A 144,179-nucleotide genomic window follows, 5' to 3' on the forward strand; every position below is an offset into this window, starting at 1 on the left:
TTTGCCAGGATTTACTTTGGCCGCTAAGATGTAGCATCGTCTGCAGTTTAGTGTGCAACAAACCGTTCTAGTGGACGAATTTTCACGATCTATGATTTATATGATCCGGACCGTCAAAAAAAACTAAAATATCTTGGGGTCCCAGCACAATCAAAAGGATATTGTAAATACTGTACCCAAAAAATAGGGTTTTTCGAAAAAATATCGCACTAAATTTTGGCCTTTGGCCAATACATATGTACATATCAAATTATGCGTAATCGCGAGTACTTTGATACTACAATATGTTTTCTGAAATACCCGAGTGCGCGTCGCAGTTAGATCAAAAATACAAAAAACATCTAAAATCTGGCTTCAAAATGTCAGCATCCATAAAACGTGGATGTTGTGGAAATTTTGAAATGTGATACATTAGAAGTGTAATCTTCATTTTGTATTCTTCTACTTTTACTTTGGACAGATATCCGTAATTTAAACGGTTTAACCGGCAATCGAATAACAACGTTAAAAATTCATTTGCTTCAACGCGTTTTTAACTATTTTTATTCATTTACGCGGTCATAGCTTTCAGGCAAATTAACTTTTTTAGCCACATTTTTGAGCTTTGATTAAAAACACTTCGTTTGATTCAACTATGGTCATATTTCGTGTACACTGCAATATTTCGCAATTATAACAGTGCAAACCTTGGCTTCATCAATGTTAAATTTTTTGACTTTTCGTGATATAGGTACTTATTCTATGTATTATGTATTTGCCAACTTAGTCTCTAAATGCCCTTTTGGCGTTGAGGCACATTGTAAAATGTCGTATGTATATATTGAATTGGAAAAATAAAACTGGCGGACGTTGGAAAAATTTTTCATTTTTAAATGGGACATTTAGTCGCGTAGCCGGTGTTGATTGGACCTTATCCATAGGTGAAAGTTAAAATTCACCCACTAAAACTTCTAATTTTAAAGAAGATTTAACTGGGGGCTTTACAGCGATACTCATATTGCATTAGTCGGCTGTAAAAATAAAATAAATGACATTGGTATTTGCGAAACTTTGAAGGCTCATATCTCGGGTAGTCTGGACTTGTGCAAGACAGGAACTCAAGGGTATACTCATTTACTCTAAGAGTGGCATAACTCAAAAAATGCGTTTTCCGAGTTAGCAATTTCTATTTTTTCTACGACTTCTAATTTATCTTTTGTCAAATTTTCATGATGATATCTCTAACACTCAACGAGTTACAGCTCATTTACTTCGAGTTTCGAATAAATCAACAGAGTTTGTGAAGCACTAAAACACTCCAAATCATGATTGATTTTGCACAGAAATTAGCACTGATATCTGACTAGCTGTTTACAAAAAATGGTACATGTAGTTATTTTAGTTTTTGTGTAATAATATTTTTAAGTTAGGAAGTCCAATTTCAAACACCAACGTGTTTTTCTCGAAACTAGATTTTTTGAGAAGTGCCATATTTTTTTAAACAAAATATTTTTTACCCATATATGAGCTTAGTGTGGCTATATCTTCCAAACTATGATATCAATCTTTATAGTTTTGGTTTCTTTAGATACTCCGTGTAGTTTTGATCAAAAGAAATTGTTATACAGTATGCAAGGTTTATCTTCTTTTTTCACCTTCATTCTTTCAGTTGGATTTATTTTAGGTGTCTGCCACATCGCATCTTCAAAAGGGATTGAAAAGTTACACCAATATATGGTCATAGCCTATTTCACAACATGGGGTCAACTAGTGTCTCTCTTCATACTGGGTGCCTATAGTGTTTTCTCCAACTGGACCAATATCAAATCTATGCAACAACTATTGACGTGGATTACGAAAATCGATTATCAACTGGAAAAGGTTACAGGCCGTGCAATGAATTACACTCGTATGCGAAAACATATTTTGATCCAGTTTGTAGTGGTGTTTGTAGTGACTGCCTCGTTATCAATGATAAACTGCATTATAATATTTTCGGGTACCGAACCTTTGTCACTTACTTCAAGTTGCTTTTGGTTTGTGTGTTTCTTTCCGATATTGTTCTTGACATTCCGCGAATTTCAATTTTATAATTTAATATTCCTTCTCAAATCAAAATATGAACTAATCAATGAGGAGTTGGCACGATTTGTTGGAAATAGTCCGCTGCGACCTAATCAAATGCAAAACGATTTAATAGAAATTTTTCCAAAGACGAAATGTTGTGCAGATGTTTTAAAAGAACTTTTGGACATCTATGGAAATTTATCGGATTGTGTCGAACTGTTATTGAGAATTTTCGCTTGGCATTTGGTATTATTAACCAGCGTATCCTTCGGCGTCATAACCATCCAAAGTTATAATTTATTTGCGGCTCTTATTGTACATGTGTTACACATGAGTAATTATCACCTGACAGTCACAATTGGTTGGATATGCTTACAGATTGGAGTTATTGCGATGAATGTCAGTGTCTGCAGTGAAACAGATAAAAAGGTAAGTGTAATATTTGAATTTAACTTCACATAAACGTCTAAAAGTATTTCCCTTTCTTCTCGGATTGAAAAGATGTCTTCGGTGGGACCTCTTCTGCACAGGATAACAGCACACAATCGCCATGACGATCCGGCATTTTGTCAAACAGTTCAAATATTTTCTATGGAAGTAATACATCGTAAGAACTGTTTTACTGCCGCTGGATTTTTCAATATGGATTATAAACTGATAACCTCGGTAATTTGTTGAATGTCGTGAAATAATCCTGGCAATGATAACTGTTGTTTTTTTTTTCAATAGATTATTGCAGCTGTCACAACATATTTGTTAATCATTATACAATTTCATACAAGCATGGGAGACAATTAGTTCCCACCGTTTAGATTTCATCTATAATAAGCAACCAAAGACATAAAATTAGGTCTGTACGATAACCCAAAAGTTTGTACAAATTAGTAAAAACTTTTGCAAAATGCTGTTCGATAACAAACTTGTAAAGTAAAAGAGAGCGAATTTGGAGAGAATTTTGGAGAGTTTTGGAGACTTTTGTTACTGAGAACTTACAAGTTCTTGCAAGCAAAATTTTCTTTGTAAGAATTTGCAAGTTTGATCAGCTGATTTAAATTCGAATGTTTTGTGGCGGACTTTGCAATTCTTGGCAAAAACATAAACAACATTTGGTTATTAAAATAATTACAAGATAAAAAGAGAAGAGATAACTAAATAAATTATGGAAAACGACTTATATTGTAAAATAACTTATTTTTGTAGCAGCATAGAAACCTACGTTAAGCACAGGTTTGATGCTGGGTTGGCAGCCGCTGGCCGAAACACTATGGTTTCGGGTCAATTCGGTACGAAAGTACCCGCTGTAGCGGGATTGGGACTTATTTTGTAGTTTGTGATGATTGTTTTATTTCTAAAGCGCTCGGCACATACGGTGCGTTGAGCGTCGCGCTACAACAACCACATGAAAAATGTGTAAGTGATGCCAAGTTTTTTGAAAAACAACAATATGGCTGACGCATTAAAGTTAAACATAATTTAACTTTAATGCGTCAGCCATATTTTTCTTTTTCAAAAAACTTGGCATCACTTACACATTTTTCATGTGGTTGTTGTAGCGCGACGCTCAACGCACCGTATGTGCCGAGCGCACATACGGTGCCCGAGCGCTTAAGGTATCAAATCCCAGCAAAAAGCAGCGCACAGTGGAAAAAAGTACCGATTTAGCACGCCAAAAGTAAAAATTTATGTTTTATTGCATGTTTGCCCATAAATTCGATATGAACAGCTATAAATTGACAATTTTACTTCATTTATTAATATATTTGGTAAATTTGTATTTTTACCGTAGAATGGTACCTATCGATTTTCGATATTTTAAAGATTACTACCACATTATCCAACCGAAACGGCTAGGATTTGGTATTTACTCTCCGTGTGGGTTATGCATACACTCCTATAAATATTTTTGGTATAGGTCCACGTTTTCATATAGCCCCCATAGACCGGTACCATCGATTTCGGTAATTTTTGAGGTTTTAGCCACATTATCCAACCGAAATAGCTGAAAGTTGACATTTAGTCTTCGTTGGTGGTACAAAATATTCCGACGGAGAATTTTCGGCACAGGTACACGCATTGATATGGCCCCCATAGAAAGGTACCGCCCTAATTTCAGCATTTTTACATAAAAAATAATATTAATAAAAATAGTAATAAAGTAAAATGTTGCAGTTTGTTGCAGCTAAAATTTTAAGAATTGGTTAAGAACTATGTGTACTAAAAATAAAATAAAAAATCTACGCGCCATCCCTCGACACTCCTTAGTAATAGCTTTAACAAAGTGCACAATTTGGAAAAAAATCGGATGTCACATGTATTAAGTGTAAAATCCGAGTTGCAATAAATAACATCTTATATTCAACATTTTTTAAATCACCTGCTTTACGAAATGTTACATTCAGTAAAGCTTTAAAATTACTTTGTAGGAATAGTGCATGCGACGATCATAAATTTACTACTAAACTATATTATGAAAACTAGTTCAAAAAATGTCCACCAAAAATGGACCGTTATTCCGCTTAGACTGATGCAAAATAAATTATTTTAAATGCCGTTGCATTCTGTGGACACCTTAGATTAATACTGCAATAATAATTTTGAAATTGGCGTATGTGATTTTTTTGACTTTTGGCGCGCTAGATCGGTATTGTTTTCCACTGTGCAGCGCATCCATGTAGTAGGAGGAACACTATGATATGGAAAGTGAATTATTTTTGTAGCAATGGATAATCAAATAATTTTCGTAAACAACCTTCGATTGTTAAATTAAATCTTATTGTTTGTCAAATCAGCTGACTTCTTGCAAGTTTTTGCAAATTGTTGTTCGATAACATTCGATAACATTTTTAGCTTCGAGAGAGTAAAATTAGTGGAGAGAAGTAACTGAGAACTTGCTGCGTATTTGTAAGTACTTTTTACTTGCGAAGTTATCGTACAGACCTATTATATGTATAGACTAATTAATGTATAGACAAAGAAATAGTAGTGTTCCTCTTTTTCTCTAGATGTCGCTTTTGCGAAAATGCTGGTGTTGTCACTCTATTGCACAATGTTTTGGAGTAAATTGCAACATTTTGTTGCATATTTTCACATGTTCGATTTAGACCCGGACAAATACTAGCCACATATTGTCTTTTACCGAAATAAATAGTTAAAAAATGTATAGTTATTTCCATTTTAAAAATTGAGTTCGAATGAGTGCATATTAAACAGATTCAATTCAAACATACTCACTAAAGGATTTCTTCGTCTATACATTAATTAGTCTATGTTCTTTGAACCAACTTTGTTCACATTGAAACTAATTTTGAATGATAAAAGTTTTCATTTTCAAGAATGCAAAATTGAATCTGTTTCAATTTCGAATTTTTTTAAAACCTTTTATGGTATTTAAATTGCACAACATATTTTTACTCATTTAATTTTATACAAATAAATAATAATCTATATAAATAAAAATCAAATAAATGGCCTTCGTTTTGTATCAGTTGGGAATGGATGGATCGATTTGGATATTTATTTTAATGTTCGCATAGACTAATTAATTAGTCTGTTCGATAACTCAAAAGTTTTTAAACATTTGTACAAACTTTTACAAAATGCCGTTCGATAACAAACTTGCTCAGTAAAAGAGAAATGATAGGTGCAAGTTGTTGCAAGTAATAGGTCTGCCTGGTTACCCTAAAATTTGTAACAACTTGTACCAATTGTTGCTGGGAGTCGTCTGTTAACACAAAAAACCAGCAAAAGAGAGCGATTCGAGAGAGACATTTGGACAGTTCTTTCACTGAGAGTTTGCAAATTCTTGCTGGACAAATTTCTTTTAGCAAACACTAGTTAGTTTTTTGTTGATTTATGTTTGTGAAAATGAAAAACAATTTCATTGTGGAAATAACATAGTCTTATTGTATTGTTTTATGGAGAACAAATTTGTAAAGTGGAAAAATACTTTTTTGTTTAATTTTCTTTTTTATTTTTAATAAAATACAACGTGTTTGCTTCCTTTATTGGCGGACAAATTGTTCTGTTTTGGCAACCCAGCTGATTGCTTGCTGGTTTTTGCTGGGAAGGTGTCTGTTTACTTTTTACAATTTTCTAGCAAAAGAGACAGACAGACTTAATAAATGTGTAGACGATAAATTGTAGTGTGCTTCTTATTTTATAGGTGTCGCTGATTTTGTTGCATATTGCATATTTTCATATGAGGATTTAGATCCGGCCAAATACTAGCCACATATTGTCTTTTACCGAAATAAATAGTTAAAAATGTATAATTATTGCCATTTTAAAAATTGAGTTCGAATGAGTGCATATTAAACAGACTCAATTCGAGCATACTCACTGAGAGGATTTCTTCGTCTATACATTAGTTAGTCTATGGATATTCTAATACACAGACCAGTAGGCCTATTCTGTAACATTTATCGATTGAAAAGTTGTTAAAATTTCTTTTGTTTTTGTAACAACTACAAAACAAACAAATGAAATGAGCAATGAGTATAGTTGTTAAAAAGTTACTGAATAGGGGGCCAGTAGGCTTATTCTGTAAATTTTAACAACTGCCGATATTGTTTAAATTTCTTTTGTTTTTGTAACAACAATAAAACAAACAAATGAGATTGTTGTAAAATAAACAATGAGTAAAGTTGTTAAAAAGTTACAGAATAGGCCTACTGGGGGCCTATTCTGTAACATTTTTACTCATTGTGTATTGTACAACAATTTCATTTGTTTGTTTTGTAGTTGTTACAAAAACAAAAGAAATTTTAACAACTTTTCAATCGATAAAAGTTGCAGAATTCCTATACAGTAGGCCTATTCTGTAACTTTTATCGATTGAAAAGTTGTTAATTTTTTTTTTTTTTTTTTTTGTAACGACTACAAAACAAACAAATGAAATTGTTGTAAAATAAACAATGAGTAAAGTTGTTAAAAAGTTTCAGAATAGCCCCTATATAGGGTTAGTTTTTGACTATCTTCTCAGATAAAAATATCCAAGAAATTGTTGATATTTTTCCAAAAATCATCTTCGAATTATTTTGATTTTGGAAATGAAACCCTTTCTATCCAATGAATTTTGTTTATTTTCGAAGTAATCAAAAAACAATTATTGAAAATAATAAATATTGTTTTTGGGGAAATTAACAATTTTTGAAAACTTCAACTAAAAATCGTGTTTTGGAGCAAAATTTATCATTTCTGGAATGTGGATTGAAGGAATGCCACACACTACTCAATCTCACGCGGCAGTTTGGCAGTAAATGTATGGGCCGCATTAAACGTGATTAAACTTAAGGTATATAATTTTAATAACAACAAGCATGAGCATAAGAAATTATAAAAGACAAGTGAAAAATAGACAATTCTATATCAAAATAGAAATTGTGAGGCGGCTGACAACATTTGCGGTGAAATTTCGACAACTTGACATTTTGCTGGAACTTTAGGGGAAAAATATATAGAGCCGCGTTACAACAATCACATGAAAACTTCAAGAAAAACTTGGCATCACTTACACATTTTTCGTGTTTGTTGTTTTTGACGCCTGAAACGACACTCAACGGACCGAATTATTTTGGTCCCTAAATGACGCGGCACATACGGTCCGTTGAGGGTCGCGCTACAGCAACTACATTAATATGCCAGAGAAAAACTTGGCATCACTTACACATTTTTCATGTCGTTGTTATTTTCAACGCGCAACGCGTTACACAACGGACCGTATGTAGTTGGCGCTTAAAGTGATGCCAAGTTTGTTATTGAAGTTTTCATGTGGTGGTTGTAACGCAACGCTCAACGCGCCTCGAGTTGTCTACAGTTTGTCAGTAGTTCTGTTGACAATAGGTCTGTTCGTTTACTCAATAATTTGTACAAATTTGTACAAGCCCAGTAACTTCTTGTAATCGACTAAGGTTTTTTTTGATGGTAGAGTAAACGAACAACATCCAGTAACAATTTGTACAAATTGTAAGTAAACGAACACACTTAATATCAGTAGTAAGTCAGTATAGATTCACTATTGACATTTCCCGCAGGGCAAATATAGACAGCGGAAGATGTTGTTTACTTATTCCGCCAGATGCCACACCAGCATATGTTGCGAATTGTACATACTCAAAGTGTTGATTTTTTTTATTTTTTCGCACAATAGGTACTCAATTCGAAGTTAAGGTGTAGAGTTTGTTTTTGAGTTTACCGGTTGTTTTTTTTTTCAATTCAACATTATATGTGGAAAGCACTTACATTTTTATTACTGTTTAAATTTATTTATCAGAATAAATAGTTTAAAGTCTATACTACCAGCGCCATCTACAAATTTTCGATAATTCGAACAAAGACATACAATCTTAAAGATTGGACATCATGCAAAATTTTTTAAATTTTCATATTCAAGCATAGAGGGCGTTTATGTATAACATACAATTAACAGAAACAAAAGCGTACACCAATGTGAACTATGTTAAATATAACATAATTCATGTCACAATATTGTAACTTCACATTATGTTAGACCACCAGCACCATCTGCCGATGTATAGTAGCAATGGAAATGTCTCATCTTGTTATGTTATACATCTTTGGTCAACACTTTGAGTACGTACCATCCGCATAATATGCTGGTGTGGCATCTGGCGGAATTAGATAACACTATCTTCATTTGTCTATATTTAGTTAGTCTATGCTTCCGTCAAAGATGTATAACATAACAAGATAAGACATTTCCATTGCTACTATACATCGGCAGATGGTCCTGGTGGTCTAACATAATGCGAAGTTACAATATGTTGACATGAATTATGTTATATTTAACATTGTTCACATTGGTGAACGCTTTTGTTTCTGTTAATTGTCTGTTATACATGAACGCCCTCTATGCTTGAATATGAAAATTTAAAAAATTTTGCATGATGTCCAATCTTTAAGATTGTATGTCTTTGCTTCCGTTGTCTATATTTATTTAGTCTATGCTATGGTGTCTATATTTGGGGCATATATTCACATGTAGATGGCGACAAGAAAAATTGTCGTATGTGTTGCGAAGGCAATCCGCTCGATGTAGGAAACCAAAGCGAATTTAACACGGTGATTCGCGAAGCTTAAATAAAGATGTTGTAAACAAATATTCTTTATGGAAGCGAAATATTTGTTATTTATTTTTCATTAAAATTTTGTTTTGACAGCAAATGAAGACATCAGTTGGCATTAGTTGTGTATTTTTTACTATTTCAGTAATAATTATTCAGTAACTTCTTTTCAGAGAGTAAGAGACATTTTACTCTTTGATACGAAAATTTAAAAAAAGACAGCATTTAGTAAACTTTAACAAGGTAGCAGTTGATTACCAAAACAAAAACATTGGCGCAAATGTATGAAAGAAAAACTAACTCCAAAGCAATGAACAAGTTCTTAAATTTCAAGCAAAATAAATAAAAAATAATTAATATATTAATAAAATAATCAATAAATATAGCTGAATCGTAATATTTATAGTATTTTTCCACAAAAATCAGATAAACATTGAGAATCTGACCATTAGCAGATGATTTAAAAACAGCTGCTAAATGTTGCTATGTGGTTGCTGTTGAGTTGTATTTGTTGTAGTATTTACTAACAAAACCCAAGGCGAATTTAGGGAGGTGATACAAAAGGCGAATTCAGGCCGTAGTCTTCATTTGCTGTTAAAAGTTTTGCGCGAAGAATCCTCAAAAGATAGAAGAAAAGAAGAAAATATTCTTTGCGAAGTTTTTATAAAGATGTTGTACACATAGTAATATCAACTGCTGTCTTCATTTGCTGTCAAAACATATTTTTTAATCAAAAAAAAAAAAAAAAAATATATATATATATTTTACTTCTATCAAAAATATACAGTTAGTCAACAAATGTATTGCAAATACCAAAATTGTAAAAAAATGATGTAAAAACTATACGGTTTCTTGCAAATCTCTTGATATTTATCTTCAAAACAATATTCCGTCAAATTATACAAAATGTTTATGCCATTTATAACAAATACAAACTAAAATAAAAATTACCTATTACTTTGAGGTGTTAATAAAAGTATTGCAACGTGAATAGCAGTACCACAAAACTAATCTTTTTTGCAAAATTTTGTAGCCATTATGCATTTTTATGACTTTTATGATAAGTTAAGTAATAAAAAAGCATGGCGGCGTCTTCAAACAGCTAAAAAACGCATGAGACCATATTAACAATAAACAATGACGAATCGGCTAAAGACAAGTATGCAAAGAATGAATGTATTGTCGGAAAATGGACGAATGTATTACAGTTTGTTTTTCGCTTTAAAAACGACAAAATACCTCTGGAAAGTATAGGAAAAAATTAGTCCCTCAGTACAGTATTTTTAACTTCTTCCTCTCTCAATAGCATTGACATAATTTTTACAAAATGTATAGATATTAACCTCTTACTTACGTATGTATGTTTATTGTACAGTTTGACAAATAATTGTTTTCAAACTACGAAAACGGCCACTTTTCATATATTAATCCTCTAGCCGGCAAGCCTGCCTTTAGGCGGGTCGCAATAAATACATTGTTATGTAGTAGAAATGTTTAAAATGATTATTTTTGAGAATACCTAATTAATTCACAATTCACCTATGAAATATTTTCGGATAGGCAAATACACATTCTTTCGTGTGTAGTGTTTTTTGCATCAGTTTTTAGGCGAAACACAGCTTTTAACGGGCGAAAATTGGACACTGCCTAAAGGCGAGCCTGCCCGTTGCAGTCAACTTTTGAGTGCACATTGCTATATATTTACAGACAATTTGTATTTTAGTTTTCTGTAAACATTTTTATATTTTAGACATTCAAGCACGAAGATAAATGTTTAAAAATTTTGTCCCTATGCAAAAATGCACGACATTGTCCCAAATTTTCAAATTTCAACCACGTTGGACCTAACAAAGTATATAGGAATATTAAATATTTATATGGTATCTCAATGTTGAGAGTTACTTTTGCAACAATTCCTTAGAGACAATTCGTAGCTCAGTGACATCAAACCAATTTGTTTCCTTGAAAAATATCTTCTTTGATGACACCACAAAACAAAGAAACCTCAAAAAGTAGGATATGATGATCTTTTCAAAATTCCTCCAATTATTGAGAGTCGTAACAAAAAATTTGATATTGTGCCAACAAATCGGGTATGCATTGACGAACTAATGTGTTCTACCAAGATTTCGGCAATATATGTCCGCGAAGCCCCACAACTTCTGGCATATCCTTTGTGGATGTGATGGTTTTTCCGATTATGCAACGAAGCTGGCGATAACGATATAATTCCACAAATATCAACCAGTGTGGTGTAGATTATCAAACACTAAATTCCAACGTGGTAACGTCCTTTTTATTGGAAATTTAGGATCGCAAGGGTAAAAATTATGTGAATTGCAGGGATGTAAGTCCAAAGACACAAGTGTACTGCTCCAAATGTATATTAAATATATGTTTATGGAACAATATTTTTTATCCAAACTTATGTATGTATAAAATGACAAATAGTTGTGATAAAAAGATGTCGAGTTTTTTGCAAAAATTAGTTAGTCGACTTGTTTAAAACCAGATTGAATGTATAGATAAAGAATTAACCCACGTAGTTAAAAAATAGGTTTGTCCTTGTACTTTCTCAGTAAATATTACTCAGTAACTTATTTTTAGAGAGTAAAGCATTTTATACTCTTTCAAAGGAAAAAATTAAAAAGGTAAAAAGACAACATTCAGTACAAATTTTCAATTTGATTAATATTGACGATTATGATATTTGAATATTTTAAACTTTTGACAACTGCTAAAGCTACAAAATGATACTTAACAAAATTCCTTCAGTAAAAATTATAAGTTCTCAGTAATAAAAATTTCAAAACAAGTCTCTCAATTCATTCTCTTTTACTGAACATTTGTGTAAAAACAACATTCAGTAATAATTTGTAATAATTATTACAATTTATAGAGTACGCAGTACAAACCAAAAATTAACATGCAATTTAAGGTGTCAAAGAAATGTTTTCAAAATGTAATGAAGGTTCCAAAATACCCCATGTTTTCGGTAAATACTTAAAAATCATGAGATTTTATGAATTGTATTGTTAATAATAGCATGTTCCCACAAGCGTTTGAATTACGTTCCGTTCCTCCGTTCCCACGACAACATTCGTCATTCACAGTAACATGCTTCATTTTGTCTCACTTTTTGTTTCTTGTTTTTTAAGAAATTTTAAAAAAACACACATAATACACATTAAATGAACAGAAAAAACAATAGCCTCTCCTTTGAATGTATGTTTTATATTTAATTGCACACTTTCCATTATTGTTCCAGAACTGCAAAAATCCACTAATTCCCAGCCAACATTTTTTGAACATTTTAATCAAATTCGAGTCTTTTTTGATCCGACTGCACGATTAAAAAGCTGGAATATGAGCTCATTTCCTGATCATAAATGACTCCTTTGTCGGGAGGAAAACGTAACCTCAGACGACTCTTCTAAACAAATCACAAATGAGTCTTCCTCTGCATTAGTTTCGAGTCATTTTTGCCCATTTTCTGATGGTATATAAAGTCTTTTTCGAGTCGTATTTTAATCATTTATTGGTGATTTGTTGATTCATTTGGGACTCTTTTTCGAGTCTTTTTTAAGTCATGTTTATTATCGTTTATAAGTCTTTAGGGAGTCATTTATGAGTCTTTTTATTAGACGAAAACATTAAAAGAATTTTCTTTTTATTCTTCTTTTTTTTTGTTCTTTCCTTTGTTGTGTTGTCTTTTCTGCTTTGCTATGACTTTTAATTATCCCCTTTACCTGAACATGTGTTGTGTTTGTCTATACTCTTAATATTATACGTTACATTTATATCAATGTTTTGTAGAAAGTGTATATGAGAATTATTTTCAACAAAACAAAAATAAAACAAAACAATCAGTATTTAATCACCTATCTGTTCAAAATATGATCAGAAGATACATAATTATAATCACTTTTCAAACACCTGGACGACCATTTTTTGATTAAGCATTTTTCAATCTTCTGATGATCAAAATGTGACAATCAGTAACGAAAAATAGTCAGATTTTAAACGCCTAAATGATTTATTTGTGATTACTACACATTTTTTGTTGTATTTTAATTTGAACTCTTTTCAATCGTTACAGGGAGTCACTTTCGAGTCCCTTTCTGATCATAAAAGCGACTTAATCATTTTTTGATCACCAAAAGGACTCTAAAATGACCCCTCAATGTGATTTTTGAAAACACAATCTTCCAAATGCTGGCTGGGTTTGTACTCTTTTTTTCCGATAACATAAAGGAAAAAATGTTATCGTAGTAAAAAGTAGTAGCCCAGCCAGCATTTTTTTTAAAATTTTAATCAAATTCGAGTCTTTTTTGATCCGACTGCACGATTAAAAAGCTGGAATATGAGCTCATTTCCTGATCATAAATGACTCCTTTGTCGGGAGGAAAACGTAACCTCAGACGACTCTTCTAAACAAATCACAAATGAGTCTTCCTCTGCATTAGTTTCGAGTCATTTTTGCCCATTTTCTGATGGTATATAAAATCTTTTTCGAGTCGTATTTTAATCATTTATTGGTGATTTGTTGATTGCTTTGGGACTCTTTTTCGAGTCTTTTTTGGTTCATGTTTATAATCGTTTATGAGTCTTTAGGGAGTCATTAATTAGACGAAATAAATTAAAAGAAATTTCTCTTTATTCTTTTTTGTTTCTTTCCTTTGTTTTGTTGTCTTTTCTGCTTTGTTATGTCTTTTAATTATTCTTTATGTTGCGCGGTGAGTATACTGCTTCTTCATTTCACTTGGCAAAACCTGGACATGTGTTGTGTTTCTCTATGCACTTAATATTATACGTTACATTTATATCAACGTTTTTTAGAAAGTGTATATGAGAATTATTTACAACCAAACAAAAATAAAACAAAAAATCAGTTTTTAATCACCTAACTGTTCAAAATATGACCAGAATATACATAATTATAATCACTTTTCAAACACCTGCATGACCCTTTTTTGATTAAGCATTTTTCAATCTTCCAGATGATCAAAATGTGACAATAAATAACAAAAAATTGTCACATTTTAAACACCTCAATGATTTATTTGTGATTGCTACACATTTGTTGTTGTATTTTAAATTGAACTCTTTTTAATCATTACAGGGAGTCACTTTCGAGTCCCTTTCTGATCACACAAGCGACTTAATCAATTTTTGATCACCAAAAGGACTCTAAAAAGACTCCTCAATGTGATTTTTGACAAAACAGTCTTCTAAATGCTATCTGGGAGCTTCTTGCAGGTTCTGGAACAGAGCAATTGTTATTGTGTTGGTTTTGATAGTTTCCCAACATACCATTCAGTCAGATTTTATAAAATTTACGAAAAACTATTCGTATAAATACATTCTACAATTACACGCTAATAACACTGGTCAACACGACTTTTGTTTCAACCGAAGTTGCGGTTGTTTCTAGATGAAATCGGCGAGTTATTTTCAAATCCGGTCCCGGTTTTTCTCCATCAGCTCTTGTTTTTGAGATATAGCTCAAAATCGGTTTTTACGAGTTTAACCCAGACTTTCGTTATTTTTGGATACAAACAAATATTTTTTGTGGGTTTTTCGACATTAATATATTAAGAAGATGTTGTACGCTCGATACAAATCGTTTTTGAAATAGTTATGGTGATTATATATCAAAAAATATAGAAAATATACGACGGACCTTGTAAAAATTGCATATTTTGTATACTTTAAGTTGTAATTACGTCATCGGGGGAAGTCATAGGATCTTCATATGGCAATGCGGATATGCTTAGGGTGTCTACTATATAGCCCAGTATTCAAATATATAATATAAAGTTCATAGCGCCCATGATTCGGCCATAACCTAAAAATCGCCATGAAGACTGCTAAAGGGAAATAATTTACCAGTGATATCATTACCACATAAGCCATTTACTTTTCAATGGCAGTCTTCATGATGGTTTTTAGGTTATGGCGGAATCATGGGCGCTATGAACTTTATATTATACATTTGAATACTGGATTATATAGTAGATACCCTAAGCATATCCGGAGTACCATATGAAGATCCTATGACTTTCCCTGATGACGTAATTACAGCTTAAAGTACTAAAAATATGCAATTTTTACAAGGTCCGTCGTATATTTTCTATATTTTTTGATATATACTCACCATAACTATTTCAAAAACGATTTGTATCGAGCGTACAACATCTCCTTAATATAAGCTGTGTTCCAGAACTAAAAAGTTTTTACAATTTTTACGACTTTTACACATTTTACTCGAAAAAGCGTTCCCGTACACAAAAAAGTTGTAAAATGTTCACTTCTCTTTAAACAAAAATGGCGCTGAATGACGCTCTCTTTAAAAACTTTTTACTCGACAAATTTGAGCGTGTAAAAAATAGTAATATGGATGCCGGCGTCTGATTGGCTGGTATGCCGACTTTGACATTTGTTCCAGCTTTTTTGACGTTTTTTCCATTTTTGCGTTCCCGAACTTTTTGAAAAAACTTTTGTGTGACAACAATTTTTCTCTATTTCTCTCTTTTACGAGTTTTACTATTAAAAAGTACGGAAACAAAGCTATATTAATGTCGAAAAACCCACAAAAAATATTTGTTTGTATCCGAAAATAACGAAAGTCTGGGTAAAACTCGTAAAAACCGATTATGAGCTATATCTCAAAAACAAGAGCTGATGGAGAAAACCCGGGACCGGATTTGAAAATAACTCGCCGATTTCATCTAGAAACAACTGCAACTTCGTCTGAAACATTCAACTTTTTCAATTTTGTTGAGCAGTGTAATTAGCATACACATTCATTATTTTCAAGATAATCAAGTTTCGTTTATTCTCCAGTGGCTACACAAGAATTTATAATTCAAATATGATGTTTTGTTCGAGTAATGTTGGTTTGTTGGGTTGCCTTGTGTAATGGAAAAAATGTGTGTATTGAAAATGTTCATTACAAAAACAAAAGCTCTCTTTTTCAATTGTGTGAGTGATCAAATTGACACACACCGACAGCAGAAGTGCGCCCTTTGAGCAGCCCTAATATATTTCTATTTTCAAAATTAAGGAGACCATGCACAGTGGCCAAATTTCCGAAAAAACTGGACAAAAATCGAAAAACAATTATATGCATTTACACTAGTGTCAAATATTGTTTATAGGATCCCACTGCGTGTAGTATGAAAAAATATATACGCTTCATGTTAAGTAAGTGGACATAAAAGCAGGTCAAAGTGACTGACCTGGTCGTCAATGTACCACCTGTTGTTGTTTGTTGCACAGTTGTTGTAGCAGCAGTTGGATTATTTTGTGATGTTGAAGAGGCCACAGATGTTGTCGACGAAGCCGATGTGGTACGTGACCATGAATAATGTTGCTTGCGATATTTGGTCTGTTCCTTTACTTTTGAAAGTGGCAAAACCGGCAAAAGTAGTAAAAGTTTTAAACTGCTCCTATATGAATTGTATGGTGTCAGAAGTAAAGGAACGCTTTTCGAGTAAAAAGTGGTAAAATTTGAAGATTCTTGCACGTAAAGGAACAGAGCTATTGTGTATACGAAGAGAAGGAACAAAAAAACGGGTGTATCATCTGTATCGTCAGTATCTTCTTCACCACCCAAATCGTGATTATAACGATCCATTCGGGCTGCAATATAAGGAAAAGTGTGTAGAAATTAAATGAATTGTAAAAGATTTTTTTAATCCTTGGGTTTTTTAATCCTTTGTAGATAACGTAACGCTAGAGATTTCTTTTGTTTGGAATTTGATGTAGAATTTCGCATTGGCACTACACTCTAAAGTTATGTTTTTTAAAAAAATGTCCCGATTCCGAAAACGTATCTTGTTTTTTACTCAATCGCATTCTGATAGCAGCGGCGATGGGGACCGTGTGGGCGAAGAAGGTAATGGTGAAGGTGTTCTAGCCAACGGTGATAGTGGAATTTGTATGTAAAGATTTAACACCTGAACCAGTGGGACAAACGGTAGGTGTTACCAGCACAACCAGTGTGTAGCTTGTGTTTTAGCCCATGTAGATTTGAGGGTCGTTGATACAATTGTGGCACCGATGTTGGTGAAACTAAGAGGCGGATGTAGGGAATTAAGAAAGTTTAAAGTGTAAAAAATTTCTAAAAAAGCAAACCTGGTATATTGCCGATAGCTCCCACAACGCGGGCCCCTCCTGCAGTGGCTGCTCCACTAACTGAACCTGCAATTGGCGATGGTGATGTCTTTCCGGCTTAATGGGTTGTAAAGTCAAACTATTGTGTTGCTGCTGCTGTTTGCTGGACGGGAGATTTGCACCTCCCGGTTTTCGCAAGAACTGATTTAATAAACGCAGTTCATTGTCATTGCCAATGGTAACGTTGTGCAATAATTCTGGTAAATAGTCTGCATCGGGAGTTGAGGGAACCTTAACACAGGTTGTGGAGAGCTAACAAATATAGAAAATTGAACTCAAAAAGTTTTTAAAGGCTAAAATCATTTTCAATCTAACCTCAATTTTCCTCAACTGTGGTGTGGTCAATACCTTATTGACCATATGTTGGTTTATTGTACTAATTGTTGTTATACTGTTGTTGCTGCTACTACTGACACTGTTGGCAGCAGCTAATGGTGCTGAAACTTTACGTCACCTGGCCACTGTTGTGGGTGATGAAGAACTTTCTGTAATCATTAATTTATGCTAAGTTTACATTTACGAAATCCACTCGATTTCAACTGTCAATTCCATAGCTCAAACGTCAAATGAAATCTCATCTTGATTTCATTTGACGTTTAATCTATGGATTTGACAGTTGAAATCGAGTGGATTTCGTAAATGTAAACTTAGCATTAGTTTCTGTTTTGGTTGTTGTCGATGTCGTTGATGATGCTGTTTCTGGAGGGAAGAAATGCTGGATTTACTGCTGTTTTGATAGCAAAATATTTCGTGGATTTCGAAATATTTTCCTCTCGTTTGCAGTTATGGCAAGATGGGAAGGAAAAGAAATAAAACACGGTCGTATCAGTGGTTTAAATGTAATGGTTCTTTATTTTGTATTCAAATTTGGAGATTTGAATAGCAGTGTTTACCGAATTTAACAACAATATTGGTTGATAGTTTGGTAACAAGTGAGTTTATTATAAAGGAAATTACAAAGGCAATTAGAAATTGCAAAGAGATAAAGAGAGCGTACATTCAGTTAGAAAATTCAGAGGGAGATCATACAAGAGAAAACTCTGAGCAGAATTTGGGATGTCGAATGCAAATATAGAAAAATAGAATTAGGGTTGCCAGTTGGGGAAATTCGGCGTGAACAGTGGCCATATTTGGAAAAAAATTCTCATAATTTAAGTTGTTTTCTAAAATATTATAATATCCAAAATAAACAACGGGTTTTAAATATTTTTTTTTTGTAATTGTAATGAAACGTATGTGAAACTAATTTCAAATTTTACCCCCAGTTTTTGTAAAAATTTTTATTCTTCTCACACGAATTGTCAAATTTTGTAGATCGATTTACTCGCTTTAGCGCAAATGTAGAGCGCTGATTTTTAAATGAGGAATCCTTAATGATATATGGAACGGGTATACGAAAAATTAGATGTGTATGTCATCTGGGGGCTGAGATACGAATGCCTAAATTATTACGAATATAGACGAACGAACAAAAATAAGTTACAAAAACTGAGGGTTAATTTCAAATTGATTTTTTTCAAGGTCAATTTTCACAATAAATGATGAAAATAGTTGTGAGTAAGATCGAGTTGGGCTGTGTACCTTATTATTTCATAAAAAGGGAAGATTTCTTTACCAATTTCCATCGAAACATCCTGCACATATTTGCACCATTCCTTTTTATGTGATATTTTGTCTTGCAGATACATACATATATACACATTTTCGTTGATTCAGAATGTCTGGCGCTTCAGTAAAATATAGAGTTTTGATGTATTCTAGGAACTGTAGTAACATTTTATGGCGACCAAATTTTTAGAATATTTTGATCTGATACGATCACATTTTATAGGAGATTTAAAAGATTTGTGAAAAAAGGGATTTCGAGTAATCTTAACTCAAATATTTCCAGAACTGTAGAAATGGCAGAAGCTTGCAACCCTATTTTAGTTTCTTGCTTTTTTGGCAAAATTGATACCGATATTTCCTTGGTATGTGATGCAAATAGAGATTTCATTTATTTGGTGACTAATAGTAAAATTTAGCGGAGAACATCTTTGTCTTTGACGCCATTCTTCTAAAATGATGTTTTGTATGACAATTTTGCCAAAATTCACATGAAGTACGACCTTAACCCTAAAATGTGCTTTTAATTTTGCATATTTCTGGAGTATAGTAAGATGTAGAGTTTTGGTGTATTCTAAGACCTATAGTAAAAATTGATGGCGAACAAATTTGTTGAATATTTTGATCTGATACAATCACATTTTATAGGAGGAGGGACCAAAAAGACCCATTTAATGACCTCTGAGGGTTAACACATAAGAAAAATGAAACCAGCGACCCGAAAACATAAGAACCCAAGGTTAGGTCTATTCATTTTTAGAGTTTTGGCCAAGTTTTTCGTAAAATTGGCCACACACAATTAACAGGTAGATGCACCAGCCAGCAACTACAACAAAAACCAGTTCAGTACTGTGAAATGCCAAATTTTTTTCCACAAATAAAGCGATTCACACAATTTTTTCAACAAAACTTTGTTAGGCAGATATTATTAAACGCATTTTTACAAAAATCCAACAAAAATTCACAATTTTTCGTTTAAATTTTTGTTTTTTATTTTGTGTTTTCAATTACAACAACTTCTTTGACAGCTCGCTGTACATCAGCTGGGCTTATGCGGCTACCTGTATGATTGTGCCATGATACAGACTTTCAGTGATTTGTTTCCTTTTTGATTAGATTTTTTACGCGATTTTCAACTAATGGAATTAGAAAGGAAATACAACTTTCTTCTACCTGCACCTATAAAAGACGTTTAGTTCGACAGACTTATTTGTCGTTCAGAGAGTATTTTAACTTGAACAAAGTAGAAAAATCGTCGTTAGCTCGAAAAATGTTGTATGGGGAAATAAGTAATTTATTTGTAGTTATGAGTCGAACAACGAGAGAACGAACGACGTACCGTGGAAACGGCACATAAGGATTAACTACTAACAAGTATCAACAATAGGTCTGTACGATAACTCAAAAGTTTGTAGAAATTTGTACTAACTTTTACAAAATGTTGTTCGATAACAAACTTGTTCAGTAAATTAGAAATGAGAAGCACTTGCAAGAACTTCCAAATACTTTTTACTTGCGAAGTTATCGAACAGGCCTAATATAAGGTATAGAATGTCTATGACAGAACTACCAGCTGATCGAATATGAAAAGTCAAATCCCTTTATAAAAAAATATTTTTGTTGTAATTTCCCCAACAACATAAAGTTTTCACATAACATATTCAAAATTTTACGATGCCACTACCTGGATAATTGTGCCATGCGACTTATTGGACATTTCGTGTACTCTGAAGTAACAGCCAGTTTCTGTATGTCGAAAGAAGAATGTGTGGGAATGGAACACGCCCGAACTTTAGTTTTCGAAATAATTTTACCTTTGCTTTTTCTTCAAAACAAAAAAAAAAAAAACAAAATTTGAAAAACACACAAGAGTTTGGACGTTTTTCTTTCGCACACATTCTTCTTTCGACATACAGAAACAGGCTGTAATACCGTGGCAAATTTTTCTAAGTGACGGGGAAATAATGCTACAGTGTTACCAAGGAAGCCAAAAAAATTAGAAAAGCGTCCGTGGCAGTGTCTTACATATGCATTTCTAAGCCAATTTTGTATTTTTTTTTTGTCATATTTTGGTTTGTTTACGGGAATCTCCTAATCCCTTAATTCAATTCCAGTTAAATAAACAACGCTTAGGCCCTGGTTACGGACCTAGATGATCTCGTTTACTGTTAATATGGTCTATTACTTTTTTAGTCGCCTGTTTGACTTCTGCTGATGGTAATATTCATTGTAATTAATGGCCGTCTATCCTGGAGAACTAAAACACTCACACAACGTCTTAGTTTTCCGATATTCCCGGGTTGAGAAGCCATTATTTGCATGTAATATGATCTGGATCTACTAAGAGGATTGCCATATGGACTAAAGGGGGAGGTCCATCCTCTTAGCGGGGATATTCTATGCCTAATATTGTTTATACTTGTTAGTAGTTTATCCTTATTAAGAATACAATACATAAAATGTCATGATTTTTAAGCATTTACCGAATCATGGGGTATTTGAAAACCTTCATTACATTTTGAAAACATTTCTTTGACACTTTGAATTACATGTTAACAAATAAAAAAGTATCAGTCGGCTTTGCCGACAGAGATATATCCTCAGCCTGTGCAAATTGAAACACTTTTTTCACAAAAAACTTATGTATTTAGGGCGTTTCAAAATTTTGGTCGGAACCGACAAAAATTTTGATTAGGATTAAAGTTCAAAAATTTTGCGGAAAGGGTACTTAAAGGAATGGACCGACATAGACCATGGGGGTGCCATAGGGGGTTTTTACACCCTTCGGGCTGTTTTCTCAAGAAGTATAAACTTGCCCCTGAAACAACTTTTACCATCGTAATTGCGGCAGCGAATGTAAGTTGCTTCAACAAAAATCAAAGTGATTCAATAGCAGGTCTTAAAATGAACTTATCCAAAATTTTGTGTGGGAGGTACGGGATGGAGTGGACAAATATAGTCCATATTCGAATCTGATCTATATCTGGTAGATATTATGAGAATGTGTAAAGTGTGGACCAAATCCGTCACTCCCATCAAGAGTTATCGTGCGCACAATTTTTCCGAATATTTTTGAACTTTTGAACTACCTGAAGGAGTGGACCGATTTGGCTTATCTACGAACTTAAACTAAGTTAGGAAACAATATTACGAAGGCCAAATTTTGGCCGGAATCGACATTTCCGTTCGAGAATTATCTTGCGCTTCCACCCATAAACATGGTGTCATAGGGTTTGTTTTCCAACTTTCAGGCTATTTTTTCAGGAAGTATGGACTTGCCCCTGAGGAAACTAGTACCTTCGTATAGGGGACAGTGAATACAATATGTTACAACAAAAACCGAGGCGATTCGAGAGCAGGTCCTAAACTGAACTTTTCCGAAATTTTGTGTGGGAGGTAGGAGAAGGAGTTTGCCGATTGAGTCCATATTGGAACCTCATCTAATTTTGGTAGAAATTACACGATGTGCAAAGTATGGGCCAAATCGGTTATTCCTACAAGAGTTATCGTGCGCACAAGTTTTGCGGCAATTTTTGAAAATTTGTGGGGGAGGTACCTGAAGGAGTGGACCTATATGGCCCATCTTCGAACTTAAATCGAATCTGGACAAAATATTTCGATACCCAAAATTTGAACCGAATCGATTGATCCGTACGAGAGTTATCGTGCGCACCAGACAGACGGACGGACATTGCTAGATCTACTCAAAAATGTCTGAAACGGATATCGCACAAACATACTTGGGGTCTAAAACCATTATTTCGATGAGGCACATTTTTGGTCGTATCAAAGTGTAAATACCCTCTTTAGCCTAAAGGCTGAGGGTATAATTATTAGTTTTGGTTATTATTGATGAACTGAGTGGGTTAATTTTTATACCCTCAGCATTTATGCTAACGAGGGTATATACACTTTCATACCGGCAAAATGTGCCTCATCGAAATAATGGTTTTAGACCCCAAGTATGTTTGGACGAAATCCGTTTCAGACAGTTTGGAGTCGATTTAGCAATGCCCGTCCGTCTGTCTGTCTGGCTGGTGCGCACGATAACTCTCTAACGTATGAAACGATTTGGTCCAAAATTTGGCTTTCGTAATATTTTGTCCAAACTTAGTTTAAGTTCGAAGATGGGTTACATCGGTCCACTCCTTCCGGTACGTTCACCACAAAAGTTCGAAAATGTTCGGAAAATTTTTACACACGATAACTCTTGAAGGGAGTAACCGATTTGGTCCATACTTTTCACATCGTGAAATTTCTAACAGACTTAGATGGGGTTCCAATATGGACTCAATCGGTCCAATCCTTCGGGTACCTCCCATACAAAATTTCGGAAAAGATCAGTTTAGGACCTGCCCTTGAATCGCTTCGATTTTTGTTGTAACTACTTGTATTCACTGTCCCCCATACAACGGTACAAGTTTTAATAGGCGCAAGTCCATACTTCCTGTGAAAATAGCCTCCCCCATAAACGTTCAAAAATGTTCGGAAAAGTTATGCGCACGATAACTCTAGAAGGGAGTGTTCAATTTGGTCCATACTTTACACATCCTAATATATCTACCAAGTATAGATCAGGTTCAAATATGGTCCATATTTGTCCACTCCTTCATGTACCTCCCACACACAATTTCGGATAAGTTCACTTTAACACCTGCTCACGTCACTTTGATTTTTGTTGAAGCAACTTGCATTAGCTGCCTCAATTACGACGGTAAAAGATTTTCAAGGGCAAATCCATACTTCCTGAGAAAACAGCCCGAAAGGTGTAAAAAACCCCTTATAGCACCATATGTAGTGGCTGTGGAGCACGTTAGTCTGTTCGAAGATCCTTTGGAAATGTATACCGATTCTGTTCGTTGTGGTCCTGTTTACAGCGATATTATGTTTTCGTAGACAAGTCCAATCTTCCTGGCATACTGGTCCAAAAGTTATACGATGATCCTCTACAAAATTCAGAAAAGACAAAGACATTCGATCTGTCCGTAGATGAACGTTTCAATTCACATAGGCTGAGGGTATATCTCTGTCGGCAAAGACTGATACTCTTTTACTTGTTTATTTATATATTCAAGCTGGTTTTAAACTAGGCCTGCTCACACCCATACAAATACATTTTGTTATTGTGTTGGTTTTGAAATACATGGTTTTGAAATATTGTACAAATTTTTTTTTTTATTTTATGTTTCAGAATTTAAAGTAGAAGAATTATTTTATTTTGACCAAATATGACTGTTGATGTTATAATTTGTTGCAAATCAAGTTGCATAGGTACTAATCTAAGTATTTCCTCGTGACAATGGAGGGTTCCGTCTACCGTCCTAACACATATCAGCAGTTGACAAATATCGCCTATATCAGTTGTCTCATCTATCCAAATAGAAAAATATTTGCAATCCATTATTCTATTTTTAATATTTGTATAGATGAAGTCACTGATACTTTCGGTCCTTCGACTGATAGTATGCCGCGACAACGGTATATCTTTTAATAAGTCACAACATTCATTGGTTTTATCTCCAAAAATTTGCAGAACTTCAAAACAAAGATCTTTAAAAAAATACCGTCAACAAAGGAGCGGCACTGCTTAGCCAATGCTGCAGCCACAGCAAAGGAAGCTTTCGTCTGGAGTAATTTATCTTTAGGGCTTCCTACAAATTCATCCTCTTCATAATCCATAATATACATATCTCTCATAAAAAGTTTTTTTTAAATCTAAAATTAATGATTTTCTTTTCTCATTAGATAAATTACAATATTGGTTGTGACATGATATTAAATGTCTTTTTAGATTAAAACATGTTGATCGCGCCAAAGTGCGCTGACAAGCCAAACACTCTAATTTGCCGTAATAATTTTCGGCAATTAAAAATTCGTATTCAGTATCTTCATTCATTTTTTCAGTGTACGCATATAAATTCATAGACAAAATCGAAAACAGAACCTTCCTCATTGAATGTTCAATAGAGACTGATTGGTAATTTTGAAAATATTCAAACCAAAAACAAAAGCTCTTTTTTTAAATTGTGTGTGAGCAAATTGACACACACCGAGAGCCCAAGTGCGCACTTTGAACAGCCTTGTTAAAAAGTTTAAAATTTAAACAAGTCGACCAACTAATTTTTGCAAAAAAACCGACATATGTATTTATCACAACCATTTGTCGTTCTTCACTAATTAATGCATGAAAAGTGTTCGTTTTTGTAGTTTGAAAATAATTACTTTCCAAACTCTATGTAAATTCCAAAAAATTGATGGTTTCTGCGGATGTGATTCAGTTTATTATAGAACGGTGATCTATTTTAGAGATTTTCATTCAGAAATATTAATTTGAGCGAAGTTCCAAAAAAATAAAATATTTTTGTTACACATTTTTGTCCCCCATGGTAGAACAACAACTGAGATCATATCAGTCGCCAAAATAGCCGTCCAAAACACGGCTGCCAGATTATTTTTATGAAATATCGTCAAAATGACGATTTTTAAAAAAATCGTCAAATCTATTTTATAAAATCGTCAACAATTAAAATACGCGCATTTAGATATATTTTTTTATTGAAAGAAACATAAAATGTATATTCAAGTTATTAAATATGTTAATAATCTTCAAATCAGTAACGATAAAGTTATTAATTTTGTAAATAAATATTTGAGTTTATCATCTTTAACAAGTCGGGGTTAATCCATTTTTTGTTTTTTTTTTTAGTTTTAATTATTTTCAAACATTTACTCAATATCCAAAAACCTTAGTTCACGAAATTCTGATTCCAATTTTTGCTTTTGCTCCTCCTTCACAAAATGTGAACATTTTTTAAGGATGTCGAAAAATGAATAAAATTGCTTCAGAAATCAACTCTATTTACATTTTCAAATTTGTGTACAGAGCTCAATATAAAAGTTCACGCAGTTCATTGCTCTTTACCAGAAATTGAAAAAGTCTACTGTTTTGAAAGTTTTCCTTCACAAAATGTGAACATTTTTTTTAAGGATGTCGAAAAATGAATATATAAATAAATTGCTTCAGAAATCAACTCTATTTACATTTTCAAATTTGTGTACAGAGCTCAATATAAAAGTTCACGCAGTTCATTGCTCTTTACCAGAAATTGAAAAAGTCTACTGTTTTTAAAAGTTTTCCTGCAATCAGGCCTTTATTTAGTCTTACATGAAAATCCCTTGGCTTTTGATTGAGAAAATTATCTTATTACATTCCTAACAAATCCGTGAATTTATACGAATGTAACATTTATGATTAAATTTAAATTTTTTATCAAATGACGAAAATTACAAAAATGTCGCTTTTTTGAATTGCTTGCATTTCAGGTCAAATGCGTGAAAATGCATAGGCCAAATTAAATTGTATAAGCGTGACGGAATGACAGATAACAGACAATACTATAACAAAATGCAAAAAAAAAAAAAACTCCACAAAAAATGCGAGTATTGTATTGTATAAGCAAAATACCAAAAATCGTCATTTTATGGGTAAAAATCGTCAAATTGTCATTTATCAATTCAATTCATTTTTTTTTCAATTTTGCCAAAGGCCATATTTTTGTTTGGATAGAAATCTTACATGCTAACAGAATGGCTTACTGTACTATTTAAAAAAAAAAAAATCCCGTAGCTACTTCGCTACCTACTCCATATATACATACATATGTATATCGCTGTGGTCATGCCACTAGCAGCAATTGAACAAATTATAATAAAAATAAAATTCAATTTAGTTTGTGCCCCAAAAAATCCCACACAAAAGGGCGATATTTCATTTATCAATTTTTGACCAAAAAATCGTCAAAATGACGATAAATCGTCAAATCTGGCAGCCGTGGTCCAAAAGACTGTTTTGCCAACCCGAGTACACGACAACAAATACTACAGCTACATATTTTTCTGTAGAGTTATGTGTGTTAGGAAAAATTTAAGATCTTAGTTTATTGTGAGACTCGAGTGCTGGTAGACGTGTGTGACGGGTCGGATTCGAGAGAGTAGTGTAACAAAACGAAAAAGAAATAAACAACAAAAACCCCATCCATCCATACATATCTACTTAACAAAAACCCGAAATGAGCATTGTGTTTTAAATAATTTTATTGTTGTTTATTAAAGCCGCTCCGTGCAAACACAAATGATGAAATAAGAAACGCCATTCGTATATCGAGACGTGGTAGACGATGTGATGATGAGAATGTGCATAAAATTAAAACCCGTCGTAATCGTATAATAGAACTTCTTGAAAGCGGGTCAAGCGAGAGTTTGCGTTCAAAAAGGCTAGTATTAGCATTGCAAAGTGGATCGCACACATTTCTTTCCAAAATAGCCAGCCAATTTATATTTAGCTGGGTTGTAGAAGTTTTCACGTGTGTGTTACAAGTGAAGTTTGCTAAAGTTTTGCTAAAGAGTATTAAAAGTGGAAACAGAATACTAACAAAAACAAAAATGTTCATAAATAAGCCTGTATTACACTAGGTTTAATAAATTTAACAAAAACGCCACAATTCGAACTAACTTTAGACGGAAGGGAATTCAAAATGGTTACAAACATGGCAGACAGCGACAATTGCAAGTGCAGCGACAACGAAACCAACAGCAGCAGCAACAATACCAAAAACCCCATAAAAATCAACGATCATACCAAATACAAACAGAGGCATTACGCCTACAAAAAACAACCTACAACGTTCACTTTAAGTCTGATAATCGGTATTTGGTGTTTGTTCAGCAGTGTAACATCGATACCGGGTGCTGCGGTTTATACAAGTAAGTTGAAAAATCAGGTGAGCCCTTGGACGCAGGTGGATCAAATTATCATCAATTCAGCAATATAAACCGGTACTCGTAAAGTTCTCACTGATTTCGTTTTCTCACAAATTGACATTTGTCTCTGGTCTAGATGCGAGGTAAATGACTTTCGAAGTTATTCAATTACATCTATCATATGAGCAATTGAATGCAGTTATCAAACATGTTTGACTAATGAACGACAGCGATCGTTAACTAGCATCTGTTTGTTTACGAACGTTAAATGACCCCTGTATTGCGAGATGTCACGACACGAGTATGTGTGTCACCTAATAGTGTAGAGCATGAACGTATAATTGTCGTGTACGCACGTATTCACATTTTTATGGCCAAAAACAAAAATGTTGCATGTGGACGTTGTCTGTTATTCGAGGTGTTAGCGCCTGAGTTTAATGGTGAACAAAGCTTAAAACACAAACATCAGTAGCAATACATATAACTCGTATAACTTGATTGTCGGCTATGGTACACTGAATACACTGAATGACTGTTACCAGTTTCTTCAATGCGTAATGTGCTAATTGCATTAATGAAGATTTAAATGAAGGCACATTTATATAAGGTACATGAATTACAACAACTAACAAATTTACAAAAACAACATTGTTGTTATTGAAAATTAAATGTCAAAGAAAATATTTAATAATATGGTCGATCTTAAAATTTTCTTAGAAAAAACTTAAATAGGTACATTTTAAAAATCCTCTAAACTAGAACAAATTTGAATCAGACTGTAAAAATAAAGGATTCAGAATTCCCGTAGATTCTTTTTATTGCACGTTTCGGATGAAAAGAAGTATTTTATACTAGCAAATTTCGAAGTTTCACCCTACCCACCCTATTACATTTTGAAAACCAAATTTACAAAGAAGTAAAAAATACAGCTGATTGCCACTTCTACCTTCCATAAATGAACCTTGCTATCGGTCATGGCACAATTACCAAGGTAGTGGTATCGTAAAATTTTGAATATGTTACATATGTCAAAATTTTCTGTATGTTGTTGGGGAATTACAACAAAAATATTTTTTTTTATAAAGGGATTTGACGTTTCATATTCGAATAGCTGTTGTGATACCACTACCTAGGTGTAATTGTGCCATGGGTCGTAGTAAGCATTTCTGAAAATTGTCGAAATCATTGTGCCATGCTATCGGTAATAAAGATCTGTCAAATTTTTTGTTTACGTATTATCCATATTATTAATTCACAATGAATTTGATAGATTGGGCGAAGTCAGATGATCATACCGCTTCACATGTCGATTTTTTCACTTAAAACGTTAGTTAACTTGATGTGAAGACAGAAAGTCACATAATATAGGGACATGCAATTTGTCATCAAACATATTCAAAACTTGACAGCAAACAAAGACATATGGCCTGTTCCCGTACTTTATAAAGTAGTAAAAGTCGTAAAAGTTGTAAATGTCGTAAACGATTTTCATATAAATTTTGTGTACGGGAACGCAAAATGTGTAAAAGTGGTAAAAATTGTAAAAACTTTTTAGTTCTGGAACAGGGCTATAAATACAACAAGATAAGACATTTTTTTTTCATTCTTCAGTGAATGGCTTTTGAATTTAACATAATGTTATATTACGATATGGTGATATAACATTTTTTTCTTTTATACATTTTTACGTATTTAACCGAATTTACCGATCCAATTGACATAGAATTATTCTTGAATAGATCCTTGGATTCATAAATTTCGTTTCTGATACCATTACATCATGGTTTAATAAGAAAGGTTAGCTAAAGTTAATTTTTAATTTAATTTTTTTCTTTCGAATGTTCCTAAAACGTCAACACAATATACACAATCTTTGTATGTGTGTGTGCTGTTTGAATAATATGCCAATCAATTTTAAAAGCAATCGAATTCAATGGTTTTTAAAATAGTTTTTAGAAAATTTGTATGGGAGAAATTTGTCAGCTTTTCATTGAAACAAACATTTTATCATATCCACAACTCGATTATGTGGAGAAACCTTGGCCCTTCATTCATTTTTCGTGTTTTTTATAAAATGCTCAGCATTGGTATTGTAAACAAACCCACTTGTTGCTTTTGTGTTTGATGTTTTAGGAATTCAGGAAAACCAAGTGTTCTATAGATTTTTTCCATTTAAATCTACCTCTTTACTTTTACCATGCATTACATGAAATGTTCCTCCTTGGTTGCGATTTTGAATTAACTGCAACCTGTTAAGGGTAATGTTTTTATACAAAGTTTCGTAAACATTTTTTTGTTGCATGCATTTTGTCTAGTCTTAGTTGTATTTATGTCCTTGCAGCAAAATAAAAAGTATTATGAAAGATTAAACTCAGAGCAGAATTTAAAAACAAAGCACTTGTAGTTTATAAGTGAAATGATAAAAAAATTAAGAGGTAAATTTGTAATTCCCAGAATTAAAATGATAGATGATGGTATTGACAATGTTTTTGCAAAGAAAAAAAAGCCATATTCATAATTCGTTTTCTTACTTCCCTAAAAAGAAATTCTTTGTAAATGAATTTTTCTGGTAATTTTAATTATTAATATTTCTATTAATTTATGTGGAGTTTTACTAATGTTGTGAGTATTTTTGGGTCTCGATGTTTTTTATTAAATATAGGGGAAAGTCTCTGGTTTACGATGAAAAATTCCAGCTGCCACCATCCGCCACCCGGCAAATTATTTCCCTTATAAAATCGTCAAAATTCTGAAAATCGGGAGGTTAACATATATTGAATATTTTTTGCAAGGAGGTATTTTGTTCACTGAGAACTCAAAATGCAAAATTACAGCCAAATCGGTTGGAAAATTTGGATAAAATAGTTCAAAATACCAAAAATCGTAGACCTATATTAATCATTTTTTGCAATGAGATATTTTGTTACTAAAAACTGAAAATACACAATTAAAACGAAATCTGTTGGAAAATTTGGCTAAAATCGCCAAAATATCGAAAATCGGGTGGTACCTTAATATATGGGGACTATACCTAAGCGTGGACCTATACATATTAAACATTTTTTGCAATATTTATTTTTTTCACTCAGAACTCAAAATGCAAAATTTCAAACAAATCGATTGTAGAATTTATCTACTAAATTCGTCAAAATATCAAAAATCGGGCGGTAACTTTATATGGGGTCATATCCAAATGTGGACCTACATCCACGTTTTTTCTATATTCTTGCTTCGGATTGAATGGGTTTTTTTCAAAATCAAAATAATAAAGCCCATGTCTTTCAAGAAATTCTAAATATATTCAGATTTTGGAAAAAAAATATTTTATATACCCACTACGAAAGCTGCTAAAGGGAAATTACTTTGGGCCCCCATCAAACAATGGGGAGGGGTTCGTCGACGAAATATTTTTTTCAGGATAGGGGATCGAAAGTCCATCTAGCCTATGTCTTTTAGGAAATTCTAAATATATTCAATTGACACGTATATAATTATATAAACGTTTAAACAATCCTCATTAACACTGTGCAACATTTTTAAGGTGATCTTGTGCAAACAATTCGAACTGAAGATTTTTTGAAAGTACAGACCCAAACGACAATAAACCCTAGTTGGGTTTTGTTGTGTCAGATCCAGCTCGGACTTTATGGCCCCATCTAAACCTGGTTAAATATTGAGTTTTGAAAGAAATTCAGGGCTATATCTCTGAAACCAATGCGAATCTTCTTCTGACCTCTGAAGCAAATTTGTAGATAAGAACAAGAGTAAAATTTTTGGAGAAATAATGAACTCGAAAAACTACATTTATTGCCTCAAATTTCAAAATATATGCAAATATTCCACAATTTTTATACATTTCACATCGTATCTTCAAAACCGTTAATTTTTTCTGAATATATTCCTTTGCAAAAATATTCCCTGGAATGTAATACACAACTCTTCAGAACATGTTATTGTTGTAAGATGCTTCTATGCCTCTATTTTCAGTACATTTTTCAACGACCATTTAATAAAAATGTCAATAATGTAGTGAAATCCGAAATGCGAGAATAAACTGTTGGTGTGAACTGTGTTTGAAATACGTGTTGTAAAAGATATGATACAAAATACCGCTGAAACAACATGAAGTAAGCATTTTAGAGTTTCAGAATGTTCTAAAGAATTGTTGAGAACATTATTTGGAATATTTTTGCAAAAGTTTACTTGGTTCAACTCCCAATAGTTTAGCCGATACTGACCAGAATATCAGCAATTATGTAAAATTTTCTATATTTTATAGATTTTGATGCCCTAGATGGAGTTTTTCCTATATGGTCTGTTCAAAGGATAAGTTCTACTAGTTCAGGGCTACAATATTGCCTAAGACAACAAGGCCAAATTCCTAATCGTTTCTGAGATAAAGGCCCGATAAATGCAAAAAAGTGTAATTTTAGCCCGGTTTAGATGCGGCCATGAAATACGAACTGGATCTGACAGGACAAAACCCTACTAGGGTTTTTGTAGTCTAAATATGTACTATCAAAAAATGCACACTAGAAGTTGTTTGCATTTTCAGTGTTGCATAGTGTAATATAATAAAATTGTATGCTAAATAAATATTTACAGTTTCCCTTAATTCAGTTAAATATTCTTCACATATTATAACGAATTTAATAGTTTCATTCTTAAATTAAATTTTGTCATTAAATTCCAATTTAAATTTAGCCTCAGCAGTGCTCTGTTAAGTCCTTAACAGAGATCTGTTTATCCCTTAACAGTACACTGTTGTTTATTCGTGTCTTTGCTAAAATTAAATTTTCCATTTTGAAATCCAATTTATCTTCACACACATGAATTATAGAGGAATCTCCTGAAAAATTACTGCTAAACCTCCCTTGATTTTCTTGAAATTGGTCACCGAGTCCTAAATTACTTTTAGAAGATAGAAAATATGCACTTACATTCCAAAAAATCATACACATCCTAATTCATTTGTAAATACATATCTCCTAGAAGCTTCTTTGTACTTTTGGTGTTGGAGTGCACGGAAATGTCGGAAACTTGGTGGCATACTGATTTTCCTGCTTAGGCATTCAAAACTAACTCCATTCCACCAAGTTTGTGATGTACGTCATGTTTTGAAGGTACATCAAGGCGAAACTTGAACTAGATTATTGATTACTAGACAGCGGAATCCTATGCAAATGCATATATGGTTAGGATGGTCGCAGAGAAGATCTAATTAGACAGAAACTCGTTTTACCACAAAATAAAACGAATTAGACCCAGAAATTTTTGATTATTCCAACCATTAGTTTCAGGTCGGGTTTTTTCATGGAGAGCAGAGAACTGGTCTTCCGCTTGGAGAGGTTGTTGTTGTTGTAACAGTGTTTTATTATTATGTTTGTATGTTCGTTCTCCTGTTCAATCTGGCTCTGGGTCAATCTCCAGTTCCAGGAAGTTGGCTACTTCGATGGGATGTAACCACAGATCCACTGGAGTCAGATGAGTAGGCTTGGCGGGGCAGTTGAATAGGTGCTTAGTATCGTGCGGGACCATGCCGCATACTGGGCAGATGTCTTGCACGGTGCGATCGATTCCCGCCCAATAGGAATTTAGGCGACTGCAATATCCTGAGCGTAATTGAGCCAAAACTACTCTGGTTTGTCGTGGCAGCTGACGCTCTTCAGCTGTGATAGATGGGGGATGTGCTCCGATGACCGCATTCACACAATAATTCTTATGGTCTTAGCAACTGTGTCCGTGTGAATGCTGGTCAAACCTGCCTGATATGCCTGTTGATCTAGAGGTTATCTACTATATTGTTGGACCGTCATCTCTAGAGCATGAATATCCTTCTTGATATGCCTGGGTGTATCGGTGGCCAGCAGATGGTGATTGGGATGGCTCTCAGGGTAACACCCGAGCAAGTACTGCAACGATAGCATCTCATTATGTTGTCGTACTGGAAGAATCTTTGCCTCCTCATGTAGATGGTCCACTTTAGATTTGAGGAGGCTTACCACGGACCGACCTATCGCTTTATACGTGGTCAACAAGGTTTCTTTATCTGCACCCCAAGTGCTGCCGGCTAGGGACTTGAAGACCTTGTTCCTACATTTCAGTTTATCGCAGATAGCTGTGGCATGCGCGGACGACGTGAAAGTGGTGTCGAATGTGACCCCTAGAATTTTGGGGCAGTTTGTGGTCGGAATTCTGTTACCATCGACCCTGATATTCAACTCTCTTCTATACTGCGCCGTCCATGTGATGAACAGAGTGGCCGTCGATTTAGTGGCGGATATCTGAATATTCCTCGCGTGGAAAAAGGTTGTAAGATCGGTTAAATAGGAGTTCAGTCTCTCACAGATGTCATCAGGGTAGGTACCTGACGCCAGGTTGGGCCAGATCGCCTTTGATACCTTACAGCCAGGTTCGTTGTTCCAAATCTGACCAGTCTTCTCCCTGTATATTTGTTCATTAAATGACACAAGGGTTCCTCTTTCCATCTTGGATACATCGGTATAAACCTCTATACCGGGTAGAGGTGGGTCCAGGCCTCTCTGTCAGGTATCCGAACTTCAATTTCGTCAAAGTGTAATTGTGGTGATATATGTATAATGACAGATTACCTTCGATCCCACTGATAGTCCAGATCGTCGTAAAATAGCAGCGTGGCCATAGCCGAAGTTGCGCCATGAGCTTATATCTTTGAGTCGGAGAGCACTCTTTGCTGCCAACTCTTGCACCACGAGATTCATCGGATGAAGATCCAGTAATACATTGAGGGCAGCCTGTGGAGTACTTTTCATGGCACCGGTGATTAACAGAGATTCCGCTCTTTGAACGGTATTTATTTTGTGGAGAAGGGATGTCTTACTCAATGCATTCCACCATACCAATGAACCATAAGTAGGAATAGGGCGAACTATGGTCGTAAAACCCAGTGGATGAAATGTGGTTTCAATCCCCAACTCTTGCCAATAGAGTTCTTGCATGAATAAGGGGATATAAGACCTCTCTTGGCACGTTCTTCTACATTCCTTTTCCACGTTAGTTGATGGTCCAGGATAATGCCGAGGTACTTGGCCTCTAGAGAGAGCTTTAGGGTCAATCCATCTAGCGTTGGTAGGGTGAATGGTTTGACTTTTCTCTTGTTCGTAAATAGAACCAGCTCTGTCTTATATGGGTTCAACCTAAGTCCATTGTTGTGTGCCCATCTTGATAAATTGACTAGAGCTCCTTGCATGAGTTCCGATAGCGTTTGTGGGAACTTCCCGCTGATCATTATGACCACGTCGTCAGCATAAGCTATTGTTTTTATGCGTAGTTGGTCAAATTCCTTAAGTATTTCGTTAATCACCAGATGCCACAGCAGTGGAGATAGAACAACACCTTGTGGTGTGCCCCTGGTGACAGACTTCCGAATGGAGGTCTCACCGGCATTTGAATTGATTATCCTGCCGAAACACCTACGTTTGAGAGTGAATTGTGGATGGATTCAAGTTTGACGTTATTAAAGGCGCCTTCTATGTCAAGAAACGCTGCTAACGTATAGTTTGAGCCCATTATATTTCTCTCGATAGAACCAACGACTTCATTTAGTGCAGTCCCCACCGATCTGCCTTTGATGTAGGCGTGTTGGCCAGGACTTATAACACTATTTTCAAGCTTAGACCTTATTCCTAGATCAAGCAATCTTTCTAAAGTTTTCAGTAGAAAGGAAGATAGGCTGATTGGACTTTAGGAAGTGTGTGACTTGATTTTCTCGCTTTGGGGATGTATGTCACCGTGACTTCCTTCCACAGAGCCCTAAAAATGTGATCCAGGTGTGGAATCAACATCTCCAGTGCATTTTGTAGCATTGCAGGGAAGATACCATCTGGACCTCCCGATTTCCGTTATTTTGAAGGTTGCGGCCTCAATATTCCGCCAAAATGGCTGAAATTTGGTATTAAGTCCTCCTTGGGGGTAAACAACTTTCCACCTAAAATTTGTTGGTTTAGGTTCAGGCCTTCATATAGTCCCCATAGAACGATACCTCTCGATTTTCGGTATTTTGAAGGTTGAGGCTATGTTTATACATTTCTCTATTTTATTGACTCTGAAAAGAATTTTAAACAGAAAAATTTTACATACAAACATTTTTGTACCTATTATTGAAATACTTTTTGCATAATTTTGCATATGTCATATGTTTCGATTGCAATTTAATCATATGTTTCGATTGCAAAAATATGCCCAGTCCCAAAATATGACATAAATGGGACCAAAAATAGGGGTTACACAAAATTCTGCTGTCTATTGATTACGTAAATATGCCGATGGTTTGTGATGTGTTACAAGGCCATGAAAAGCTTTAACCTTATAATTTTTTGGAATGTAAGTGCATATTTTTCAAATTAAGGGCGGTTTAGACGTAATTTTTCAAGAGATTCCTCTACCTTCCTTGCCAGAGATTCCTCTACCTTCCTTGCCAGTCCTTAGTTTTGGCTGGCTTATATGTTTCATGAAATCTATTATTTCCATATTTTAGTGACTGTTGCACACGATTTCAACTATATTCGACTATATATTCAAAAATAAGCAAAATTTCCTTTTATTTCTGCCGTTTTTATGATGAAATATAACCAGTTTTCTCTTTTCTATGATAGCGTTTTACCTTAGATATAAATCTTAATAATTTGCTATAAAATATAATAATTTTACAAAGATGCTGTTCGCAATTATATTGCAGAAAAAGTTCGATGATGGCCTGTTTTTGGGCAAAATATTTAACAAAAGCGTGGCACAATTACCAAGGTAGTGGTATCACACCAGCTAATCGAATATGAAATGTCAAATCCCTTTATGAAATAATTATTTTTGTTGTAATTTCCCCAACAATATAAAGAAAATTTTGACATAACATATTCAAAATTTTACAATACCACTATCTGGGTAATTGTGCCATGAACAAAAGTTACAGGGCGAAACCTATAACTTTGCGTGTGCGTTTAAAAAAAATATATATGTATGAATTTCAATGTGAAATACATGTATTTTATTCTTGTTTTTTTTTTTTTTTTTTGAACGCACACAAAAACCGAATATTTTTGATCCATAGACAACAGTAGCTGTGTCTGGTTACCCTAAAATTTGTAACAATTTGTACCAATTGTTGCTGGAAGTCGTCTGTTAACACAAAAAACCAGCAAAAGAGAGCGATTCGAGAGAGACATTTTGACAGTTCTTTCACTGAGAGCTTGCAAATTCTTGCTGGACAAATTTCTTCTAGCAAGCACTTGCAAGCTCTTCTTCTTCTTCCTGAAAACAATCAATCAGCTGTTTTTAGTTTTTTGTTGATTTATGTTTGTGAACATTAAAAACAATTTTATTGTGGAAATAACATATGCTCTGTTCCAGAACCTGCAAGAAGCTACCATTTTTTACTACGATAACATTTTTTCCTTTATGTTATCGAAAAAAGTAGTGAAAATTAGTAGATTCTTGCAGTACTGGAACATACCAATAGTCTAAAGGTAGAGTTACATTAGGCAAATATTTGCTCCAGCGAGATCAAGTAGGTGTTAGTAATACATTGAATTTATGCTCACTTGCTCTCAGTAAGCGCACAATGCCGGTCGCTGGAGCAAATATTTGCCTAATGTGACCTTACCTTAATTATATTGCTTTATGGAGAACAAATTTGTAAAGTGGAAAAATACTTTTTTGTTTCATTTTCTTTTTTATTTTTAATAAAATACAACGTGTTTGCTTCCTTTGTTGGCGGACAAATTGTTCTGTTTTGGCAAGTCAGCTGATTGCTTGCTGGTTTTTGCTGGGAAGGTGTCTGTTTACTTTTTAAAATTTTCTAGCAAAAGAGAATAAAAATCCCTTACTCTCTGAGAAAGTTCTTGCTGGACAATTCTTGCTGGGAAAGTAACCAGACAGACTTACAGCGTGTTTTTATAAAAATGCTTGCCTGTCACACGAACCGTTCGTACTAAAACGTATACGTTCAAAATTTGGTTCTTGTAAAATTTTACGAACCATTCGTTTTTAACTGAAAGCTTTCGTCTATTTTATAAAAGCTTTTATATTTCAGGGTTTCCATGATACTTATTTTGTGAATTTTGCACAGGCATCTGCACGTAAAATGTGTTACTTGATGGCAACCCCGATACACAGATGTCAAACAAAAAATAAGAAAAAATGTAATCAAATTTGTCCAAAAATAATTGTGATAATATGAAGAAACGGATGTACATATACGCGTGTGCTTCTATGGAAATAAATAAAATTGCATTCCCTTCCAGTTTTCGTGTGTTTTGTGCCATTAATTATTCAAATTATTTAATTTTCTTTCAAAACGATGGGTCTTTTCCATTCGTTTATTTTTGACGTATTCGTTCGTCTGATTTTGTTACGAAAACCAAAAAAATTACGAAAATAAAAAGCTTTCATTTGTTTGTCACACGAATACAAACGTCAACCGCTATGAAAACCAAATTGTGTCTTCGTTCATGAAATCGACGAACGAATGGGCAAAAACTTTTTACAAAAACACGCTGTTAGTGTTAACAAACTTTTCTTTGTTATTCCGCTTATAGGGTTGCCATGGATCCATGTTATATAAATAAATTTTTTAATTGCCACAGGGCCAACATTTTTTAGGTATTTGGTTTTTTGGTTATTGGGGAATGGACTCCTAAAATACTGAGGTGAAAATTGAAAACCGAATATATTTCACGCTCACTGTATATAGTTTTGGTTTCATTTGAATCTTCATGATGTTTTTTATGATGCATAAACAATTTTTTGAATTCTGTTTTCTCGAGAAAAATCCGAGAATTGAGAATTGAATTCCGCAGGAATATTCCTAATTGGGCTGATTACGAAGTTGATTCAAAATCGTTTTCTGAAGATATTTCCAGTGGTAGAATTTCAGACAAAGTCAAACAATTTTGTAAAAGTCTAAAATATGTATAAAACTATAATTTTGTAAACAAATTTTCTTAAATTGTATCCTATATGCCGGTTTCTTGCAGCAACAAACATTTTAAAGAAAATTATATCTTAATGCGGTCCTTACACTGTGGGCATACAGGACAGCATTTGTAATAGTATTAGCACATTTTGATATGTGTGTGAAGTTGTACTGGAAAACTTATTTTTAGCAAATACACAAACCATTAACAGGGTGATTCAGAGAAAACATCTTTAACTAAAATTGGAGAAAAAATTTAATCGCAAATTTTAATTTATGGTCATTACTAGTAAAATAACTATAAAGTATAAATAATTCTGAACAAAATTAATGAAGAAGGTATAAATATGTGTTTAATATATATCAGAGAGCTGTATTGAAAAAGACGCTGAACAAAACAGTCCACTGTTCCAAAACTATAAAAGATGGGCGGATGAAACCAGGCTCAAACTAAAGGACTCTTGTATAGCTATCAATCCATATATAGGTTTTATTTAGAAACAATTTCAGAGATCTGTATTTTGCGATTTAAAGGATCTACCTTGGGCCCAGTTATAAAATAGACACTGAACATAACAGTCCACTATGTCAAAACTATAAAAGATGGATGAAACCAGGCTCAAATTAAAGGTCTCTCGGATAGCTATCAGTCCATATATAGGTTTTATTTGAAAACAATTTCAGAGATCTGTACTTTGCGATTTAAGGGATCTACCTTGGGCCCATCTATGAAATACACATTGAACATAAACGCCCATTGTGCCAGAACTATAAAAGATATATGGGGTATTTTTAAACCTCCACTACATTTCGAAAACATTTATTTGATAACGTGCATTACATGTTGTTAATGGTTTTCGTTATTTTTTGTAGGACTACGTGGGTTAATGTTTTATTTATATATCTTGTCTTGTCTTAAATATATCGTCCAACTAATTTTTGCAAAAAACCCGACATTTTTATCACAATTATCAGTATTTTTTTCATAAATTAATACAGAAAAATGTTAGTTTTCTTCGTTCGAAAACAATTACTTGACAAACTGCATATAGGGGATAGGGAGCTAGAGTCTTGCAATTTGCTATGGAAATCAAGGTTGGGAAGTGGTGTTGATTTAAGGAAATATGTTTGGAAATTTGTAATTAGGTGTAAAAAAGTGCTAAATAGTACTAAATTTAGTACAACTGGAATTTGAGTTAACGGATAGAGAATAAACTGGTAAATCCAGCGCTTTGAAATTTGTTATGAGGATCACTGTTGGCATTAGGGATACGCAGTGAAATGCAATAACCGCTTTTTCGATTATTCTGTTTTGGTGAAAAACTTAAAACTCGATTTTCGGTTAGTCGATGATTTGAGAGTGTTCAAAAAGTCGACTTTCGATTATTCGTTAAACGCCGAAAACCGATTATAATCGACCATTTTCTTTGATGCAATCCATGATGTATATACATATGTATAAAAAGTACCGTCGATTTTAGCACACCCAATAGTCAACTACGACTAATAGTCGACCACGATTAATAGTCGACTACGATTAATAATAGACTACGACTAATGGTCGGCTACTAATAATAGTTGACTCTGTCTTTCGAAAGTCGATTAAGAATAATCGAGTATCCGGTTTTCGCATTGTCAATAGTCGACTACGACTCTTAAGCTGTCAGTTTTGAATGACAGCTCTGTTGTTGCTTGCCAGTGTGGCCGTTCATTTTTGTCATTCATCGTGCAACCACTAAATGTTTTGTGGTTGCTGGACGGTTAGAGAGTTATCGATAACTGCGAAATATCGACATTCAAAACTGACAATGTGTACTGCTCTTAAGTCTGGAGTATTCCCCCATTGGCTTAACTTCATCACTTTCCTCTTTGCAGAGAAAAATGTTTACAAAACGCACTGACAGCTTGCAAAATTTACTGATCGCTACCAATATCATGATTTCATCCCGGCGAAGGGAATTATCAATTGGCTTTTCGATAATTGCGAAATATCGACATTCAAAACTGACAATGTGTAACCAGCTTTAAGTGGGGTTCAGACGATCAGTTTTGACTGACAGCTTTTGGTCAAATATCGATTGCTTCAGTTTTGTTGTGCTGTTCGTAGCGGCCAAACAGTCATTCAAGTTGGATGACAAACCAACAGTCAAGTTGAAAAATTACTGTGTTCACATAGCTATAAAATCATATAAATAACAACTTTTATTAATAAATATGGATGACAAAAAGATTGGATGTGCATTTTTGATCATTTCGCTTTTAGAGGAAGAAAATAAAGTGACAAGAAGAAGAAAATGGGTAAAAAAAATGGATAGCCTCCCGAAAACAATATTCACATGTGAATATTTTAAAAGAAATTTGAGATTCGGAGCCAAACGCTGTCCACTCCAGCTCCAGAAAATTCAGATTGCTTTATTTTTTTCAATTCCCTTCTGTACGATGAGCGGATTACGTTTATTTTCTTCTTGACGTCGTCAATAGAACAATCCTTCTTGTATTTCTTCAGAACATTTAGTAGTTCTCCATATGCTTTTGTTTTAATGTCGCGCATCATATATTCTGGACTGGTTATGTCCCAGAGGCATCTTTGCATTTCGTAGCAACATAAAAATTCCTTTAAAAATTCATTTTCGTTGTCCATGTTTGTCGTTTTGTTTGCAATTTTTTGCTTGGCCGATATTAAAATGAAGGAAAAGATTTTTATCTGCTATTTTTATCTCTTATTTGTAATAATAATCAATCAAATTAATAAAAACACACGACTTTTTTAACTTTTATTTGATATTTACTCTGCTAATTTATTCCTTGACTGACGTTGTTTCGTTCACACGGTCAAACAAACAAACAACCAACAGCTGACTGTCCAACATCCACAAAAAATTTTGTGGTTGCCTGATGACTGACAAAAATGAACGACCACACTGGCAAGCAACCGATTATTTGAGCAAAGCTGTCAGTCAAAACTGATCGTCTGAACCCCACTTTAGAAATTTTACGGCTAATAATCGATTAACCGAAATCGATTTTACGTATCCCATTTATCGATATTTCCGAAAAATCGACAGCCAAAACTGATCGTGTGTACACCGCTTTACGGTTTGTTAATTACGAACCTGAACAGGAAATAATGATCTAAAATTATGGAATTTTGAGCTTGAAGGACCGTTCCTAGAATGATTATATGAGGAAAAGTCAAAATTTTTTAGTTTCCATGAAGCCAAGGTTGGCACTATTATAATACGCGAACTATTGTAGTTTACCAGTAACTATGACTATTGCTGGATTAATTTAGATGTTTTTGTACAAAGCTCAAAAATTTAGCAAAAAAAAATTAATTTACGTGGCGTTAATTTACGACCGCGTAAAGGAAAAAACATAGGTAAAAACACGTTGAAGCTAAACAGGTTTTTTACATTGATATTCGATTTCTTATTAAACCATTCAAATGACGGGCATCTGTCCAAAGTAAAAGTAGGAGAATACAAAATGAAGATTACACTTCTAATGTATCACTTTTCAAAATTTCCACTGCATCCACCTTTTATGGATGCTGACATTTTGAAGCCGGTTTTCAAGTGTTTTTTGTATTTTTTATGTAACTGGGACGCGCATTCGGATATTTCGAAAAACCAATTATAGGATTGAAGAACTCGCGATTTCGCATAATCTGATATGTATATTGAGTATGTAGCCCACACAGCAGCAGAGTAATCTACTGCCAAAGGCCAACATTTAGTGCGATATTTTTTCTAAAAAACCTATTTTTTGGGTACAGTATTTACAATATCGTTTTGAGTGTGCTGGTACCCCGCGATATTTTAGTTTTTCGACGATACGGATCATATGAATCACAGATCGTAAAAATCCATCTACTAGAACGGCGGAAATGGCTACTGCAAAAATTGAAAAATTTGCGAAAAATGTTTTTCAAAATATTGCTGACTAATTCGAGTTTTATGTGGATCGTTTCCATTTCAATGAAGAAAGTGAATCATCACTCGCGTTTGTGCGAAAACAGCGGTTTGAAAAATTTAGTGGCATGGGAGCTGTATCCGATTTATCCAAAAAATACTGTCTGATGCTACATCCACGCTTCTTGGTGGATTTTATTGAAATATGTTTAGATCGATGTATTTTTTCACGGTTGATAGTGAAATCGGATGCGCATAATAAGTGTATGCACTTTGTGCAAAATATAAGCGTTATATAGTTTGTTGAACACTAAACTGCAGACGATGCTACATCTTAGCGGCCAAAGTAAATCCTGGCAAATGTGTACAAATTAAAAGAGAAGAATTCGCTGTAGTGGTAAACCGCATTTACACGCATTTCAAAATGAACATTACCCGATACAATTTTATTTCAAGATTATACCCCATTTAAAGGAACCCTACATTTATTTGAAAGATGTCCATATCTTCTGCTAGATGTTAGCGTGTTTTCGAGAAGTGATTAGAATAAAAAATGTGATTTATTGCGTGAAATTTAACTAAAATAGAAGAAAAACTCTGACCTATTTTTCTTACATTTTGTTCAACTAACACAAAAAATAAATTTTAATAAACATTTTCTCTTACAAAAATTTTATAAATTTCCTCAATATATTTTTTGTTTTTTGCTAAACGGATTTGTATAGTTTTGGTTTCATTTGAATCTTCGCGATGTTTAGATTACGTACATATTTTTTATATATTTTTCAGATGCATAAACAGCTTGAATTTTATTAGAATAAGTTGTAAACTACCAATTGTTTTGAATGCTTTCCTAATTTCCGCGAAAATTTAAAACTTTTTCACTAAAGTTATGGGACCTCAGTAAACATATAGTATGTAGGGAGCCCCTAATTAAGAGAGTTTCTCAATATAATGATTAGAGTCTTTTAAAGATTTTTTTCTTTTTATCAGAACTGAAACCGCCATAACTGTTGCGCGCAACAACCAAAATTAGTATCTCGTACCGATTTAAGAATGGGATTTCTTTCCCAATCTATGTACCAAAAATCTTTCAAGGAGCTTAAAAAAAAATTTTTAATTTTTATTTTTAAAATTTTGCCTATTAGGCGAAGGTCATTTTTTATTAATTTTTTTTTTTTAATTAATTTCTCGTTAGAGACGAGCTTACTGACCAAGATGCTTTTTGAAAAAGGAAAGCCGACGATACGAACCCACACAATCACCACTGTGTGACATGCATGTTTCGCCTTTGGTTTAGGAAGGCTCCTCAGACACATCGACTGTGGGGCGGCTTCGCTATCCTCTAACTTATTTCCTCTTTCAAATGCAAGTTGTTTTTTTACAAAGTTGATTTTTTTGTTCAAATCTTTGTATGGCTTTCATGACAAACGCTTAGCGTAGCCTTTGAAAGTTATGAGTTTGGTTCTGAACACTAACACGCCGTGACAACACTTTTTTCCATGTGTTTTTCAAGGACGTGGGTTCGAACCCCAGCCTGGCTCAAGCTGATTTTTATTTTTAATAGGCAAAATTTTCAAATAAAAATAAAAATCAGCTTGAGCCAGGCTGGGGTTCGAACCCACGTCCTTGAAAAACACATGGAAAAAAGTGTTGTCACGGCGTGTTAGTGTTCAGAACCAAACTCATAACTTTCAAAGGCTACGCTAAGCGTTTGTCATGAAAGCCATACAAAGATTTGAACAAAAAATTCAACTTTGTAAAAAAACAACTTGCATTTGAAAGAGGAAATAAGTTAGAGGATAGCGAAGCCGCCCCACAGTCGATGTGTCTGAGGAGCCTTCCTAAACCAAAGGCGAAACATGCATGTCACACAGTGGTGATTGTGTGGGTTCGTATCGTCGGCTTTCCTTTTTCAAAAAATTTTTAATTTTTTTTTATGATTGTTTAAGTCTGGAGTTTCCCCCATTGGCTTAACTTCATCACTTTCCTCTTTGCAGAGAAAAATGTTTACAAAACGCACTGACAGCTTGCAAAATTTACTGATCGCTACCAATATCATGATTTCATCCCGGCGAAGGAAATTATCAATTGGCTTTTCAGTTTTTGAAATGATGATTTTTTAGTGAAAACCTGAACTCTTTAAGCATCGAGTATTCTCATGTTAATGAGAATGATGCTCACTTTTCGGCTTTCCCAAAAAAAAAAAACACCAGAACAAAATATTTTTTTATGGAAAACTAAAAAATTTTGTCTTTTCTTCATATATTCTAGAAAATGAGATCTTAGTTAAATTGTTGTTGTTTACTGTATCCTTAATTTTTGGCCGGTTCGGTATATGTGAACCAGAATGTGAGAAAAAAGAATAATGGCCTGTTTCTCTAAGACGATTCGAATTCAAATTCGTTCGAATTACTATCAAACTCCTGTTGTTAAAGGAAATGTTTGTTTGATTGAAAATAAAAACAATTCAAATATTTTTCAAAAAACAGACGTTTGGTAATAGTTCGAACGAATTTGTATTCGAATTGTCTTAGTAATCGAATATTTTTAAAAGTTTTTGTTTTTACTATTTTCGCCTTTAAGTCTTTGCTACATTATTGTGGTTGATTGTTTACTTGAATTTTGATCGGTTTGATATCTGTAGACCGAAATCCGAGAAAAAATTATAACGGAAATTTTACCTCGACGTTTTTCACCTTTAAGACGAGAGCGCCATACAACCCTAAAAGATAAAAAAGCCACAGGGCCAGATGAAATACCCTCTGAAGTCTTAAAACTAATAGATTCCAGCAATAAGGAACTCCTCATCACGACACTGGAAAATATCCAGAAGATTGGCTCAAATCTACTTTTATAGCCATTTCCAAGAAAAACAATGCAAAACGATGTTGTGAATTCAGATTAATAAGTTGAATGAGTCACGTACTGAAAGTATTCTTAAAAATAATTCATCAACGAATATATAGCATGCTATGGGAAAAACCCAGTTTGGGTTTAAGGAAGGGATGGGTACCCGAGAAGCTCTATTCTGTTTACAAATCTTAGTCCAGAAATGCAGAGATGCCCAAAAGATGTTTAACCATGATAAATTAATGGACATTTTGAAATCTATCGGAGTACAAGGAAAAGAAATACGATGTATTAAAAATTTGTATTGGAACTAAAAAGCATGAATCGACGTCAATGGTGAACAAAGTGAAGAAATTATTATCTCAAAAGATGTTAGACAGGGATGCATACTGTCCCCATTACTATTCAATGTGTACTCGGAAAAATATTTCAAGAAACGCTAGATGGAGAAAATATTGGAATAAAAATAAATGGACATATTGCGAATAATATAAGATATGCAGACGACACCACACTACTGGCTGAGAGCATATCAGGTCTACAGAAACTTATAGAAAAATTGGCACTCACAAGTGAAAATTATGTGTTAAAAATTAATATGAAAAAAACTAAATACATGATCGTAAGCAGAAAAAACGACCATCGCAACGTGAAGCTTACTATAAAGGAAACCGAAATCGAAAGGGTACATACATTTAAATATCTGGGAGTACTAATAAATGACCTTTGGGACAACTCAAAAGAAATTAACAGCCGAATAGCGAGAGATGCCTTTTTTGAACACAAAAAAGTATTAACAAGTCACGACATTAATGTGACAACAAAAATAAGATTTATCAAGTGCTATGTTTGGTCAGTCCTCTTATATGCTTCCGAAGTCTGGACACTTAAAATGTCCGATGAAAGAAAATTGGCAGCTTTTGAAATGTGGACATTCCGACGAGTTCTGAAAATACCCTGGACTTCAAAAATATCAAATGACGAAGTTCTTAGAAGGATGAATGTGAACCTACCTTGGACACATACTTAGAAATAACAAATACAAGATTCTACAAACAATCCTTAAAGCAAAAAATCGACGGAAAGCGCGGAAGAGGTAGAAAAAAAAAACAACCTGGCTCAAAAATATCCAAACATGGACTGGCTATAATGATGAATACACTATTTAACAAGCCGCTAAGAACAAGGAGCTGAACATCACTGTGTAACAACAAATAATTATAAATATATAGTTAGTATCATATACGTATCATTGAAATATTATTGTATGATCACCAATATCCGAATAACGGAGTAGTAAATAAAGAGCTACAACTTTGCGTCCACGAGTGAATCCAAATTCTTAGCGGTTTAAAAGATATGAGCCTGACAAAATGATTCCTTTTGACATCAAGAAAGTTGAAGTGATAGAGAAAAACGCCGGGATACGTGCTTTCTTATTTTTGGGCTTCTATCACACTGCGGTGTCAGAATGTGGTTAATAAATCACGACCCAAAAAATTACACACAATGTTATGAAAGTTCGAGCTTAAAATGTATGAAATGTTTCTACATGTATTACCATAGGCATTAGGAGAACTTCTTCTTCTTTATTTGCTTATTCGATTTTCGAATATTAGCGATCATACAATTACATAGTTTCTATTTTCATTAAATGTTATTTATGATTTGACTAAAGAGTTCTCTATTTCGTGCTGTGTGGATAAGGTGGTCTGCGTTATGATATCCGGTCCATTGCTGTATGTTCTTGAGCCAGGTTGTTTCTTTTCTACCTCTGGAATTTCTACCTTCTATATTTGCTAGGAGAATTAATTGGAGTTGTTTATATTTGGGATTCCTCATAATGTGTCCTAGGTATGCACTCTTTTGCTTTTTAATATGCGTTGTAAGTTCTCGGGTGCGGTTCATTCTTCTGAGAACCTCTTCGTTCGATATGTGAGCTGTCCAGGGTATTTTTAGTATTCTTCTGTAAACCCATATCTCAAATGCCTCCAGTCTTTTAATGTCTACAGCTTTAATGGTCCAAATTTCAACTGCATATAGCAATACTGACCAAATATAATTTTTAACGAATCTTGTCTTCGTTTCAATGTTTATGTTATGGCTTGTTAACACTTTTTTATATTTGGAAAACGCGTCCTTTGCCATCTCTATTCTGCATTTAATTTCTTTGCTGTTGTCCCATTCCTCATTAATTAGAACGCCTAAGTATTTAAAACATTTTACTCTTTCAATAGTAGAGTTATGTATTTTTAATGATGTGTCCGTGTGCGAATTCTTTCTACTAATCACCATGAACTTAGTCTTTTGGATATTAATTTTTAGCCCATATTTTTCGCTATATTCAGTGAGTCTGTTCATAAGACTTTGTAGTCCCGACATAGTATCAGCCAGAATAGTGGTGTCGTCGGCGTATCGGATGTTGTTCATATATTTATTTCTGATTTTTATACCTTCTTGAATATTTAAAAATGCTTCTTGAAATATTTTTTCAGAGTATATATTGAATAGTAGTGGAGATAAGACACATCCTTGTCGAACTCCTTTGGATATCATTATTTCTTCTGTTGTATCTCCGTTGACATCAATTTGGGCAGTTTGATGCCAGTATAAACTTTTTATGCATCTTATTTCTTTGTCTTCTATTCCAATAGACTTGATTATTTCGATCAGCTTATCGTGTTGTACCGTGTCAAAGGCTTTTTCGTAGTCGATGAAGCATATGAATACGTCCTTCTGAACTTCCCGACATTTTTGTATAAGAACTTGGATACAAAACAAAGCTTCTCGTGTGCCTTTTCCTTCCTTAAATCCGAATTGTGTATCTCCCATTGATTTCTCGCATTTTTCATATATCCTATTATGAATTATTTTAAGGAATATCTTTAATGTATGACTCATAAGGCTTATGAGTCTATAGTCACTGCATCGTTTGGCATGGCTCTTCTTCGGTATTGCTATAAAAGTGGACTTCAGCCAGTCTTGTGGAAATTGTCCTGTGTCATATATATGGTTGAAAAGTTTGGTAAATAGTTGTAGATTGTTTCCATCAATGAGTTTTAATATTTCTGAAGGTATCTCGTCAGGCCCAGTTGCTTTTTTGTCCCTCAAAGATTTAATGGCCCATTCTACTTCAGAATCCGTTATGCTCGTTCCAGACAATATTTGCGTGGATTGATTTTCGTAGCATGATCTTTTATCATCTGTAAAGAGCTTTTGTATATAGTCTTTCCAAATTGTTTTTTTCTCGCTAATTTCAGTCACTATTTCATTGCTCTCATTGTATAGTACAGCAGAAGTTGTTTTACGATATACACCAGCAGCTTCCTTTAATTTCTTGTGTAGGTTGTAATCATCGTGTAGGTTTCTCAATCTTTCTATTTCTTCGCACTGATTATTCAAATAAGCGGTTTTTGCAGCTCGTATGGCTGTTTGAATTTCTCTGTTGAGCTCCCAATACAGTTCGTAATTTGAATTTTTGTATTTTCGGCGTTCATCGATGAGGTGTAGAATTTCATCCGTCATCCAGTCCTTATTCTTTGGTTTTGTGTAGTTTCCCAGATCATGTTGAGATATGGTGTTTATGGTCGTTTTAACTCTTTCCCATATATTTTCAACCTCATCAGCATTAATTGTGTTCAGTTGCAAATTTAAGTTATGCGTTATATTACTTTTAATGAGGGGATTTGCAAGTTTTCCAATATCAAGTTTTTTACGATGTGTTTTTTTGGATTTAGATATAATCTTTGTGCACATATTTGCCATAAGAAGATTATGATCAGAAGGAACATCTGCTCCTGGATATGTCGAGGCCTTCGTTATAGACGTAAAGTGGCGCGCATCTATGAGAATGAAATCAATTTGGTTTCTAATTGTGTTTCCTGTTCTATCTTGTGGCGATTTCCACGTGTACAGTCGTCTGGGGGGTAGGCAGAAATATGTGTTTGCTACTTTCATTCGGTGTTCTTGGCAGAATTCTATTAGTCTGTCACCTCTTTCATTTCTTTCTATCTAGGAGAACAAGTTGGGTTAAAACTATAAAATTTTAGATAAGGTCCTGGATTTGGAAAAATTGTATTCATTATAGTGCCATTGGCTTTATGTGAACGCGAAGGCGTTTTCTAAGTCGCTTACTGAAATCAAGTAGTCAAACGTGAAGAATCTTTTTCACAAAATTATTTTAGTAAGTAAATTTGGAAACGTAGACATTAGAGTTATAACTTTTTTGCAATTAGTGTAAATATCAAAATAATCATGTAGAGCATGGAAAAATATTAAGAAATGCGTTATCTCGTTTCTCATGTCGCCGAAAAAGTTCCCGCAGCTACTGCATCCATGTTTTCCCTTGCAAGTATTTCTTGCATGTTTTCCATTATGATAACAAATGGTTAAGCTATTTCTTATTCAAATTTAATATAATCTTCAGTATCGGACCAATATCTAATGCATAATTTTGGCCAATTTGCGATAATTAACCTTTTTTTTAATTTATATAACCCATACACTCCACATCAGTAGAATAGAACACCTAAATTTTTGTTATTGTTAACTTATTTATCCCAAAGCGAATGAATCTGCCATTTTAATCTTGTGGGGATTTAAAGCCTGTGATGTTCCGTATCAAACACAGAAAAAATTATGTTTCTAGCTCTTCGCGAAATGATTTTCTGATCAATTTTCCGATAGTACTATAAAAAATAGGCATTTATTTTTGCTCATCAGGATAGAACAGTCATTTTATTTTCGCCAATTTTTTATAAGAAATGTTGACGTTTTTCATAATTATTTTGAAAATGTTTCATCTTATCAGCATCCGAAGCACTCGATTTTATCCATCGAGGTTGTCTGTGTCAAATTCTATCTTATTGTGAAAAAATATGACATAACTGCGCGACTCCTGTTGATATTCCGAGATGTTTTAAATATCTGTCAATTTAAACACTTTAACGCTGTTATTTCGGTGTCCGCGGAATAATTTATAGGTTTTCTTTGGTGAAAAATGATTAGAAAGCCTTGCTTAATCGACTGAAAGAAAATTCGGCGTTAATATCTCAAAAATTCGCGAAAATAAAATGACTGTTCTATCCTGATGACCATAAATAAATGCCTACATATTTTTCATAGTACTATTGGAAAATTGATCAGAAAATCATTTCGCGAAGAGTTAGAAACATAATTTTTTCTGTGTTTGATACGAAACATCATAGACTTTAAATCCCCACAAGATTAAAATGGCAGATTCATTCGCTTTGGGATAAATAAGCTAACAATAACAAAAATTTAGGTGTTCTATTCTACTGACTTGGAGTGTATGTAAATATTTGTTAAAAAAAATAAAACCAGAACTTTTCCAATAGAAAATTTTTCAATGTCTTTTAGAAATCGTTGTCGTTGCGGGAACTTTTTAAATCGTATCGAACTAAAAGACGCGAATACAAGGAGTACTCAAATGAAATGAAATATCAATTAACAACTTTTTTATACTAGGGATAGGTTAGTCGACTTTCAATTACTCGATTAATCGAATTTTTGCAGTCAAAAGTCAAAAAATCGTAGTCCTCTTTTGTCTGGAGGTAAAATCGCATAGTCGATTTTCGAGTTTGGCCATAGATTATTGACATGGCGGTTTTAAACTTTTGGCGGTTTTACAGTTTCAAAAGAAAACTCGGAAATGGACGAATCGTCGATTATGATCGATTTTCTTCGGTTGTGAAAAAGTCGAAAGTCGAGTTTTAAGACAATTGAAATAATCGACAGACCGAAAAAATAGCATTTTTAGTTTTTAACCAAAATCGAAAAGTCGAAAAATCGATTATTGCTTTCCATTGTCTATCCCTATTTCATACTTCACCATTTCCATATCAAATATTGTTTATTTCCCTTTCCGCGTACGCTAGTGTACATACAGTGAGTTACAGTCAAAAGTATGCACTTGAGTTTCCTTAATTAACACTGCGATTGCTAAGAGTTAATTAATGAAAATAATTTTTTGAAATTTTGCCTGTTAAGGCGAAGATCATTTTTTATGATTTTTATTAATTTTCTCGTTTAGAGTTTAGCTTGATGATCGGAAATTGTTTGCAAGTGAAAAAGGAAAGCCGAGGACTCGAACCCACACAGTCATCAAATTACGTGACCTGGTTTCGCTGTTAGTTGAGCAGCTCTTCAGACGTATCGACTGTGGAATGGCTTCTCTGTCCTAGAACTATTCGTTTTTCAAATGCAAACAAACGCGTTTGTCATGAAGAGATATGTATGTACATTTCAACGGCCAAATATCCGTTAATGTATAAAAACACATTTGCATTTGAAAAAAAACGAAAAGTTCTAGGACAGAGAAGCCATTCCACAGTCGATACGTCTGAAGAGCTGCTCAACTAACAGCGAAACCAGGTCATGTAATTTGGTGACTGTGTGGGTTCGAGTCCTTGGCTTTCCTTTTTCAATTGCAAAAAATGTCCGATCATCAAGCTTAACTCTAAACGTGGCTGGTGCGCACGACAACTCTCGAACCGAATGGCGTGGGCTCCACACTTTGCATATCGTAATATTTCTTTGATTATTAAATGAAATTCGAAGGTGGTGCTATCGGTCCACTCCTTCCATTACCTCCCCCACAAAAGATCGAAAATATTCGAAAATATTCGCGATATCTATCGAGAGGAATGACTCCCAAAATAAGACTCACTTCCAAAATAGACTATGTCGACCCATTCCTTGAGGTACCTCACCCGCAAAACTTTTGAGCTTTGCCGATTTGAAAGTTCATACGCCCAAAATTCTTAAAATCCCCTAAAACATAACAAAGTGTTTTATAACACAGGCTGATGGTATATCTCTGTCGGCAAGCTGAAATATGAATTTTCCCCATTCTTCTAGCAAGGCAATTTTCAGGGTTGGTATACTTGAGATGTTGCATTAAATTTTTTGGAATAGTTATTTAGCCACAATAAAGTTTTTTCATCGATTTTACCATAAATTGCGGCCTTTAGAGAATTTTTGTGAAAATGCACCTTTGGCCTCATACAAATTACTATTAAAAAAAAATTCCTCTTTGATCTGGAGATATAGCATTGGAATCGAATCCAAAAATGTAGATTGTGTATGCGAATATCTATAGAACGGTTACAGATAAAGTATACAAATTTGGAATATGTGACGTAATTTGGAGATTTGGACATAGCTCCAATATATACTTAGACCTATATCCAATCTGACAAAAATTTATGTAAGAGTATATGAAATGCATGAATGTGGCCTACGTAGGAGTACCTATAGTCGGAAAGGATTTAGGAGGAGTATTACCACTTGTAACATACAAAAATACCATATCATAAGCTCCATACACAGCACTGAATGTCGAGAGAACGCCTTCATAACTCCTATATTTATGCATTAAAATTTTTAAAAATGGTAATATTTAAAGTTAATCTAATTATAGTCATTCGATATAAAAATAGAAATAAAATTGTTTTTCCCAATTTCTTGTGAAATTTATAAAATATACCGCATATTCTGAATTAGGGATACGCAGTGAAATGCAATTATCGGTTTTTCGATTATACGGTTTTCGTGAAAAACTTAAAACTCGATTTTCGGTTAGTCGATTATTTGAGAGTGTACTAAAAGTCGACTTTCGATTATTCGTTAACCGCCGAAAACCGATTATAATCGAATACAAACGACCATGATGTACATATGTATACAAGTATGGTCCATTGCGCGGTTTTAGCACACCCAATAGTCAACTACGACTAATAGTCGACAACGAATAATAATGGAATATGACTAATGCTCGACTACGAATAATAGTTGACTCCGTCTTTCGAAAGTCGATTAAGAATAATCGATTATCCGGTTTTCGCACAGTCAACAGTCGACTATGACTTTTAGAAATTTTACGGCTAATAATCGATTAATCGATTAACCAAAATCGATTTTACGTATCCCTATTCTGAATGTAACATAAGCAATATTAAATCTCAAAAATCCGCTTGGATGTTGATCTATCGCAGTGTTAACCAACTACCACTGATGTATGTATGTGCAGTCTAAATTGCATATAAGGACATCGTAACGAGAAAATCCAAAAATCTCTAATTTGTGACCACCCGTATAGTCCACATAAACGAATATCGCTATAAGTGATTTCGACTATATATTTTGTATGCATATATGTATCTTAAGAAAGAAAAAACAAGCACCGTCTCCAACATTTGTCTAAGTAATATGAATATAAATGTGTATTATTCCTAAGAAAGAGCGGGTGGGATCCATGACAACAGCACAGTTTAGGGATACTAATATAAAATATGGTGTATCTGAGTAAGGGTTGTATATCTGAATAAGGGGGGGGGGGGGGAATACCCCCACAGAACCCAGTTAAAAATGTGTTTATTGAATTAAGAATCATTAGTAGGCGTTCCAAAGTCCACCGGCTTGAGTTTATACAACATAAATGCCAACACACACTAGGTACTATTTTTGAATTTAATTAAAAAAAATAGTTTCAATATACAGTGTCGGCGAAAACTAAAGCACCCCCCTAATTACATTTTTTTTAAATGGTAATTTTTTAAGAAAACAAAGTTATAAATTTGTTTTGTATTTTTCTTTTTATTTATTTATATCTTTAATATTGAAAATGCAAGTATAAGGAATTCAGAATTTATTAAACAAAAGTTAAAATTCAAAAAACATTTTGGGTCGCAAATATAAGCGGACAAAACTAAAGCACCCCCAATTCGAGGTACAACAAATGCTATTGAAAACAATATTTCGTTGCGTATCCTTTATTCTGTACGACACACGCACATCTTGTTGGCATACAGGATATTAAATTACACTGTGCTAGAGTGAAAATTTGCAGGGGTTCTCATGCATAAATTCGGTATTGTGGGAGTCCATGGGAGACGAAAATACCTTTGGTTTATTTGGGTCACTTCGTTTTTTGATTTTATAACGGTAAATGTAGTGAAAAACAGTGTTTCTTGGATTTTAAACTTAATACGGACGTAACTTCTTTTTTCCACAACGGACTTTTACAGCTTAATTTTTATTTAAAATATGAAAATCATGTCTTTCGAACAAGCCATAATTTTTAAAAATCGGGTAACAAATGGTTTTTATACCCTCAGCCTTTAGGCTAAGGAGGGTATATACACTTTGATACGATGAAAATGTGCCTCATCGAAATAATGGTTTTAGACCCCAAGTATGTTTGGACGAAATGTGTTTCAGACAATTTGGAGTCGATCTAGCCATGTCCGTCCGTCTGTCCTGCTGGCTGGAGCGCACGATAACTCTCGAACGGATGAACCGATTCGGTTCAAATTTTGGCTTTCGTAATATTTTGCCCAAACTTAGTTTAAGTTCGAAGATGAGCTACATCGGTCCACTCCTTCCGATACCTCCCCCACAAAAGTTCGAAAATGTTCGGAAAGTTCGTGCGCACGATAACTCTTGAAGGGAGTGACCGATTTGGTCCATACTTTGTACGGCGTAAACTTTCTACCAGAGTAATATGAGGTTCCAATATTGTCTCAATAGGTCCACTCCTTCGGGTACCTCCCACACAAAATTTCGGAAAAGTTCAGTTTAGGGCCATCTCTCGAATCGCTTTGATTTTTGTTTTAGCAACTTGTATTCACTGCCCTTCATACGACGGTACAAGTTTCATCAGGGCAAGTCCATACTTCCTGAGAAAATAGCATGAAAGTTGCAAAAAAACCCTATGACACCGTGTGAGGTGATTGGAGCGCAAGATAACTCTCGAACGGATCTGCCGATTCGGTCCAAAATATGGCCTTAGTAATATTTTGTCCAAACATAGTTTAAGTTTGAAGATAAGCCATATCGGTCCACTCCTTCAGGTACCTTCCCCACAAAAGTTCAAAAATGTTCGGAAAAATTGTTCGTACGGTAACTCTTGAAGGGAGTGGCCGAATTGGTCTATACTTTACACATCCTAATATATCTACCAGATATAGATCAGGTTCACATATGGACTATATTTGTCCACTCAATCCGGTACCTCCCACACAAAAAAACCCCTTATGGCACCATATGTTGTGGCTGGAGATCCACATCCATAACGGTCAATGTCGATCCATTCCTTTTAGTATCTCCTCCCCAAAACTTTTGATCTTTAATCCTAATCAACATTTTTGTCTGTTCAAACCACCAAAAATTTCTAAAACCCCCTAAATACATACGTATTTTGGGAAAAAAAATTGTTTCAATATACAAAGGCTGAGGGTATATCTCTGTCGGCAAAGCCGACTGATAATTTTTTACTTTTTTTATAGTGATTTAAGTGTGACAAAACGCATTAAAAAACAGGAAAATAGTTTTACTCGTGCTCTAGGCTGCGTCATTATTTATTTTATCAAGAAGGAAATTTAGTTAGCTTTACAATGAAATCGGTCGAAAAATAGATGAGTATTGCCATCTTTAGTGTTTTAACTTTTTGGTTTTTCCTTTATAAAAGATTGGTACCTTGTGCGTAATTATTAAGTAGACAAATTCAAATTACAATCATACGCACTAAGGTACCAACTTTTATAAAGGAATAAACCAAAAAGTTAAAACACAAAAATGCCAAAAATTATTTATTTTTCAACCGTTTTCCCCATTTTGTAAAGCTAACTAAATTTCCCTTTTTAATAAAAGTAAATAATGACGCAGTTCGGTGTCTTCTACGCAGCATAGAGCAGGAGGAAACCCATTTTCCTGTTTTTAATGCGTGTTTGTCACACTTAAATCACTATAACCTAACCATTTGTTACCCGATTTTTAAAAATTATGGCTTGTTCGAAAGACATGATTTTCACCTTTTAAATAAAAATAAGCTGTAAAAGTTCGTTGAAGCAAAAGGAAGTTACGTCCGTTTAGAGTTGAAAATCCAAGAAACCCCGTATTTCATTACATTTACCGTTATAAAATCAAAAAACGAAGTAACCCAAAGAAACCAAAGGTATTTTCGTCTTCCATGGACTCCCACAATACCGAATTTATGCATTAGAACTCCTGGAAAAAATATTGTCAACTTTTGTAGCACAGTGTTAATAATTATTTCAGCGAAATAATAAATTTTAGGAAAATTTAGCTTAAATCCTCAAAATACTGGAAATCGGGAGGTACCGTTATATGGATGCTATACCCAAACGTGGACCCAGGTCCACACTTTTTGGTGGAACAGTTTTGTGACCACTTGGAACCCTAAGTACCAAATTACAGCTAATTTAGTAGGAAAATTTGGCTTAAATCCCCAAAATGCCGAAAATCGGTAGCTACCGCTATAAGGGGGCTATACCAAAACAATGCCGATATTGTTCATATTCATCCAAAAATGATGCTGCAACATCCTCTAGTCAAATACAAGTCGCTTAGATTTGAAAAGCCAGACTTAAATTCGCCAAGACCCATCTGAACGTGGGTATTAAAAAATTGAGGGGGAGTATTAAAAAATTGAAGTTTTCTGATTAATCAAAGTTGATTTTAAAGGATTCGGATGGTATACGGCGTAGATCAAACGGGCAACGCTTAAATCCTAAATATTGTAAGGGCACTGTAAAACATGGAGGCTGAACATAATGGTGTGGGATTTGTTTCGGGGCAAGGGATTGACCAATTCATAAAACTAATTGAATTCATAAAATTAAAAGACGTGATGTTGCCTAATGCTGAAGAAGAGTTGCCAATTAGATGGGCATTCCAGGGAGATAGCGAGCCAAAACATGTATCGAAATTGGTTAAGGAGTGATTCCAAAACAATTCGACAGAAGTTCTCCATTGGTCCGCCCAATCCTCTCGATTGGGGCTTGTTGGAGATCGTTAACCTCAAAAATTAACCGAAAAAAATGCAAAACCAAAGAAAATTTATTTGAAGCCGCAATAATAACTTAATAACCTCTATGCCTAAAATATGTGCTTGTGTCATTCAGAATAAAGGATACACAACGAAATATTGATTTCAATAGTTTTTCTTGTAACTCGAATTCGAACTATAAGTGTACGAAAAGTACTAAAGTGTACTAACTTTGGTACCAATTCGTATTTTGTGAACGGATAATGGCTAAAGTTTAAAATTTGGTGTGAGAATCAAGGTTAAAAGGTAGGGTTGACATAAGGAGGTGGTTTAGGAAAAGTGTACACATGTGTACGAACAGTACTAAATGGTACTAAATTTGGTACAATTATGATTTGGGCGAACCGATAGAGTTGGAATCCTGAAATTTTGAATTAAGGCTACTGTTGGAGAGTAAAATGGAAGTAGTTTTTAAAATCCGTACTTATGGATACGAAAAGTACTAAATGGTACTAAATTTGGTAAAATTACGATTTGGGCGAACGGATAGAGCTGGAATCCTGAAATTTGAATTAGAGAGTAGAATGGAAGCAGTTTTGAAAATTCGTACTTATGGGTACGACAAGTACTAAATGGTACTAAATTTTGTACAATTTGGATATAGGTTGAGCGGATAGAGCTGGAATCCTGTAATTTTTAATCAAGGCTGCAGTTGGAGGGTAGAATGGAAGTAGTTTTGAAAATTCGTACTTATGGGTACGAAAAGTACTAAATATAGTACAATTACGATTTGGGCGAACGGATAGAGCTGGAATCCTGAAATTTGAATTAGAGAGTAGAACGGAAGTAGTTTTGAAAATTCGTACTTATGGGTACGACATGTACTAAATGATACTAAATTTGGTACAATTATAATTTAGGCGAACGGAAAGAGCTGGAATCCTGAAATATTGAATTAAGGCTACTGTTAGAGAGTAGAATGAAAGTAGTTTTCAAAATTCGTAGTTATGGGTACGACAAGTTATATATGGTACTAAATTTTGTACAATTTGGATTTAGGTTGAACGGATGGAGCTGGAATCCTGAAATTTTGAATTAGGATTGATGTTGTAGTATGGGATGGAGAACTGAATTTCTGAAATTCGGAATAAAAATTGTTGCTGGAGTATAAGATTGGCTACTGTTGGATTGTAGAATGGAAGTTGTTTTGAAAATCCGTACTTATCGTTTCGAAAAGTACTAAATTTGGTACAATTTGGATTTAGGGTGAACGGATAGAGCTGTAGCCCTGAAATTTCGAATTAACATTGATGTTAGAGTATGGTATTGAGATAATTTGGAAATTCGTTCTTCGTAGGCTACATTTGGAGTGTAAAATGGAAGTTGTTTTGAAAACTCGTACTTATGGCTACAAAAAGTACCAAATTTGGATTTGGGTGAATGAACAGAGCTGGAATAATGAAATTTAGAATTAAGCTTGCTGTTGGGGTGTAAGATGGAGTTAGTTTTGCAAATTCGGGTAAGAAAATTACTAAATTTGTTACAGTTTGGATTTGGGTGAACGAATAGAGCTGGAAACCTTAAATTCGTAATTGAGATTAATGTTGAAGTGTAGGATTGAGGTAGTAGGTAGCAATACATTTGGTATAATTTGGATTTGGGTCAACGGATTGACCTAGAATCCTGAAATGTGGAATTGAGATTTCTGTTGGAGTGTAGGATTGAGGTAGTTTTTGAAATTCGTAATTATGGGCACGAAATATACCAAATGGTACAATTTGAATTTGAGTGCACCGATAGCGCTGGAATCCTGTTTTTTGGAATTAAGGTTACTGGTGAAGTGAAGGATTGTGGTAGTTTTGGAAATTGTACTTATGGATACGAGGAGTTGCTGGAATCTGTATTTTTGGATTTAGTGTGAGTATTGGTGTGCAATGTTGGTCTCGCTGTTAACTTGTAAGGGTGAGATACGGCTGATTTTTTTTTTAGAAATCTAACTAAAGCTGTACGAGCAGTACTAAAATAACAATAAATATTGATTAAAATTGGTATAAGTACAATACAATTTTCAGTGTTCACTATTTCCATATTATATATTGTTTATTTGTTTTTTTTTTTATATCTTTTCCGCATACGATGTAGCGGGCACTTTGCTAGTAAATAAATAAAAAAATACGAAACAAATTTACAACATTGTTTTCTTAAAAAAATTGCAATTTTAAAAAATGTACTGAGGGGGTGCTTTATTTTTGACCGACACTGTATATAAAACAGTATCGGGCGCTACCAATATTTAAGCATTCCCTGTAGGAAATGTCAATAGTGAATCTATACTGACTTACTACTGACATTGTCAACAGTACTACTGACAAACTGTAGACAACTAATGTAATTTCCTATAGACATTTTGTATGAACGTGTCATTCGAAAGTCAGTACTGACATTGGAACTAGTATGTCAGTTAGGGTTATGACTTTTTGACATTTTTTCTCAAAAATGATTTCCTGTAGCAGGGATGAATGAACTTTTGCCTAATAATCACTACGCTATCGATTATTCCATTGAAATATAAAAAAAGTTCACGCACAAATCGATTTTAAAAATATAATTTTTTGAAAAAATGTATGAAATGAAAAAAAAAAAATTTCAAAAATTATTTTTTGTTGCACGAATGAATAAATATAAGCCTACTAATAACTATAATAATGTTTATTTCATTCAAATATTGAAAAAGGTCATGCACAAACCACTTTGAAAAAATGTTAATTTTTTTGTTTTTTGTTAAAAAATTATATCTTTAAATAAAAGCGTTTACGACATTTTTACGATTCTCAGAATTGAAGAAAATTAGTGAGAAATAAATGCTATATCAGTTCAATTATCTCATGTGACTCTAAAGTTTATTTTCAATTGTATATCTGCTTACAGTGACTTCAAAACATTGTCCATAATTTTGATAAGTTCCAGTTTTTTCACCGAATCACCTTATAATTATGATTTTATGTAATCTTATGGCAAAACTCATCACGCTATGATACAGGGATATGAGGTTGTAAAAAAGTCATAACCCTAATGTCAGTAGTTCCTGGGGAACCACGTGTTGACATTGGAGGTAGTGAGTCAGTAGAGACATTGGAGGTAGTGAGTCAATAGTTCATAAAGGGTCATATGGAGACATTGGTACCAGACTTTCCTTACTAAGTTTTTTTGGCTTATATGAACTTTTTATAGATTAAAAAGCTATATGGTACGTTAAATAAAACGATGATCTTTCACTTTTGTTTAAACAGTATATTTTATTAAAGAAAAATACATATTATTGAAAATGCTAAAAAAGTAAAAATTGCTTATAACGGGTTTTATATAAGGGCTAAGTCCAAGATTCCACATAAGTTCAAAATAAAGCCAATGTTTTCGAGGCTGGCAAAACATTTGAATATTTAAATAATAACAAAGTCGTTTTCCCTGTCAGAAATATCATCGCCTTTTATTTTCTTGGCCGTAAGACTTGGTGCAACCTGTCTGCTCAATATATTTCTTCTTCTGCTGCACTTAACCTTTTACCATGCGATTCGCTGTATGTTGATATAACATCTAGGAATTGACAAGAATAAACATGTATAAAAAACAAAATGCCCTTGAATTTGCTTACCTATTACAGTTGTATAAACAGTGGACATTACAACTCATTATTATGTCGTGTTCAAATATGTATATTGGGTTCAGCATTTCCAGCAAGACCGGACATTATATTCGCCAGGCTCCACAATCTTCTCTAAAGATTCCACAAAATGTCTAATTGTCGAAGTTTCACCACACATGCTGTCAGCCGCCTCAGAATTTGTATTTTCATAATTGTCCATTTTTTCACTTGTCTTTTATAATTTCTTTTGGTCATGCTTGTTGTTAAAATCTTAATCACACGTTAAATTCACGATATTTTATTGATTTTTCACAAAAACCCTTTTTTCAGGAAGCGCCAAAATTATTTTACACCAAACAAAGTGTTGACTTTGTCACCATAATAGTAGACAAAGTGTTGACATGTCGACACATGTCCCCATGCTTCCTACAGGCTTGTGATTGTATTCTGTTAAACAGGAGCAAATGCCGCAAATTTACGAAAAATATCGGTAAAATTGAAATGCTTATAATTTGCTAATTAAAGATATTATTCTGTAAGCAAAACGACCAATAAAACGTAGTCATAAAGTTCTACCGATAGCAACAGTGCTGTCAACTTTTAATTGAGCTTTTCATCTATAATTTTGCATTTTAATGTTACCGATTTTCCTCGGTAACGCAAAAAAATGTGATAGAGAATCGCTCTACTGGTGAATAGCGTGTAAAATCCTTCTTACAGTTTTATTTAACTTGCTTTAGTGTATGTTTAGTTCAAATCTAGTAACTAATTTTCCACACAGTTGCAATTGACCAATCGAACTAAAACTTTGCACACTTTTCAAATTTGGATGACCATTGTGTCCATTTTTTCTTATAGCCCCCATATAGCGGTACCATCCGATTTAAAACATTTGTAGGGTTCTATCTTAATTTTTAGGCCGAATTGGCTTTAATTTGGCATTTGGGGATCCCAATGGTACAGAAACTTCCCCACCAAAAAGTATGGACATAAGTCCAGGTTTTGGTATAGCACTTATATAACGGTACCACACTATTTCAGTCATTTTAAAGCAGGGATGTACAAAACAACATATGTGACTGTAGTGGTAAGAGTACGAAATATACTCTCCGACTGAGCACAAAATGTAAGTATGTTGTTTTTAATAGATTTTCTTTATTTGTTTGATATGGTTAGATTAAAGAAGTCATTTTAAATAACAAACAATAAATTACAAGTGTTAATTCTAATGTACAAACACTATTTAAGTAAAACATAAAGAAAACAGTTCGTACGTCCGTGCTTGTGTGCATTCGTTGATGTCTCACCAACAAGAGGCCAAGGAACTATTGGAACTATATCCAGCTCTTACGTTTATATAGTTCCTTTAGTTCATATAGTTCTTTTCGTTTTTCCCGTCCCTTCAATTTAACGCCTACGCCGATCTTTCATTGTTGCTGTTTGTTTGCTGCAATTTATTTATTTTTATGTCAATTCATCCACCAAACAATGAAAACATTTCGGTCTCGAAACTATTTGGAACGAAAAAAAAAACCAGAAAGAGTGACGAAAGAGAAAAATTCTTTGAACTATTTCGATTTCGGAACTATTTGGAACGAAAAGAACGATAAAAGAGAAAGATTCGTTGAACTATTTCGGTCTCGGAACTATTTGGAATGAAAAGAACGATGAAAGAGAAATGATCGTTGAACTATATCCATCTCGGAACTATTTGGAACTATGAAACTACTTTAAGGAACTAGTTCATTTTGGGAAAAGGAACTAGAAAGATCGATCCGCTCCGGGTACTAGATTGCCCAACTCTATCACCAACGACTGAGCGCAAGAGAAACAAAAAAAAAAAACGAAAGTACTGTTTTGTTCATCATTGTTTTCAAGTTTTTATCTATGTTATGTTATGATGTTCTCAGTGGTCAACAAATTTAATTGCTGAAAAGTTAAAAATAAAAAATAATTAAAGAAATTAAGTTACGGTATTTATTTATAAATGCACTTAAAACTAGAAAATAATTTTTCATGATGGAATCACTCAAATAAAACGCTTGCATTTGAATTAAAAATTGTGACAATATTAAACGGCAAGCGTTTTATTTGAGAGTTTCCATCATGAAAAAATATTTTCTAGTTTTAAGTGCATTTATAAATACCACATTGTAACTGTTAATTGCCCTGTAGGAAGTGTGGGGTCATGTGTTGACATGTCGCCACTTTGTCTACTAATATGGTGACAAAGTCAACACTTTGTCACCAGGTTGTCAACTATTGATACCTTTACCTTAATAAGAAGAAGCATTGTGTATATTGACAGATGATAGCCCAACGAAGCATATTTTTTTAATTTTCTTAACCCAGATAAAGCCACTGGTCGTTTAAACGCCACAAAAAATGGTTGCAAAAATTGACGTAAAACTCTGGTTTTTTCGAATATGTTTGTGGGGTTTTTTGCATTTTGTTATAGTATTGTCTGTTATCTGTAAGTTCACGCTGATAGCGTTTCATTTGACTTACGCATTTCCACGCAATTGGCCAAAAACCCAAGCTATTCAAAAAAATCGACTTTTTTGTAAATTTCGACTTTTGATGAAAAATTTAAATATGCGATAAAAATTTAATCAAAAATGTTAGAATCATATATAGTCAGGGATTTGTTAGGAATATAGTAAGAGTATTTTCTCAATCAAAAACCAAGGGATTGGCATGTAAGGACACACCTATATTACGCTCCAAAGTTTTTGGAACTTTTAAAAGAAGGCCAGATTGCAGGAAAATTATAAGTTTTAGAGAAAAAAGTTATTTTTTAAAAAATTCTTAAAAAGTCTCAAAAATATAAATTTCATTAAAAATTTTAAGTTTTCTCGCAAAAAAAATTCTCGGCGCTAAGTGGGTTAATTGTTTGGCGTTAAATAATTTTTGCGGTTGGTGAAAAAAGTGTTTTTGTAAAAATCAAAAAAATATCGTTAAAACTTTAAGCATATAATTTCAATAACAAGTATGAGCAAAAGAAAATATAAAACACATGTGAAAAATAAACAATTCTATAGCAAAGTACGAATTCTGAGGCGACTAACAACATTTGTGGTGAAATTTCGACAATTAGACATTATGTGTAACCTTTAGAGAAGATTGTGGAGCCTGATGTATATACTGTCCCGTCTCGCTGGAAATGCTGAATGCAACTAAACATAATAATGAATTACAATGTTGAAGAATTATTTGGCAAAAATCGATTGTGAGATTTTTCCAATGTTATACAGTTGTAATAGGCAAGCAAATTTAAGGACATATTTTTTATTTATGTTTATTTATACATGTTTATTCTTTTCAATTCCTAGATGTTATATCAACATTCAGCGAATCGCCTGATAAAAAAAATACTGTAATACGCAATTTGTGCAGTTTTAGCATTTTCAATATTATTTGTTTTATTCTTTAATGAAATATATATTTAAACAATTGTGTAGCTTCATCTTCTTATTAAACGTACTATATAGCTGTTTTATCTATGAAAAATTTCAAATAAGCTAAAAAAATTAGTATTGAAAATCTGGTACTATTGACCCACTACCTCCAATGTCTATACTGACTCACTACCTCCATTGTCTATACTGACTTACTACCTCCAATGTCTATACTGACTTACTACCTCCAATGTCTATACTGACTCACTACCTCCAATGTCAACACATGGTTCCTCAGGAACTACTGACTTGATATTGACATACTAGTTCCATTGTCACTACTGACTTTCGAATGTGTGTTTATTTGGGTATTTAAAATAGGCCTGTGCACACCAATACATAAATTTTTTGGTTGTGTTTGTTTGAAAACCTCCCATACCAGTTGCTGATATTTGTGTGTTCGTTTACTCAAAATTTGTACGAGGTTTTACTGCAAAGGTAGGCATTGTGACTAACAAGAGAGCCCATGTGCTCTAAGTGAGCGTAAATTTGTTATCGCTCACAGCCTGTGTAGATCATTTATGCTCAAAATAAAAAAGAGAGTAAAGTAGTGAGAGATTCACAAGAAAGTTTGTATCAGCATTCAGTGGTTGCTAGACCTGTGACCAGTAAACATGTGGCGAGTGTGTGCGGTTTTGTTCAGTGTCCCCACTAAAATTATGCGTATATCCATGCGCATGTTTACTTGTCGGCTGCTCAACGACGACTGATTGTTATTCTCACATACGTTAACGTATATCATTGATGCTCAAATTATTTTGTTCATTTATCTCTCTGAGAGTGTCTTTCCTTTACTAAACCACGGCAGATGAGAAAAAAAGAGAACGTGTGTTGTTGTTGTAGTCACGTTAACGTATATGGATGATCTTGGCTGACGTATATGGATGATCTTGGCTGGTGTAGATCCAAGATCTATTTAACAGGTCACGTAAGTAGCACAACAACAACTCTATTTTGGCCGAAAATTCTTCAATATGTCAAAATGTTTGTTTACGTTTTCATACAATTTATTCACAATAACAAAATATTTGACAGATTGAAACCAATCAGCTGGCCGTTTTACGCCACCTTATAATGTCATCATGTGTAGATCGCAACCCCGACAGTTGAGAATAAAGAGAAAGTATGTTGTTGTTGCAGTCACGTTAACGTATATGGGTGATCTTGGCTGGTGTAGATGCTAACACGTTGTGAACAACAACAAATTTACGCTCATTGAGAGCACAAGAGAGACCCAAAAATTTTCTCTGCCTCGCTCTGTTTTACGGGATGTTGATCGTTTACTCTACAGCACAATGCAAAAGAACTTAATCGTTTACAAGAAGTTACTGGACTTGTACAAATTATTGAGTAAACGAACACACCTATTATTTGAAAGTTCGGCACTACTTTCGAAAACGACTATCACTGTCGAATGTTTGGCAAATGTTTTTCGGTGTACACAAGCACGTTGTTCTTTTGTTCGTCAAACGTTCGAAAACGATATCATTTTTGAACATTTGGTGAATGTTTTTGCTTCACAAGAAAAACAGTTTCGAGGAACATTTTTTACTTTGAAAATTTTTTTGTTTCAAAAAATAATTTTATATTGTTTGTATAAGAAAGAAAGAAACACGCCCAAACTCTTGTGTGATTTTCAAATTTTGTTTTGAAGCAAAAGTAAAATTATTTCACACATCCTTCTTTCGACATACAGAAACTGGCTGTAAGCGTTGATAAATATAACATATGGGTAGGTTGCCAAACACAAGACAACAATGTTTATCAACAGTTACATATCGAGTCGCAAACATAACACAGAAATACAAACGGAAAAGGTACATAACAGAAACATCAAGAAACTATGTGGTATCCGATGGAATTGTAATTTTCGAATTTCGAAAAAAGCTGAGTTGTGCTGAATCGAAAAAACAGATGTTTTCGAAAATATGATAGAATTGCAAATTGCAATTGCAAGAAAAATCACTGTAATTTCTGTAAAAATGTAAGTAAAAATGCAAATATCGAGACGATCTTTTTTGTGCTGAGTTGGATTCACCGAGCACAATTTTTCGTCCATACATTGGAAATTTCCAACTTTAGGAATTTTTTCAATTTTGCAAATTGTACTGAATTGTGCGCGCCTAGCACACATATTTTGCCTTACATTGCAAATTTCCATCTCTACTCGTTAAAATGGCAAATAATATTTTTCAACGAAAAATCACTGTAATTTATTTATTTATTCGATATCAATACAAAGAAAGCCTACAAGGCCAATTATACATGTATTGTGAGATTACAATTAAAATTTAGATTCCATGGCAGAAGGCCATTTAAAAAAATGAATTCAATAATGCTGATATACGGCCCCCTGCCAAATGAATATTGGAAACAAATAAGAAAAAAAAGTAATAAAGAGTCCTGCAACGGCAATATATAATAATTGAATTGGAAGCAAGAAATTCACAATTAAATAGAACCATCATTTAAAAAAAGTTAAGCCCGCGTTTTTAAGAATTTTGCACATATCCTTTCCTTTATAAATATTCTCATACACTGTATGAACGGGCTATCGAAGTTTGTAATTATTTCATCGTAACCTTTGTTGTTTGCAACGCACATCGACAAAACCTGTAAAATGCTATCAAACGCACAGGTGTTTTGTAAGGATATATGTTTCTGTTCCAATTTGACATTGGGACACATTGATCCGTTTGTTCCTCGCTTCGTGATGCTAGGTTCAAATTGTGGAAATATATCCCTGTACCGTGGAATTTGACTTTTAGAAGTTTTCACTGTTTGTTTCCTCAGCTTTAATTCTCCGTTGGTAGCAAACTTGACTAGCTGAGTGGGTTGACGGTCTGTCGTTGCAATCTGGGGGTCTTGGGTTCAAATCTCGGCGTTGTTTTAATGTTCATTATATTATTTTTTCATTATTTTCTTTTTTTGTAGTTTTAATTCTTTTTTTCAGCGAGTAACGAAAACTTGCTCTGGGAAAAAAATATTATTTGCAATTTTAACCAGTAACGAGTAGAGTGGAAATTTGCAATGTAAGGTGAAATATGTGTGCTAGACGAGCGCGCACAATTCAGTACAATTTGCAAAATTGAAAAATTCATATTTTTACGGAAGTTACGTAGTTTTTTCATTTTCAGCGAGTAATGAGTAAATTTGGAAATTTGTAAAATATGGACTGAAAATTGTGCTCGCCGAATCCGATTCAGCACAAAAAAGATCATCCCGATATTTGCATTTTTACAGAAATTACAGTGATTTTTCATACAAAATACTGGTTTTTCGAAATAGCAATATCTTGAAAACGGTTAGAGATATTGAAAAAAAATTTGAACGGCACAGGTTGGCAAAAATCGAGTATAATTCAGCACAACTTTTCTTTTTTCGAAATTCGAAAATTGCAATTCTGTCATGTATTCGAAAATATCGGTTTTTTTGAAAATGGTACGAGATATCGAAAACATTTTTGCGGCACAAATGAGCACAATCTGTCAACATTTTTTCGAAAAAAATCTTTTGTCGAATAGGTATCTCAGCCATTTTTTCGAATTTCGAAAAAAAATGTCGGCGCAAATGGGCACAAACCTAGCACAATTCAGCACAACTCATCAAGAAACTCCACAAAAAAATGTTTTTTGCCACTATCGTAGAAACTATCGTCATTCATTCGCTAATAAAGTTATTGCCGATATACGAAATCCAAGGTTTTCCTGCCACAAACTGCGCGACGAATGAATCGTTTTCAATTTATTATTCGTACGTCGTTCTTGAACAATGTATCCGCAAAACTATCGAGAAACATTCGACAATGCCATATATATGCTGACGATGTTCAATTATATCTGGGTGGGAATCCAAGAGACTTTCAAACAGCGATTCTTAATATTAACCATGATTTAAACAACATTTTCACATGGACTGAAAACAACAAACTGAAAATAAATCCATTTAAATCAAAATGCATTCATATATTTCAAGAAACAAGCACTCAACTCAAATCGATTCCTTAAAAATAAATGGCTCTATAATTGAATATGTTAGCTCCGCATCTAACCTTGGCGTGGTATTTAATGAAAAACTTTCCTGGTCAGCCGGAAAAGTACATGGAATGTTACGCAATCTCTGGACCGTCCAATCAGCCACTCCCATGGAAATTCGCATGCTACTAGCAAAATCTTACCTAATTCTAACACTACTGTACAGCTTGGAGGTCTTTAATAGCTGTGACTATGACGATCAGCGCAAACTTAATGTTACTTTTAACAATATTGCGAGATATGTGTTTAATAAAAAAAAAAAAAAACCCAGCGACCGAATTTCAGATTTCGCCTATAAAATTTCCAACATGTCATTTGAAAACTACCTCAATTATAGAAGAATTGTATTCTTGCATAAAGTTATTACGAGCAATGAACCATCTTACTTTATTAAACGAATAAAATTCGCTCAGTCTAAGAGAGGCATGAAACTTATACAGCTAAAATTTAAAAGTTCTAAATCAGAAAAACATTACTTTATACTAACCATACGTCTTTGGAACTGTCTTCCGCCAACCATACAAACTACAAGCAACAATCTGCTATTTAAAAATTAATAATTTTTGTGATTTCTTCGACCTTTATATTTGTTCTAAAATAAAAGATTTTTGAGCTTGAGGTCAGACCTCAAGCTCAAAAATCTTTTAGTATTTAAAAATTATTTAAACAAATATCTTAGCACAAATGATTTTTAAACATAACATTTTATTATTAACTTTTAATTTTATTCATTACTAATTTTTTTTTATATTTACGAATTGTATTCCATTCAAGAAACATTCAATGTACCACTAGCACTAATTTATAAGAATTGTATTCTAACTGTGTTAGATTTCAATAAATAAATAAAATAAAAAATAAATAACTTAATAACTAAATAAAATAAAAAATAAATAACTTAATAACTAAATAAAATAAAAAATAAATAACTTCGCAAGTAAAATATAAAAAATAAAAAATAAATAACTTAATCTTTATATATAAAATTCAATTGTCGTTTGTTGGTAATTGAATCAGTTGAAAACGGCTGGAACGATTTGGATACATTTTTGTGTAAATATTAGTCATAGCCCAAGTTAGGTTTTTATGCGAAGAAAATTTGACCACGCCCACTTTTACGCCCACTTTCTAAAATATGTGATATATACGAATCTACTGAAAAGATTTTCCTGATATTTTCAGGGAACGTACAGGGATGACCCCCGGTGAAAATAGGATACATATTTTGTTGAATTTCGGAGGGGTCGTAAAGACGCAATATTTGCAAAAATTACAAATGTATTGGTTTCAACATTAATTTGTATACTTATTTGGAGCCCAAAGACACGACCACGACAATTTCTTAAATGTAATAAACCGATTTTCTTAAAATTTTCAGGGAATGTACAATGTCGGGCCTCGGGAAAATAGGCTACATACTTTGTTGAATTTCGGAAGGCGTGGTACCTCCCCTAGCCCTATTTTATACGAAATGCAGTATTTGCAAAAAATATGAGTGTATCGATTTGAAAATTAATTTGCGGGACAATGATGGTTGTGTGTATTACTTACGTACTCCTTTAAGGTCCTAAAGACCAAGCTACGCCCACTTTTTACAATATATTATATGTATATACAAAAATACTGGATTTTTATGACATTTGTAGACAATGTTTAAAATTTTCCTATGGTGAAATGCTATATTTAGAAAAATTATGGACGTATCGAAAACGTGATTTGGGAAAATGCAACCATTTCAGACTCCAACTACTTCATTAAGACCCACAAACTGCTCGAACGAATTACATGAAATTTGCAGAAAATGCTCATCATTTAGCTGGGGCAATTTATATTTATACGAATGTAATATATTTTTATGAATTTCTGAGGGGGTAGAGGTACATTCCCTACTTCCTACTTCTTTTAAACGCTATATGTGTAAAAGTTATGACCATACCAGTTTGAGCATTAATTTTGGAGACAATTGGGGTTGTGTTTCCGACAAATGTTACTTATTTGGGGCAAACAACCCGACCACGCCAAACATTTTCAAAAAAGTTATATTTTGAAAAGTAATGAACACGTCCACTTTTCAATAATTATGCTTCCAAACCTACTGAACCTAATTATAAAGTTTCCCGTGGTGTCGATATAGATATAGAACGTATCAAATGCTCTTAGTTCGGGCCACTTTTAAGTAATGAACCGATTTTTATGAAATTTGCTGAGATGGGGCGTAGTGGTATGAATTTCGAATTGTGCACGGAACATCCCCTTATATACGATATATTTAGAAACTACATTAAATGGTGAAATTCAACGGTACAAAAATCGTAGATTTATATATTAGCAAAATTACTAAAAAACTAAATAACTTATACGGCCTCGATAACGAAAGAATACGACTTATATTTTGAAGAGATCACGTTGGGGTAAACATATGGATGATTATAAATTCTAAACAGCATCGTTAGGGGGAAAATCCATCAAAGTCCGTTAGAGAAAGATAGATAAAATGTGTTAATAATTATAAAATCCTCAATCAATAACTCAGTTTGACAATGGATCCGAAAATGAGAAAGAATATTGCTATTTTTTGAATTGTTAAGAACAAAGCCCATACAAGTTGTCATTAAAAACAAAACGATGGGCCAGCAGCGCGGACCCGGGTCTGCTAGTAACTAAATAAAATAAAATATAAATAACTTCGCAAGTAAAATATACTTGCAAGAACTGGCAGTTACTTCTCATTGCTCGTTTACTGTTTTTATTACTATTTTTACTACGATAACATTTATTTCTGCATGTTGTCGAAAAAATAGTAAAAATATGTATGTATGTATGTTTTTCTTTGGGCACATCTCTATGTGTGTCTGCGCAAAGAGTCAATAGGGTTAACTTAAATTAATCAAATATACTTTACTTAATTGATGTCGCCGTCGTGTTTGTCTAATTTGAGCATAGCCAGTCAATTCTCAATAATGAAATTAAAACCAGAGCAACAACGCTTCCTTACATTGACATAAATTACGTACATACTTATACTAGGTTTATTTTTTTACATTGTTTGCAAATGTTAGGAAATAAAAAATGGTCAGAAACGTGGTGTTACTTTTTCTCAAACGTAGAAAATCAATTCAAGTTTTGTTTTATAATAACACTGTGCTACACCATAAAATGCAGGTGAGAACATGCACCAACTCGGTTCGTAAAGTGATTTTATAACGGTAACTATTGATTTTAAACTTTAAACGGGCATAACCTCTACATTTTATCACGGATTTCTACTATTTTTTCTTTCGTTGAAAAGATCGATTGTGAAGTGTAGTTGAAGTGTGAAAAAACGTATAAACAAGTAAAAAAGTATCAGTCGACTTTGCCGACAGAGATATACCCTCAGCCTTTTTTATCACACAAGCCTACGAAAAACATAATATCGCTGTAAACATGGCCACTAAGAAAACCTTCGGTAAAAATGTCCAAAGGATCCTGAAACAGACCCTTAACCACACAAAAATGTTGAACATTTGTGTGGGTGGTACCACAAGGATTGGACAAATATGGCCAAAACTTTAACATAAACTAAGCTTCGACAATATTTAGAGATCCAAAGCTTGGACCAAATCGGTTGCTACGTCTATGAGAAATCGCGGAGACCATTTTAGCGAATATTTTCGAACTTTTGCGGGGGAGGTACCGAAAGGAGTGGACCTATAAGCACCACCTTCGAATTTCAACTAATATTCGAAGAAATATTACAATATCCAAGTGTGGACGAACGCAGTATTCGGTTCGAGCTCTCCAGCCGCTACATATGGCGGCATAGGGGTTTTTTCCAACTTTCGGGCTGTTTTCTTGCCCGTGCAAAAACTTTTACTGTCTTAATTGAGGCAGCGAATGCAAGTTGCTTCAACAAAAATCAAAGTGATTCAAGAGCAGGTCTTAAAGTGAATTTATCTAAAATTTTGTGTGGGAGGTACCCGAAGGAGTGGGCAAATATAGTCCATATTCGAAACTGATCTATATATTGTAGAAATTTCACGATGTGCAAAGTATGGACCAAATCGGTTTTTCCCTTTAAAAGTTATCGTGCGCACAATTTTTCCGAACATTTTTGAACTTTTGTGGGGGAGGTACCTAAAGGAGTGGACCGATATGGCTAATCTTCGTACTTAAACTAAGTTTGTACAAAACATTACGAAGGCCACATTTTGGACCGAATCGGCAGATCCGTTCGAGAGTTATCTTGCGCTCCAACCACCTCACACGGTGTTATAGGTTTTTTTTTGCAACTTTCAGGCTATTTTCTCAGGAAGTATGGACTTGTCCCTGATGAAACTTGTACCGTCGTATGGAGGGCAGTGAATGCAAGTTGCTAAAACAAAAATCAAAGCGATTCGAGAAATGGCCCTAAACTGAACTTTTCCGAAATTTTGTGAGGGAGGTACCCGAAGGAGTGGACCGATTGAGTCCATATTGAAACCTTATCTAAGTCTGGTAAACAAATTTAACGATGGGCAAAGTATGGACCAAATTGGTTACTCCCTTCAAGAGTTATCGTGCGCACAAATTTTCGGAACATTCTCGAACTTTTGTGGGGGAGGTACCGGAGGGAGTAGACCGATATAGCCCATCTTCGAACTTAAACTAAGTTTGGGTAAAATATTACGAAAGCCAAAATTTGAACCGAATCGGTTTATCCGTTCGAGAGTTATCGTGCGCTCCAGCCAGCCAGATATACAGACAGACGGACGGACGTTGCTCAATCGACTCCAAATTGTCTAAAACACATTTCGTGCAAACATACTTGGGGTCTAAAACCATTATTTCGATGAGGCACATTTTGCCCGTATAAAAGTGTATATACCTTCGTTTGCATAAATGCTGAGGGTATAAAAACAAGGAAATTATGTTAGCTTTCGAAATTGGAAATTTATTTTTCAACCGATTTCATAAGTTTTTCCCAACATTTGTTGAGAGTTATGTCTACGCAATGTGCGGAGAAATCGACAAATAGTGCGAATATAACACACAAAACATTTCGAAGAAAATTTTGCACGTTTTGCCGGATTTTGTATCTGTCCAAGGATTGAAGTCTCTAATTCCGACCTAAGGAAGGAAACAAAATTATTGGAGCTAACAGAGGCTTATTGGCTCCGGAAAAAAACTATTTAGTTACATCTGATCGATCTGAATGTTTAAGGAAAAACTCACATTTAAGTATTTAACTTAAAATTACTACGTCATAAAAATAGTATCAGTAGTCTATCAGACCACAACGCAGCACACGGCCCTCCGTTACCGGCCAAACGAGGGTGGTAAAAACGTCCGAATTTATACGAAGTCGACTTAAAATTGATATACCTAATAGGTGTCAGTGAAACTTGGTGGACAGAAAGCTGCGATTTTGAATCTCAAAATTTTGTAGTATACCATTCTGGAAATATGGAAGGAATACACAGAGTCGAGGCAAAATTCATATTCAAGCACATTAAGGAAGTACATTTTTGCTTTTTTTGAAGGATTTTTCTAGGTAAAGTGTGACTTGAATATCCTTGCGGAGGCCTCTGATGTTCAGAAACATAAAATTTAGTATAGTTAACGTTGGAGATTTTACATTTAAAAAATGTAGTAGTTTTTCTGCAAAACTAAGCAATATTTAGTTTTGCATATTGTATATGCCCCTACATGTGATGGAAACATCGACGAAATTGAACTGTTTTATGAAGAAACAAGTGAATGACGAAATCTTATGAAATAACAATATTTCAATGCCAAAGTGGGTAATGAAGATGTAAATGGTGTAACAGGTAGATATGGGCTTGGTGAAGGAAATGAAAGAGGAGACAGATTAATTCAGTTCTGCCAAGAATTTAAGATAACCTTAACCAACACAGTATTCCGACTACATCCCAGACACATACACGCACATGGAAGCTGATGTGCCTTTTGATCATATGATGTGCAATCTTGGAATTAAACTATCCCGAATTCAAAAAGAAATCACATAAAATAAATATTGAAATACTCAAGAATACAACAACCAGAAACGAAATAAAAGAGCAAATAAACAACAAACTTGAAGATATCGATACAAACGATGCAGACAATATATGGAGCAACGTGAAAGATGCAATATGTAAAGGAACAACGTGGAAGGTGCAATATGTAAAGTAACAAAAAACAAACAAGAAGAACGCAAGAGGAATGGATTACCAACGAGATAATGGAACGAAGAAAATACAAAAATGTTAATTACGAACTCTACTGGGAGATAAATAAAGAAATCTGCACAGCAATGAGAGTTGCCAAAACTAAATCAATAATACCAAGAGTCGAATTTGCTATACATTCATGACGATTTTAAATTGCATAAAAAACTAAAAGAAATTGCTGGGATATATAGGAGAACATTATCAACATTGCTCATGGATGACAACAATACATAAATTTTTGTGACAGCACATATAAAGAATGTATGGAAAATCTATATTGAACAATTATTTACCGACAAACAACGATCAGTACACCAATATAACGTAAGTGCTAATATATCCGGATCTCCAATCACTAAATCGGATGTGAAATGTGCGATCTCATCAATAAACAAGTAAAAAAGTATCAGTCGGCTTTGCCGACAGAGATACACCCTCAGCCTGTGTGAGTTGAAACTTTCATCTACTGACTACGTAACCAAAAGCCTTTTCCCCAATTTTCTGAAACGGATTTCGTTGAAGCATATAAATATACCCATGTAGACAGAAGCAACGTATTATTGATTTCCGCCTATTTAACTATGTACATGATACAGGTCAATATCGTAACGATTGGTTAAAATCTACCTTTATTCCAATACCTAAAAAGTCGAATGTAAAAAGGTGTTTGATTACAGGTTAATTAGCCTCATGTGCCATATATAAAAAAAACTTTCTTCGAGTAATCCATACAAGAATATACAGGAAATGTGAAATTGCTATGGGAGTATCCAAATTTGGCTTCAAAGAGGGTGTGGGTATCCGAGAAGCCCCACTATCTCTTCAAATACTTCTATAAAAATATAGAGATGTTCATAAGGATGTATTCATATGTTGCATAGACTATAAATATTTTTGAAGGAAGAGTCTATCCGGACTACATTTTCTTCTGGCTCGTCTAAATTCCTATGGAGAAAAGTATGGGTTAAAGATTAGCCTATCATTTAAAGTTAGTTCATGGGCACGAGTTCGGTAAAATAGCCGAGAGCAAGTTATAATGTCTTTGGCATTTTTTATTTTCCTAATACAAATTTTAATTCGTCTGTCCAGTATAAAATAAAGAAAATAACACAAAAGGTGTCGCAAACACATAAAATTTTTAAAATTTTCGTTAAAATCGATTCGATTTTTTTACTTTGACACTTCACTATTTCTTAAATTCCCTCGTTTAAAGACTATATTATTAGTAGACAGCGGAATTTTATGCAACCCCTATTTTTGGTCCGATTCATGTCAAATTTTGGGCCTAATTCGTTTTATTTGGTAATAAAACGAGTTTCTGTCTAATCAGATTTTTCTACGACCATCCTAACCATATACATATGCATTTGCATAGGTTTCCGCTGTCTAATTATCAGGTACTTTTTTAAGTAGTTTGTCTTGGAGATAGAGTAAACACCGCAAACCTTTTTAATAAAAAGAGTGTTTCGTAGACGAAATATTTTCAAAAAAACCGAAAGTAGATTAAGGGGTTATGACCACTTATTGAGCACGAAAAATTACATTTTTCATTAAATTTTTAAAAGAAATCCACCATTTTTTTTTAAATATTTTGTTTTCATCTGACAGATCACACCTTGAGCTACTTTCGGAATTTTTGTTGTTGAAAAATATTGCACAGTGTTCCGACAAATGTCCGCCTACGAAAGCAGTTTGCGGTGCCCACTGTAGCTGGAAAACGAATAAACCGATCCGAATATATCAAAAAATAATCAAAAATATCAATTTTTAAAAAAATTGTGAACTGTCAAATTCAAAATTTCGATTTCAACTAAAAAATGTATAGTTTTTTTTCGCCATAAATCCGTCAAAACAAAATTTTATAGAAAGTCTCGCTGTAAACCACAAGCTTTTTATAATAATTCCACAAAACCATATGAAGATCGGATCATCCGTTTTCAAGCTACAGTGGGCACCGCGTTCCAAAATGCCATTTTGAGAAAACAGCCTTTCAAACTTCGATGTTACATACAAATCACAATGAATTTCCTCTTTCTAACGCTCATATCTCAGCTAATTTTTGTCCGATCGACTCGAGATTTTTGCAACATATTCTATTCTACCTGTACTTTAAAATGTGTTAATAAAATTTCGATTTTGTAAAATTTATAAGTGGCCACAATCTCTTAAGATAAGCTCTTTCAGAGAAAAAAATAAAAACAAAAAAACATTTTTCCCACTAATAAATTAAAGTTGTTTTAATAAAATATTAAAACAGCGACTGTGGGATTAAGCCTGACTATTTTGAAAAGCAAAATAGAAGTCGTCTTCCCAAATAATTGGGGTTTGTTGGTTGGTTGTTTTCTCCCAAAAAAATCATAAAAAATTTGGTTTTTAGTCAGCTCAACTGGGGTTAAACTCGGAAAAGGAAATTTTTCAATACAAATTCCTTTGGTCATGTTACATAGCTCGACTAATTCAATTAATTAAAAACTTTCATAAATAATGACCTTCGTTCTTATAAGTCAACAATAAATAGGAAATTTATTTACGTTTGTCTTACTATTTTGAAAAGTATATCGGAAGAATGCATCTGTCCAATAATACAAAGTTATCCGGCAAACGAAAATCAAATGTTTGCATCCCTCACTTGTGATGGACACACTTCTTAGAGAACAGTGAGCAATGAAAGAATTAATAACGTTCACATTTGAAACGTGGTACTAATGTCAATTCGATTCCGAATAATTAGGCGAAAATATGAACAACAACTTAACATCATTATTTATTCAGGAGTCGTCCGATTGGCCCGTTTACGACAAGTTGAGATTTGCAAAAAATCATTTGTATGTGTTTGAATGGAATCAAGATCTATTTACCAGGTCACGTAAAGAGCGCAACAACAACTCTTATTTGAACGAAAATTCTTCAAGTTGTCAAAATGTTTGTTTACGTTCATACAATTCATTCACAATAACAAAAAAAAATGTGACAGATTGAAACCAACCGCCTAGCCGTTTTTACGCCACCTTATATGTAATTTCATAATGAATTGAATTTATTTTGAAACAAAATGTTGAAAAAGATGCTACATTTATTCTTGAATATGGTAAGATAAATAAGCTTGTAGTCAATCCAAATAAAACAAGGTTCATTATGTTTTCATCAGGTCATATTAACAGCGAGAGAACTTGTAAAATAAACGTTGGTGGTATCGAAATCACTCAGGAATCATATGTAAAATATCTGGGAGTTCATATACAGGAAAATTTAAATTGGAAATATCATATTGATTACCTAAAAGCAAAAATATGGCCGGTCATAGGTATTTTGTATAAAATGAAGAACAAACTCAACATTAGAAGTAAAACCATGATATTTGAATCCCTGATCCAAGGTAATCTTAATTACATGGCAATTATATATGGATACAAGCCGAATCAAGAACTGAAATCCCTACAAATTCTACAAAATAGAGCATTGAAAATAATCCATAATTTACCTTTAAGATTCTCAACTGTTTGATTGTGCAGAGACTTTGGAAAAAATATTCTGCCGATATACGGCATTTACAAGATGCAGTTACTTCAATATATGTCCAAAGTCTTACATAATATCGGCCATCACACCATAATGCTTAGACATTTACAACATTCCTACTATACACGGAACCATGCAAATCTTACAGCAAGATGTCGTTTGGAGCTAACCAAGCAGAGAATAGAACACATTGGTTGTCTTGAGTATAATAATTTACCAATGTCCATAAAAGAAACAAATTCCTTTTCACTCTTTAAAATAAGACATAAAGAGTATTTAATACTAAACATCGAAATGCTTCTCATATAATAAACAGAAAATAATATTTCCTAAATAATATATGAAGCTTATTAATTTAAAATTATTTATAATTAATATTGTTATACATTGTTAATTTTGTTGCCAGATAACCTCAATAATGCCCTTGTGGCGCTGAGGTACATATTCTATTGTATAAATTTTGAATTGTACAAACAATAAAGATTACAACAAAAAAATTAACTATTTACGACAATGCACATTGGTCGCAAAAGTCAAATTTTTTACATTCTTCTTTTGAGTTTTTTCTTCGCAATATGGAAGTAAACACTGCAAAACAACAAAAACAAAGATTGTTTATTCTAAATTTGCATTTACCGTTAGACGAGAAGGAGTCAAAGTAGAGATTTGGTTACTGTGTTATTAATCGAGTTGAGTGCGCAGTATTTTGTGATAATTTGTGGGTTATAAAATCGCAATAAGTAAAAATGTAAAGGTAAAACTCAAATATGGAGAAGAAAGACGAATGTAAATTGATTCATTTTTCAGAATGAACAGATGAAAACTTCGGTAAAATTGTTCTGGACCGAAATAATTTTGATCGCTAGTGGTCGATGTTAGAAAAAAATCAAAATTACTTTGATGTGTATACTTTAATAAAAAAATCATACCAAGGTGCGATTCGTTGCGATAAATGATGCACAATTTTTTTCAGGTTACATCAATTTCCGAAATATTTCATATACGGCTGGTATAAATGTAATTCTAAGAAACACAATTTCGAAGCGATTTTCCTGAAAACTTGGTATTTTTATTTTGAGAGCCCAGAGAATATTTCAACCAAAAATTATCAACATATGTAGGTCCACGTAGGGGTATAGCCCCCATATAAGGGCACCCCCAATTTAAGATAATTTGACAATTTTAGCCACATTTTTAAGCCGATTTAGCTGTAATATTGCATTTTGATTTCTTAGAAGATATGAAACCTTCGCACCAAAAAGTATAAGGGATCACCCTGTTTTATATATTTTAACGGCTTTTTGGAAATTCTGGGTGAAAATAATTCTGAATTAATATTTTGTGACAGTAATTATAAATATAAATAAATATCAATACAAAAAGGACGTACAAATAGTTTTGGCCAGAAAAATTGGATTTCAGACCAGTGTGGAATGGTGAGCAAAATAAGAAAAGAGAAAATTTATGGGAGAAATAATATTTAATATTTCTTGTTGTTTCATTACATATTTAGACATTTTTAAGCACTAATGTTACCTAAAATCGTGCCATAAATGAATTATTAAAGAATTATTACAAAAAATACATAAAAGCCAAAGTGTTGTTGAATTAATGAAATTAAGAGTATTTTACAAAAACCACCAGTGGATGGCCGTGCATACGGCTGATTTACGAGTAGTTGTTGTTGTTGTTATTATACATATTATACATATGAAACACTCGGAACATTCAGTAGTTAGCTGTTTTATAAAGTCGTAAAACGTGACGTAGTCACTGCGGCTTATACTTACTGTAGAGAAGAAACGTAAACAAAGAAAAATTGATATCGTATTTTAAAATACAACTTTAGAAAAACCTAAAAATGAAATGTTCAAATGTTTTCACCTGTGTTCAAAGGACCTCCATGCATAATAAATACATTTTATATACATTTTTCAGTTTCGTTTATTCCATAGATGTCGACTTTCGTTCGAATCCCACATTTGAACCGATTTGCAATCAACGACAAGAACATTTCATTGAAAGCGATGGAAAGGAATCTAGTCTCATTTTGGAATTTAATAGAGCTGATGTTAATATGCACCAACAATCCTGTTCCAGAATATTGAGTGCTCCACCAAACTATGGCTTTATTATAAGACTAATATTACCAAAAATATGGCAACCACCTCAGTACAACAGTAACAATAACAAGAATGCTCATCGTACAACAGCTGCACCAAGTCAAGGTCATGGACGACGATATGCAAGAGCTGCCACAGAAAGTTCGTCCATAAAAAATGATGATCGCAGTTTAGAAAAATCGAATACGACGATAGCAACATTTAAAATTGGCCGTCGATGTCCATTGAGTATCGTAAGTATGGTTTATATTTGTAAGCAGATGGTTATACACTACAAAAGTTGACCAAAAGGTTTTTGATGTAAAAATTCTGTCTTGTTGAGGTCAATGGAAAACGAAATTACCTTTGGTTTCTCTACGTCGCTTCGGTTTTCTATGTTATAACGGTAACTGTAGTCAAAAACGGGGTTTCTTCGATGCTTAACTATAAACGGAGTTCGAGTAATATCTTTCGAATATTATTTTTTTGAATCGGACGAACGGAAATTTTTCAAAAACCTGTCTTGTTGAGGTCCATGGAAAACGAAATGACCTTTGGTTTCTCTGCGTCGCTTCGGTTTTCTATGTTATAACGGTAACTGTAGAGAAAAACGGGTTCTTAAGCGATTGCGGGAGTCATCCATCATCTTTATAGGCGTTTGTTTTTCATAGTAGGATTTTTTGTATAAAGACAGGTTACTAACCCGAAGCCCAACCTATACACGGTGCTCTTGAAGCAAATTTAAATGGAAGGTGCTTGCACCTGGGAAGTTATTGCGGGTTCTAAAACTGCAATGTTCATACATGAGAAAAATCAAAAAAAAAAAACATCGCCAGAGCGCTTTTTAAATAAATCGCGATTCAAGTTAGATTTTTAGGAGTTGTTTAGGTTTTCACGATTTTGCATGTAAACCGCAAGTCCTATCAGAATGAGACTAACAAAAATGTTGTAGCTATCAAAATTCTCTACAAGATTGACCTCTATGGTATTTTCGTAGGTTTCACCATTTTTGAGGTATAGAAGTTCAAATTGGGACAATGCACTGACTGTATCGCCCCCTTATAAAACAATGTCATGAAGGGTGCGCCTTAACTAACTTTTAATGAAAACCGCTTACATAGGGGAATTTTTTGTAAATTCTGAAACAGCAATGTTCATAGATGAGAAAAATCCAAAAATAAGAAAAAATCGCTGTAGGGATTTTTAAATAAATCGCGGTCAAAATTCACATTTTTAGGTGTTTTTTAGGTTTTCACGACTTTGCTTGGAAACCACAAGTCCAATCGAAATGGAGCTAAAGAAAATGTTGTAGATGTTTATGATTTGTTCCCAGGCTGTACCATTTTTGAGATAAAGAAGCTCAGTTTACATTTTTAGGTTTTTCTGTTAAGTTTTCGCGATTTTGCTTGATTGAATACGGCAAATCTTATTGATATGGGACCTGATCTTAAAGCTGTGAAAATTCTCTACAAGACTGCCTTAAGTAACTTATCCTTGGTTGTACCAATTTTAAGATACAGTGGTGGCCAATACATTTGCAACAAAATTGCGCGTTTTAGGAATTTTTATTTATAATATTTTTTAAAGTAAAATTAAGTATTTTTTTGCAATTATTTATAGTTCATTGTCTCCACTATAAGAATATAAAAGGCTTTGACACGCAATACAAAAAAAAAAATGAAAAATATGAAAATACATAACACACCTTAAAATTTAATGGTCAAAACATTTGCAACTGAACTAAATCCGATGAAAAAATCTTCAATATTTTAGAAAATATAATTTTTTTGTATGATTCAAATCATTTGTATTTGTTTTGGGACGATTAAAAGTGAATAAAATTTGGAACTGATATCAGTCATACGTACTTCTTCGGGGGAGTGGCGGGTCGTACGGGAATCAACATTTTCAAAACTAATGGAAATTTCTTCACATTTAAGTTGTCAATTGAAGTTATAACGGGCGGTATCATTGAAAATTTTGGCTTCTATAAACTAAAAAAGTTTTAGAAAGCTCATCAAATGATAACTAAACACAAAAATTGAGTATATAGACACTTCCAGAAAACGAAACGCGGGTAGCAAAAGGAAAATCTTTCAAAACATTTAGAACTCGCCAGAGCCCATTAACATTTAATTACAACTACAGTGTTTTATAATTTTCTGATTGAATTTTTGATTGTATTCTTGTTTTTTGGGCACTAAATAACTGTTTTTGTCATCCTATTCCATTATAAACGCATTTTTTTAAATTTTCTTGGGATTCCACATGCGTACTAGCAAAGCCTTATTGTTTTAAAATATTTTGTTTTTGGTACCGGCGTTTCGTTTTTCTGCAAGTGTCTATATACTCAATTTTTGTGTTTAGTTATCATTTGATAAGCTTTTTAATTTTATAGAATCCAAAATTTCCAATGATACCGACCGTTATAACTTCAATACATCAGTATCCATCATTCTGATATGGACCAAATCCCTACGATCATATGTTTTCCAAGACCCAGACTTCTGGCTTTTGCAAACAAATGATGCAACTGCATTCTAAACTTGGAATTTTATTAAATTGACAACTTAAATGTGAAGAAATTTCCGTTATGTAGTTTTGAAAATGTTGACCCTTGGACCCATATCCATGCTTCTCCCGTACGACCCGCCACTCCCCCGAAGAAGTACGTACGACTGATATCAGTTTCAAAATTTTATTCTCTTTTAATCTTCCCAAAACAAATACAAATGATTTGAATCATACAAAAAAAATTATATTTTACAAAATATTGAAGATTTTTGCATCGGATTTGGTTCAGTTGCATATGTTAGTAAATTTTAAGGTGTGTTATGTATTTTTATATTTTTTTAAAATTTTTTGCTGTATAAGGTGTCAAAACTTTTTATATTCTTATATTTGAGATAGCGAACTATAAATAATTGCAAAAAAATACTTAATTTTACATTCAAAAAATATTTTATATAAAATTTACGTTTTAGTTTTGTTGGAAATATATTGGCCACCACTGTATATAAGTTTAAGTTGGAAATTTGTCCCAATTTGAACTTCTATATCTCAAAAACGGTAAAACCGGCGAGAATACCCTAAAGGTCAATCTTGTAGAGAATTTTGATAGCTACAACATTTTTTAGTCCCATTTTGATAGGACTTGCGGTTTCTAAGCAAAATCGTGAAAACCTAAAAAAACCTTAAAACTGCCAACATAAATCGCGATTTATTTAAAAAGCGCTCCGGCGATTTTTTTGTTTTTTGATTTTTCTCATCTATGAACATTGTAGTTTCAGAATCCGCAAAAACTTTCCAGGTGCAAGCACCTTCCATTTAAATTTGCTTCAAAAGCATCGTGTATATTCTCCGGTCCTTTATGTGCGTCGTTTATATATTCGTTATATTCGTAGTCTTATCCACTAATATTTCTTCTGACGTATTTTAAGCACAATCGACTGGTAAATGGGTTATTCACTTTTGATATTATCAATTGACTTATCAATTTAAATCTCCATCACATCTAATCGGACGGAGAGTATCAATGAAAAGCTAACATTTTAAAATTAACGTATAAATGTAATGGGAGATGTTTTATAGGAACGTACGATGAGGAGGAGAAATATTTAAATAATTCGCATATAACCTTAATTTTTACATTTCTTAGCATCATTCATATTCAGCGGGTGTGTGTGTTAAACTGGTGAGCCGATTTCTTCCTAGTTATTTGCATACAAATCAAATAATACTAGCATATTTTATTCCTATATAAAGGCGACTCTTGATTCTTTATTTGTGTTAATAAAAAAATATTTATTATAAGCATACAAGTATATCGCCATGATCTACGTATATACGCTCATGTTGGTATGTGCGTTTCTGCTTTTTTATTTCACATTTCATTGTAACAGAGCCTCAATAGGCGAGAATAACCCAGCAAAATTTGAATTAAAGGTTTCTATGTGATGAACCCATTTGAGCCCATTCAAAGGAAGCCGTCAAACAATATAAAACGTTGGAAGGGCGACTAAATCTGACTTATAAGCACTTTACACGATACGTTTTTTTACATATGGGTTGTCACTTTTTATATACAATACCCAGTTGTTCAATAAATAGCAATTGTCTACTTTTACATAGGCATGTAACTAGTTACTAATTTATCCTAGTTACTTTACACCCAAAAATGGCAAATAAAATAGCCTATAGCATGCTTTTCTCACTAGAAAAGGGCGTCCCTGCCTATCATGTCAATTCACTAGTTACAGGTAATGCGGTGTGTAATATATTGACTATTTTATAGACTACCGATGGATAGTGTAATCGACAATGTTTCTCTCTTGTAATCTCTTTTCAACGTTATTTTTCGTTTTGAAAACAAAATAGAATAAATGTATTGCCATTTTGTATAACATTTATTTTTTGTTCTGAATTTAAAAAAAAAACTTTTTTGGTGCGTTTGATGTGCAAAAACTTATTGTTAAATAAAGATGAAACAAATATGTTATTGGGCTTAATTAAAAAATGAATATTTTTAGAAGAATATTTGGTAAGTATAGATACTCTTTGGGACAATAAATTTTTTAATTATCTCATTAAAATTTTATGCATTTTATTTCAGGTACATCTGAATTATCTGAAGCACACTTGAGATGCACATTCCCAGGACCAAATAAATATAAGCGAAATACGTCCCAGTATCAAGGATTCACGCATAAGTTTCATTATCAAGGAATTTAAAGATTAACATTAAATTGTCCTTTATAATATACAGTGTTGGTCCCACAATTAGCACACCCTGCTACCAACATTTATTTTGCCTAAAAAGACCTTCAAAAGTAGTTGTATTTAATAAAGTTTTTGTACTAATATATTCTCAGTAGTATGCTTAAAGAATACAACGCAATACAGAAACTGAAACATAACTGGCAATTTGAATAACCTCCAAAAATTTTAAAAATGTCCTAAATTCACTGGACCCGTAATTAGCACACCTTAAAAGAATCACTAATATTGTGAATAGTTTCAATATTTTCGTCCAGATTCAGTTTTGAATCCCTTTCGTTTGGGAATAAGTTCCAGTCTGCTAGTTATACTCTCCACCAGTCTCCAAAATTTCAGTGTCTGAAGGGAATTATATGGGGTACACCTTGGGTCCTAAGGTCTGATGGAAATTTCAGTTTTTTAGTGCTTTTTATCGATTTTTTCACATGTAAACAAATTCATTGAGGCAAGTAGTTCATAGAAACATCAAATAAAACATCATATTCTTGTTCATCTTTGTAAATATGCGAATAGTGGGATGTACCCACCAGCAGTGTGCATCTGTAAAGTCCGTTTGACACAAAATTTTCATTAAAAAAACTGTAATATGATGCTTTGAGCTATTGATTTTATAAATACTTATCCATCTGGACTGAATTTAACCGATATGTCGTGTTGTATGCCACGATAAACCTATGTTCATCTCTATGGGACCTACGCAAATTTCAATAATTTTCTAAACATAAGGCAAATGGGACATTGTCTAGTGAGACCGCAAGATAATATGTTTCCCGGAGCTTAAAACGATTAAATTTAAAATCAATAATCCAGAAAACATTTAACTTGAATAGTATATGCCTACTTTCATGGATTTTAACCAATTTCAGCAAACCTCAAAATCCTTTATTGTTAGAATGGGGTTATACCTTTAAACATACTCATGTGCTACGTCTTCACCTAGTGCTTTGTTGGCAGTTTTGTAGTGATAGGTCTATGGTGTTATTCAGACGTGCAATTTTGAATAACAAATGGTGTTATAAGTTGATCCTTCTTCACAAAAGGGTGCATTTAATTGATATTCTTTCTATAAACCCCTTCCAAATCTAAAATTTTCTTGAATGAATCATCGGCCTTAAACACTTTTTGAAAAGTTTTTGCACTTTATATTTAAATTTCAGTAATCGGTTAACAATTCCAATAATTTCAGATCCAATTGTACATTTGGTTTTAAAGTTTTGGCGACTTTCTGACGTTTAAGTGTACATTACGAAAAATGGTCCGCTATTGGGATATATTTTGAGATTCCGGGGTGATAAATTATTTTTTTCTTTCAAAAGATGATTTGTTCAATACGTTTTGAATATGAATTAACTTCAATATAAATTAATTTTTGTATATTAATTGAATTAAATTAAAAAATCTTAGGGTGTGCTAATTACATGTCCCCTTGATAATTTGGGCGTCTTCACAAAACTTTTATTTTCAAAAAACCACTGATAATACTATTGACTTATATCATTAAATCTGTTTAATACATTATAAAAAAGGATTTAGTTTACGAAAATATTTCAATTTGCCCTATCAAAACTCTTAGCTGACTGAAATCATTTTACCCCAAAGAGGTGTGCTAATTCTGTGACCAACACTGTATGTATGTTTATCCACGTCATGTACTTAAATAAAGCGTGGTTAGCGCATATTCAAAATATACAGATTAACTGTTATAATTGTGTTGTTTCAACTGGTATTCTGATTACAACTTACTAGTGATTTTGGCTATCATTTCTGACCACCGAATTGACTGGTTACTGGTAATGCACTGAGGAGACAATTGCCTTTCACATGACTATCGAATTGGGTGGTCACTGGTAATGCAGTGAGGGGACAATATACCCATTCCTATGACATCCCCATGTTAAATTCACCAGTCTATAACATTGCGAGTAGATTGGGTGGTAACTAGGGGTGTTTACCAGTAGCCAGCAAAATTGCTAGTTATTCCCTAGTTACCCGAACAACTGGGTATGTATATGCAAAGTGACAACACATACATACATATGTAAATTAACATATAGTGTAAAGTTGGCCTGCTCATACAACTACAAACATATTTTGTTATTGTGTTTGTTTTGAAACACAACCCAGTTGTTCGGGTACCTAGGGAATAACTAGCAATTTTGCTGGCTACTGGTAAACACCCCTAGTTACCACCCAATCTACTCGCAATGCTATAGACTGGTGGATTTAACATTACCAGTAGCCACCCAATTCGATAGTCGTGTGAGAGGCAATCGTCTCTTCATTGCATTACCAGTAATCAGTCAAATCGATAGTCTTGGGAAGCCAAATTGTCCCTTCACTTCATTACCAATAACCAGTCAATTCCGTAGTCAGAAATGATTGCCAAAAATACTAGTAACTTGAAGTCAGATAAATGGGATAATGCATGTATGCATTAGCCACACATTATTTTATTATATGGAGTGAATATATTTTACAAAGGAAAGTATAATCTTGCATACATATAGATCTTGATCCTTGATACTGGAACTAGTGAATGACTACTTGATTCAGCGACTTATGTTTATTTGGCCCTTGGAATGTTTTTCTCGTGGGTCCTTCAGATCATTCAAAATTTCCTGGAAAAAATGTATAGAAGTTTAATGAAATGACCATATATGTATATATTATAAATATTCTTTTTAAATTATTCATCCTTTCTATGATTTAGCTCGTAACACGTTCTTTTTTGCATCTTCAATTTTTTCACAACAAACGCATCAATAAGGTTTTTTAATTACGAATAAACAAAATGACAGAAAATTTTTTCTATTTTGTTAAAAAAATAAATAATGTTGAAAAGGGATTACAAGAGAAAACATTGTCGATTACACTATCCATCGGTAGTCTATAAAATAGTCAATATATTACACGCCGCATTACCTGTAACTAGTTAATTGACATTTCCAGTGACAAAAGCAGGCTGTAGGCTATTTTGTGTGCCATTTTTGGGTGTAAAGTAACTAGGATCAATGAGTAACTAGTTACATGCCTATGTCAAAGTAGACAATTGCTATTTATTGAACAACTGGGAAACATTTTGATAGTTTCCCAACATACCATTCAGTCTGATTTTATATAATTTACGAAAAACAATTCGTATAAATACATTCTACAACTACACGGATAAGCTAATAATTAGCATACACATTCATTATTTTCAAGAGAATCAAGTTTCGTTTATTCTCCAGTGGCTACAAAAGAATTTATAATTCAAATATGATGTTTTGTTCGAGTAATGTTGGTTTGTTGGGTTGTCTTTTGTAATGGAACAAAATTGTGTATTGAAAATTTTCATTTCAAAAACAAAAGCTCTCTTTTTCAATTGTGTGAGTGACCAAATTGACACACACCGACAGCAGAAGTGCGCTCTGTGAGCAGCCTTGGTGTAAAGCATTAGTGATCACTTCCTTACGGTAGCGTAAAAACAAACCACACGTATTCTCTGTTTATTTCTCATTTCCCTGCAAACCATTTCTATCGCCTAAGAATAATACGCGATTTTCCTGGGCGAATAATTTTTCGCAGGCGATATCGCCTAAAAATCTTCTGCGTTACACCAACCTAAAGTAAGTGTTTATGGAATGCGAATCGCGACCAAGATTCGCTGACGAATCATTTGGAAGATCTTAAGAAGAAGAAAATATAAACAAAAAATTAAAGAAAATTTATTTTTCATTTTTCTTGGTTTTTTGTTTCTTTCATTTTTTGTCTTTGATATTTATACTTTTTATTTTATTTTCTGATTTGTTATAATTTTTTATCATTCTTTATGACATAGTGGTTTATACTGCTTCTCGGGCCTTTCTTAATTCCACTTGGCAAAACCCAGACATGTACTATGTTTGTCAATACTCATAATATAATACGTGCCATTTATACCAACGTTATGCAGAATGTGTATATGAGAATTATAAGCAACCAAATCAAAAATTTTAGTAACAATCGCGTGATCGGGGTTCGGAAGAATTATATATTATTCGCCTGCTCTAACAATAGCGGAACATAACACAATTTCGCGGAAAGATCGCCGAAAAGCATAACAGGTAATTTGTCGTAGCGATTGATTATAAACAATCATTTTTGAGAATCGTCTACGAATGGCAAATTACTCGCATTGGTGAATTTTATATAAAAATTCGCTAAAAGATCACCGGAAAGAAGCGTTGAAGAAAAATCTGGTCGAAAAATCGTCCAACAATCTTCCAATGGTTTGCAGGGTTGCCATTGCTTAGTAATGGGGAGAGTGTCTTACCACTACTAATACACGAACTATTCTGAGCACCCATGGTGTAAAGTACCGATTAGAATGAAATCAATGAAATCTTGCTTCTCAAAATTTGGACAAGAAGTCCGAAACGAAAAGGAACAAGAATCTGAAAAGAAAGATGTAACGACCATTGGAACGAAAATCAAAGATTTAAATAAATAAGATAGGAAAAGTCAATTATGAAAAAGTATCAATAGATGGAGTTAACTTCAGTTGTTAGAGTTAACTCCAGTGTTAGACTAATGTCATGTTCACACGAGCGTTTCAATTACGTTGTTCGCCTGTCGAACGACGAACTAATGGACAAGAAATGTGTGTGAAATTAAGAAGGAAACACAACCATGTTCCTTCTGCAGTTGGTGTTTTCAAAAAAAATTTTCAATTTTGAATTTAGACATGTCATAATTAATTTTTTCGATAAATTCTCTCATTTGTTAGGGATGGGACATACTTATACGTCGTTCAGAGAGTATTTATTTAACGTAGAAAAATCGTCGTTCGTTCATAGAATTTTGTGTGGGGACGTACCGTGGAAACGGGCTATAATAAAAGTATAGATACTGAGTGTGAATCAGAGGCCTGCGTTGAATCAACGCAACTATGTAGTGTATTGCATCATTTCGTAAACAAATCATTCATTTTACCAAAAATCAGCATACGCCAATGACTACCACAAGAATGCATTTCTTATCTCAAACAATCGGTTTTTTTCATTCATAAATGTGTGTGATCTACGAACTACTAATCTGTTATCGTTAATGTACAAACAGACACCACATGTAGAGAGAGTAGTAATCCTACAAGGCATAAAGTATGAGAGAACTGAAAACAAAAACAACACAGTTGTCTAAACATAGCTGTCTATATATATACTCGAAACGAAGTCAACACGAACAATTCGAGCAAGAGGTAGTAATTTGTACGAAGCAGTAAAGTCTTTACATACAATGCGTTAAATATGAATCAGCAATGTTTGTGTTTGACTTTCAACAGAATATTTATTACATTCTAACGCAAAAAAGAGAGTGGTGGTGCGTACTAGTATCGCTTTTATTGTGTCTACCGCAATTCATAAAATTGGCACCGGTTGCAGGTCACTGGTGTGAATTGAGTACTAGCCTAATCAGAAGGCAGCGTTAATTTGCATTAACTGCCTTAATTCAAATTAATTCCACATTCTTAATGCACAAAATCAAACTGAATTTAATGTGTATTTAGGTATTTAAATATGGCAATACCGTAAAAATACCGTAAAAGAGAGCCTATATTCATATGAGGGAGAGGACATTTTCATGCTCTGAGACACAAAGAAAACTTGAAGCAATCAACATTTTAATAATTACAGTTTAACGCCCTCTACATTTCATTGTGATTTTATACCTTTTCATATTTCCTATTGTGATTGATCTTTACATTTTTAAAGTCAACAGCTAAAAATACACCTCTGTAAATATATTTAATACTACTACTTTAAGCAACTATGTACTACTAAATTTTATCATACATGACTAAACGACTTTTTGGCTTCTCAAAAGTGAAGCTAAGTAGAATAAAATTCAATAAATTCGTTCATTCCTCTTGAGCCACTTGAACTCTGTACATCAACCTCTGTGCTTCCTTAAGTAGTTGAAACTGATAGCAGAGCATCAACCGCAATATAGAGAGTGAATAAACCAAACAATCTACGAAAATCGTGATTGCTTTAAACTAAAAATTACAGTGCAAACAATAACAAAACAGCAATCAGCTGTTTCGTAAATGCAGAAACTGTCGTCTGTCAGGGTGAATTTAAATACAGTTTATAACAATCTGGTCTCTGATTGTACAGGAAAACAAAAGCAAGGATTTGATGTAGACTGCCGGATGGACAAGTTGTCTCATTGTGACCTTATCTGATAGTTACATAACATGTTAGAATGGAGATCACCCCTTGTGATCTTATCTGATGGTTATGTAACGCGTTAGATTGTAGATCACAAACTGAGCGATTTTATTGAATTTTGATCTAGCTTAAGTACTTATCGTGAGAAGAAATAGTAGGGCGTTAATAGTTTACAGTTGCATAAAATGGTATATCGAAAGTAGTAATTAATGAGTTGTTTTACAAGAGTAGTAGAATAAATTATTTACGTTGCATTCTGTCAGTTAACTTTAAAATACAATGAATCAATCACAATGGGAAATTGGAATATTTACAAACTCACAATGACAAAGGTACAATACTATGAAAATTTTTACTATTGAAATGTAGAGGGCATGAAAGTGTAATTATTGAAATATGGATTGCTTCAAGTTCTTAATGCAAATTAACGCTGCCGTCTTAGAAAATAATCGTTCGATCGAGATGACTCCCTGCGTTGAAAATGTGTAACGTTTTAGTGTACATCGCTTCGCGTTTAACACTGCTATATGGAGTAGGATGCTTACCTAATATTTTTGATATATTCGATATTTGCAGATATTTCGGTGCAGTTTATTTATGTTTCTCGTATTCAGTACATCAAAAGTCAAAGAGACACACAAATACAATTTACTTTTCTCAAAATTTTTGTACGTGTGACTACGGACTTACTTTCTCACATTCACAAAACCGAAAAGTCGCGTTATTTCTATTCATTTAAATAGATTTTACGTTATGTGTTTTTGTGTTTTTTATCCGATAATATCGATAGACAAAACTATCAATCGATATTGAATTTTTAAAAAGTAATCGATACAATAGTGCCATCGATTTTTGCCAGCTTATATAATCGGTTGCTTGCTAGTGTAATATAATAATTGATCCACAAACATCCCAGGCGGGACAAGGGAGGCGACTTCTCTCATATCTCATATCAATGAGCTCAATGGTATGGGACCTATAATTTATTCGCGAGTCCGAACGGCTTGTTCTGAGACACCACTTGTAGAGAAGTTTTATATGGCTGGAATACTCAGGAAATATCGCCAACATCACTGGGGGTATTTCGCCACCGTTGAAAATTTGATGTTGCCTAGCCGGGGAATCGAACCCACGACCGGCGGGTGTGCATACCATTGCACCACGGTTGCCGTTCATTTTTAGCGATCAGTTTTGCTCAAATAATAAGTCGCTTGCCTGTGTGCTTGTTCATTTTCGCCAATATTCAGGCAATCGCAAAATGGTATGTGGTTGCTGGACAGTTTGACATTAATCGATGTTTTCTACAAATCGACAGTCAAAACTGATGGTGTGTATCCAGCTTTTGTCATTCGTTTACTCAATAATTTATACAAGTCCTGTAACTTCATGTAAACGACTAAGGTCCTCTGCATTGTACTGTAGAGTAAACGAAGAAACATCGATAATTGCGAAAAATCGACAGTCAACACTGACAATGTGCACCGCACTTTAGTTCACGCCCTTATAAAATTCATGATTGAAGATGCTAATACGATTACATGGCATCCAACATTTTGCTAGGAACGACAATACCTTTGCCGAAGGAATTCCAACGGAGCGGAGAAGAGAGTAGATATGCACATACATACGTTGTTATGGACATTTTATTTAAGCGACGATATTAATTATTTATAAAACCACATGTTGATTCAATATTATGGCGTACAATCGTAATAATGTTGCGTTGTACCCAGCAAGCATTTTCTATCGCACATTACCCGAAGCAGTCTCGATAGAAACACACAAACGCGATCTCGCATTCTAATCGATTAAGTCGAATATTCCAAAATGTATGGTCTGTTCCAGTACTGCAAGAATCTACTAATTTTTACTATTTTTTTTTCGATAACATAAAGGAAAAAATGTTATCGTAGTAAAAAATAGCAGATTCTTGCAGGTTCTGGAACAGAGCAAATATGTCCCATCCCTAACAAATGAGAGAATTTATCGAAAAAATTAATTATGACATGTCTAAATTCAAAATTGAAAATTTTGTTGAAAACACAAACATTTTTAGAAAACAGAAAAAAGATGAATGAAAATTAATTAACTAAACATTTTATATAGATGCAGAAGGAAGACGGTTGTGTTTCCTCTTAATTCCACACACGTTTCTTGTCCATTAGTTCAAAATCGCGTAAAAAAATCAGAAACAAAAAGGAAACAAATAACTGAAAGTCTGTATACACAAATATTGTTTTGACATGTCTCTCTCTTTAATTTTGAAAATAGAAACGTACAAAAATATAGTGAAAATACAAAATTATTCAGAATTTATGGAATATATGAATAAAAAGTGTGTAATTAATTACATTTGAAGGAAAGTCTATTGTATTTCCTGCTCGTTTAATCAATATTTTATGTATTTTTGGTTCAAATTTTCGTGAAAACAAGGAAACAAAAACGAAGGAACATTTGTTTATGTTTCTGTTAATTACGAATGGTTTTGTGAAAACGGGTTAATTCGTGTACGTCGTTCGACAGGCGAACATCGTAATCTGCATATGCCATAGAAAGTGTCTGCCCACGCGATAGTCGTAAGGCGGCCATCAGACCATCTGGTTTTTCAATTGTACGTTGTCACTTTGGGTATACTAATATACAGAACAGCTGATGTCATACATGTGAAAAAGCAGATGGTCTGATGACGGCCTAAGTAGTAGCATTGGTAGTGTAAACAAGCAATAATCGCATTTCGATCTTCCTTTCTGACACTAGGTAGTTATTTAAGAAGATCAAAATGGGGCAGCAATGCATTTGTTATTGTAAAATGATAAAAGATTGCTATTTTATAGAATAGAAGTTCAGAATGCGATTACTTTTGGTAGAGGAGGTTAGAAACTCACGTCCAAATGCTTGGAGGGTACATACAGTCAATGTACACACATACAAACATCAAATATTTTACATATGAGTTAAATATGTGATTTTTTAATGAAAAAAAAACAAGCAATTTAATGATTTTTCATGTTTTAATTTCAGTTCAGTTCCCATGATCCACATACACCAGAATGGCGTCTTGATCCATGCCAATTGGAGGACACAGCACCAGAAATGGAAGACCCTGTTCGTTTGTTTCGCGACCGAGTTCGTATAGTTTGGGACCATGCAAATCAAACATTAAATAGCAAACTAATGGTAACGGTGCTCGGAAAGGGTGATCAGTGTAGAAGTGAAAACAAACACCAATGCGTTAAAATCGAGTAAGAAAATCGAATTCTGAGTTTAAGTCTGTATATTGTTATTTTTATTGTTGAATTAAGTAAAGCAAAATATGATGATTGACCTAAGATTAAGAAAATCTTAATTATAAGCGGGGTACACACGATCAGTTTTGACTGTCAGTTTTGCTCAAATAATCGGTTGCTTGTCAGTGTGGCCGCTCACTTTTGTAAGTCATCAGGCAACCACAAAATATTTTGTGGTTGTTGGACAGTTTGACATTTATCGATATTTCCGAAAAATCGACAGTCAAAACTGATCGTGTGTACCCCGCTTTAAGGCATGGTAGAACAAACCAGGTAAAGTAAATACTACAACAAATAGAACTCAACAACAATCACATAGAAATGTGTTTTTGTTTGTAATGTTACTGTCATCGGTAAATGTAAACAAAACAACGAAATGTCTATAAATTATTGGAATTTAAAAAAACTAATATTTTTTCACATTTGATTGAATATTTTGAAAAACATGAATGAAAACTCGTTAGATTTTCAATTATATTTCCATATCATTCCAATAAATGCATAATTTCTCGCAGAAAGTAGAATTCTTGTAAAAATGTTTGGGCTCGCTGGCAATTTATAGATAAAGTAGCTGTTTCAATCTTTTGTTTTTGAAAACAAAATAGGACACGTTTATTAGGGCTTTATTCTTTTCAAGTTAACAAAATACCATACATATTAACAAATATTGTACCAACTCTACAAGCGGTCTTTTAGTGTGCGACACGTCGTTCGGACTTGGAGAAGGTAACATGTCAATGATATGATGAAGTCTTTATGGGAAATAGTTTTTTTTCTGATGAATAAATTTTTTCTTCAAAAAATATATATCCCTAATATACATCGAACATAGAAATAAATATATAAAATGTCGTATGGAATTTGACACTAACATTACAGCCCAGTTCAGTCAGCTGGATATTGCCGTATTGTTACCTTTTCTTGTTCTACCATGATTATAAGGTGATTCGACAAAATCATTTGAAAATTTTTATTTATGAACATTGTTGACAATTTTTCTGGAAGCACTGTAAGCAGATATAAAAATGAAACCAAGATTTATACAGACGGCAGTTTTTGCATGTAAGAATTAGCTGATAGCTGGTAAACAACTGTTTTATTGTTGTTTTTTTGCGCTGAAAATTCTTGGTTGCATTGCATTAGCTTTTTGCACTGCATTTGAGTTCATGTACATACATATATAATAATATATAATTGTTCCACAAACATCCCTGGCCGGACAAGGGAGACTTCTCTCATATCAATGAGTGCACCCCGATTCATATTAGCTCAATGGTATGGGACCTATAATTTATCGCCGAGTCCGAACGGCATGTTCTAAGACACCACTTGTAGAGAAGTTTTACATTTCTGAAGTACTCAGGAAATGTTGCCAACATTACTGGGGGTATATCGTCACCGGATATGCATACCCAGCGAAAAGTTTGCCTCCAAAGAGGCAGTTAAATGATATGTACAAGTGATTTGGAAGTGCATCAAATTATGCATTTTCACTCATGATTTTTACAAGGGAGTGACCCCGGAAAGAGGCACTCCATTGTACCGCATTTTAACTGACCCTTTGGCATTGCATTTTAACTGAACCTTTGGCACTGCATTTTAACTGAACCTTTGGCACTGCATTTTAACTGACCCTTTGGCACTGCATTTTAACTGACCCTTTGGGGTAGAATAGGAGGCAGTCCAGAGCACGTGTTTCGAATAACAAAATAAAATGCATTTATTATTTGTGTAAAACAAAAATATTAATAACTTTATTAAATTAACACAAATTATGAAAATTCTCTATTGAATTCAATCGCAAACATGTGTGTTTCTTCCGATCTTCATTTAATCCAAGCTTAAGTGCTTTTGCTTCATCTGCTAAATGTGTTTGATATTGTCTTCCCATCACCAGTTAAGATTTCGACATGTACTCCAACAGCACTCCATTGGGAAATTTTCTTCTCGTGAGTTACCGGAAAAATGTTCACAAATTAAATATTATTTAGTTTGTATTAATAAATGTTTGGATTATCTCTTTTTAGAAATGTATTTCGCTGCCTGTAGAGATGTACAAACTGATTTATGTATATACATGTAGGGATCTCTAACAACTACTAATAAAATGTAGTGAACGGAGTGCCTCCGACTCCGTTTGCACTGCATCCGGATGCTGTCACATTGTGAGGAATTGGAGTGCCTTTTTCACGACTCCGTTGAACTGCCTCCGGATGTTGTTAAAATGTGACAAATGGATGTGATTCTTTGGATTGCATCCAAATGCGGTTAAAATGTGAGGAATCGAGTGCCTTTTTCACGACTCCGTTTGAACTGCATAAAAACATGCCGTGAAAGAACTAGTCTACATTGCACTACTTCCAATTTATTTTGCTGGGACGTGTTTGGTACAGGCATTCTGCGGATATTGTGCAAGCCATTACAAAATATGCCAGAACAAATAAAATGCATTTATTATTTGTCCAAAACAAAAATATTAACAACTTTATTACATTAACACAAATTATGAAAATTCTCCATTGAATTCAATCGCAAACATGCGTGTTTCCTCCGCTTGCATTTGTTCCAAGCTGAACTGTTTTTGCTTCATTTGCTAAATGGGTTGTCTTCCCATCACCAGTTAAGATTTCGACACGTACTCCAACAGCACTCCATTCGGAAATGTTTGCCGGAAAAATGTTCACAAATTAAATATTATTTAAATATTAAATATTATTTAGTTTGTATTAACAAATGTTTGGACATGTTAACACGCTTATCTCTTTTTGGAAAATGAAAGCCGCTGCCTGTAGAGATGTACAATCTGATTTTTGTACATATAGGGATCTCTAACAACTGCTAATAAAATGTAGCGAACGGAGTGCCCTTTTCACGACTCCGTTTGGACTGCATCCGGATGCTGTTAAATTGTGAGGAATTGGAGTGCCTTTTTCACGACTCCGTTGAACTGCATCCGGATGTTGTTAAAATGTGACAAGTGGATGTGATTCTTTGGATTGCATCCAAATGCGGTTAAAATGTGAGGACTGGAGTGCCTTTTTCACGACTCCGTTTGAACGGCATCAAAACATGCCGTGATAGAAGCAGTCTACATTGCACTACTTCCAATTTATTTTGCTGGGTACCATTGCACCACGGTGGCACCCTTGAGTTCATGTATTGATTGTCAAAAACACAAAACTAGCCTATGTGACGTAGGCGTTCCGACAACTGCAAACACTGTTGTAAAATTAAAAATAAAGATCATCGATTTTTTTTGTTTTCCGTTCACATATTCTGTTATTGCTCATGTTCTTTTGTTTTCAACACATTTCAATTATTAGGTGTGTTCGTTTACTCAATAATTTGTACAAGTCCTGTAACTTAAACGATTAAGGTCTTTTGCATTGTACTGTAGACTAAACGATCAACTGCGATGCCGTGACATAACTCCCATGTACATAACTCCCAAAACGATTTTGGGAGTTATGTCCGCCTTTGTTTGCGGACATAAATTTTTGGGAACTATGTCCGACCAACCCTTGCGGACATAACTCCCAATGGGACATAACTAAGTTCGGACAAGTTTTACCAAACTATGGTATTCGACGAAGACATTTCGTATTCATATTCATTATTAATTTTTTTATTACGAGTATATATAAAAAATGCATATTTTTACAAAAATTTTGTATTTTCTTAAATTGTGAAAATATTTTTGAAAAAAATCCCGCGATTTTTGCATGATCAAATCCAGCAGAGAGCGAAATAAAATAAAAATATGAAGTGTGTTATTATTGAAAACAAATTCCACCTTAAATGTTCTAAAAATAGAAAATATATTTTTTTAGCTTATTTTTCAACTTCTAGTGGCTGTAGGATAATCAGTTATTCTAGTGGTTATAGAATAACTAGCTATTCAGACCATCATTGAGCATTGAGTTAATATGAATCGGGGTGCACTCATTGATATGAGAGAAGTCTCCGTTGTCCATTCCGGGATGTTTGTGGAACAATTATAGCCATTCAGATGGACATGGCCTTGTTAAAATAATGGGTTAGTAGTGAGTTTTGTATGTAGTTATGCCAACTAAAAAGTACTATAAAAATCCATTTTTAGTAAGGATATTTTTTGCTGGGAATCTCTAAAACTCGTCGAGTTACAGCTCATTTGCTACGGGTTTGGCATACTTCAACAAAAAAGTTTTTGGAGTTTATGTGTTATTGGAAATGTTATATACTGTATACAAAATACTTTCTTGTTTGAATTAATTTTATGTCAATGAATGGCATGCTATAATAGTTTTGTATACATTGAAAAAATGTATTTTGTTCATTAGTTCGTTCAAATAAATTCACAGACAACGTTCTAAACTATTAAGGTTTTTTAACTTTATGAAGCACTAAAACACTTAAAATCATGCTTGACCTTGTACAGAAATTAAGTTGGGAAGTAAAATTTTATTTAAAACACGTTTTTTCTAGAAACTGAATTTTTTGAGATGTGTCACTCTTTGAGTTAATGAGCGATTTAATGCTCATATTTCGATCATATCAAGGAAGAATAAAATAATGATTATTTTCATAAATGTAGAAAATATGTTCGCTCTGAGTTGAAGTCGATTTTATATTTCACGACTCCAATTCCGTTCAGGTACGTATACAAGGGTTGCTGTATAATTTTCAGGCTCGGCAACACTGCATTTCCATTGGAAAGCTTGATATGTTTAGCATAAACGTACCCAGTACAGTTTGACGTACGACTGTGTGCTGGGTTGTCTTGAACAATTAATTTGGAAAAAATGGAATTATGTAACTTGTGAACATTTTCGTGCGATAATTTTTCACAACTTTCGAATTGGATTATCACGGCAAGAGTTAGTCGATGAACTTTAATCTTTGTATGACGATGAAACGTAGTCCTGTAGCACATTGAAAACCTGGTTTAATAAATTCAATCGTGACCGTCATTCCCTCGAGAGCACCTGGCCGCAAAAACAGGTTTGTCCTTCTTGGACATGTTCATCTCTATGGGACCTACGCAGGTTTCAATGATTTTCAAAACATAAGACGAATGGAAGATAGTTTAGTGAGACCGCATGATAATATTTCCCGAAGCTCAAAACAATTAAATTTAAAGTAATTACTCCAGAAATTATTTATCTTGAATAGCATATGCTTATTTTCACACATTCTAACCATATTCAGGAAACCTCAATATCCTCTATGGATAGAATGAAGTTCTACTGCTAAATGTACGGGTTCATCTAGTGCTTTATTGGTATGTAATGGTGGTTGTGTAATTTTTAATAACAAATGATATTCTTCTTTCTATAAAGAACATCCGGTCGAGGATTTCCTTAAATAAATTCACTATCTAATTGTACCTCTATTTTTAAAGTTTTCTGAAGTTCAATTGTACAATACTAATTATTGCTCATTACGGGAAAATACTTTGAGATTTTAGGGTGATAAATTATTTTTCAATTCTAATAATGATTTCTTCAATGCCTTCAATTTTGAAATTTTATACTGATAATTTTTTTTGTTTTCATTCTAATAATGATTTCTTCAATACCTCATCTATAAGTATTAACTTCTTTAAAAATTCATTTTTGTATGTTAATTGATTTAAATTAGTGCTAATTACACTGTGAAACATTTTCAATATAATGTTGTGCAAACAACTTCTACTGGGGATTTTATGAAAGTACAGACCCAATCGACAAAACCCATTTTTGGGTTTTGTGTTGTTAGATCGGGTTTCGATTTTATGACCTCATCTCAACATAGCTAAATATTGACTTTTTAGAGCAAATCGAGGCATTATTTCTGAAACCAATTCGAATCTTGTTTAAACCTCTAAAGCAAACTTGTAGATAATAGCATAAAGAAAATATTTGGTGAAACTATCAACTCGAAAAACTGTATTTATTGCCTCAAAATGCATAATATATCCAAAAATTCCATTATTTTGCATATTTCGCACCATATCTCCAAAGCCATTAGATTTTTCGTTGAAGTTTCTATGGAAAAATTATCCTCTGGTACGTAATTCACAAGTCTTCGGAACATTCCATTCTTGTAAAAAGCCTCTATCACGCTGTTTCTAGCTCATTTTTCAAAGACAATTTGATAAATATATCAACAATACATTGAAATCCAAAATATGAAAAATAAACAGCCAGTGTGAACATTGTTCGAAATAGGTTTTGTAGAGAGTATGATATGAAATACCGCCTAAGCAACATCAAATAAGTATTTTAGAGTTTCAGAATGTCCTGAAGAATTGCTGAGCACATTATTTGGAAACATTTTGCGAAATGTTACTGGGTTCAACTCCCAATAGTTTAAGTGCTACTGACCATAATTCCAAAAATTTGTAAACTTTAATATATTTTATCAATTTTGATGTGCAAGATTCAGTTTTTCCTAGTTCTTCTGTTTGACACGTTAGTTTTACTACCTTAGGGCTACAATATTGCTGAAGACAGCAAAGCAAAATTCTTATTAGTTTCTGAGATAAAGCCCCGATCAGTGGAAAAGGATCGTTTTGGCTCGGTTTAGATGAGGCTATAAAATCCAAACCCGATCTAACATCACGAAACCCAACTAGGGTTTTTGTAGTCTCAGTATGTATTTTCAGAAAATTCCCATTTGAAGTTGTTTGCATTTTCAGTGTTGCACAGTGTTATATGTCCCCTTAAAATTTGATTGTCTTCATAAAAACTTGTACATATTTTCAAACAACCGTGGATGATACTATAGCATTTCCAAATTAAATGAAACCTTTTCCAAATTGAATGAAACCTTTTCCAAATTAAATGAAACCTTTTCCAAATTAAATGAAACCTTTTCCAAATCAAATGAAACCTTTTCCAAATCAAATGAAACCTTTTCCAAATCAAGTGAAACCTTTATTTTTATTGAAAGAAAAAAGTCAAAATATTTCGAAAAGAGAAAGAAATAAAAAATTATATGGGTTTTCCACGATTTTTTACTTAAATTCTAATCTTAAGTAATGATATAAAAGTGTAACTCCCTGCATGTTTTGCTTCCTTGAACTTAAACATTTCATAATTTTTGGGCATCAATTAAGGTTATAGCGAAATAATCCTAAAGAGAGAATTTAGGTTTATAAAATACCTAATAACACTGTGACACAAAATGGAGGAGAAATGGCGCAGAGATAATTCCTTTTGGGGATGAAAGCCCTTGGTGAGTATATTAAGAATCCCGAGGGACAGATCCGCCGTGAGTCGAAGTTCCGAGTTATAGCCTGATTAAATTTCTGCTGAAGACCATGTAAGGCATCTGAAATTAACGTTATATCTTTGTTAACTGTTGTTTTAGCTTATTTATGAGATTACTTGTCTGCACTCAAATCGAATGAGGATTATTTTCGAAGAACATTTCGACATTCTAACTCGCTTCCTTCAATGTCCATTTTCGTCCCTTATTTTAAGAACCGCTATAAAAGTACCACATGATGACGTTTTTCAGCTTCGAAAAGTTCTTTAAAAATGTCGCTCAGAAAATTTTAGGTACGACCATCATTGACAACTAATCAATTTTGTCGCGTCTTCACCAAAAACTTAATCAGGCCATAACTCGGAAGTTCGACTCACGGCGGATCTGCCCTTTGGGATTTTTAATATACTCACCAAGGGCTTTCATCCCCAAAAAGGAATTATCTCTGCCCCAAAATTTCGGTTCACAGTGTAATAACAGGGGCTAATTGTAGTACCTAATGAAGTGGTTCACGATTTGCTGCTTGGGGAATTCTCAATGGACATGGTCCTTACATAACTGGAGCAGTCCTGTTTATTGAGCTGTTCGATACGATGCTCAATCACGTAAACGGTATTACGATCTATTGTCCGATCGCGTAGCACCACTTTGGCACACAATTTTATTTTTGAAATTTGTTTAGGATAATTTTTATGCAAAAACTTAATAGGTAATGATAGAATTAAGCCGGTGTAATTTGAAATTTTTAATGCCATATTCAGCAATGTTGAACACAATAGTAAAGGTATTTTCAAAAATAGAATTGTGTACCAGAGTGGTACTACGCGATCAGACAATAGATCGTAATATCGTTGACTTGATTGAGCATAGCAACCATCAGCTCAATAAACAGGACTGCTCCAATTATGTAATGAGTATGTCCGTTGAAAATTCCACAAGCAGCAAATCGTGAACTACTTCATTAGGTAATATAATTAGCCCCTGTTATTATTAGCAATTTTTTAACCCTTAATTCTGTCTTTAGCACTATTTCGTTATAACTTTAATTGATGCCCAAAAATTGTAAAATGTTTAAGTTCAAGGAAGCAAAATATGCAGCGAGTTACACTTTTATGTCATTACTTAAGATTAGAATTTAAGTAAAAAATTGTTGAAAACCTATATAATTTTTTATTTCTTTCTCTTTTCAAAATATTTTGGCTTTTTTCTTTCAATAAAAATAAAGGTTTCATTCAATTTGGAAAAGAATTCATTTGATTTGGAAAAGGTTTCATTTCATTTGGAATAGGTTTCATTCAATTTGGAAAAGGTTTCATTTAATTTGGAAAAGGTTTCATTTAATTTGGAAAAGGTTTTATTCAATTTGGAAAAAGTTTCATTCAATTTGGAAAAGGTTTCATTTAATTTGGAAATGCTATATTTACTGTTATAAGTAAATCCGCTTTGGTACATCATTTTGAATTATTTGGAATTAAAAACTGTTTCAATATACACCAACAAAACTCTTAGCTGGCTGAAATAATTTTGCTCCAATGGGGTGTACAAATTACGTAACCAACACTGTACATATGTATGTAATAAATCTTATTATTTAATCAAATATTTGTTCGCTAAAATGTTAGAGAAATAATTCTGAGAAAAATTTGTAGACATATGAAATGGAGGGTAGAATCTTAACTAAATCTATACTTAAAAACTCTCTCAATTTTTTTTCTTTTTTCTAGAGATGAACCACTTTTGTGTATCTCCAAAGATCTGATATGCGATGGCATACGCCATTGTCCGTACAGCAATCAATATGACAGTGACGAAGATTATGCTATGTGCTGGAAGCGTAGCCGCTTAGGTGAACCAGTGCCACCAGCAATGGAATCGGATATATTTGAACATTTTGCTTTGGAAGTGTTTCGTAATCTGTTTGCTTTCGATGTGCCGTCAATTGGAAAAGGAACAACAAAAGGTATAAATACGACAGTGGTTCAAAAGGAATTGAACGATGAAAAAACACCTGAGGAAGAGCCATTATTTGTCGATGGAAACAACACTGCAAATTCTAATGCCACACATACAGGTGGTCACCATCCCCGAAGGAATGGTACTAGAATGGGCTTAAATTCAGATCTGTCTAAATATGGTCCTTGGGGTTATCTGATGTTGGGCATGTTGTTGTGCGGTGGAGCTTTGCTAATATGTGGTCTATGGGGTAAGTGTTTGTCGATAATATCAGAGAATGTGTTACGGTGTCACTCATTTGTTTTTTCTCCTTTAAATCGTATCATTTGTCATTTTATGTTTCTTTTGGAACAACAAACTGAAATTGTAACAAATTCAATTGGCCTTTAACTTTCTACTAACCGAATTAAACGTATTCTTCTCTTTATCTTTTTTCTTACCTTTCCTATCACTTTACCACTGTTCTCCATCAGTTTGCTGTTGTCGCTTTAGCTATCACATTCAAACCATTCGTTCACTTTCAGCTTCCGCCTCTCAGCATGCAGCCAACAATGAACGTGAATCAGCCTTGCAGAATGCCAATGCAGTCAACGCAGCATCGGGTATGGCTCAAGATAGCCTTTCCACACCGGCCGCACCACCAAACTATGAAGAATTGGATCCACCGCCAGCATATTCTGTGCTGTTTCCCAATCAAAAAGCCGCCTCCAGCAATACCCTAAATTCTCTGGATGTTCAAGGTTCTGTGGCGCATCAGCAGCTGTCTCCTTCAGCAGCACCCAGTAGTAGATCTACGGCACGAACATATGCTGAAAGGGCTGCCTGCAGCAGAACCACCGCCACTACCGCTGCTCATAACAATTGAATCGTGCAGCAAACCCAACACGTTATCCGTCCTTGTGTACACACTCAACATTTACCGCACAGATCTGTTGCATTTGCGACCGACCAGCATTAACACGACCACTCATAAATCCACTTTGACTTTGACTAGTAGAGCAGGGATATATTTAATAAACAACGTGGTTTCGTGTTGTATTTTTCCAAAGCCTCCTGCCGTCGCTTTTACCCTACCCAGTTGGTCGTATTCGACCATCTCATTGCCAAAGGACCAACAAAGCAGCAACTTTCTGCGGTTGTGTGTTTTTGCTTCATTTTTTTCTAGCCTCCCCCAATCTTTACGGTTTGCAGTTGAGGAAGTTTTTGTTTTTAAGGACTGACTTAAATATAAATCTACTATTTTTAATAAATAACTAAACTACAACAATGTTAAGATTTAAGTAATAAGAAGAAATAACTTGTTTTAGCTTTAAGAAGTTAAGTTTTGTGTGTTAAAGTTCATCGATTAAATGTTGCATTTAGAGACAAGATAAAGTGATGAGAGTTATAAAGAAACCAAGCTACATAGATGTACGTTAGATTTAAGTTGAAAGAACAAAAATATCATTATTTATTTCAAATTTGCTTGTATGTACTCGTATGTATGTTTGCGGCGTGCTATCATAGACAAAAGGAAGTATAGACGAAGAAATCCTCTCACTGAGTGTGAATTGAGTCAGTTTACTTTGAACTCAAATTTTAAAATATCAACAACTATAAATTTTTAAACTCTTTAATCTGGTAAAAGCCAATATGTGGGTAATATTGGCTTCATCTACATACATCCTCATATAGAAATATTCAACAAAATTTAGCAATTTACCGCAAAACATTGTGCACTTGAGTGAAAAAAGTGTGCAGTTTCCGTAAGGGCAACCCCTAGAAAAAACAAGCACATTACAATTTCTATGCCTATGGTGCTATTAGGTGTGTTCGCTTATTCAGTAATTTATACAAATGTGTACAAGTTTAGTAACTTCTTGTAATCGACTAAGGTCTTTTGCATTGTACAGTAGAGTAAACGAACAACATCCAGTAGAAATTTTTACAAATTTTGAGTAAAACAACACACACATATTCATAGGTTATTAAACGCAGTTTACACTTACACTTAAAACTGGTGTTTTAAGAGTTTACGTCATTTATTTGACAGATATTGTATGGAATTGACAACTTAAATGATGGATGTTTTATAAAACATGTTATATGTAAAATGTGTTTTAAGGTATGAATCAAATGAAACAAGAAATATTCAGGTTACTTGGGAATGGCTGTGATGTGGCGCCACGCCGCACAATGGTGCCTCAGTGGACAAAAATCAAAAAATGTGTTGTCGAATTTCCTATAATTTTATGGTTTTATTTTATTGAGAACACTTCAATAAATAAATCGCGATTCAAGTCGGCATTTTAAGGGTTTGGCTTGGAAACCGCAAGTCCTATCGAAATGGAACAAAAAATATGTTGTAGCTATGAAAATTCTTTACAAGATTGACTTTTTGGTATTTTCATACGTTTTACCATTTTTGAGATATATATGTTCAAATTCGGACAATGCACTGACTGTATCGATTCCTTATAAAACAATGTCATTACTGCAAATTCCCAACTTAAACTTATATATCTTAAAAACGGTACAACATAGGAAAAATATACGAAAGCTAATCTTGTAGAGAATTTTCACAGCTACAAAAATTCCTTTAGTCTCATTTCGATAGGACTTGCGGTTTTCTAGCAAAATCCTGAAGACCTGAGAAAAAAATATGAATGTTCGATCTGAACTTCTGTATCTCAAAAACGATAAAACCTACGAAGATATTATGCAGGTCAATCTTGTACAGAATTTTCACTGCTACAACATTTTCGTTAGTCCCATTTCGATAGGAGTTGCGCTTTCCAAGCAAAATTGTGAAAACCTAAAATAAACCTAAAAATGTCAACTTTGGCCGCGATTTATTTAAAAGTAGCTCCAGCGATTTTTTCTTGTTTTTGGATTATTCTCACCTATGAACTTTGCTGTTTCAAAATCCGTAAAACCTTCCCAGGTGTAAGCGGTTTTCACTTAAAGTTAGTTAAGGCGCACCAAATATAACATTGTTTTATAAGGGGGCGATACAGTCAATGCATTGTCCCAATTTTATATCTCAATAACGGTAAAACCTACGAAATTAGCATAAAAGTCAATCTTGTAGAGAATATTCATAGCTATAACATTTTCTTTAGTCTTACTCCGATAGGACTTGCCGTTTCCAAGCAAAACCGTGAAAATCTAAAAAAACCCCTAAAAATGTCAACTTGAATCGCGATTTATTTAAAAAGCGCCCCTGCGATTTTTTTTTTGTTTTTCTCATCTATCAGAATCAGCAAAAACTTCCCAGGAGTAAGCGCCTTTCATTTAAATGCTTCAAGAGTACCGTGTATATGGAGTTACTGTAAAGTTATAGCTCCTCAAACATAGATAATTTTTCGTAGGTAGCTTATATTGAAATTTACGTAAGAAGGGCCACATTTTCAAGGAACTGTATTTAAACAAGTTATTGGAAATATTAAAAGTTTTGAATTGGGAATTACAGAGTGGCCAACAGACTTTCTTCTTGTGTACAAAAAAGTTTACATAAAATGTTTGTATATAAAGTACCGTTACGTTGATTGAAGCAATAGCATGTCATACATTACTCACGATTTTCGCTTCTTTGATGGAGTGTATATAAAAATTGCAGCAAATTGCAGCTTCGGTCATTTGGTACATGAAACAGGCATCCCCTTCGAATAAGATTATGCAAAAATTACCTCCGACAAAATCAGATTCTTTTAGACACAACCACATAATAAACAGTTTGTACGAAAAATGCATGTTTCCTGATTTTGCCTTAGTTTACCAATTCCAGTTTATTTGACTGTTTCGTGTAACTTTTGTTAATACGTTGCCCAAAACACTTAAAAAAGCTCGAATCTGAAATAATTTTGCCGATAGTTAATGCCACTATTTTCATAGGAGTGCACAGTGTGTCCAAAATGGGTTTTTTGTGTCAAAAATCTATATTTTCTTAACGGATTAAGATAGAGCAATGAAATTTTGAAGAGATGTTTATTAGACATAGATCTTTTATTCCATGAAGCACCAAGATATTCGGTCAACGTTTTCTATAGAATTTTATTGAATAAAAAAAGGTTTTTCGAAATTTAAAGTTTGTGTAATATAGATACATTTAAATAAGAATTGATAACTTCTTAGAGTTATTTAAAATACGTATTGGAGATATAGAAACATAAAACGTTATATTCTCAAATACAGACTTGTGTTTTAACAACATAAAATAATTCAATTTATTATACTATAACAAAAATAGAACAAATTAAAATCATGAATGAATACTTACTTAGCCATTTTTACACTATTTCACTGTTTAAATTATGTTTTTTAGTTTTTGAGTTCATTCTTAACTACAAATAAACGGGTCAGATGATACCAAAATTCGGTGGACCAAGTCTTCGTTTGTGGCCTTTCTGGAAATCTTTCACGAAAAGTTCTGACCGTATTTCCGTGTATCCTTAAGTCGTGACTCTCGTGCCTTCTCCAATAGTTGCCCAATAGGAAGTTTTCATGCTTCTGTTATAGCTGTTCCATGAAATAACACCTTATGAACAGTGGCTGGCATATTAAACCAACTATAATTGCCTAAAAAAACCGTATACGTTTCTTATGCATATTTATCAAATTTGTCTGAATGTATTGATTTACCAGACAGCAGACATCCCAAAATAACTCGAAATCTCGTTATTAGTTCCATACGGCATTTATTTTGTTAAATATTAGTAAATTATATTTGTCAATATTAAACGATAATTAATTCGGTCGGAAAATGTGCCTTTGAACACCAAAATACCTAAAATCGGGGATACCGTTATATGAAAGTTCTATAAAGAAGAAGAAGAAGGACCTTTGCCCACAATTTTGTGTGTGCAAGTTTTTTGACCACTAGGAACCCTAAATGCAAAATTGTAGCCACTTCGTTCCGAAAATGTATTAAAAACTCTAAAATATCTAAAATCGAGCGGTACCGTTATATGGGGGCTACATCAAAACGTGGACCTATATATAAAATTTTTGGTAAGTTTACTCGTATAAAACGTCATATTTCAATTTTTAGCTAGATCGGTTGATTATTGTAGGTAAATTCCTGAAAATACATAATATCGGGTTGTACCGTTATAGGGGGTCTATTTCCCGGCGTCGCACTTGGTCGCAATTACTCTATTGAGAAATTGATATTTCGAGAGCTCCTCTATATTTGAGTGCTATTACAACAGTGGAACCCCGTGGAACTTTTTAGTTATATGCTATTAAAAAAGAACTAATTAAAAATATACACGTAAAAAATGTTCAACACAAAACAGGGTACTCTACAGAACGAGAACGCAAATACATTTACTTCTAAGCACAGTTTAATACGTCAGGTCTCGTATTATCGGATAGCAAAAAGAACCATTAACAAATTCCAACAACTCGTGATAATATGGTCCACACAAAATCGACGAATTTCCTTGCGATTTTTAGTATTTGTTTTAACAAAAATAAGGTAATGTTATAGGTACCGTTACATCAATTATAACGGTACAACCAACTAAATTTTTGTTTTTCTCTCTTAGCTAGCATGTTTTCTACCCCTTCATGTAAAATTTTTGGAAATTTTCGACGATTTGTTTTTTGCATTTTTGGCACAAAATATTGAAATTGGACACACTGTGGAGTGGGATATTGTTGTTATATATATGATAAATTCAACCTACAAACATTATAACTTTAGATATAAAGTGAATTGGGTATTAAAAGAGTGGCCTTTGGCCTTAAAATGTTTACATTCCCCCTTATTACAGTTGGCGTAGTCGTATGTGTTCAAATGTCAAATGTCGTAGTCGTACTTTACATTTTTTATAATATAATATTATGATGAAAAATTGTATACTACTAACATTTTTTTTTTATTTTATAGCATCATAGATCCATAAATTATCGAAAGAAACACATTCATCATTCCCTGGACGGATTTCTTGGGCTATAAATAACATTTTTTTTTTTTTTTGATACGACAAATCGGTATCACGTATGGCGTTGAAATACGAGGAAAGCGTCGTGACCGATTTTTTTAACGACTGCATATAAAAATAAAAACAAATCAATTTCAAAAGAATTTTTTGGCAATAATTAATGAAATATATTAGAAAATAAATAAAAATTTTACTTTTTTATTCATTTTCAAAGATGATTTCGAACGAATTATTTTACAATTAAAAAATATATTATATTAATTTTGTATGAGAAAAAAATTGTCGTTGTCGTAAATTTTTAGTGATACCATAAAATAACCCTACGACAACGACTACGCCAATGACTACAAAAACGTCTACGCCATACAATTATTTTGATTGTAAGAACTATAGGGTTGGTTTTTCTTCTGGATTAAAAGTTTAAACATGATCTACTTACAATTCTATTAATTTTTTGCAAAAAGAATTCTTTAAAATTTGATATTTTAGCTTTTAAGGACGAATATATTCAGAATACCAATCAGTCGTTTCGGCACGCCAACTTGCTATTTTGGATACGACTACGCCAACCGTAATAAGGCTGATTGTCATGATACTGGCTCTATCTTGATTTCATTGGCATATGTTTTCCAACATTTCACGTGAAATAAATCGAGATAGAAAACCGTGACTATATTTTATTAAAGAGGTATTATTAAAAACAAAAAAAAAAACAATCGTAAACGTGGACCAGTGATGACACATTTCGGGGAAAAGTTTTGTAGGTCCAAAAAAGTCCAGACTTAGGTTAGGTTAGGTTAGGTTGATAAGAGGGGTGATACTAGATCACCACATGCCCATGTGGACATACACTTAAGCCATAAGTAGGCCTGTTGTGCACTCTAATTTTGGGTTATGGAAGGATTATCCTTTTTTTTTTTTTGACTTAGTCTAGGATCTCTGTCCTATTTACATAGTCTCTGATCTTTTTGAACTCGATTGTCCTAATTTGGTCGAGTCCTGGTATAATGTCATTCCCTAGTAACTGGGTTCTCAGATTTGTGAAGGCTTGACAATGGCAGAGGTAATGTTCCAACGTTTCGTCGTCCTCTCCGCATGCTCTGCATTCACTGTTTTCTGCACAACCTATTTTGTGCAGGTGCGCTTTTAGACCTAGGTGACCTGTAAGGATTCCTGTCAGTCTACTAATATCTTTTTTACTTAGTAAAAGTAATTCTTTTGTTTTGTCCTCGTCTGGGTTTCCCCATAGGATTTTTGTGTTTTTTCCCTTCTCTCCACTACTCCAGAGGGATACATGTGCATTTTTTGCCCATGTCTTTAGTTCTAGTCGCGTAGCTTTAAACGGCTTAGCGTTTTCTAGACTTACCGTTGGTTGCTCCTTGGCTTGTTTTGCCAAGGAGTTTGATATTTCATTACCCCTAATCCCGGTATGCCCTGGTACCCATATAATGTTTACCTTACCGTGTTGGGAGTAATTATTTATAGATAGTCCAGACTTAAGTCTGGAGTATTCCTCCATTGGCTTAACTTCATCACTACCCTCTTTGCAGAGAGTAATGTTTACAAAACGTACTGACAGCTTTCAAAATTTAATGTTCGCTACCAATATCATGATTTCATCCCCGCGAAGGGAATTATGGGATGAAATCATGATATTGGTAGCGATCAGTAAATTTTGCAAGCTGTCAGTGCGTTTTGTAAACATTACTCTGCGCATAGAGGGTAGTGCTAAAGTTAAGCCAATGGAGGAATACTCCAGACTTAAGCAATCATATGATTGAATCTTCAACTATAACAAAACAAACATAAATCAATAGTTCTATTATACTGCTATACGTATAGCATAAGCGCCAGTGTTCGAAATTTCGAACCGCTCAGTTGAGAAACGCGATGATGAAATGCGTATTGTTTTTTAAAAATTCCTCTGATAAAATAAATTTAAATTATAACGTAGAATGCATAATTGCAATTATAGCTTTCATCTAACGGTATATAAAATTAATCAGAAAGAATAACCAACAAAGTAATGTTTCAGTTTTTATATGACTGTTGGAGTTAATCGATTAGGCAACTGAAAAAAGTAATAAAGTTAAACCCAGCTAGCATTTGGAAGATTGCTTTTTCAAAAATCACAGTGCGGAGTCTTTTTAGAGTCCTTTTGGTGATCAAAAACTGATTAAGTCGCTTGTATGATCAGAAAGGGACTCGAAAGTGACTCCCTGTAATGATTAAAATGAGTTCAATTTAAAATACAACAACAAATGCGTTGCAATCACAAACAAATCATTGAGGCGTTTAGTCACTACTTTTTCGTTATTTATTGACACATTTTGATCTTCATGAAGATTGAAAAATGCTTAATCAAAAAAGGGTCATGCGGTGTTTGAAAAGTGATTATAATTATGTATCTTCTGATCATATTTTGAACAGTTAGGTGATTAAAAACTGATTGTTTTGTTTTACTTTTGTTTGGTTGTAAATAATTCTCATATACACTTTCTACAAAACTTTGATATAAATGTAACGTATAATATTAAGAGTATAGACAAACACAACACATGTTCAGGTTTTGTCAAGTGAAATGAAGAAGCAGTATACTAACCACCGCGCAACATAAAGGATAATTAAAAGAAATAACAAAGCAGAAAATACAACAAAACAAAGGATAGAAACAAAAAAGAATAAAAAGAAAATTCTTTTAATTTATTTCGTCTAATAAAAAACTCATAAATGACTCCCTAACGGCTCATAAACGATTATAAACCACAATTATATACCATCAGAAAATTGGCAAAAATGACTCAAACTAATGCAGAGGAAGACTCATTTGTGATTTGTTTAGAAGAGTCGCCTGTGGTTACGTTTTCCTCCCGACAAAGGAGTCATTTATGATCAGAAAATGTGCTCATATTCCAGCTTTTTAATCGTGCAGTCGGATCAAAAAAGACTCGAATTGGATTATAATTTTCAAAAATGCTGGCTGGGAAGTAGAAGAAGTTAGTTATTATACATTTTTATTACAGCTTTTCCATAAAAATGAATGTATTTGTGTCTGGCTACTTGCTAGATAAAAACTTGCAAGTTGTCAATGAAGAACAGACATTTAACAGAGAACAAGTGAGTTAACAGACAACTTTCTGTAACAATTTGTACAAATTGTTGCAAATTTTTGAGTAACCAGACAGACTTATTATTCAATATAACTTTATAAATATGTTAGCGACATTATTCTTTGAGATGATTTAACAAAATTTTAAATAATGTCTTCTTCATCAACTGCATGCAAGGATTCGTCATTTCGATTTGTTGACAAGTTCTTATAGTAATCGTGTTTAACAGCGGGAATGAATTTTAGCAGGTCCATCATTTCTCTCCATTTTTGCTTTGTCACAGTAATAAAAATAAAGCCGACCTCTATTTTTTCAAACTTTGCGTTCTACCCACTAAATATTTTCATATATTAATGGCTTCAAATTCTGTATCTTCATTATAGTCACATTTTAATTGTATGAGATAGGGTTTGGACATATCTAACTGGAAGCTCTGTGAAGGTAACTTTTCTGTTTGCGTTGTGTTAATTTTTTATTTGTTAACCAATACGATTTTCTTGCGGGTATTATTGAGAGGGAGAGAGCATCTTCGGCTGTTAAAAAATAAATAGGCGTCGATACGCAAAATGACTTACTCTGCATTCGAGTATGGAGTTAATCGAAATGTATTCTGAAATAAGTAACTTATTATTCATTGGCCAAACAAAATTGCCATTTAACGATGCTAATCTTTAGTATTCAGGAAAGTGAATAATAATATAAAATGTTATGACTACATTAAGGGTTTTGACAAAACGCTTTTCAAAAAGTGGAGTGAAAAGATGTCTGCACTACATTTTTAAAATCTGCATGTATGTACCTTCATTTTGGGAATATACTTAAATATGATATATTGATCATTTTCTTCCAACTTTTTTTAATTTTTCAATTTCAATTTAATTTATTTATTACAGTAACCTAGCCCATAGGGCCATGAGCGGTTCCAAAAAACATCTAAACATTAACTACTCGCAGTTTGCTTATATCTAACAATATTTTTTTGTTTATTAAAAATAAGGAAATTTGTGATTAAGGAACATTTTTTAACACTAAATTATAATAAGGAAAAATAATAAAATTAAAAATTGAATCAGCATCCCAGTTTTGCAATATAACACCGTAGAAAATAAATGAAATATGAAAACACTAATTTAAACTTCATGAGATTGGGCATATAAGATCAGCTTCCTCTTTTTCGAGGAAAAGCTAACTGTTTTAAGCTCAGGTGGCAAGCTGTTAAAATTTTAGAAATTCTCACAAAAAATGATTTCTCCAAAAATGGAGTTATTCTTGGCAAGAGAAGCTGCCTGTTTCTGATGGATCTTCCAAATGTGAACAAATTAATGACAGACAACGGCACTTGCAATTTATACATTTTATATAAACAACAAAGATTTCTAATACTTACAAAGTTCAATTTACAATTTATTCATAATTTGCTCTGTTCCAGAACTTGCAAGAAGCTACTATTTTTTACTACGATAACATTTTTTCCTTTATGTTATCGGAAAAATAGTAAAAATTAGTAGATTCTTGCAGTTCTAGAACAGAGAAAATTATGTCATTTTGATGAGATTATGAGGCCAAATCCTCTAAAATATCGAAAAGGATGGTACCGTTCTGTCGAATATCTGGGGGAGACTTTTATAGGCCCGACGAAGACTAAAACCGAATTTCGAATATTTCGATGTGTTACAAGCGGAATGACGAAGTTAATTAAAAATATATACGATACCAATATTCTTCAGATTTCATGATAGCTCCGTTCCAGTACTTTTTTAATGGTAAAATGTGCAAAAGAGAGAACCGTCAAAAATGAGTTCAACGCACACATGTTCCAAAATGTACGGGAACGGAAATATGGCAGAAACGTCAAAAAAAGCTGGAACATAAGTCAAAGTCGGCGTGTCAGCCAATCGGAAGCCGGCAAACATGTTGCACATTTTTGCTCGTTCAAATTTGTGGTGTAAAGAGTTTCTAAAGAGAGAGCCATTCAGCGCCATTTTTTGGTGTACGGTGAAAAATGTTCAAAATGTGTTAAATGTGTAAAAACTTTTTAGTTCTGCAACGAAGCTGATATAAGCCGTTGTTGTTGTTTTTTACTGAATAAACAAATTTTAAACATCAAAACAAAAAATAGTTATAAAAAAAATATTGTACTTCCAATTAGGAGGGTTGGCGTTTTTTTTTGGGATGACGACTTCTATTGTGTTTTTCAAAATAGTCAGGCTTAATCCCATAGTCGTTGTTTTAATATTTTATTAAAACAACTTTAATTTATTAGTCGGAAAAAATTGGCCAACCCTCCTAATTGTTAGACCGGGCACCGTCGAAATGTTGTTTATTGCTGTAGTATGCAATACCAACAAATTAGTTATGTGTTTTTTCGTCGAGAATCGACGAACGCATAGCAGTGGGAAAGATTTGGTTTTGTTTGCAAGTGAAGTTGCTAGAGTTTAGGTAGTCCCAAAGAAATTCTCGATCAGAGTGTTTCTTTGCGCACGTATCTATTTGAGCTAGCAATTGACACTTGGGTATAAAAAGTTTCTTGTTGAAAAACAAGAAACAAGGGAACTGATGAAGATCTGTGGCGAGATCTGAAACTATAGTATTCCCTGCCTTACCCCTTGGTAAACATCGCCAATTTTTTCCCACTAATAAATTAAAGTTGTTTTAATAAAATATGAAAACAACGACTATGGGATTAAGACTGACTATTTTGGAAAACAATATTGTACTTCCTTAGGACAAGCCCACAATAAGCGTGCATAATAAATACTTTCCATGGGATACCGTTTAGATCATTTTCTAGTTATTATACATTAGTATTGCGATTCTCTAATTCATTTTTTGAGTTAGCGACAAAAATCGGTAACATTAAAACGCAACATTATGAATGAAATGTTCAAATAAAAGTTGACAACACTGTTGCTATCGGTGGAGAAAAAAATTTCCTCTCTAAGACTACGTTTACATTTAGGAAATCCACTCGATTTCATCTGTCAATTCCTTTGTGTATACGTCAAATGAAAACTCATCTGAAATCGATTGGATTTCATTTGACGTTTGAGCAATGGAATTGACAGTTGAAATCGAGTGGATTTCGTAAATGTAAACATAGTATAACATATGTCCCAAACATATTTTGCAGCAAACATATATTTGTTTGCAAGCAGTTCCAAACAAAACATACAAACCCAAAAGCCACAAAAAACAAACACATGCACTTGTGGGCGCTTTCTGAGAGCAAGGGAGCGTAAAGGTGAAAACAGATACAACGTTTGAGTAAAGTTTTGTGTCGTTTTGGCCTTTTTTACACTGTTGGGCATGATGCCGAAAAATTCAAATTCATTTGAAATATATGCCGGCAAACACATCAACGCCGGACTTTGATGTCAGCGTCGCCCTGTTGTTGTTGTTTTTTTGTCAACGCCCAACGCAAAACTTTACTCAAACGTTGTGCTTTCAGCTTAACAGGGTGTTTTTGTAAAAATGCTTGCCTGTCACACGAACCGTTCGTACTAAAACGTACACGTTCAAAATTTGGTTCTTGTAAAATGTAACGAACCATTCGTTTTTATCTGAAAGCTTTCGTCTATTTCATAAAAGCTTTTATATTTCAGGGTTTCCATGATACTTATTTTGTGAATTTTGCATAGGCATCTGCACGTAAAATGTGTTACTTGATGGCAACCCCGATAAACAGATGAAAAACAAAAAATAAGAAAAAAAATGTAATCAAATTTGTCCAAAAATAATTGTGATAATATGAAGAAACGGATGTACATAGACGCGTGTGCTTCTATGGAAATAAATAAAATTGCATTCCCTTCCAGTTTTCGTGTGTTTTGTGCCATTTATTACTCAAATTATTTAATTTTCATTCAAAACGATGGGTCTTTTCCATTCGTTTATTTTTGACGTATTCGTTCGTCTGATTTTGTTACGAAAACTAAAAAAATTACGAAAATAAAAAGCTTTCATTTGTTTGTCACACGAATACAAACGTCAACCGCTATGAAAATCAAATTGTATCTTCGTTCATGAAATAGACGAACGAATGGGCAAAAACATTTAAAAAAAACACGCTGTAAATGTCAATGTGAAACACATTGAAATGTATGTATGCTCACTTGCTCTCAGCAAGCGCTCACTGGCTATTTCTAACATACATATGGTCTGTTCCTTTACTTTTGAAAATGGTAAAACCGGCAAAAGTAGTAGAAGTTGTAAACTGCTCCCATATGAATGGTATGGTGTCCGAATTAAAGGAACGCTTTTCGAGTAAAAAGTGGCAAAACTTGAAGATTCTTGCACGTAAAGGAACAGAGCTATATATACACATTTATAAATGGTGATGTTTTTTATTGAAGGGCATAGAAAAAAGGCAAAACAACAAAGACGCATAGGTACATACAAAATTCCAAAGAAATACATAACACACTTTAATAAAAGAAAAACTGAATGAAATAACTTATAAAAAGTCACACTTTTAAAAAGAAAAAATTATACATATAGACACATCGTTGAACGCTACTCCTTAGTTGTGAAATAAAACACATTTTCTTCAAAGTTGAAATCATCAGCGGGAAATCGGCATCTGGAATCAAATGATTATATAATGTAATAAATAGGTACATCCATATTTCAAATAAACATATCGCTCATTTAATCAAAGAGTGGCACATTTCAAAAAATCAAGTTTCGAGAAAAACGGGTTTTAAGTTGCCGATTGAAATTTGACTTCCCAACTTAAAAAGACTACTACAAAAAAATAAAGTAGATACTTGGACCATCTTTTGTGAAGAGGTAGCCAGATATCAGTGCTAAATTTATGGGCAAGATCATGCATGATTTGAAGTGTTTTAGTGGTTCATAAACTCCGAAAACTTTTTTGTTGATTTATGCCAAACTCCTAGTAAGTAAGATATAACTCGTTGAGTTTTAGAGATATCGACATGAAAACTTGACACAAGATAAAGTAGAAGTCGTAAAAAAAATAGAAATTGCTGACTCAGAAAACGCATTTTTTTGAGTTATGCCACTCTTTGAGTAAATGAGCGATATGTATGTATATGAAAATGTATTGATGTAATTATCATATTATTATAAATATTTCCATTCACCTTTTTGATTCAATTATAAAATATATTGGACATTTAATTTTCTAAAAAGCACAATTTCTTTAAGAAAAGACAAAACAAAAGACAAACACCGATGAAAAAAGACCAACATAATTAATACCATTTTTTTTTCTTTTCCTATTCGCTTGCTATGTTGGTTAACAACAACAAAGCACGAAGCTCACGTGTTTTACGCATACACATCACAAAACGTCTGCGTCTCCTATTACACCATGCACACAGATCTTTATTATAAACCAGCATTCCGCAGCTGTGAGAGCCCTGTTGTTACTCTCTTTAACAAAAATCCTCTCCACCCATAACAAATATGTTCTAACATAAAAAATATGTTGGTACCCAAACATATAAAATTGAGATATGTTACAAAATGTTGCAAACATATATTTGTTTGGACACAAACAAATTATATCTAACATATATTTTTTTGCGTGTAGCTAACTTACCGAATAATATCGTTAATTACCGAAATTATAAGAATTTTAATTTTACCGATTATTTAATTTAAAAATCAAACTTTTGTTTTGTGTTCGTTTTACTAATTTGCATACGTTAGAATTTCTTTGCTACTTTGAAGTACAACTTTGCGCTTACAGCACAAAGTAGTACTGTCAAACTTCTAACTAGTAACTTTACAACACCTACGCTTTCGTTGTTGTCACTTGTTAATTCGTTCTTCTTCTTCAATAAACCCAGAACCCTGAGGAAGATTGTCGAAGACAATTGAAATTATTGAAAAATTAGAAATAAAACTTAAACCAACCAACTAAAAACAGTTTTTTAATGATTTTCAGCCAAACTATTACCAGCAAAATTAGAATTCAACAGGTCAACAATAACACGAAACAATTTACTAAAAATAATTTGTATAAACACATTCTAGAACAGTGTTAATCACCACTGGGCTCGCGAGCCGTGTCTGTGTGAACACACACAATCTCATTTGTGGTGAGTTTGAACGTTGCTCTCACCACCGATCATCTTCTTTGTTTTAGCAATGAATTAACGCACACGATGTTTATCTACCCAGCAAACACAATGTCGGACGTCCGACACGTCTGCTCAAAGTCGGAAGTTTTTTCCGACACGTCTGACCGAATTCGGTCCGAACTCTGTCCGATTAGTCTGACGAACTTTTTCCCTCTCTCTCTCTCTCTCTGAAGGGATTTTTCTTATTTTTTCTCTTGTGCTGCTTTGGCTATCTTCATTGTAAATAAGCAGAGCGAAAAGAATTGTACATGTTGCGCTCGCACATGTTGAGCAAATTGTGTGTATTTCTTGATGTGCCGATGAAGTGCGAACGAAAAAATGAGTGAAAAATTTGGTTTATTTTTGTTATGCGTGTTGATGCATGATAGTGTTTAAAGATCATTCATAGTGAACCGTTGTATACAGATTTGTTTATTTTTATAAAGTTAATGAAAGTAAATATTTTTTCGTCAAACTTCAACGCTATTTCGTGGAAAGTCATATGTTTTATAAATATTGCCAAAGTTAAGTTTCTTTATACTTTCATGTATGTATATCAACTTTTGTATGTAAAGACATGTATTTTTTCATACATTAATAAAATGGTTTTACATATTTCACAGATCCTGTTGATAAATTTGTTGTTCCCACTGCTGGTGGGGACGTACGGATTTAAGAAACCCACTGGGTTTCAAATATCAATTCCGTTAGGTCAAATAAGTCCTCATAAAGAAGGTTAACCCTGCAAAAATCTATAATATAAACAGGCTATAAGATGATATTAAACCCCTTCATATGTTTATAGTAGGTAAACAAACATTTAAATTTAAGGATTTTAAGTTTTCATGAATTAACTGTGTACATTTAACACTTTTAAATAATAAAAACAAATTCTGTGCGAACGGCGGTAAATAAATCAGAAATTCATACGATAGTTCATCAGACTTCGGACCGTATTCGGTCCGAAAGTCGTCCAAAACTTCCGAATTTCATAAGATTTTTCTTCCGAATTCGGACCGATATCTGTCCGAACGTCGGTTAATAAATCAGAAATTCATACGATGGTTCATCAGAATTCGGACCGAACTCGGTCCGAAAGTCTGCAAAAACTTCCGATTTTCATCCGAATTTCGGTCAGAGAACACGTCAACCACGCCATATGACTTTCGGTCAGAGTTCGGACCGAATTCGCATCCGAACTCGGGTGTTTCTTCCGACTTTCGGATCGAATTCGGTCCGAATTCCGATGTTTATTCCGATTTTGGTTTGCTGGGTAGAGAGGGATAGATAACCTCGTGTGTGTGCTGGTGAACACTGAATTACACGGATAAGCTAATAAATAAATACACATTCAACCACAGTTTATACAGTTGGACACTAAGCCCACCTGATTGTTATGTTTGTTGTCAAATACATTATTGTGATTTAAAATACAAAGAAACTCAAATCACAATAATCTAAAATCCATGTAAGTCCCAATTTACATTAGGCGAGTTTACTTGCGGCAATTGTCAGTTTGTAGGTGAGAGAGGGGGCTGAGAGGCAAAGGGTTACCATATGCCTCACCTCTCTCTCCATCAAACTGACAATTGCCGCAAGTAAACTCGCCTAATGTAAATTGGGACTCAGCTCGATTAATCCATAAAAAATAAAAATCTATTATGTTTGTTGTCAAAAGTTGTTAACAGAACTCTGAATGGCCGACCTTATATAGGACTTGCATTCAATATTTCCAAGAGAACCAACCCAGCAAACCAAATGTCGGATGTCCGACACGTCTGAACAATTTCGGAAACAAAATCGTTGAGATTTCGTTCCGATTTCTAAATGATTTTTCGGAAGTGAAATAGTTCAGATTTGGTACCGAATTCGTTTCGATATCGGAGCGAATGTCAGAAATAAATTTCCGTTCCCAATTTCCCAAGGATTTTCTTCCGATTTTGTTCTGAAATCGAACCGATTTCGCTCCGACATTTCGAAATTATGTCAACCACTTCATACAACTTTCGTTAATATATCGTTACGATTTCGGATCCGACATAGGACGTAGCGTCCGAATTTTGTTGGTACGATTGGTTTGCTGGGAAGTTTCGTTTATTCTCCAGTTGCTACACTAGCATTTACAACAAAGACGTATAGCAAATGCATTTTCCAAAAACATATGCTAATAGTTCCACATTTTGGTTACAGATGGCTACACAACTCACTGGAATTGATAACAGCAATGCCAATCGTTTTTGATTCCCATTTCTCGCGACAGAAAACATTAACGTCGTGTTTTGTGGCTGAAATTTATTTCTTCACTATATCTTATCTTTTATTTAATAAAAAAACAAAAGTCAACGCCGTCAAACTTGAGTTTTAATGTTTTTCTTGTCAATATTCCAATGAATAACAGTTTTCGTTTAACAGAATGTTGCTATGATATCGTAGCAACAGAGGTTAACTCCCTCTACAGTTAATTTTTCACAATTGACTTTTCCTATCTTATAATATTGATATCTTTGTGGAACAGAGCAATAAAGTTCACAAGTTTGAAAAACAGTAATCGATAACACGTTTATAGACAACCCAGGTGGGTTGACATCAATAATACAACATTTCATCTCAGTTGTGCTGACAATTGACAACGCAACTCAAGTTTAGTGGCAATGCATAATCGACCCCTAAGCTTAGTCAAGACAGTTTGACATACGACCATGTGTTGGGTTGTTTACATTGGCTTCATTGTGACACCTTCAAAACATGGTTTTGAACGCTTTTACAGCATCTTCTGGTAATTGCTGCTATTTTTCGGGTTTATTCGCATGATTCGTCACCTGTATCCATCTTATAAACGTCTTTCGAAGCACCACGATCGTATTTTTTCATGCACCGATCAACACGGAATCTAACGAGAAACCCCCATTTTTACCGCCAACTGTTCATGCAATATCGAATGTTATTTGGTGGAATAAATGCTCATGTGTCTCATGGATTTGTCTATCTCACGGTATTTAATATGGCGATCTGGGATTATCCGTTCACGCACAGCTTAATTTTTTCTGGCACAACGACCGTTTTTGGACGACCCTCACGGCCTTCGAGTGCCCTGCACGATAAAATTCATTGAACCAGTTTTTCATATACTACGGTCCTTTATCGACATACAAAGATTTAGTTTGATCGATGCACTCTTGCCGTGATTATCCACGTCGAAAGTTATGAAAAATCATCGGGCGAAAATGTTCACAAGTAAATTCCATTTTTTGCAAAGTGATTTTTTCAAGTCACTGTGAGTGAACAACCCAATATATGGTCATATGTCAATCTGATCTGAGTACGCTTAGGCTAAAAACTGTAAGATTTTCCAAAAAAAAAATGTTAAATGACACCTGGCGAGTTTAGCACCAAAACGAGACCTAGACCTCATTAAAAGCTCAAATAGACTCAGAAAAAGGAATTCACAACATGATAAATCACCTGTGGCATCTTAGTCCTGTACTTGTTGCTCTGGTATTGTTTGAAAACCTTAACAAATCAAGCAGAAGAAAACGGGAGGTTATCTGGATCTCATTACAGATTCCAACGAATTAATTACAAAGAACGACCAACAGAGACAATAAATACGTAATAGTTTTCAAAATTTCCAAAAATTTATAATACGGAAAAGAAAATGTGCTTTTTCACAATATGTTCCATTTTCGCCATAAGCGATACATAGTCAAATTTTTAGGGGCATTGGCTTCATTATCTCGAATTCAGTAATTTAATATAAAATGTTACGAAACCATGGTTTAGAAAGAAAGGTTAGCTAAAGCTTTGTGTCAGTTTAAATTTTTTCTTTCGAATATTCCTAAGGGCGAAACCTATAGCTCTGCGTGTTGCGTGTGCGTTCAAAAATACAAAAACAAAATACATGTATTTCAAATTGAAAACAACAACAAATACATGTATTTTGTTTTTGTATTTTTGAACGCACACGCAACACGCAGAGCTATAGGTTTCGGCCTAAAACTTCAAAACAATATACACAATCTGTGTATGCGAGTGTAATATTTGAATAATATGCCAAACAATTTTAAAAACAATTGAATTCAATGATTTTTAACATTGTTTTAAGAACATTTGTATGGAAGAAATTCTTCAGATTTGCATTGGAATAAACATTTAATCATATCCACAATTCTATTATGTGGAGAAACCATGGCACTTCATTCATTTTTCGCGTTTTTTATAAAATGCTCAAAAAAGATATTATAAACAAAAACACTTGTTGCTTTTGTTCTTATTGATTTTGAAGTAATAGGAATTCAGGGCTCTACAGATTGTTTTCATTTAAATCTACCTCTTTACTTATACCATGGTGTGCCGAATTTAGTCCCAATTTACATTGTGCGAGTTTACTTGCGGCAATTGTCATTTTGTAGGAGAGAGAGGTGAGGCATATGGTAACCATTTGCCTCCCAGCACCCTCTCTCACCTACAAACTGACAATTGCCGCAAGTAAACTCGCCTAATGTAAATTGGGACTTAGTGTTATATTCCTAAAATCACAGTGCGCCTTAACTAACGCCTTAAATAAATGAAAGGTTTTTGGTTTTCAAGCAAACCCGTGAAAGCCCTAAAAATGTGAATCCGCAAACAATTCCCAGGTGTAAGCACCTTTCATTTAAAGTTAGTTAATGCGCACCGTGTAATGTAGTTATTATCGAGTTATTTTTTCGACTTAGACTCCGACTGCGACTCCAACAAAATTACTCGACTCCGACTCGTAGACTCCGATTCAAACGCTATTTTTTTATGCATCTGCGACTGCATCCATGTGAATGCTACTTAAACCTGCTTGATATGCTTGTTGATGTAGGGGTTCTCTTGTAACGTTGGACCTCTCTTTCTGAAGGTCCCTCGTGCCATGTCTGGGTGGGGAGTTCTATCCAGGGTTTCGGAGTCGAGGTATTTTTGGCACGACTCCGACTCCAGACCAGTTTTTTCACGACTCCGACACCGGGTCGACTCCCAACAAAAGCCAGTTTTCAAGAATTTTTTCCGAGAAAACTACTAAACTTTGTTGGTAGATTTTTAATAATCCGGTTTCTAAATGTCATTTCGAGAAAAGTAAGTTTTTAGTTTATACGCTGCATACAAAATACAATAAATTTTTCCCTTCCAACGCTCATGTCTAAGGCAGGATTGTTCCGATCGACTTGAACATTTCACCACATATTCAATGCTATTTATACTTGTTTTTTTTTTCTCAAATTTACAAGTGGGGATCATCACTTAAACTAATGTTCAGCGCACACATTTTGAACTTTGGCGTCCTTTATTACTTTTCCCGATCTTACATAAAATTGTTGGGTGAACATTTCTGTTTTGTTTTTCATTTCTGTACAAAATTTCATCTTGTGTTACTTTTTCAGTTGAAGAACAAAAAGGACATGGAAGGAACTGAGCTAGAAGGACAAAATATTCGACAGAAAGATTCCCCACGCTATTTAACTGAAAACATTCATCTCAAAATGATGAAACACTATCTCCAAATAGGGATATAAAGCTATTTTCTCAATCTTTGTTGGCGATGAATAAAAAACTCATTACGAAATAACTCAGAAATTTCAGCTATTTGATCCTTTGGGGTTCTTAATATACTTAATAGGGGCTTTCACTCCGAAAGAGAATTTTCCACACCCCGATCTTCCTTGACTTCCAATTTGTGTCACAGGGTATTCAGTATGATTTCCCATAGAGACTACATTGTCTTTTAATTTATTTATTCTTTCCAATTCTAAGTCAGAAGACCTAATTTAAGAAATTGACAAGACATCAGGATATTTAACTTAACTTACTTACTTACTTAGCTGGCCCATTACAGAACATTTGTTCTATAGGCCGAACTAAGAAGAGATCTCCATTCCTCTCTATTTGTTGCTTTGCACTCTGGAATACCGCGCCTTGTCATCTCATCATCCACTTGTTTGCGCCATCTATTCCTTGGCCTGCCAATTCTGCGTGCACCGCCATGTGGCATGTATTCATACGCCTTTTTAGCGGGTTCATCATCGCTCATTCTTATGATATGGCCTAGCCAACGCAATCGCTGCATCTCGATACGTTTAACAATATTGATGTCGTTGTATGGCAGATACAGCTCGTGGTTCATGCGACGTCGATATTCACCGTCAACGCAGATTGGTCCATAGATCTTTCGAAGAATTTTTCTCTCAAACACACCAAGCACTGCCATGTCTGCTTGCGCAAGTACCCAGGCTTAGGAGCCATACATCAGCACGGGTAGTATCAGTGTTTTGTAGAGCGTTATTTTTGTTTGACGAGATGTGGCTTTGTTTTTAAACTGCTTACTTAATCCAAAGTAGCATCTGTTGGCCAATACAATTCTTCTTTTTATTTCACAACTGATGTCGTTTGTTGTGTTGACGGAGGTGCCGAGGTAGACGAAGTCTTTTACTACCTCAATATTATAGGAACCAACTTCCACAGTCGGTCCGAGCTCAATGGACGCATTGCGCGTCGACACCATCAACTTGGTCTTCTCACCGTTTACCGCCAGACCCACTTTAGCAGATTCTCCTTCGACCTTTATAAAGGTATCAGTTACTTCTTTTACTGATAAGCAAGTAACATGTGACTATTGGTGTAGATTTTGCCACTTCTTTTGACGTTTGCCTCTCGTATAACCTTTTCTAGCAGGATGTTGAAGAGGTCACACGAAAGGCTGTCTCCTTGTCTGAAACCTCTTTTGGTACTAAACTCTTCGGAGAGGTTCTTTCCTATTTTAACTGAGGACCTCGTGTCAGTTAAAGTCATTTTACAAAGCCGGGTGAGCTTTGCGGGAATACCAAATTCAGACATGGCTTGGAATACCTTTGAGCGCAGCGGACTGTCGAAGGCTGCTTTATAATCGACAAAAAGGTGGTAGGTGTCGATCTGCATCTCTTGGGTCTTCTCCAGGATTTGCCGCAGGGTAAATATCTGGTCAATGGTGGACTTGCCAGGTCTAAAGCCGCATTGGTATGGTCCAATAATCTCGTTGACCATTGGCTTTAGTCGTTCGCACGATATCCCTGACACGATCTTGTAGGCAATAGGGAGTAGACTTATGCCCCTATAGTTAGAGCATACAGTCTTATCTCCCTTCTTGTGGACGGGGCACAGGATACTCAGGTTCCAATCGTCGGGTACTCGTTCTTCCTGCCAGATGGTGCTAACTAGCTGATGAATACACCTTATCAGCGTGTCGCCTCCGGTTTTGTACAGCTCGGCTGGTAAGCCATCGGCCCCTGCTGCCTTATTATTCTTCAGCCGATTTATTGCTGTCTTTACCTCATCTTGGCTGGGCGGTATACATTCAATACCATCTTCTGGAATTGGGACTGTGGTATCTTCGTCGTCTTCGCTGCTATTGGATACCAACAGATTTGAAAAATGTTCTTTCCATATCCTGAGTACACTATCTGTATCAGTTACCAAATTACCTTGCTGGTCTCTACAGGAGGATGTGCCTGTACCAAAGCCATCAGTTTGATGCTTGACTCTTTGGTAGAATTTTCGGACTTCATTCTGGCTCCTGTACATCTCGATTTTTTCACACTCCCGCTTTTCCATCTCTCTCTTTTTCCTGCGGAAAAGACGTTTCTCCTCTCTCCTTTTCTCCCTGTATCTCTCTCGTGCGCTACGTTGCTACGGATTGTAAAGTAGCCTTATATGCCGCATTTTTCTCTTCGGTGGCAGCACGACACTCCTCATCATACCATGGATTCCTTGGTGGAGGTCTCTGGTATCCAAGTATGGATTTTGCGGCTGTTTGCATGGAGTGGGCAATGCTTTGCCATTGCGCTGATATGCTATCGGGATGAGGAGGGCTTTGATTAAGCAATTGGGCTAGTTGAGTGGAATATGCTGTGGCTATCTGTTGTGATTGCAGCTTACCGATGTCTAACTTTCGTGTTGTGTCTGTTCGTACTTTGTTTGCAACGCGTACCTTTGCTGCAACAACCCAGCAAACACAATGTCGGACGTCCGACACGTCTGCTCAAAGTCGGAAGTTTTTTCCGACACGTCTGACCGAATTCGGTCCGAACTCTGTCCGATTAGTCTGACGAACTTTTTCCCTCTCTCTCTCTCTGAAGTGATTTTTCTTATTTTTTCTCTTGTGCTGCTTTGGCTATATTCATTGTAAATAAGCAGAGAGAAAAGAATTGTACATGTTGCGCTCGCACATGTTGGGCAAATTGTGTGTATTTCTTGATGTGCCGATGAAGTGCGAACGAAAAAATGAGTGCTCGGGTTTTAATTTCTGTGACGGAGAACAAATTTGGTTTATTTTTGTTATGCGTGTTGATGCATGATAGTGTTTAAAGATCATTCATAGTGAACCGTTGTATACACATTTGTTTATTTTTATAAAGTTAATGAAAGTAAATATTTTTTCGTCAAACTTCAACGCTATTTCGTGGAAAGTCATATGTTTTATAAATATTGCCAAAGTTAAGTTTCTTTATACTTTCATGTATATCAACTTTTGTATGTGAAGACATGTATTTTTTCATATATTAATAAAATGGTTTTACATATTTCACAGATCCTGTTGATAAATTTGTTGTTGCCACTGCTGGTGGGGACGTACGGATTTAAGAAAACCACTGGGTTTCGAATATCAATTCCGTTAGGTCAAATAAGTTCTCATAAAGAAGGTTAACCTTGCAAAAATCTATAATATAAACAGGCTATAAGATGATATTAAAACACTTCATATGTTTATAGTAGGTGAACAAACATTTAAATTTAAGGATTTTAAGTTTTCATGAATTAACTGTGTACATTTTACACTTTTAAATAATAACAAGTAAAAAAGCGTTAAGTTCGGCCGGGCCGAACTTTTCATACCCTCCACCATAAAATATTCTGAACTAAAATGGAATAATTAGTTTTCATTCCTGTCCCCAACTTTAAGTGGGTACGTTAAAATGTCAGATAATGTACATAAAATGCTTCATTCGGGAGGCCCTTTTTTATGGTGCCTATATCTAACTATGTATGTTGACAAATTTTGGTGGGCTAGAAATTGGGAGGTACCATTATATAGGGGTTATAATAAAACATGGAAAATCGGGAGGTTTGTTTTGGGGCTATACCAAAACATGGACCTACGTTGGTTAAACATTTAAAGAAAAATCCTCAAAGTACCGAAAATCGGGAAGTATCGTTATATTGGGGCTATGTTGAAAATTGTTGATGCAGATGTGTGGTGACCACTACTACCTTCAAATGTCAAATTACAGTTAGTTCGGTTAAAAATTGTAGCTAAAATTGCCAAATTACCGTTATATGGGAGCTATATCCGAACATGGACCTATGTTGACAATTTTTGATGGAGATGTGTTGTGACCACTAAGAACTTCAAATGTCAAATTACTGCTAGTTCGGTTTAATATTGTAGTTAAAATCATTAAATTACTGAAAATCGGGAGATACTTTTATATGGGAGCTTTATCAATACATCGACCTTTCTTGACGCTAAGAATTTCAAATGTCAAATGTTCAAATTACAGATAATTCGGTTAAAACTTGTAGGTAAAATTCTCAAAATACCGAAAATCCGTTATATGGGGATACCGAAATCCGTTATACCGAGGTACCGTTATATGGGGCTATTCCAAAACATGAACCTACGTTCATAATTATTTCGAATATAAGTTTTTTGGTCACTAAGAACCCTAAATATCAAATTATAGCTAATTCGGTCAAGAAATGTGAATTTAAACGTCAAAATACCTGAAATCAGGTGGTAACGTTATATGGGGGCTATTCCAAAACATGGACCTATGTCCACTAGTTATATAAGTTTATTGACATTTAAGAACCCTATAGCTAAATCGGTCTGTAAATGTAACTAAAAACGTCAAAATGTCATAAATCGGGGGTACCGTTATATGGGGGCTACACCAAAACGTGGACCTATGTCCACATCTTTTGTTATATAAGTTTATTTACACTTAAGAACCCTAAATGTCAAATTATAGCTTAATCGACCTGAAAATGTAAAAATCGGGGGTACCGTTATATGGGGGCTATACCAAAACGTGGACCTATGTTCACAACTTTTGTTAAATAAGTTTATTGACACTTAATAACCCTAAATGTCACATTATAGCTGAATCGGTCTGAAAAAGTAGCTAAAAACGTCAAAATACCGTAAAGCGGGGGGTACCGTTATATGGGGGTATACCAAAACGTGGACCTATGTCAACAACTTTTGTTATATAAGTTTATTGCCACTGAAGAACCCTAAATGTCAAATTATAGCTACATCGGTCTGATAATGTAGCTAAAAGCATCAAAATACCGTAAATGGGGGGTACCGTTATATGGGGGCTATACCAAAACGTGGACCTATGTCCACAACTTTTGTTATATAAGTTTATTGCCGCTGAAGAACCCTAAAAGTCTAATTATAGCTAAATCGGTCTGAAAAATGTAGCTAAAAACTTCAGAATACCGTAAATCGGGGGGTACCGTTATATGGGGGCTATACCAAAACGTGGACCTATGTCCACAACTTTTGTTATATAAGTTTATTGCCGCTGAAGAACCCTAAAAGTCTAATTATAGCTAAATCGGTCTGAAAATGTAGCTAAAAACGTCAAAATACCGTAAATCGGGGGGTACCGTTATATGGGGGCTATACCAAAACGTGGACATATAAGTTTATTGACACTGAAGAACCCTAAATGTCAAATTATAGCTAAATCGGTCTGAAAATGTAGCTAAAAACGTCAAAATACCGTAAATCGGGGGGTACCGTTATATGGGGGCTATACCAAAACGTGGACCTATGTTCACAAGTTTTGTTATATAAGTTTATTGACACTTAAGAACCCTAAATGTCAAATTATAGCTAAATCGGTCTGAAAATGTAGCTAAAAACGTCAAAATACCGTTAATCGGGGGGTACCGTTATATGGGGGCTATACCAAAACGTGGACCGATATAGCCCATCATCGAACTTGATCTGCCTGCAAAGAAAAGACGCATTTTCCCAAAATTTCAGCGTCCTATCTCCATTTTTGTGGATGCTAGAGTGATTACCACAGACGGACGGACGGACGGACGTGCACAGATCAGAATTTTACCCTGATCAAGAATATATATACTTTATAGGGTCGCAAATGAGTATTTCAATGCGTTACAAACGGAAAAACAAACTTAATATACCCTCCATACTATGGTGGAGGGTATAAAAACAAATTCTGTGCGAACGGCGGTAAATAAATCAGAAATTCATACAATAGTTCATCAGACTTCGGACCGTATTCGGTCCGAAAGTCGTCCAAAACTTCCGAATTTCATAAGATTTTTCTTCCGAATTCGGACCGATATCTGTCCGACCGTCGGTTAATAAATCAGAAATTCATACGACAGTTCATCAGAATTCGGACCGAATTCGGTCCGAAAGTCTGCAAAAACTTCCGATTTTCATCCGAATTTCGGTCAGAGAACACGTCAACCACGCCATATGACTTTCGGTCAGAGTTCGGACCGAATTCGCATCCGAACTCGGATGTTTTTTCCGACTTTCGGATCGAATTCGGTCCGAATTCGGATGTTTATCCCGATTTTGGTTTGCTGGGAAGGTAGTGGTCCGAATCAATGTTTGCGCCTCGGAACGATCGTACATCCAACACGCTCGATGAATGTCTTCCATCTATCACAACATGATCAATTTGGTTTCTTGTTTTCTGATCTGGAGACAGCCAGGTGCCCTTATGAATATCGAGATGATTAAATCTGGTACTGCTAACTACCATGTTTTTTGCAGCTGCAAAGTCTATCAGTCTCATACCATTGTCAGATGTTTCACTGTGGAGACTGAATTTCCCGACTGTTGGGCCAAAGATATTCTCCTTTCCAATTTTGGCATTAAAATCGCCTAGAATGATTTTAATGTCATGGGCAGGGCAACGGTCATATGTTTCTTCTAAGCGCTCGTAAAATATATCTTTGGTCTGTTCATCCTTTTCTTCAGTGGGAGCATGAGCGCAAATAAAGCTGATGTTGAAGAATTTAGCTTTTATTCGAATTGCAGCAAGTCTTTCATTCACTGGAGTGAAGCTGGATACAAGATGTTTTAGTCTCCGACTAACTACGAATCCACAACCAAACTCATGCTTTACGTCATGGCAGCTATAATACAGTGCGTCACCTTTAGGTGTTGTTGTGACGCCTTTCCCAATCCATCGTATTTCCTGTATGGCAGTAATATCGGTCTTGTACTTTTCAAGTACGTCTGCCAATGCGAAGACTGCACCTTCTCTATAAAGAGTGCGAACATTCCAGGTGCAGATTCGCAGATCATGGTCCTTAAAACGTTTGCGGGGTTCGTCAACTTTAGAGGGGTTTGTTTTTCTTTTCTTTCGTTTTTTCATAGTAGGCTGTTTTTTCTAGGGGAGGGTTACTAACCCGACGCCCAAACCCAAGTTTTTAACGTTCTTATGGGTGAACGCGCGGCACATGTTAGCTCACTACCTTTAACGGGTGTTAAAGGCAGTTCCCCAGGTGACACCACGGGGAGGTCAGTGTCCACTTGGGATGAAAGAGGGACCAAGATAAATCCTGGGCTTTGCCAAGTTAAAACCGGTCAGGACCGTTCCTTGGTATCTTCCATCCCCTACGTCACCCATTTTTTAACTTAACTCACAAAAATTAATTGGAGAGATGCTCAATATGGTACAATAAAAAACAACTTCAACTACACAACTACATTTCATACATACACAACTACATTTCACTAATTAACAACAGAAATAGTATATAATAAATAAATCTCAATCCGGCTAAGAAACTACTCGGTTTCCGAGCAGCAATAACTCACAACATTACATAGAAAAATCAGTAAAGAAAGGATCATAGTCTGGCGGGGCCGACTATATGATACCCTACACCACTGTGAATATGTAAAATATATATAGGAGATATATATCAATTTGAACTGATTTCAATATAATATGGTACACTTACTACTGGACAAAATTTCGTTACACATTTCAAATTTCATCAAAATTGGACCGATATAGGGTGTTTGGTGCAGCAAATACGTCACATCGGACAAAAATATATATGGGAGCTATATCCAAACGTGAACCGATTTCGATATAATTTGGCACACTTATTTCTAGACCGAGTTCAGTCTCACAATCCAAATTTCATCAAAATCGGACTTATATAGCGTGTTTGGTGCAGCAAATACGTCAAATCGTCCGAAAATATATATGAGAGCTATATCAAAATCTGAACCGATTTTCACCAAAAGCAATAACGTTCTTCCTTTGGCTAAACAAATTATAATCCCCAATTTTCAGCTGAATTGGACAAAGAACGGGACTTGTTCGTTGCGAAATATAAAAATACATGGACAGACGGACGGCGGACATGCATAAATCGACTCAGAAAGTGGTTATATGTATATCCCCAAAAGGAACTATTGGTCTAAATCGTTTCCTTTTGTATGTGACATACAAATTCACAAAAACATAATACCCCTTACCACAGTGTGGTGAAGGGTATAAAAACAATCAAATTACGGAAATTGAGCATCAATCCTAACAATTTAAATTATGTATAAGTACAATTTTGCACGGGGCACAGAATTAAAACTACTACTCAATAATAGAGACAAGGATGACTTATCATAAAAAATCAGATGAGAAAACCAGTAGACCTTTGTGAGGAGACCTCTAAGTCTTCTGGCAAAAAGGTTGAAGGTCTAATCTTAATTCAATTGGCATAGAAATTTACTTTTGTTTGAATATCCTGTGAATTGTCCTTTAACTTAGTATAACATACCGTTTGTTTATATGTTTTCTTATAGCTTTCTTTCAAAATAAATAATTATTTTTGACAAAATTTTGGTGTTCCCAATTTAATGTTATATTTTATATCGTAGAAAAAATTTTGCCCGCAGTCGAGTTATTTTTTTCGACTCAGACTCCGACTCCAGCAAAATTGCTCGACTACGTCTCCACAAACCTGTTCCTTTCCACCATATCGTGATTAGGATGGCTCTCACGGTAACACCCAATCAAGTACTGCAACGAAAGCATGTCATTGTGTTGATGTACTGGAAGAATCTTTGTCTTCTCAAGCAGTTTTCAGGGCGTCATTCTGAGAGGTTTGAATATTTTTCCATCGCATTGTACTTACATATATTCGCGGATAAAACTGGCGCCGCATAGCTTACCACAGACCGACCAATCGCGTTATATGTGGTCAACAAGGTTTCTTTATCTGCTTGACGACCTTGTTCCTACATATCAGCTTGACCCAGATAGCTGTCGAATGTGAATTTTAGAGTAGCTGGTGGTCTGAATTCTACTGCCATCGACCATGACGATCAACTGTGTTCTCACCTCTGCCGCCAAACAGTTCCGTAGATATCACCTTGGACAACTCGCTGTTTCACTCTACGGGTCTTGGACTTCTTGTTCCTGAATTCCACGTACGTCTAGCGTCCACATATATTTGATTATTCAACGTTTCAAACTTAACGCTGGAGAGGACTAAAGCCTCAAGGGTATTTGGTATGGGCGGCAAAAGCGAAATCGGTCTGTACGACTCACCTTTGCTGGCATCTTTGCCTGACTTCAGTAACGGGACCCTGCCCATTTTCGAGACTTCGGAACCGATGTGTTTGGCAAGCAGGTTGAGAACATTAGTGACTTATTCGACTCCCGACATATCCAGCTGTTTCAGCAGCGGTTTTTGTAGTTTTATCACCGCCGTTGCACCGATTTTTACTTTCTCCGCAACTGCTTTTGTTTTTATACCCGCAGCCTTTAGGCTAAAGAGGGTATACACACTTTGATACGACCAAAAATGTGCCTCATTGAAATAATGGTTTTAGACCCCAAGTATGTTTGTACGTTATCCGTTTCAGACAATTTTGGGTAGATCTAGCAATGTCCGTCCGTCTGTCTGGCTGGTGCGCACGATAACTCTCGAACGGATGAACCGATTTGGTCCAAAATTTGGTTTTCGCAATTGTTTGTCCAAACTTACTTTAAGTTCGAAGATGGGTTATATCGGTCCACTCCTTCCGGTACCTCACCCACAAAAGTTCAAAAATGTTCGGAAAGTTTGTGAGCACGATAACTCTTGAAGGCAGTAACCGATTTGCTCCATACTTTGCACAGACTTAGATGAGGTTAGAGAGGTCGTTTTTTCCTGCGTGTAGTTTTAAAAATAAATAAAAGAAATTATATATTTGTGTACACAAACTTCATCTCTGTTGGATCGATGGAATGGGTTTAAATGCTGATGAGAAGATCGGATCTTTCACGACTTCCTTCGAATGGGTTCAAATGATGATGAACCAATGCAAAAGATCCAGTGAAATCATGGCATCTCATCGAACCACTTCCATAAAATTTTGCCGGGCATTCATGGAATTTGTTCTAATGTTGAAGAAAAATCGGATCCTTCATCACTTCGTTGGAAGGAACCAATGCAAAAGATCCAATGAAATCATGGTATCGCATGGAACCACTTCCATGAAATTTTGCTGGGTGGTAATTTTTTATTTCTTTAATTTTCGGTAATTTGGGTATAGTTGCGCGAACATTTTTTTATCGAAGCAACTTGTTATCGTATGCGATATATAGGTTCAATGTTAAATTTGTTTATACGTGAGAGTCCAACTATGATCAACACGCCGTTCGGACTTAGATATCATATCATTGACCTTAAAATCGTTATCGAACAATTGTCCACTAATGGTATACACATTTCTGTGTCTATTCTGTGTTCATTCATCAACATTGTCAGCCAAATTTTAACAAATTAATGGTTACTCAGACTGCTGGGGATATGAAGGAGCCACACCAACAAAAACCCCAACTGAGATACTTAACGACAGATGGACAATTTTTTAATCGTTTAATGTTTAACTAATTACTTGCTTTAATGTGATATAATTTATATAAAATAAAAATGCGATAATAAATATGTATTTATATGCACATAAATAAACAAATAACTTAATTTTGTCTTCCTTATAGTTTGGTAAAGTCTATCATTAGCGTTATATCGTAAGGTGATTCGATGCAAAAACCTTCAGCACAAAATGATTTTAACATTTTTATTTATCGAAATTTTTGAAGTGGTGATTTTTTACCGATAGTACTTTTTGTGGTCCTGTTTATAACGATGTGATGTTTTTCGTGGACTCTTATGAACTCTCATGCTTCCTGACATATTCGTTCAAAAGCTCTAAAAAATCCAGGGTGACCATCTAAAGTGCATGATGGACACGATAACTGTCGAAAGGACACACTTAAATCATGTTAGAGTATGAAACATACTATTACGACAGCATAATTTTTATCGGGGGTAAGTCCATACTGACTGGTTCTTAAAGAGAGTCCTAGATTTGGAACAATCTATGAACATCGTAATCGTTCTTCGAAACTCACGTCAAATTCGAAGGTGGACTACTTCTGGTACCTCATCCACAAAAGTTCAAACATTAGGCTTAAGAACTAGTTTAGACATGTTCGCGGATAAAGAAAAGTACTGATTACTCCATGGTGCAGTGGTAAGTACATCCGACTTGCACTGAAAAGGTCTGCGGTTCAATCAATAAACAGAACATCAAAATTGTCGGTGGTTGCAAATCCTCTCAGCCAATTTCAGGCATGTTTCAAGACCCGCCGTTCGGACTCGTCGATAAAAAGTAGGTCCCATATCGCTGAGCCAATATAAATCGGCGTGCACTCATTTATATGAGAGAAGTCTCCCTTGTCCTTGTATGTGTATGGTAAAAACCAAAAATTTTTACAATTGATGAATCCAAGTTTCACCCTTTCAGAATTCGCGAATTGTTTGCATATTCTATATAGTATGACTGAAATTCTTTAAAATTAAGTGTTCTAAGAGGGAACCCATAATGTCAACCATTAAAATAATTAACATGGAAGATGTGTTGGCATCAATGTAGAAAGATGGTTGAAAATGGATTGAAACCAAAAATTTTTTTATACTCCCTTCTGTTTTCTGCCTTAACCTTACATTTTATAGATCAATGGCCAAAGAAGGACTCAAAGAATACTTCATGGGCAACATGATACTAGTTGATGATTTTCCGATATATCCACTACATCCACATAAAATTGATGCTGATATTTAGAAGCCGGAATTTTTGGATTTTTTTTTATAATCCGGACGCGCAACAAGATAATATTGAAAACTCATAATAGGATTATAAAACTAGTGATTTTACACCGTTTAATGTGTATCTCATGAGTGTGCTCCGTACAGCATCCTACACAGAAAAAAAAGCCACCCTGAAAATTTTGATTAAAAGCTTTATCACCATATTTTTGTCGAATGGCGATAAAATATTACGAATATATAGGGAAAATGTTTATCAAACATGAAAATGTTACTAGAAAGCAATCAATAAACGATTTCAAACAAATAATTTATTGAAATTTGTTTATGGTTAATAATAAATTTCTGTAGTTAAAATGGTTTTCAACGTTTGTCGCATGTTCTCGCTCTCAAGAGCGAGAGAAACAACAATATTAGGGCATAAAGAGAGCGCTACAACAATGTGCTGTGTTTTTCTTGAGATGTGAGTATCGTTGCTATGTACTATATTTAAAACAAACCCGTTCGTTGGTATTGATATGGTTACGAAGTTTTTACACTGACAGAACAGTATAGGGTGATGATTTTCATATTGAGTATGAAATGAAAAACACAGGAAAAATGTTGTCACGGCGTGTTAGCGTTCAGAGCCACACATAGTGGTGGGTGTGTGGGTTCGAATCGTCGGCTTTCCTTTTTCATTTGCATTATAGATCATAAAGGAGCTCGATTAATAAATTAAAAAAAAAAAATAATACTAAAAATGATCTTCGCCTAAAAAGGCAGTGAATCACAGTCAAAAGTATCCACTTCAGTTTTTTATTGGTGCATTGCAGACGAGGCATTCTGCGTCATTAAAAATATTAATACAAAACAAAAAATCATTTTCAAATTCTTCCCTCCACATATTTGCTGTACAACTGCAAAATCTTTTCAGTGTACCCAAAAAAACAAATAAAGCGGCATCAACCTGCTTGCATGACATTCAGTACAAGACTGAAGTAAAAAAATCAAAACATTTGCTCTCTTACTTTGCGTTCGGGCCGCGTGTGTGTGATTTGCCGAAAAACTTCGTAACCATATCAATACCAACGAACGGGTTTGATTTAAAAGCATGGTCATGGAATTTTTTCGGCATGAAGGGATGGAGCGTTTGTGTGGCATTTGGCTTGTTTATTTATTTGTGCTCGGGTGAAGGCTTGTATGTAAGTTTGTTACTGTTTTTTGTTGCTGATTTTTATGAACCTAACAAACGAAGAGAGAAAGAAAAAAAACGGTACGAATTCTCATGTTTTGTTCTGTTTGTGGTTAAGAAAGGCAGATAACATTTTTTAACCGTCAGTTTGGTATTTTTTGGCAGTCTCTTTAAAGTAGTCGTTCTGTGTGGATCGGTAGTACAGAAATAAATCAATGTTTGTGTGTTTTCTTAAAGTAAAGGTGTCTTTCAAGTAAATTAAATGCCCAATACATTTTATAATTGAATTCACGAATATGAAAAAGGATAATAAGAATATTTTATTGGACAAAGAAGCAACCGCATGTGATATTGGTAATAACATCAAAACATTTTATATATTTGAAATATATATGGATGTACTATTTCTCACATTACAGATACCCATTTTCCGCTGATGATTTTCAATGTGGCAGAAGAATGTGTTTTATTTCACAACGTTCAATGATGTTCCCTGTATTTTATATTTAAAAGTGATTTATTTGTTTTCTTATATTAAAATAAATGTGTGACACTAAATAATTATGTACTTCTGTTATTAATTATTCCATTCCGTTTTTCTTTCTTTCATCTGTTATTTTTTATGTACCTATGCGTCTGGTGTTGCTTTTGTACTTGGCATTTCCATTAAATAAATAACCACGACCATTTATTAATGTGTGTATGTATATTTTTTGTGGCTTTTGGGTTTGCATTTAACAAAAAAACAACAAAATAATTGTAAATATGAATATTTTTTTATTGATTGGAAAAAATGCATTCAACAATTTTTTTAATCAAGAAAATATTTTGTTTTTATCATGCAAAATGTGGAATATTTTGATAAATATTTTTGTCAATATGTGAAATGTTTTATCAGTTGAAAATAAAAAAAAAAAATCGATAAATATTTTAATCAATATTACAATTTAATTTTATCAAAATGTATTTTTACTTTGTGATCAAAAAATTTTATCGAATTTTGTCAATATGACAATTTTTTTTATTGCCGGAAAATCGATAAATTTTTGGTTGAATCTTTGAATTTCTTTATCAAATGGCTACAATTTTGTTTCTGTGTAGTAATTACAGTCTAAAGAACAAAATTTGATGCGTGAATTTTCTTAAAAAACCTATTTTTTGCGTGTAAAATTTACAAGTGTCATTCAATTGCCTTTGAACCCCGCGCGAATTTAGTTTTTTTACGCGATGGATCTAATGAGCCGTTCTGCGTTCGAATCCATCGACTAAAACGGTAGTCATAGATCCTTTAAAAATAGGAAAATCTGCAAAAATATATTTCGACAAATCCGCGTTCTAAGCCGAGATTTTCTTTGAAAATGTTTACATATATGGAATCCTTTGTGCGCGATTATAATATTTGCGAAAAAGCATATCATAAAATAATGACACAGATACGCGAGTGGTATGGGTCTTTTATCAAAAATAAAATGCGGTTCTTGAAGCATCTATTTGAAATAGGTGTATATTGACGTATTTTTGATGGATGCTACTGAAATCGGATGCGCATAAAAATCGCATGCACATTGCGCGACTTTTAGCCACTTTAAGGTTTTTTGCATTGTGTGATGGAACTGACGACACACTTTGGCCGCTGAGTGAATCATCGAAATATGCATAAATATTGAAAAAGATTGATTCGCTGTATCCAAAAGCGGATGCGCATCAACTGATTTTAACTGATTGTATGGGATTTTAGCGAAATAGTTGTAGAACTCCCAAATATTTATACCCTCAGCATTTATGCTAACGGGGGTATATACACTTCCATACGGGCAAAATGTGCCTCATCGAAATAATGGTTTTAGACCCCAAGTATGTTTGGACGAAATGTGTTTCAGACAATTTGGAGTCGATTGAGCAATGTCCGTCCGACTGTCTGTCTGGCTGGCTGGTGCGCACGATAACTCTCGAACGAATGAACCGATTTGGTCCAAAATTTGGCTTTCGCAATATTTTGTCCAAACTTAGTTTTAGTTCGAAGATGGGTTATATCGGTCCACTCCTTCCGGTACATCCCCCACAAAAGTTCGAAAATGTTCGGAAAATTTATGCGCACGATAACTCTTGAACGGAGTAACCGATTTGTTCCATACTTTGCACATCGTGAAATTTCTACCAGGCTTAGATGAGGTTTCAATATGGACTCAATCGGTAAACTTCTTTGGGTACCTCCCACACAAAATTTCGGAAAAGTTCAGTTTAGGACCTGCTATCGAATTGCCTTGGTTTTTGTTGTAGCAACTTGTATCAACTTCCTGAAAGTTTCAAAAATTCCTATGACACCGTGTGTAGCGGTTGGAGCGCAAGATAACTCTCGAACGGATCTGCCGATTCGATCCAAAATTTGGCCTTGATAATATTTTGTCCAAAATTAGTTTAAGTTCGAAGATAAGCCATATCGGTTCACTCCTTCAGGTAAATCCCCCCCAAAAGTTCAAAAATGTTCGGAAAAATTGCGCGCACGATAACTCTTGATGGGAGTAACCGATTTGGTCCATACTTTACACATCATAATATATTCACCAGATATAGATCAGGTTCGAATATGCACTTTATTTGTCCACTCCATCCCGTAGGACCCGCACAAAATTTCGGATAAATTCACTTTAAGACCAGCTCTCGAATCACTTTGATTTTTGTTGAAGCAACTTGCATTCGCTGCCTCAATTACAATGGTAAAAGTTTTTTCAGGGGAAAGTCCATACTTCTTGAGAAAACAGCCCGAAATACATAAACCCCTGAAATACATAATTTTTTTTGGGAAAAAAGTGTTTCAATTTACCCAGGCTGAGGATATGTCTTTGTCGGCAAAGCCGACTGACACTTTTTTTACTTGTTTTTTCTAATTTTTCTAATCAAGCGAAAAAAGAATATATATTTGGAATAATATTTTAACAATTAGTTTTTTTTTCTTTTTTGTTGTTGCTATAATATGCAACTTATATACCCAATCTATTGTGCAGATATTTTTAATTTATTTTTTAGAGGTTTGTACGGACTCTGGGGCAGGATAATTTGGATCTACGTCACGATTGTTTTATTATTTGTTGATTTTTCGTTAAAAAAAAATAAATTTAGTAAATATTTAAACATCTACGAATAGATATGGAATGCTGTTAGCGATTTATGCATAAATTTTCTCATAAAAATAGATAAGACATTTTTAAATGAGAATATAAACCGATTTTTACTTGTTATTATATTTTTATACCCTCAGCATTTTTGCTAACGAGGGTATATACACTTTCATACGGGCAAAATGTACCTAATCGAAATAATGGTTTTATACTTCTTGAGAAAACAGCCCGAAAGATGTAAAAAACCCCTATGGCACCATATGTAGTGGCAGGAGAGCTCGAACCGAATACTGCGTTCGTCCAAACTTTGGACATTATAATATTTCTGCGAATATTAGATGAAATTCGAAGGTGGGGTTTGTGGGGGAGGTACCGGAAGGATAGGACCTATACACTCCTTCCGGTACCTCCCCCACAAAAGTTCGAAAATATTCGCTAAAATGGTACGCGCGATTTCTCATAGACGTAGCAACCAATTTGGTCCAAACTTTGGATCTCTAAATATTGTCGAAACTTAGTTTATGTTCAAATTTGGGCCCTATCTGTCAAATGTTCAACATTTTTGTGTGGTTAAGGGTCTGTTCGAGGATCCTTTGGACAATTTTTACCGAAGGTTTTCCTAGTGGCCCTGTTTACAGCGATATTATGTTTTTAGTAGGCTAGTGTGATAAAAAAGCCTTATCTATCGTTATCCCCGCAAATCTGTAAGCTTTAATCCAATCCATACTTTTGTCGGTTCATACGCCCAAAATTTTGAAAACCCCCCTAAATACATAATTTTTTTTTTGGGAAAAAAGTATTTCAATCCTCACAGGCTCAGGGTATATCTCTGTCGGCAAAGCCGACTTATACCTTTTTACTTTTTTTTACAAATTAGGTCTTGAAACAATCAATATTTTAATAATTACAGTTTCAACGCCCTCTATATTGCAATAGTTACACTTTTATGCTTTTGTACTATTGCCATTGTGATTTTATAACTTTTTACAAAGACACAATGGTAAAGATTGGCAAAGACATAGAACTGTAAAGATTGGACATAGTGCATAATGCAGTTTACTTTCGCTATTAAACCATAGAGGGTGTTTGTGTATAACATGTAACTAACAGAACACGACGGCAACAAAAACAAGTATAACATAATTTTATGTCACCATATTGGAACATAACATTATGTTAGACCTCCAGCGCCATCTGTCGATGTATAGTAGAAATGGAAATGTCCTATCTTGTTATATTTTATGTCTTTGATATTGGACATCATTCACAATGGAGTTCCATTTAAATATTCAAGCATAGAGTGCGTTTATGTATAACAGACAATTAACAGAAACAAAAGCGTACACCAATGTGAACTATGTTAAATATAACATAATTCATGTCACAATATTGTAACTTCACATTATGTTAGACCACCAGTACCATCTGCCGATGTATAGTAGCAATGGAAATGTCCCATCTTGTAATATTGTATATCTTTGCTTTTTATATTTCCTATTGTGATTGGTATTTACATTTTCAAAGTGTAACTGATAAAGTACACCTATGTAAAATATATTTAATGCTCCTATTGTAAGCAACTATGTACTACTAAATTTATCAAGCAATAGAAGCTAAATAGAATGAAAATCAATAAATTCGTTCATCCTCTTGAGCAACTTGAACTCTGCACATCAAACTCAGTGCTTCCTTAATGGCTATATTACACCATATGCTCTTTCACATGTATGTAGTCACTTTGAGTATACTAATATACAGACCAGCTGTTGTCATACATGTGAAAAATCATATGGTGTAATATAGCCATAAGTCGTTGAAACTGATAGCAGAGCATCATCCGCAATACAGACAGTGAATCAACCAAACAATCTCGGCATCGTCTTTCTTTAGTCTTAACTATTCAATGGCAAATTATTAAAAAAATATAAATAAAAAAATGCATGAATGTTGATTTTTTGACGGTTAATACAACTTGGTCGAGCGCTAGAGCACATTGTTAATGGCGTCCTATTTTTCTAACTCTATAATTGACAAAAGTACAACCCCTAGCAACTTTGCACGATTCCACAGAAATATGTACAGTTGTGTTCAAAATAATAGGAGTGCCCATACACAAAAGGGAATGGTCCAAAAAAACTAGTTTAAACTTCTCCATTTTGGCTTATTTTGTATTTCGTTAACATTGTTGACATTCCAACTGTTATTTCATTAACAGAAATGTTTCAATTTGTATTTAATTATTTACTGTTTACACCAACATTATAAATCGTCTTAAAATTTTTTGTTCAAAAAAATAGGAGTGTGGAAGAAAAAGGACAATAAAAATATTTTTAGTTGAATTTAAGACCAAAACTGTAAATATTTTAGTTGATAGTACTAAATACAATATATTTGAATTTTTTTTTAACAAAAGTCGTTTGGTAGTATCCAAAAACAGGCTATTGTCCTTGTGGCGACTTTTCCAATAAATTAAGCTCTTATTGGGGAATTCAGTAGATTTTATAAACAAAACCTTTATTGATTAGAGTTGTTTAACACTCTGACTGTTACCTCAAACAAAACATAATGATTGGTATCCCATAAATTGGTGTATTTTGAACCATGAACCAAATTTCAGCCAGTTTCCATTAATCCTTTATGAAAGGATCGGCCAAAACAGCGCATTTATAAGTCATTTATTCCTCAACCAAATGAAATGATGAGGTCCTCCGGATGTAAGCTTTATGTACACAATCAATTTCACTTCGATTCCAAAAATATTTTAAAGCGTGAACGGTTGAAATTAGTTTTACACCATTTTGCGATAATTCGGCTTCGACTACTCTATGGTTGGTATACAACGTACTATATTTGTCTACATAAATTCACGTTTTTCGTTCAAAAGTACTTAATTTAGATTAGTTCTCATAGAAAATTGTGTTTTATACGATGCAAAACCTAATAAACATATTCGCAAGGCAACTTCAAAAGTATTTCCTTAAAATTACCTTTTTAACAAAGCGTGTAGAAAAATGGCTCATATCTGCCAATCATCCAATTTTTCAAATATAAACAAAATAATTGTTCTGCGTGTAGTTTAGATGCTAAGGGCCTTAAAACATTATTTGGTCGAGGAAATAATGCCTTATATATACGCTTTTTTGGTCAATCCTTACATAAAAGTCTAATGGAAACTGGCTAAAGTTTGGCTCAAGGATCAGAATACACAAATTTATGGGGAAGCAATCATTATGTATTGTTCGAGGTAGCAGCTAGAGTGTTAAACAACTCTAATCAACAAAGGTTTTGTTTATAAAATTCATCGATTTTCCAATAAATGCTCAAATTATAGGAAAATAGCTGCAAGTACAATACCCTGATTGTGGCCACATCCAAAAACCTTTTTTGTTTTCAAACAGCCTTCAAATCTATTGAATTCACTACTAACAACTAAAATATTGTCAATATTGGTCCTAAACTCAAATAAAAATATTTGTATTCTCATCTTTCTTCCACACTCCTATTTTTTTGAACAACAAATTTTAAGGCGATTTATAATGTTGGTGTAAACAGTAAATAATTTAAAACATATTGCCACATTTCTGTTCATGAATTAACAGTTGGGATGTCAACAATGTTAAACAAATGCAGAATTGGCGAAAATGGAGAAGTTTAAACATGTTTTTTGGACCATTCCATTTTGTGTATGGGCACTCCTATTATTTTGAACACAGCTGTACATATGTATGTAGTGATAAAAATACGCGTTGAATCAAGTAAACAAATAATATACATTTGCTTTCGTTGGTTAAATGCCGTTATTTAAGGTCAGACTTCTTGTATAGCTCGTTAAAGCGGACCCTTGCTAGTTCTCTGCGTTTTTTTAGGTATTGTACTTTATAAAAAGCACAGAAAATAGTGTCAGATTGCAAATTTTGACATTCTAGAAAGCTTTGAAGATTCCGCGGAATTCTGGGCACAAATTACATGCAGAAGTCCTTGAATTGCCTTGTAATGTGGTCTGGTATTAATTGGGATT

At 34.1% G+C, this 144,179-nt stretch overlaps 3 protein-coding genes across 5 annotated transcripts; 2 read left to right on the forward strand and 1 right to left on the reverse strand.

Moving 5' to 3' along the window:
• Nucleotides 1-1,658: 1,658 nt before the first annotated feature.
• Nucleotides 1,659-3,360, forward strand: LOC141406542 (putative gustatory receptor 28b). Its single transcript, XM_073992175.1, has 3 exons — nucleotides 1,659-2,475; nucleotides 2,548-2,712; nucleotides 2,776-3,360. Exons 1-3 carry the CDS (start codon nucleotides 1,714-1,716, stop codon nucleotides 2,842-2,844), a joined length of 996 nt encoding a protein of 331 aa, XP_073848276.1. The 5' UTR covers nucleotides 1,659-1,713; the 3' UTR covers nucleotides 2,845-3,360.
• Nucleotides 3,361-9,672: 6,312 nt separating this feature from the next.
• Nucleotides 9,673-17,791, reverse strand: LOC141406067 (uncharacterized). Its single transcript, XM_073991091.1, has 6 exons — nucleotides 17,622-17,791; nucleotides 17,264-17,558; nucleotides 17,109-17,204; nucleotides 16,705-16,772; nucleotides 16,370-16,524; nucleotides 9,673-9,745 (listed from the first exon to the last, which is right to left on the reverse strand). The coding sequence occupies exons 1-6, from the start codon at nucleotides 17,664-17,666 to the stop codon at nucleotides 9,673-9,675; spliced, it is 732 nt and encodes a 243-aa protein (XP_073847192.1). The 5' UTR covers nucleotides 17,667-17,791.
• A 9,054-nt stretch (nucleotides 17,792-26,845) lies between these two features.
• LOC141405192 (uncharacterized) lies at nucleotides 26,846-105,039 on the forward strand. Of its 3 annotated transcripts, none has more exons than XM_073989269.1 (5): nucleotides 26,846-27,674; nucleotides 79,979-80,396; nucleotides 94,131-94,351; nucleotides 103,351-103,829; nucleotides 104,053-105,039. In XM_073989269.1, the coding sequence occupies exons 2-5, from the start codon at nucleotides 80,118-80,120 to the stop codon at nucleotides 104,442-104,444; spliced, it is 1,371 nt and encodes a 456-aa protein (XP_073845370.1). In that variant the 5' UTR covers nucleotides 26,846-27,674; nucleotides 79,979-80,117; the 3' UTR covers nucleotides 104,445-105,039. The 3 variants fall into 3 exon arrangements, with proteins under 3 accessions (XP_073845370.1, XP_073845368.1, XP_073845369.1); XM_073989267.1 differs by having other exon boundaries at nucleotides 79,996-80,396; XM_073989268.1 differs by having other exon boundaries at nucleotides 79,996-80,396; nucleotides 104,104-105,039.
• Nucleotides 105,040-144,179: the final 39,140 nt, after the last annotated feature.

Source organism: Musca autumnalis, unplaced genomic scaffold, assembly GCF_047663935.1.
Source record: "Musca autumnalis isolate F117 unplaced genomic scaffold, ASM4766393v1 scaffold_5, whole genome shotgun sequence".
Taxonomy (NCBI): Eukaryota; Metazoa; Arthropoda; class Insecta; order Diptera; family Muscidae; genus Musca; species Musca autumnalis.

Bases quoted from the DNA above. Each gene is read 5' to 3' on its own strand.
- LOC141406542 (XM_073992175.1), top strand. From the start codon at position 1,714: ATGGTCATAGCCTATTTCACAACATGGGGTCAACTAGTGTCTCTCTTC. The intron at 2,476-2,547 runs GTAAGTGTAATA...CGGATTGAAAAG, and splicing joins GCAGTGAAACAGATAAAAAG to ATGTCTTCGGTGGGACCTCT. The intron at 2,713-2,775 runs GTAATTTGTTGA...TTTTTTCAATAG, and splicing joins ATTATAAACTGATAACCTCG to ATTATTGCAGCTGTCACAAC.
- LOC141406067 (XM_073991091.1), bottom strand. From the start codon at position 17,666: ATGGTCAATAAGGTATTGACCACACCACAGTTGAGGAAAATTGAG. The intron at 17,559-17,621 runs GTTAGATTGAAA...TATATTTGTTAG, and splicing joins CACAGTTGAGGAAAATTGAG to CTCTCCACAACCTGTGTTAA. The intron at 16,525-16,704 runs GTTTTTTTGTTC...TCAAAAGTAAAG, and splicing joins ACGATACAGATGATACACCC to GAACAGACCAAATATCGCAA.
- LOC141405192 (XM_073989267.1), top strand. From the start codon at position 27,446: ATGGTTACAAACATGGCAGACAGCGACAATTGCAAGTGCAGCGACAAC. The intron at 94,352-103,350 runs GTAAGAAAATCG...TCTTTTTTCTAG, and splicing joins CACCAATGCGTTAAAATCGA to AGATGAACCACTTTTGTGTA. The intron at 103,830-104,052 runs GTAAGTGTTTGT...GTTCTCCATCAG, and splicing joins GCTAATATGTGGTCTATGGG to TTTGCTGTTGTCGCTTTAGC.